This window comes from Emydura macquarii, unplaced genomic scaffold (assembly GCF_026122565.2).
Source record: "Emydura macquarii macquarii isolate MOO-44397 ecotype Brisbane River unplaced genomic scaffold, CSIRO-AGI_Emac_v2 contig_1119, whole genome shotgun sequence".
In the NCBI taxonomy this organism is placed as follows: Eukaryota; Metazoa; Chordata; order Testudines; family Chelidae; genus Emydura; species Emydura macquarii.
In genome coordinates, this window is record NW_027131256.1 from 5,511,635 (window position 1) to 5,655,813 (window position 144,179).

Sequence of the window (144,179 nt, forward strand, 5' to 3'; positions counted from 1 at the left end):
GAATACCTGGGATGCTCCCATGTTTGTCCATCATCTCCAGTTGGTGTTTTCTCTCCTGCTCCTTGTCCTCCAAGCTTGGTGGGCTCTCTCCTCAGCTGCCCTGGTCTTCTGCTCAGATTCTTTGGCTTTGTCTGCAGCTTCTCTGACTGTAATAAAAGTTGTTTCTTGCTGCTTTAGATCTAAAGCATGTCTATGAGTGGCTTCCTCAGTTTCCCTGGCATGCCGGTGAGTAGTCTTCTCAGCTTTCCTGGCTGCATTTGGCTTCTTGCTGCTTCAGTTCTAAGGCATGGCAGTGTACAGCTTCCTCAGTTTCTCCGGCCTCAGCTGCTTCTTTAAGCCTCATGTCTGCCTGTCTCTTTTGAAACTCCCAGGCTTTTTCTCTCTCCTCTGATTCCAGCCATGCAAGTTCCAGTTTTGCAACGGCCTCACTGGTAGACATGTTTATCCTTTCCTGTGCTTATTTCTTTCACCCGAAATAAACAAACAGAAAACAATAAAATTGTGACCTCCTCCTGACTGTTCTTAGCCACAGCACTTAAGGCTCACTTAAAATCACAAATATCAGTGCTTAAAGTGTGAACTTCACTCAGAGTAACAAGCTGTACATATACCTGTGCTCACTGTGCCATGGTGAGGGTGATATTTCCCTCTGCAGTCTGGACTGGTGGATATCTGTGTCATCCCAATCCCTCACTCCTGGAGCCTGTCTTGTTTGGCCTCGATGTGTGAACCCCCACGCCTAGATCAGCCCACGCACAACCTTGTGCACACAAGCAGCTGTCAACTCAGTGAGTGCTTCTGGCCAGCCACTCAGGGGATTATGAAATAGAATGACTCCAGCAACACCCCTGGTCCCAGATGCAACCCTAGGAACTTCTGTCTTGCAATGTTCAGTGCTGCCCACTGAACTTTGCAAGCACCAGCTTTGTCACTTTAAATGAAGTCTCTACACACACCCAAGCCACATGCACTGCTCTAGATAAAACAAACAAACAAATGTATTAAGTACAGAAAGATTTTAAGTGATTGTAAGTCAGAGGAAAGCAGGTCAGATTTGATCATATGTAAATAAAAGGTCAATTGAATTCTAAATTAATTTTAACACTTTCAGCAACCTTACAGTCTTAGATGATTCTCACCACAGGCTGGCTTTCAGCCTCCAACCAGGCTCTCCCCTTTGATCAATGCTTCAGTTGCTTGATGTTGTTTGTAGATGGGAGTGGAAGAGAGAGATTGCAAAATGTCTCCTCTCTTCAACATATCCCTTCACCTCTCCTCTGGGCCTTGTCCCCCTCCTTCACGGTCAGATGACAGACAATGTCCTGTATGGTTTCTTCCACTTGAGTCAATGAGTATTCCCTTACTGATACTTAGGCCAGTCCATTGTTCCTGGAAGAGCTGGTTTGTTTTATGCATACCTTAGTGAGGTGTGAACTGCCTCTTTGCTCTGGGAGAGTTTTGCCTGGATCTGTCTCAAGTCATGAGACACATGTTTGGGAATGTTACATAGCAGACCCTCATCACCATACATGTAACATTGCAACAAACTTATCACTATAACAATTAGGTTCAGTATGTCACGGATTTTCCAAAAACATTGTACATGGCATAGTTTGCATTAAACAATACACGATTACACTGTAAGGGTGAACGTGAATGATATACAATCACACCATCAGGGTGGACATGGGGGTGCAGAGTGCCACATTGATCTAATAGAAAAAGGCCAGAGTTAAGATTGAGACCAGCAGGACATAGAAGATTGTTCAAATTCAGGCAGCTCTAATGAAAAGAATGTGATTTTTTTTTTTTTTTAAATGATGCAGGATGGAAATTCCTTGTAGACTTGGTGCAATGAGTTAGAATTAGTCATTGTCGTAAGACCAGGTTGTTGTGATGGATGCACAGAATACATTAGCATGAGAGCCATTACAATGGACCCAGTAGAAAATATCAATATTAGAGTTGCCAGTATAAGCCGGGTGAAACAAAGCAGAATTTGAGTCACCATGAGTCACGAAAGGCACAAGGACCTGAACATAGCTCATCCTAATATAGTCATTTTCAAAATGATGAGTTATGAGACTGGCTATCATGTTATCTACCTATAGCATGGGGTTTAGTCTAGTGGCTAGAACAGATGATGAGTCAGGATTCCTAGGTTCTATTCCAGGCTCTGCCACGGACTCATTTTGAAACCTTGGGTAATTCCCCTCTCGATGCTTGTTTCCCATTATGATAATGACACCGTGCTTGTTCTCTTTTATAAAGCGCTAAGGACCCAATTCTGCAAAGCCTTACACACTTATGCACCATGAGTTGTCCTATTTCCTTCAGCAAGTTTAGCACATGCATAACCCTTCCAGGATTGGGGTCTTAGAGAACTGTGGATGAAAGTGCTTGGTGGGCCCATGAGTCAACACAATGACAGTATGATCCCATCAACTACTCAGGCTAGTACAATTTTTATTTTTGCCATTTGTCTGGGTTTCTAATTTTAAGGGGTTATATGGGCTTTTGGAAGGTTAATAGACCTGCAGGATAAGAAATGTAGGTGTACCACTGGACTGCTGTATCTGTGCCCAGAAATCACTCATTCAGGTCCACAGGAGACTGAGCAGAGACTAGAAAACTCATTCCTTTCTGATGGATTCTAGCCTGTGCCCCAGAGATGAATGCTTCATTTCACAACTTTATCCGCAGATCTACAGTATGTTCCTGAGCTAGTTAAAATTAAACTTCGCTATCAAAATGCTAAACTTGATAGCTCATTTATCTTTCTGTCTCACAACTCTGCATTACAATACTGTGATGATTGATCTTGCATCTTCAAGGTACTATATGGTATAAAAACTAAGAGAAGATTAATTAAAAGCTGTCGCATCCAGACAGGTTTTTAAATAAGTTTCAGATTTAGACAATACATCAGTGGAAGCAGAAAGATCCCAAGACCAAGAGCCTGTAACTCCAAGTGTGTTTCTCTTCTCTCTGCTTTGGGACAATGAAGAGTCTTGCTCATTGTGGACCAACCTCAAAGACTGATTTGGCCAAGCAGACTGGTGTCATGCAGCAGATGCTGTCATACATGCAGACTCTCTTACCTGTAGTGTTGAGAGTGACATCCTTCAGGACTCACACCAGGGCAAAGATGTCATGAAAGTTAGGGGAGGCAGTACTAGGGTAATTTTTTTCAGGCAGTAGGAACACAGCAAATGAAATGGACTGCACTTAGGCCATATGCAGACATTCTCAGATAATTAATCTATTAGTTACTGGACTGAAATGAAATATCACCCTTCCCCAAGCTCCAGCCCGAGGCGCAACATCTTTACTATTATTTTGAGTGCTGTAGCCTGAGCTGTCAACTCAGTCGCTGAGGTTCTCTGATGCAGGCTGCCACTTGCTGTGTCGACAGATCCTAAATGGCCTAAATTGGGCTCACATTTAGCTGCAGTTGCACCACTGGGCTTGCAGTTACCCGAGTCGAGAATTGGCAAGGGAACGATGGAAGGTGGCATTTGGAAATGGGCCAGTGTATGAGAATCTCATCTGCTTCTGTGGGATTTCGGGCTAGAAAAGTCCATGAGATAGTCCTCGTGAGATTCCTGGAAAACCTTCACATACTCAAATGGATCAAATAAACTGAAGATAAGCCTCTGGGCCAGATTTTCCGAAGTGCTCAGCATTCAGAATTGTAGCTTGGCCACTTCTTTAAGGTGACTAAATGGGAGATGAACTTTTTCCAAAATCTGGCCACTTGTTTTGGTGCCTAAATGGGAGCTGTGGGATGCTGAGCTCTTTTGAAAATCTAGCTCATGGACTTTTGGGTGCTTATCTAAGGCAAACTGGATCAAACCTTCTGTGGCTTACCCATTCCCAGTCTGAGATGAGCGTCTAGTGACAGGGAGGTGGGATAGACACAGTTGTTGTGGACCAGGACGTAAGTGGTCTGGCCTAATGGTCAGAACAGGAGTCAGGTCAGGGAACGGAGTCAAGGGTCAGCTCCAAATCAATTGCTGATTACCAAATCTAGGGCTTGAGCAAAAGTGAGGATTGCAGCCAGGATCAGATACTAAATACCAGAGCCAAGGGTAAGATGGCACCTGAGTAAGATGTCGGAGCCATGATTCATAATTGATGGTTGGAAGCAAGACATAAGGGCAAGAACCAGAAGAGCAGCAAGGATCTGGCATGGAGCAGGAGCACAGTGAGAACCGGGAGCAAAGGTAGGGTGAGTTAAGAGTGGAGCAGGAATCAGGAACAGGATTGGGAGCAGACACAATCAGGGTCCAATGCAGCACCAGCAACAGGAAATCAGGAAATCACCAAGTTGCTCAGACAAATTCCTGTGCCTCCTTCTGGCTTAAATAGCATGGCTGGACTAATCAGTGGAGCTGGGCAATACTCCAATCAGAGATCCCAGGGGTGGTGCCTTGGCTGAGGCTGTAGTCCTACTAGCTCCACTGCCCACCAGCTTTCAGCAGACATTGGGCGGAGGGCAGGGTGTGATGGCTGTCTGGGAACTCGCAAGCCTGAGTTCGAGACCCTGGGACACCACAAGACTAAGAAGAGTGTGGAATCTCCTCAGTCACCTATCAGACTATTTCAGGGCGAATGGAATAGAGCAGGAGTGATTGCAATACATGCTTGACAGCACTCGAGGGAACAGAAGGAAGAAGTCAACTCAGCTGGATAAAGACAAAATAGTGGTTGGTGGTACTGTTACATTACCATGAGTGTACTTAACAACACACGTCTAATCCTCCTGAGAGTTGATGTAAAATATCTATATCTGACACAGGTGCCATGAGGACATTAAAAAAACTCCCAGTTGGGTTTGTACTGTGATGTCATGGCCAAAGGTCTTGACGTCATGAATCTGAGTTGGGGATTTCTGTCCTGGGGGGATGAAGTGGTGGCAGCCATGTCAGTTCCAGGATATTAGAGAGACAAAGTGGGTGAGGTCATATCTTTTATTGGACTAACTTCTGTTGGTGAGAGAGACAAGTTTTCGAGTTTACACATGAAATATAAGGCGACAACAAGATTCCATTTTACAGGGACTTACCAAAAGTCTGTTTAATCCTTTGGGCCCAATCCTCTCAGCTACTCAGGTGTAACGGGGGCAGAATTGGACCCTTTATCTACCATTTACAGGACTCCATAAATTAGCTATTTTTTGAGGAAAATCTTTTTTCACTTCAATTAATTTCAATAAAGGAGACAATTTCCAAGCTGTTTGGTCTACTCTCTGACACAGGTAATTAACTCGTTATATTAAATCACAGAATCACTTTCATTTTGCACTAATTCTGAACCCATATTCTTGTCTTTAAAGGTTATCTGTCCAGGATGTGTCAGCCATCAGGCTCTGGTGTTTTTCTGCATTGTAAATGGGATGCTTCTTACGCCTGGCGTGCAAAACTAATTTGAATTTAAATCATGTAACAAAAGGATGTCTCCCTTCACCTTTTCAGCACTTGATTGTGTGGGTGTGAATGAATCCCAGATTCATTTCCCTTCACCGAGCTGACTACTCCGTGCACCTAGGCTCGGGAGAATCCTGCTGCTAGAAAGAGGGCAATCAAATAGCTAATAGTTAGGGATGGGCAAACTTGTCTTTTCTAATGTCAAATCCTTGCAAACATCAGATGTAAGCAAATTTAGTTCAGATGTTTCCAGGTTTGTGCTCCCCTTAGGAAAGCCTAAAAAAAGGAGCAGAGATGGGTGTGAAAACAGAGAAAATCTCCACTGAACAAGTAGGATGAAAATGCAGCAGAGAGTAAGGCAGACTGAAAAACAAATAGAGAGAGTGAATGAGAAATCAAGGGCAGAGAAGGGGAGACGTAAAATACTAATGGAAATAGAGATACAGCTTCTGTAGTGTCTTGGGGCCACCAAGCTTTTTCAGGGAGGGCAGGAAAGTTTGAGCCCAAGCTGACCCCGTAGCAATGTATTTTATTTTATTTGTAATGGTGGCACTCACTTTTGCAGGGAAAAGGTCACCTGGGCCAAAATTTTCAAACCTGGCTGCCTAAAGCTAAGCACCTAAATCCAGATTCAAAATCAAGAAAGGCCTGATTGTGCGAAAGTGCTGAGTACCCAGCAGCTCCTGTTGGCCTCCAGTGAGAGTTGCTGGGTGCTCGGTTCCTTTGAAAATTAAGGTGATCACGTAGGTGCCAAAGTGCAGATGAAGAGCCTAGCCTTAGACACCCAGCCTTGACCAGTCTGGCCACTGAGTGTCAGTGAGAAGACATTAGCATTTGCTCATGATGACCTTAAAACCCCTGTGAAATTAACAAAACCCAGAACTCCACAAAACCAAGGCCACTCTTCCCTCCCTTCCATTGTGTTCTCCTTCCCCCAGTCTCCTTTCTCATTCCCCTCTCCTCCTGCACGTTCCTCTGAATGGTCCCTGCTTTGCTGTTGTTAATAGGAGTGAGCAGGACTGATTTAAAAGCTGTGGGCAACTCACTACTTCCAGGGAACTGCTGTTTGTTTTGTTTTCACCTACTGTGTTTGTGTGAAGCCTCTGAGGTATTCCCTCTCCTCCCATCTCCAGATTCTGGTGTATCTGCCTCTCTTCCTCTTTAATCCTTCCACTTTCCATTCCACAATAGGGCTGACCGTTCTCTGCAGCAGAAGGACTAGATGTAGTTCCTCCAGTCATACAAGAGGGGCCCACCAGAAAATAACACAAAGTGTGACCCAATGAGGATGCTTTTTAACTATGCACATCTGTAGAGCCAAACAACCCCAGGATATATGAGGGATGGTGGCACCTTTATTCCTCCAAAGAGCCCTTTCTATCAAGGAGACTATTTTCTGCTAGATTCTGGCTCTGATGAACCATCAAGAGGGGCGAGTGCCAACAATGAGGAGGTTTTTAGGGCTCTGAACTCTGTCTTTGGACCAGGAGGGTAAAACTCCAGGGCCTGCTAATAAGAGCATCACAGCCAATCTCACATGCCATGAGGTCCAGACCATTCAAGGCTTTGAAGTCTGTCAACAGTACCTTGAAATTGCACCTAGAAGGGAAGAGGAAGTGAGTACAGAACATAAGTGTCAGAAGGTGGGAAGTTGCCTTCTTCACTAACTCAGTGGTTAGCTAAGTGTCATAGGTTACCAATGCTAGCTGGAAATCCAGGAGCAGCACTAGATCCAATAGGACCAAGAGGCTGTGGAGCATCCTGTTGGAAATCAGGTGAACAGGCTCAATGGATGATTTAGCTAGGCTCTCTGTCTGGATCTCTGAATATTTTCTTCTGCCAACACCCGTAACCTCCATCTTATATGTCTTTAGTCATAGCCAGTTTGCTGCTGCTTATCTCTGTATGAGACAGGGAGAGGAATGAGAATGTGATCTGTGCTCAGTGGAGGAGAGCGTTTGGCCTCATCAGCATATTGATAACGTTGCTCCCCCAAACATCTCATCATCTCCTCCAACAGCTTTACATGCTCATTGAACAAACCGAATGAGACAACGGAACCTAAAGGATGCCACATGGAAGAAAACTTGGGGAGGTAGAATAGTCACCTAGCACTAATTCCTGGGAGTTCTTAGAGAGGAAGGAGTGAATGTACTGATAGGAACAACAGATAATAAAGTAATTAGTGCCTTATACAAGTATACATATGTTCACAGTTAGCACTTTTCACCTATACATTGCAAAGCACAGTATAAAGGTGATGAGTTCTCATTCACACCATTTTGCAGGCTGTTGAAAGGGTGTAGACAGGTGGAGTGACTTGTCCAAGGTCAATGACAGAAGTGAGAATGGAACCCAACTCTTCCTTCTTCCACATTATGCCTCTTCACCAGCCCACACTGCCTGCCAGACGAGTGACAGGTGGGTGAGATTCCACAGATAAACCGAGAGACACAGCTTGTAGCCAGTGGCATCCAAAGCTGCGGTTACATCCAGTAAAATCAGCCTGTCCATCACTGGAAGGATAACATCAACCACTGATTTAAGAATCAAAGACTGAAAGATTCAGGTCAGTCATAAGTCAATGGACGTGAATCATTTCTACATAAGGCACAGCTGAAAGTAAATGGAAAACAAAAGTTGCAGATACCAGTCAGGAAAGTGTTGTGCATTATCCCCACTGCATGTAAAAAGCACCCTCAAAATGAAACAATCTAGACTAAAAGGACATAAGAGGAGCCAATTGCAACTGACTTTGTGATGGGGGATGCAGCAGATTCCCACACATTGTTGCCAGTCGGCCATCTCAGATAGTGGAAATATGTGTTCGTCGTGATTGGCAAAAATCAAGCATAGGGGAAGATTTGCATTAAATAAGCACCAATGATTCAGATGCTTTTTCTAAAATTGCCCAATAATCCTGGGTCCACACAAATGTGCGGGGAGGTGATCCTGGGAGTTACAGACCAGCTAGCTTTATTTGCAGCTAGGAAAATTGCTTGAAAAGATAACTGAATATAGAATTATTGTACACCAAAAGAAACATGAACTGAGGGGGACAAACCAACATACCTTTGGTAAAGGAAAATTATGTCTCTCCAGTCTACAAGAATTCTTGTAGCTTGATCAGCCACAGTGGGTAGAGGAGAACATATTGGACTCTCAAAAAGTCTTTGTCGAAGTCCCTCACAAATGCCTACTAAGGAACTGGCTCCCAGCACCCAAGGATGGTAGGACAAAACGTGTCAGAAAGTTAACTTGCTCTGGCCTCTGATGTACCACGTCTTGCTCTCATGCACTGAAGATGCATCCCAAGATTGCTAGTACAGTAGAACCTCAGAGTTATGAACACCTCGGGAATGGAGGTTGCTCATAACTGAAACATTTGTAACACTGAACAAAACATTACAGTTGTTCTTTCAAAAGTTTCCAACTGAACATTGACTTAATACTGCTTTGAAACTTTACTATGCAGAGGAAAGATGCTGCTTTCCCTTTATGTTTTAGTAGTTTACATTTAACACAGCACTGGTTTGTGTGTGTGTGTGTGTGTGTGTGTGTGTCTGCTGCTGCCTGATTGCGTGCTTCTGGTTCCAAATGAGGCGGGTGGTTGACTGGTGAGTTCGTAACTCTGGTGCTCGTAACTCTGAGGATCTACTGTACTTCCTGTTTGCAGTTGACACTTTCTCTTCTTATTCCAGCACTTTCACATTGTGGGTATGTCTACCCTGTAGCTGGAGGTGTAATTTCCAGATTGAGCTAGCATGCTAAAAAAAGAGAAGAGTATCCACAGTGGTGTGAGTGGCAGGACAGGCTAGCCACCCTGAATATGATCCTGTCTGAAAACCTAGGTACGTACTCAGGGCATCTAGCCCTTCTGCCACTTGTGCCGCTGTGGCTATACTGTTATATTTAGTGCACTTACCCATTCTAGTTCTGATTGAGCATGTCTAACCACGCTGGAAATTACACCTCCAGCTCCAGTGTAGACATACCCTCAGTCCTGACTGTAAGCAGGAAGCAAAGTGGGTCCAAAAAAAAAAGGAAAAACAAGGGGAGTAAAAGAAGCTTAGCCAGATTTCTCCAGCGCTGTAAAACGGTTTCAGACACGGGGTCAGTTTGAGATGTGGACAAAGCTTTGGGTTGTATTTCATCTGAACAATCCACCCTGTCTCTAAAATTTAACCAGGGTCTCCCCCATTACTGACAAATCTGAAAATGTGCCATTCGTTTCAATTAGGGATGGACCTGAGTTGCAAAATTTGGAATTGGATCTGGCCGTCCCCAAAGCCTAGAAGTGTTCAGATCTGAGGTTTTAGTTTGACTTCAATAGACATTCCAGCATCACCTTCTGATCAGGGGCATGTAGCATATGTCATCATCAAGGAAAGAGATTAAACCAAAGACAAAAAACCACATGTGGGTGTGGCTAAGGCCCCAAACTCTTGGTGGCCCATTTAAGCTTCATTAGATCCACACCTTGGCCTGGTTATAAAATACTGTTAAAATCCAACCTGGGACCAGTTTAAGGGACAACTGAGTTGCAGCCAATTGTCTGGGCATAGTTGTATTTTTAGTGAATCGCCTTAATCCTTGACTTCTCTAATGAGATTGCCAATAAGAGCGGTAGAGAGTCAAGGTACTGGCCTAAAGAGGTCAGGCCTGAAGAAGGACTCTGTGTAAGCTCGCAAGCTTCTTTCTCTCACCAACGGAAGTTGGGTCAATAAAAGATATTGCCTCACCCACCTCATCTATCTAATATTGTGGGACCAACATGGCTACAACATCACTACATACAATAAGGGCACTAGTTAGCAACCAGTGCAGTGATGTGGAAAGTGGACTGAGTAGCCCACCAAATCATTTCACAGTTCCCCTTTTCCTGCTTATGCTGGGTTTTCATTTTGCTCAGGGATCAGCATCTCTGCCTCTTGGATTCTGGAGAAGGGGCTTTACATTTTGTTTTTCTTTCCTGCCTAGAGAAAAAGCCTGTGTGAAGAAACCAGAGATGGCAGTGTGTGAGAACGGCTGCAGGAAAAGCCACAGTCACAGGAAATTACCTTAATAGAGTGAAAATTAAGAAACGACCAACAACACAGCCTGTCTCCAGGATACGAGAGGTATTTTCACGCCTTGCCAATTATTCTGTTTGCATCAATTTTGGGTTATTTTGAAACGTTTTGTGTTTTTTTTAGGAGCTGAGGAACTAAAGACAAAAACAGGAACAGGATAAAAGCTTAGAAAATATTTAATTTTTGTTTTAATAGGAGAATAATTAATCTCATCCTCCTGCGAGCAGGAAAGGAAGCAGCCAGCATTTATTCAGTCTTTTTCATATTGCTTTATGCCTGTAGAAAAGTTGGGAATGCTAATTGAATTATTTTGGTGTTGAAAGAAAAGTGAGTGAAATGAATTTGAGAGGAAGTGTAAATTCCTCCCTTGTATGGTGTGCATTCATCACTAGGGCGTCCCCCTGGCATCAGGGGATGATGTTGCAGGGATCTTCGTCTTCTTCTGCTGGTCACCTCCCTTTGTGCACAACTCAGCCTTCTGACTGAGAAGCATCTAGATCCAATCCCTTTTGGGCAATAAAAGCTCAAACTAATGTCCAAAAGTCTTTCAAGTCACTCCGCCTTTCTTCTGGGCTCTGTCTTCACACTCCTTCTTAGCTATTCCAGAATCTTCTATCCGGCTACAGCCTTGAGCACTGGTCCTTCAGATGGCATCTCGCCGAGGTGTCCGTTCTCCTACAGACTCTAGCTCAGGTCCCTTCACAGACTGAATGCTCCTTCCTTTATGAGGTCCAGGTGTCCTATTAGGTTATCACCTGATGCCTCTTTGTCCCACCCCTGCAGCTGAGAAGTAGCCAGTTAATTATGGCCCAGGTGCAACAGATGTAACTAAGTGTCTCCGAAACCTTTCTTCCCTGTGATGGGTTTCACCCCATCACACTCCCATTGTTTGCTCAGTGGCAAATGAATTTATGCTGCACATCCTAAATTTTAGGAGGTAATGGAGCAGGGCCATTAATGCAGAGAAGCTGCAGCCATGAAGTCCACTTTCCACAGAACAGGTTGAGCACAGACAATGCAGGCTTCCTCGCCACTGCACCTAACCTTGACCTCGAGGGACCTCCACTAGGAATGAGCAGGGGAGTTGAGCATCCATGTTTTGTTTAGCACTTGGTCTCTATTCTGAGACTGCCCGTGAGGAAGCGAATTAGTACCAATTGCAGGGCGTTTTGCAATGTATTCTTGAGGAACTGGTCTGAGACCTGCCAAATAGCTAACCGATAACGACCAGCATCCTGCCACTACTTACTGTCTATGGACACTAGGTTCTAACTTGAACCTGTGCCTAGAGGTGCCAGGCATAAACAATCCCCTTGCCCATCAAGTCACGATGGGCCTGACTCAGTGCCCACTGAAATAAATAGAAAGGGTCTCACGGACTTCAGTGGTTGTTGATTCAGGCCCCTAGTGAAAATTTCCTAGACAACAACTAAAATTCTTGAACTGGGGATCTAGACAAAAGGCAGCAGAAACCTAAATGCATCAGTGGGTCCTTAACCATTCACCCCACCCTCTTTATCTCAAAATCCTGCTCTCAGTGCTTCTAGCTGCATCTCCACCGCCAGAGTTAGTGGTGAGCTGCTACTGTTGCTGTGGTATGTCTTCACTGACAGTGGCAAATTCGCTGCCATCAGATCGGTTTATCCGGATCGATTGAGTGGAAGTGAAGACCTGCTCAATCGATCCAGAAGTCGATTTAGTAAAACCACCTCCACAAAAAGCGTGGCACTTCGACGGGTACGCATTTCCCATCTGCACAGTGCAGTGGAGACGGCGCACAGAAGAGACGTTAGGAAGTCGACGTAAGTTATGCAAGCTACTCTATGTAGCGTGCGAAACTCCCATCGACTGCCGCCGAATTTGCTGGTGAGTATAGACCAGGCCTGACTGTGTAGCTCCTCAACCTCTGGGTTTGACAGACAGTTGCATTTGTGAATGCATTCATTCACCCTGCTCCAGTAATACAGGGGAGAGTAACCTCATGCAAAAGGGGAAGGGCAATTTCAGAAATATGGCCGGGGGAGTAACCTCACCCACACAGGAAAGGGTAGCTTGAAAATCAAAGGGAAAGGGTAACCTCAGAGATGCCTTGGAGAGACAGGCAGGAGTGCGCCTTCTGGTGTTAGTCAGAACTTCTACTTCCCTACCACTAACGAGTTCTTGTCATCAGGGCTGACCAATCCTCCTCCTGCCCAACCCAGAGGTGGGGTATCTTCTGGTGTTACAACCAAGAGGTCAGACTGGATTCTTCACTGCCCTGTATAACAGCCTAGTGTTTAGGACCATGACTCCCTTGAGCAGAGAGTCCCTGTAATTCAAGACCCATTTCATACTTAGAGCACTACTCTTTCAGCTAAATTTGAGCTGTCAGTGGTGAAGGTTACAGGTTCAGTAACCACTGATGAGTGTATGTAAGTTTGTTACAGTTGCTGCTTATGCAAAAATGTTCCAAGTCCAGAGTGGCAAGGTTTTACGCCCACTTTGCGAAATGCAAATGGCTACAGTGTATGGCCATGGGGAATCAGGCCCCTCACCTTTTGGTGTTATGTTGCCCCAGTGGATGTTATGTTAGAAAATTCCAGGGCCTCTTTTATGGGAGCAATTTAATTGACCTATATCCCCCATTGCACACTAGAGACCATGCTGATTCTAACCCTGCTCTCCAGTGGAGTAATTTTGGGATCCTCAACCCCCATCCCTATCTCAGCTCCCATCCCATTTTTTCCTGGAAGTGGACATCATTTTCCAGCCACTATAGGAATAGAACTTGGCTCTCTTAATTGATCTGCTTGCCACAGCAACCCGCTGCACCCTGCCTGCACCAGAATACAATTTTATTTTCGTACATTATAGGGCTACACATTCATTTATCCCAGGCATGAATATAATCACGTTTAAACGACTCTCGGTTTCCCAGATCTGGGAGGTTTCAAAGAAACCCATACTGATTACTGCCCACTCGAGTTTTCCTACAGCTTTGCCCTCCACATCTACCCAGGATTCCAGTGCAGCGTCACCATCTGGGCTTTATTTAGCACTGCACTTGGTACAGAACTCGAGATGGAAAGAAAGATGGCTTTACAACACCTTTCCAGCTCCACAATTCTGGGGCCAGCCACAATAGGTCCAGGCCCTGACGTAAACTAGAGCAGTTTCAGGGCTGCTCTAACTAACACCTGATTGCCATCTGTTCTAGGAGGGCAGTCATGGTTGATGACATCTATTGCTCCATGCTTTCTTGGCTGTGGCCAGGCCCCCTTGCTTGAGCCTGGTGTGCGCATTCTGTAAAACCTGGGATGCTTCTCTAAGTTGTTCCATAGGCTTGGCCAGGAATTTTTATGGGATCTCCCAGGGTATCACATCAACTGTAGGGTATAAGGCTAGTGCAAGCCTGCTGAAATCATGATGTGAACCAGGCAAACTGAATGACGTGCACTCACCACCAAGAGCAGGGTGTGTGTGTTTGTGCATGTGTCTGCTGCCACTGGGCACAGATCCATCATCCCATGCAATGATGGGGAAATGGCAGCCCAGTTGTCAAATGTAGTCAAAGAAGAAACCCTCTTCAGGAAAATTTGCCACACCCAATAGCAGCCAGTGACCTCTCTGCATCATTTGATTACTCTTCCCTGGCATGGGTAGATACATCACTGGTGCATCACTCAGCACATCCTGTTATTCACTCCCTCATCCTGGGAGATTTACTTACTTGTGTCATTCCCTTGTTTGAAGCTGGAGAAGAGAATATCACAGTCATACCCAGCTAGAGGAGGAGGGGGTGGTGGCCTATCTGAGCCCTTTGGTTTGATTTCATATTTATGAAACTGCTTGAATGTCAGCTTCAGTGAAAAATGACACTCTCCTCAGCTTCTCATATTAATGCCTGTGGCTGCCATCAGTTTCTTTAGAAAGGTAGATTGTGGTTTTTCCTCTCACTCTCCCCAAAGGCATCAGGGAAAGATGAATCAGACTGGTAGATGAGACTGCAACTGCTGAGAAACTGATCTGCTGATTGGGGGGAGGCAAAGAGGGGGGGAGAGAGCAAGAGAGAGAGAGATGGGGAAACAGCCTATACTGATCATGACTAGATCATATTTGTAATATACAAGCAGAATAAAGTCCAGTCCAGTAATATATATACTTAGTGCTTTAATAGGACCAATTTAAAAAAGCTGAAAACAATTGTTAGTCAGATCAAGTGGGAGGAAGAATTAAATCATAAAAATGTGAATGATTGTGGGGAATCATTTAAGAATGCCTTACTAGATGTCCCAAAAGTCACAACTGAGGAAGAAATTTGTACTGGTTAAAGAAACGACTTGGTTTAGAGGGGAAGTGAAAATAAAAAATAGTATACAACAAATGGAAGAAAGGGGAAGTTGATAGCAATGAATATAAATCAGAAGTTAGGAATTGTAGAAAATTGATAAGGGAAGCAAAGGGACACAAGGGGAACTCTATGGCCACCAGATATCAGGACAATAATTAGGAATCATTGAAATATATTAGGAACAAAAAGAATCCGGACCATGATGTTGATCCATTACTAGATGGATATAATAGAATTATCAATAATAATACAGGAAAGGCAGAAGTGTTCAAAATATTTCTGTTCTGTATTTGGGGAAAAATAGATGATCTAGTATTATCATATGGTGATGATAACACTCTTTCTTTTCCACTAGTATCCCAGGTGGATGTTAAAGAGAGGTTACTAAAGTTAGACATTTTTAAAATCAGCAGGTCCAGATAACTGTCAAGAGTTTTAAAAGAACTGGATGAGAAGCTTCCTGGACTATTAATGTTGATTTTCAATAAGTCTTGTAGCACTAGAGAAGTTCCAAAAGACTGGAAGAAAGCTACTGTTGTGCCTCTTCTAAAAAAAGAGTAAACAAGATGACCTGAATAATTACAGGTCTGTCAGTGTCAGTCTGACATCAATCACGAGTGAGATAATGGAGTGATTGATACGGGACTCATAAAGAATTAAAGGAGGGTAATGTAATTAGTGCAAATCAAGAGGGGTTTATGGCATATAGATACTGTCAAACTAACTTGATATCATCACTGATGCAGGTTGCAGATGACACAAAGATTCAGGGAGTGGTAATAATGAAGAGGGCATGTCATTGATTCAGAGAGATCTGGATCCCTTGGTAAACAGGGCGCAAGCAAACAATATGTGTTTTAATAGGGCTAAATGTAAATGTATGCATCTAAGAACAAAGAATGCAGGTCATAATTACAGGACGGGAGACTCTATCCTGGGAAGCAGGGCCTCTGAAAAAGATTTGGGGGTCATGGGAGCTCATGTTCAGCTGATTATCCACCAATATGACGCTGTGGCTAAAAGGGGTAATGCAATCCTAGGATGTTTAAACAAGGGACTCTTGAGTCGGAGTAGAGAGATTATTTTACCGTCTCAATATTTGGCACTGGTGCGACCACTGCTAGAATACTGTGTCCAGCTCTGGTACCCACAACTGAAGAAGGATGTTGATAGATTGGAGAGGGTTCAGAGAAGAGCCATAAGAATGATTAACGGATTAGAAAACCTGCCTTCTAGTGATAGACTCAAAGAACTCAATCTACTTAGCCCCACATACAGAAGGTTAAGAGGTGACTTGATTAGTCTATAAGTATCTGCAGGGGGAACAAATATTTAATAATGCACTCTTCAGTCTAGTAGAGAAAGATATAACAGGATCCAAGGGCTGGAAGTTGAAGCTAAAAAACTTCAGACTGGAAACAAGGCATACGTTTTTAACCAGGAGCATAATTAACCACTGGAACAATTTACAAAGGGTCGTGGTGGATTCTCCATCACTGACAATTTTAAAATCAAGATTGGATGTTTTTTCCTAAAAGCTAGGCTGTAGCAATTATTTTGGAAAATTCTGTAGGCTGTGTTATACAGAAGATCAGACTAGATGATCACAATGGTCCCTTCTGGCCTTCGAATCCATGATGAGAAAGAGAGAGATGGGGGAATAGATTATAGTGATGAAAGAAAAAGAGTGCGACAGAGCGATGGGGAATGGCCTATTCTGACAGGAGAGACAATGTGAGAACATCTTTATTCACTGTAAATTCATATATAAAACATACTAAAAAGTGTTAGAAACTAGTGAATGTTATGCATGTCACTATACACAGAGATAGGAATAAATACAGATAAATCCCCCCTATGCAAACATTACATTTGAATCACGAAAGCATCACTATCACCAAGTTCACCCAAAACTTTACTAAACATACCTGCTCAACCAAACAGCAGCCAGAGTATGAATCAGTTTATAAAAGAGAGAGTCAATCTGCAGCTGGGCCATGATCAGCACACAAAACAGCCACAGCACAGCACGCCTTTCCATCACCGTCACTCTGTACCTGTGGGATTTCAAAATTGCCAGTAAAAAATTGGTCAGGCAGGAAACGGACCATTCATGACTACTCTATCTCACTCCCAGAATAAAAAGGGGCCTGGAGTGAACCCAGTCTTAAGCTGCTGAAAAGCTGCCACCAAAAAAAAAAAAAAAGCCAGAGAAAGGAATCAAATAGCATCAGTGAAGGGAAAAGTAAAAAATTGTATCTGAGGCTGACTAGAAGGGACTCTGCACAGATACCGTGGGGATGACACGCCCCACAACGTAAGCGATCAGTATGCTGCCATGCAAGACCTGTCACTGTAAGTCACCCAAAGCACTTATAGGATCCTGCACAAGGTTTCTTGCCCTAGGTCAAGGCTATAGCGTCACCAGGAGACAAATGCATTCTGCAGGAGGTGTCAGGGAGTTCAGAGAGAGTGGCATGATTTCGCACATTCCTTTTCCTGCCAGGATCCGCAGAGTCAGCACTGAAGGAGCAAGACCTCCTCAGGTGACCTGGCTTCCTAGACAAGAACTACTCCCTACTTTCTGCGGTGGCAAGCACTGTATAATCTGTCCCATCTATGTGGTGGTTCAGATCATGTTTAAAGCCTGCTCAGGGTTATTTAAAACCGCAAAAACCTGATGCTGTCTGGTTGTTTTAACACTGTTTTCAATACACCACTATCCCCCATTCTCTGTCAAAGGCCATGTGCTTTCCCTGTTTGAGGTTTTAAATCCAAAGTGGGGGGCAATGTCGTTTATACCTATTTATTTATCTCTGTGTTATCTGAGCCTTTTATAAACATTGGAGAAAATGCTTCCCTGGAGGGAAAACACCATTTCAAAGGGTCCCCTAACCGCACGCTCAAGCAGCTCAGACTTGTGGGAGTTCACTTTTTTTTTTTTTTTGGACGGTGAGAGCCAGCGGGCAGAGGGGCAGCGGGGGAAGAGGCACAGCAAGGGCTGGGCCTTGGGAAGAGGTGGGGGGGGGGGGGGCGGAGGGAGAGGTGGAGCGAGAGTGGGGCTACAGTCCAGGTGCTGGCAGTTCCCCCACTTCTCAGGAGCTTCCGATGGTGGCACTCCGAAGGTGTTGGGCTGGTGCACCTCCAAAGGCAGTTGCACCGCATCCCGTCGCTCATGCTGTGGCTCATGGGTGCTGTGCATCCCCCTATTTTTTTTCTGGGGATGCTTGATTCCCAGCGCACCCCCCGGTGTCGGTGCCTCTTCCAAGAGCGTTTGGATTTTTTTTTTAAATTTCAGATTTTCTCACTGCCTCTCCTCACTAGAGCCTTTCACGGACCGGTGTAGCTACACACCTCAACGTGGACGCAACTACCTTTTCAGCGAGGTGTGTAGTGACACATACCCCACATGCCGCTGCTGGCAATGCGCAGTGTAGAGGTACCCTAAAATGCTCCCGGATTAGAACGGTGGAATGTCTCACACACTGTGCACTGGCATAAATGACTGCTCAAGGTGCAGGGCAATGGAGAACCACACCCCTTTATACTAATGTAGATCCCTTTAAACTCATTTAAACCCCATTACACACACTTAGGGAACCGGAGTTTGGACTCCAGAGGTGTGAACAGCAGTATGCACCAACGTGCCTGGGTGAAGCGGACTAAGTTAATGCAAACGAGGTACCTATTCATGCTCGCGCCAGGCACATGGGAGAGAGACAACACAGCACTGCGGTGTGTGCTGCAATGCACGCCCCTGTAGTCCAACCTATGGGGCTGTGTAGACAAGCCCTACTACTCCCGTGGACCTACTCCCACTCCTCCTCCTGCTGAGGAAAGCCTCCCTGCCCCGCTGACAAAACTGAGAGGAAGACCAGTTTCAAACCCTTACCCCAGCTCTACGCCGGCTGGAATTGTCCCCTGCTCAGGGGCTGTCTTCCACGGCCAGCGTGATGTCAACTGCCCCCTTCGCGTAGCCGGGAATGGGGCCTGTTGACTGGACAACAGGAAGCAAGGGGGAGGCTCAGTGCCACTTTGTGCCTCGGGAATGGCATTGAAATAGTATTCCTAGCAACGAGTCCAAGCTACGAAGTCCATAGCTGGGTCCAGGTTTCAAACCCCACTCCAGAGCTGAGGGGAGTTTGGAGCCACGGGATTCATCCTGTCCCATCTTACGGCCCGGCTGTCTACATGACACTCTCACCCTTCCCGAGAACGCAGACTGCAAGGGCTACGGGGGGTCGGGAGGAGGGGGTGGGGGATCACATGACATTTGTAAAACCCTAAAGCGAAGGGGTTTTTTTTTGTTTTTTTTTTATCGGCACAGTCTCCAATGGGGCTACATAAATGGCGTGTTCCATTCTGTTTGGAGGGAGAGGAGGCGTTGGAGTGGAATTCGGTTGATAATTAGAATGTTCCACGCTGATTGATGGGGGGTCGAAGCAAACATGCAGCAAATATTTCCCTCGTCCCCACCGCCACGTGGCCACTCTTGCTGGCCGTCCGGATATATGTGCCGAGTTGAACCTGGGATCAGTGAGGGAGCCAGCGCGGGATTGTGCTGCCTCCAGATGGAGCTTTTACTCTAGGTTGAGGCGGTACAGCTCAGCGAAGGGCACAGGAAAGTACAATGTGAAATTATCTCGCTGCTTGAGCACACATGAGCCTTAAACAAACCTGAGCCTAACGCTGAATCCCTGTACCTCCAATGCTAATTAAATATCTGACAGCAAGTCTTTTATTAACCCTACCTAGTCAGGACAGGGCCAGGGGTTTTTGAATTGGGCCCTGGAGCTGTTCAGGCCTCCACTCTGGACTCTCTGCTTACAGGACTTAATTAAAGTGAATTGCTAGGAAGGCAAAAAAACCAAAACCCTCTGCCCCTTTCCACACCCACTGGTCTCTTAATGGCTGACAACATTGTAAATATTGCTCTGCTCTTTCGGGAGGCCCAGAGGGACATTAGAAGCTCTGCAGATGGATTTCTTCCCCCACCCCATTTTTTTGCACATGGCTGAGCTTTCTATAAAAATGCGCTACAAGGCTTTGCTGCTCTGACGACAAGATGACATTGGCACTAAAATGCCAAGGGGCTGAGAGTTGCGAAGAGGGAGAGAGCAGCACTTTCTGGGTGAAATGATTCTGCAGCTGCAGAAGGCCCCATATGCTGCTGAAATGCCCTGGTCCCTGTGTGCAAAGGGGGTCAGACGCAGAGATGGCCCACAGCCCCCTTTGTTTCAGCAGCGGCTTTCGCCACGAGGCTAGGCCTACACCAGGAGAATAGGTCATTTTTAAAAACATGTTAGCTAGCATGTTTTTAAACATCACTTAGCACCAAGCAAAGACTGGGTTTAAAAGGCTCACCTCTAGGCTCCATGATGAATTAATGTATTTTCATAGGTGTTCACTCAAGTGTTTGACAATTTGTTAGTTAAAACATGGGCTACCACATTTTCAGACACATCCTCTTCGCCTAGTTTGGACAGGTCCCGTGAGAACATAGGCATGGGATTGCAGTCAGACTGGCAAAGTGGCAGAGGAGAAGCCACTGGGTTTGTGACCTGTATAAAATATCCACTAGCACAACAGGACACCATCACTGACCATGGGCTGTAGGACTATGAAGGATAAAGCCTCTTGGGCCTCTGATGTACTGCCACAGGGTTCAGGGGAGAATTCCATCTCCCCACCCCTGCCTGGGTCCCTTGCACAAAGCAGTGGGATGGCAGAGAGTCGGGGGTTCTAACTCAGGGACAATTATTTCCATACACAACAGTGAGTGCAAACTATTACTATTTAATTTTGAATGGTTAATATTCATCAACTGTTTATGCAAGTACTTTGACCTGTAATGATGACAAACACACTGCCTAATAAAGATGGAAGAGGAGATCCTCTTTGTGAATGTGAAATCAGAAGAGTAAAGAAAATTACATTTAAAAGACTTCATTATGCCATTAAATATGAGAAAAGCCTTTTTCTACTCCATTTTAATTTTGGCATATTTCTTTTTTAAATATCCCTGACACTTTTATGAGATGGGGGATATAAAGAAGCATCAACTACACTAGCAAGAAGAATTCTGACTTACTGTATCCATCACCCAAATAGAAATTTCCATTTCATTTATCATTAAGAAAAACCAACAGTATTTCTGCCCATTAGTATAATTTTTATTTTCCATATATCTATATAGAGAGGGATTTGTATTAGATCATTATATAGAACAGCGGTTCCCAACCTTTTTGAGTGAAAGCCCCACTGGTTAACACTAGGTAAAACACGTGCCGCCTCAACTCCCCCACCCTGCCCCCTCACTGGCCATAAACACACATAACCACATAATAATAATTAATAAAACATTAAATTACAATAATAACAACATAATACATTATCTTTACCTGAATAAGAAGCTAAGCCTTCCCTGGCGCAGCCACCAGTGCATGCTCCCGTATGGCCCTGCCTCTTCCCATCTCTTATGGACTGAGAGTAATGGAGGCAGGCCCTGGCAGGTTGGCCGGGGCTGCTCCAGTCCCCCACCAGCTGCGGGACCAGGGGGGGGCTGCTCCTCCTCCACTCCGGCTGGCACGGAGCTCAAGGCTGCTGAGCCTGGCATAAAGCTCGGTGGGTTAAATGACCTCAATATTACTGAAGCCTCATGGACCCCCTGTAATCTTTGGTGCCTCCCTCCCCTCCCCAAAGAGGTCCTGCACTCCAGGTTGGGAACTGTTGATATAGAACCAAACACCAAAGCCCTTCCTTAGGGCTAGGTTGTGTCTAGCCCTTATATGAATGTGCAAGGAGTTCATCAGAGTACAAAGATGTGGGCCTGCACCTTGGCCAACACACTGGGGATTGAATTGGAGACCTCCAGAGCTAAACACATAAATCTCTACTGCTTGGGCTAAAGAGGCAGGCTCTGAAGCTAGGGCTATTACAGACTCGTAACCTCCATGGCTCAGGTACAGTGGAGGACATGGCTGGTAGAGCCACTCCAAAGAGTGGAGGTGGAGGCAGGGCCGTGGCATGCTCCCCACTTTGCACTGGTCAGCACCACTGATCAGCTACAGAGGAGAGCCCGGTAAAGAGTGGCACAGCATCTGGACTCCCACTGGGAATTCCAGGAGGTCCTGTGTATCCCGGGGCTACAATGCCTCCTATTATTGGGGTAGGGTGTCTTTCACCCCACCCAACACAATGCTATCACTACAAGGTCCTGTCTTGCCCACAGTCTTTATTTACGCAAATAAGACTTTAGATGAATTCAATGGCACAAATCCTGGGGTTCGTACTTAGCCATTAATCAAACAAAATCCTCACTGACATCAGCGGGAACTTTGCCCGATTAAGGGCTGCGTTAAAACTGAGCAACGAGGCTCGGGATTTGGCCTGTTCAGAATAATCATTGATTTTTTTTTTCAACTTATTTATTTCCCCTCTCATGTTAATTACAGTTTTAATTTTCACAATTAATGCTAGCTTTTGGCAAGATGACGCAGCTGCTCTTTATTAACATGCACACGTCCAACAACCCTTCATAACAAAACATGTTCTCGTCTGCTTCTGTTCGTGTAGCATGCGTATCATTATGGCGTTTGAGCCCCCCACACCTCCTCAGCATCGCCCAGGGTATGTCTCCTATCTAGGTCTCCAGATATTACACAACGCTAGTCTGTTCTATCCTGTTCTCCTCTGATATCTGATAGCCACATATAACTCTGTGCTTGTCGCTTGCTGAGAAAGGAGTCTCCTATCTGGTAAGCCAGGCTCTTTATTTTCAAGGGGACAGATTTTCAAAATACCTCATGGTCAGTTTTTGAAGAATTCCGGACTCGCACCTAAATGGAAACTAAGCTCTTTTGAAAAATCTGTCCTCAGTTGTTGGTGCTGCTGGTTTCTTTTGAAAATTCTGTATTATGGGAGCCTGATCCAAAGTCCAGTGGGTGGAGAGAGGGGCTAGCCAGGCCACCTTCGTGCGGGGTTGGGAGCGGAGAGGGGCTAGGGCGACCAGCTCAGCCAGCTCCGGGCAGGGGGAGTATGCATACTGCTGGGTTCTGGCTGTCAGCCTTGCCAGGGGCTGGGGCCTCTGGAGGAAGAGGAGGAGCAAAGCAGTGGGGCCCCAGGAGAGAGGAGGAGGAATAGGGGGCAGGGCCAGAGTTACGTCACTTGTCCGAGGCCCCCAAATTGGCCGGGGTCCTTGGGCACAGGCCCCATTGGCCCATGTGGTAATCCGCCACTATTTAGGCAGCCCTAGAATGCCGGTGCCCCTAGGCACGTGCCTACTGTGCCTAATTGGAAATCTGGCCCTGCCCAATGGCCAGTGCTAGCCCTAAAGATAGCCTGTACATTTCATCAAGCTTGAGAAACCCTTAACAAAGCAGTGTAGCCCTGAAGTCTCCTTCTTACAAAACAGACAAACGTGGACCTAGAGCACATGCCAAGCCATCTCTCCTGTTCGTTACTGATTATCTCAGCACCAGCTCAAGGACCAGCATGCATTGCGTCAGCCACATGAACCTGCCCCTTTCCACTCAGCGTCTAGCTATTCCCACATTTGAAGGAGCACTCAACTGGAAGAGAACAGAAAATCCTTGTGGAGAGCTCAAAGACTCTAATGTAGGGTTTGCACTATTAGGAAAAATACACTAAGCGCACTGCTGGGATAAGAATAGGTGAGGAAATTGTACAGTAATACACTCTCCTGATGTTACCCAATAATGCCGGCTTTAAAGGTTAATGTAATTTAACTCACTCTCAGTTCTTACTCTGAAATAATACATTAAGGATTCCTCTATAACCGCATAACAGATAGAGGATGCTTTATGATAAACACCGACAATAAAGTGGAGAAGAATTTTACAATGTTATGCTTGCCTGAATCGTAGGATAAACCCCCTGTGTATGTGAGGCAGAAACCTTGGCTTTTATTCTATCAGATAGGTTTATACATCTGTCTTGTGGTGTTACTCAGTGCAGATACCATGGCAATGTATTGACATATTTTGTGTATTTCTATGCAAGTTCACATCACATTCATGCTGCCAGAAACAAGCTGCACTATGCAAACTACAAATGACAAGTGGTGATTTTCATCAGCTTATACCAGCCCAATCTGATCGGAATCAAACGGTCCAGCAAAATTGCACATCCCTGACCCTAGGGCTTTCCCCCTATAAATTTTCAAGTCCTACTGCAAACCATGCCGGTGTCAAAGCTCTTAAAAAAGGTCACAAGACTATTTTCCAATGGAAAGTGTGAGGCAACTTAGTATAAGAGTCACTGACTTTTCTTCCATAATACATATGAAATACATACACATAGACTTTATGGGATACTATGGGGCTTCATTATAAATATTGGTAAAATACTTTGAGATCTTTACATTAAATGCACTCAGAAGTTGAACGGGATGATTTTATTATTAATAAAGACATAAGATCATAAGGATTTCCATATTGGGTCAGACCAAAGGTCCATCTAGCCCAGTATCCTGTCTTCCAACATTGGCTTCTGCCAGGTGCTTCAGAGAGAATGAACAGAACAGGGGAATTATCGAGTGATCCATCGCTTGTCGTCCAGTCCCCACATCTGGCAGTCAGAGGTTTAAGGACACCGGAGCATGGGGAGAATGGACCTATCTTCCATGAACTTATCTAATTCTTTTTTGAACCCGGTTATACTTTTGGCCTTCACAACATCCCCGGCAACGAGTTCCACAGGTTGCCTGTGTGTTATGTGAAGAAATACTTCCTTCTGTTTGTTTTTAAATGGCTGCCTATTGATTTCATTGGGTGATGCCTAGTTCTTGTGTTATGTGAAGGGGTAAATAACACTTCTTTATTCCCTTTCTCCACACCAGTCAAGGTTTTATAGACCTCTGTCATATTCCCCCTTAGTCATCTCTTTTTCAAGCTGAACAGCCCCACTCTTTTTAATCTCTCCTCATATGGAAGTTGTTTCATATCCGTAATCATTTTTTATTGCCCTTCACTGTACTTTTCCCAATTCTAATACATCTTTTTTGAGCTGTTGACTGCTGCTGCACATTGCATGAATGCTTTCCGGGAAATATCCACAATGACTCCAAGATCTCTGTCTTGAGTAGCAACAGCTAATTTAGACCTCATCATTTTGTATATAGATATTTGGGATTATGTTTTCCAATGTGCATTACTTTACACTTATCAATATTGAATTTCATTTGCCATTTTGTTGCCCTGTCACGCAGTTTAGTGAGATCTCTTTGTAACTCTTCACAGTCAACTTTGGACATAACTATCTTGCGTAATATCGTATCTTCTGCAGATTTTGCCACCTCACTTTTCCAGATCGTTTATGAATAAGTTGAACAACACAGGTTCCAGTACAGATCGTTGGGTGAACCCACTGTTTACCTCTCTCCACTGTGAAAACTGACCATTTATTCCTATTCCTTGTTTCCTATCTTTTAACCAGTTACTGGTCCATGAGAGGACCTTCCCTCTTATTCCATGACAGCTTACTTTCCTTAAGAGCTGTTGGTGATGCACCTTGTCAAAGACTTTCTGAAAGTCCAGGTACACTGTATCTATTGGATCATCCTTGTCCACATGCTTGTTGTCTCTTTCAAAGAATTCTAATACATTGGTAAGGCATGATTTCCCTTTCTAAAAGCCATGCTGATTCTTTCCCAACATATCCTGTTCATATATGTGCCTGATAATTCTGTTCTTCACTAAAGTTACAACCAATTTGCCTGCTACTGAAGTTAGACTTACTGGCCTGCAATTACCAGAATTGCCTGTGAAACATTTTTAAAAAAATTGGCATCACATTAGCTATCCTCCAGTCATCTGGTCCAGACGATGATTTAAGCAATAGGTTATGTACCACAGTTAGTATTTCTGTAATTTAATTTGAGTTCCTTCAGAACTCTTGTGTGAATACCATCTGGGCCTGGTGTCTTATTACTTTTTAATTTATCCATTTGTTCCAAAATCTCGTCTACTGACACCTCAATCTGGGACAGTTCCTCAGATTTCTCACGTAAAAAGAATGGCTCTGGTGTGGCCCTTTTAAAAATTTCTGTCTGTCTTGCTATCCCTCTTTTCTCCTCTCTATAAATCTCTCCCTCCTTTGCCTGCAATCTATTCCTTCTCCCCTCCCTCTTTTCTCTTGCTTCATCACTCTCTCCCTCCTCTTTCAATTTCAGTTCTCCTTTTCCCCTCTTGTGTGCCTGATTACTGGGAGCGCCTTACGTTTAGGTACATAAGCATGTGAGTTACAAAACTTGTCTGCACTGCGTGCATATCCATACAGCATCAGTTTAACTCCCCGGCATGCACTGGGCTAATATAAAATCCACAACTGATTCTCTGGGAACAGGTTCTTCCTTGCTAGTGCCAAAATCAGGAGCAGGAATCTGGAGGGGATACTTCAAGACATTACCCTACTTCCTTTAATCCTGCTTTTAGGCTCAGGCCCACAATCAGGTGAAGAATTTCTTGCTATTCCCCCCACCCTGGGATCAGTAGAAAGAGATCCCTATCTTTTTCCCTTCCCCTCTAAGTTTGAGATTTGCCTGAACAGACTCACTTGTGTCTGTGTTGAGTGGAGGAATGCCATAGTGCTACCATGGGGTTCCTTAGACCTTCTCGTCGGTTTCAGTAGCTCTCAGATGACAATAAAGTGTAATTCTCCTCCTGGCTGAAAACAACCATGGGACAAAAAAGGACACAGAAGCTCCTGGTAAGTGAGCTGGTGCCAAGATGTTCTAAGTAGCAGCAGCCCTGCATCACTTTTACTCTGTTGCCTTCCATGTTGGTGGAGCTGGGGGCCTTACACGTGCCAAGTCCTTATGATGGCCATGGACTATGTGTTCCCACACTCACCTTTTGGTCTGATAAATCTTCCCCAATTGGTGCCACTGATGCCAGTAAAATGTAAGCAGAGTCTCAGGTGCCTGTCAGTTTTCTAGGCATGCGGTAATACAGATCTGTTTATAGAAAGTCTGCCTGACCAACACTTTGAAGTCCTTGAAAGGTGTCAAATCTCTGGCATCGAGATCGTGCTCATCATGGCTCAACTTCACTGGGTCAGACACGTGGCTTACATGGAGATTTCCCGTATATTGAAAGCAGTGCTCTACAGTCACCTGAGCTTGGGAACCCTCTTTAAGGATCAACTTATCCTCAGCTATAAAGACACCTTGAAGGCCAACCTCAAAGCATGCGTGATAGACTTTAAAACCTGAGAACTCGTTGTGCTGGACACACCCGGATGGAGAGGACTGTGATGAGGCTGCATTCACTTTTGAGGAATGGCATGTGAGTTCTCGGCAGAAGAAGACAGCATGTCATAAGGCTCAGGCCTCAGTCCCTTCCCCCAGCAATGAGTACACGTGCAAGACACGCAACTGCATTTGCAAATCCAGGATTGGTCACACTTGCTTGCCATTGGTCACATGTCACACTTGCTTGCCGTGTGAGAAGCCATAAAAACTAAGCAGCTGAAATATTTCTTAGGGTTGTCCTGCAGCAGACTGGTTTAACACCTCTGTGCCTGGCTCAGAACTCCCTATCTGATGAGCCAGCAGAAAAATATTGGGTAAACAGAAAAGACCACAGCTCTTGGTCCATCCAATGCTAAAGGAGCTAAAATGATGATAACAAAACAAACCTGACAAACAGCTAACTCAGTGTCACCTCAGTTCTGCCCTTTTAACTGGCCTAATCCTTTGTAATAGCATGAGTCAGAAGCAGAAACAAAGCAGAGGAGTCAGGGGAAGAGAGAATCAGAGACGGAGGGACAAATACATGGGGGATTGGAGGAAGAAGGCCCAGGTGACATAGACTTTTAGATGATTTTTTTCACATTAGGCAGAGACTCTGACATGCTTCACCTTTACCTGGCATCCAGTGTGATACCTCAAAGCCTGTCCATGGGTGACTCCGCTCTCCTTCTCCAACATAATGCCTGGTGATGAATCAGGGGTCTAATGCCCTGGTGAATTAAATGGCAAATTGTTCTTTATTCTTTTTTTTAATGGCCTGAGATGATTTTTTTTTCAAGTCCCAGAAATTGCCTGGTTACAGAATCCCAGCTCTCAGCCCCCAAGGTCTCAGGTGGCTCCTTTTAATTGTCCATATAAATTGCTTTCTATTTTGGACACCATGGATATCTCAACAGTGTTTCTCTTTCTCCCTTCTGGGCACCTCCAGCTGTGCTTGGAGATCCCCCAAAGAGGCCAAATGAGAACTCTTTCCCATTGTTGAAAATAATGAAATATTAAAGAAGTGAGTTACACAAAAGAACCAGCTAACTCCCCAGCACTCAAACAAGGTGAAAAGACAATTTCTGGTATTAAACCAAGAGGAAGGAGACTCTAAAACATGAATAGCCAGTCCCAAAGCAGAAACCAGAAGGACACAACCTCAAAACCCTCCACAGATCTTTTCATGCACCTGGGGTGAGATTTATGGTATCTTTTACAGTACCAGCAGCACCACAAAAGACGTTAGGAGAGGAAGTGAAGAATAGCAGTGCCAGCTGAAAGTCCAGGATGAGCGTGGAGACCTGTGGTGGCCTTGGGCCAGGAGACCAGGGCAAAAACCTTATTTCTTCTTTTGCCCTTTTCTAGTACCTTCTACTTTCAAATCCCAAAGCACTTTCACAATCATTAGTTACCCCTGTGTTACTGATGAAGAAACTGAGACAGAGAGAGATTAAAGAAGTTTGAAGTCTCATAGCAAGTTAGTGGCAGAGCCAGGAATTAAACTCTCCTAACTTTGTGCTTTATACCCTCAAGACTAGCCTTTCTCTTGGGAAAGCTGCCAAGGGTGCCTTTAAAGACCATGAGTGAACAGTTATCTCAGTTATATATCTCATTTGAAAAAAGGCACCTCCAGTCGCACAGAGCACCAGCCAGGATTCAAGGCTGATGCAGACGGAGAGTGCCATCTACTGAATCGGCCACATACCTTTCTGCAGAGCACTGGGTTTCTGACCCCAAATAATGCCCCCCGGCCAGACCTCACCTCGTTTAGAATATGTGACAAAATCCCAGGCTGGCTGGAGGCTTAAAAAATGAAATGTAAAGCACTGCTAGACATGCTACCAGTCTTATTATTATGAGGCAGTGCTGCTTTTTCTGCGATGCACATAATAATCCTTTGGATTAGACGGGTCTGAGGAACATTGGCTAAAGCATAAATGTTCATTATAATTAAAACTAAACCAACACTGAGGTATCAGAGAGCTGGGGAGAGAGCATTTTCCGATGCACTATGTTGGCAATGTCCCCTGATTGCATCTGCATTGTGCTGTTGTCATGCCATGCCCTTGAAGGGAAGGAAGTAAAGGGTAGTGGTGTAGGAGCACAGTTACTTAACTCCTCCTTTTCATTGAACTCAGAGCCTGCTGTTTGCCTGCTGTCTTGGACAGGACTTGGAAGTTAGAAAAATGGCTGAGGCTGAATTTGGATAAGACAGATATGATCCTAGTGGGTTGAGGAATGGAGAGAGGATTGTACCTGCAGTTTTGGATGATAGTTTTGGGTCCTTTAGAATCCCTTTGCTGTTTCTGGATGCCCAGAAAACATTGGCAGCTTCTGTCTGTCCAATCAGGAGATGGTTATCTCCCCCGGCCAGATGTGAGCTTTGCCAAAGTAATCCATACCTTTGTCACCTCCAGACTGGATGATTGTCATGTGCTGTCCTTGGGGCTGCTCTGGAGCGGCCTTTATGACTGCCCAACTTCTTAGTAAGCATGGTCTTTGAGTATACAACATCTTTCCTCTTCACCTGTCCTGGCCACCCACTCAAGTCTTCATGTTATTCAAGATGCTATGCTGGAGACACCCCTAAAGACCTACAGTCATTTCTTATGCCAAGAACCACTTTGTAAGACAGATACCCTCTCAAGTTCCCATCTTCTTTTCCATAACCCCCTCCCCTATTGCTTGGCTGTCATACTTTTTCATTCTTTGGAGTACCAGGGAAGGATCTGCAGATGACTAGTACTCCGTGGACCACAATCTGAGCACCTGTTAGCTAAAAAAAACCCATTTCTTTCCCTCTTCTCACCATCTGAGTAGAGGTCTGTAGCTTAGGGCATCTCAGCTGTCAGAACCTAAGGCACAGGTCTGGTCTACACTTAAAAGTTAGGTCAGCATTGCTACGGTGCTCAGGGATGTGAAAAATTCACACTCCTGAGTGCAGCAGCTATGCCGACATAGCCACCGGTGTAGACTCAACTAGGTCCATGGAAGAATGCGTCCATCAACGAAGCTACTTTTGCTTGGGAGGTGGAGTTCCCACCGTGATGGAAAAACCCCTTTTATCACTGTAGGACGCGTCTACACTATGGCCCTACAGCGTATAGCTGCAGTGCCACAGCGGTGCCACTGTAGTTCCTGTACTGTAGGCCTGGCCTCAGCTTGCCAGCACTGGCAGGTTTATCTTTTGGAGCCTGAGTTTGTGGAGCTATAGATCATGCAAAAATGCTTTCTGACTCACCCAGGCTTTCAACTGAACATTTTTGGGGAGTGGAGAGGGGCTACATATTTTGCTGTGTTTTTTATTGGATTAGATGTTCTGAGTCAGAGGAGATTTTTATGAAGGACTGAACATTGTGAGTCGTTTTGACGTCTGCATCTGTTAATATTACTTTATTGTATGTAGTTACTTTTGTTATAGCTATTATGAGATAATAAATAAATAAAATATTATGACTTAGTGACTGCAGAGCTGATACCGTTAACAGGCTTATTCCCCCTCTGTTACCTATATTTGTTTAAAGTGGCTTCATTTAACATTTATGCAGGCTTTGGTGCAGAGAAAATGTGTTACAACCGGAGTTTGTCCTCAGGGATCCAATAGTACTAACAGCTACATTATCTACAGAAGCAGATATTGCTAAACAATTATATGAAAAGACATCATGTAGGTCACTTAAAATCATTTTTACACAGTAGTTTTGCAACAAAACACTGTGAAAGCTAATCTGGGTTTACCCTTTCGTCTCACTGCTGATTGTGAAGAGGCACAAACATCTGCCAGACGCAGGAGGGAAGAACAGGGCTGTCGTGTTTGCTCTGATGCTGCTCCACTGAAATAAGGTATGTTACCCCAGGAGTGGTGCAAGAGGCAGATTCACTTTTTATGTTCATCCACGCTTAGATTTCTCCACCCTCCTCCATCAAGGCATCCCAACCTACACCTTGGTTAACCACCTTCTTCTGACTTTAGAAATTCAGTCTCCGTGGGCTGGAGGAACAAGCACTCTGTGGGGAATCAGGAAATCCTCATTTCTAATCTCAGCTCTGCTTCTCACGCGCCCTGTGGCATTGGGCAAGTCACATGATTTGTCAGTGCTGCCATTCCCCTCTCTGTTAAGTGGGGTGATAATGGAGTCCTCCCACAGGGTTTGAGCAGGCAGCAAGCAATGTAAATGCTGATTAGCATTATGTTGATGCTGTGATTGGGGTGTTCACTCCTCACCTTATCTGAAGGGGTTAAGGTGTCTTGGAAAGGGCTAATTAATCTAGTAGGTTGCACCTGGGGGAGAATTAGTCCTAATGGAAGATGAAGCTCAGCTGAGCAGGCCTGGGCTGGGCTGGTACAAAGTTAGGAAGCTGGGAGCAGAAGGGACTATAAAGGAAGCAAACTGTAGTTACTCCTTGGGAGCTTGAGGGGGAGCCCATCATTGGGCCAGCTCACCTGCCCATAGCAACAGGGCCAAGGAGTAAGTAAGTGGACTGTGGTTGTTGGTCTCTGTGCAGGAACCAGAGTAGTGAGTGGACCCATGTTTCCCTACCCACCACTGGGAAAGTGGCCTAGTCTTAGACTAGAGGATGGCCTGGAAAGACAGCTGGACAGTTGGTCTGAAGAAACTTTCCTAGCCTGAAGGGAAACATATAGTGACCTGGCTGGAAGACCAAGCCATGCAGAGGCAGGATGCTGAGTCCCACAGGCTGAGGTGAGAGCCACTGAAAGAAGGGGGGGCATGAGAGCTGGATGGATCTAATCCCCAGAGCAGCCAGGATGTGGTGCTCTGATGGTGAGTGATCCTGTCACAGATGCTTATTTATTCCTCTATTTCTCCACCCTCTTCCCCCAGTGGAACCCAATGTGAGCTTGATGTAACCCATTTCACTTGGGGTTAGAAAGAAACTCTGTCACTGTGTTCATCCAAAAACCCGGCTCCCTTTAACACCACACAGTGCTCTGTACTAGGGAGACCCTCCCTGATCTCTGGAGACTGCCCATTTCTGAGTGAGGGGAGAACTTGGTGTGTCTGCTCATTCTGTTTGGCATTTTCCTTTGCCATGATCCATCCACACAATGAACAAATAACTTGTATAATTTATGCAACAAATCCAGTCTCTGTTACTGCCTACAGAATATCTGTGAGCAGACTGCAATTTCCATAATGTATTTGTTCAAAATTATTCTATTTTTTTTTTTTGTGAGGGGCACAAGATTTTTTTTAACTCTATGTACTGATCATGAGCAGTCTTTTGAGCATTTACTATCCACTATTCAAGCTGTTAGTTATTTGTGATGGTTCAGATTAATCCCCTGGTGCTACTTCTGTTCTCTGATTGGCTGAATGTGCAGGCATGAGTTCCACAAAGAGTCAAGCCTTCGACTTTGAAATTCACTTGGTCGTACAAGCCTTCATGCCAGTAAGAGCTGATTACGCCAACATTTGTGGGAAGTGAACACAAAAGGAACCCAGAACAAAAGAAAATTAATTTAAAAACTCAAGGGAGTTTTTGTGGACATTTTGCCTTCAGTCTTCTCCCAGCTTTAATGATCTGCTCAAATACACCATCCCTGAAGACACTACACCCTTCTTGTTAAGACAGGCCCTCACTTTACATGTTTGTTCCTTGCTGGGCTTCCTCAGGCCAATATATCCTTTTCCTGCAGTGCGAGTACCTAACTCTCCTGGCATCAATGTTCAGCACTGCTGTGATCTCCTAATCCCTCATACATAATGTATTTTGTCTCTCTGGACAGCCATGATATATTGGAGAGAAGTCAGAGAAGGCCCCTCAAATTTTTGCATTTTCCCTGCGTCTTAGGCCCCTTTGGAAGGCTTGCAAAGACCGCCCAGTTGTATCTCCTCTAAATCCCTACTCTGTAAGTCTCCTTTCCAAAATCAGCAAAATGATACTGCTACAAAATCCTGTGCTGTGTTGGGAAGAAAGGCTATATGGTGGAGCAGGGTCAGGCTGTATGGGGAAAAATGTGTGGCCGGAAGGGTGGACGCAGACAGCAGAAGGAAAAAGGAGACAGACCCTTGTGCTTCTTCAGCAATGAGAACTCCTTTCAAGCAGACATATACCATGCATGTCCTTTGTCTGGGGCTTGTTTCAGCTCTGACAAAGAGAGTGGATGCGCTGCTGAAGGCTGGGGAGCAAAAATGCACCTTGCATTTATTAATCAAGGTGGTGGGTGATCCTGTGGATAATATGAGTGTGTGCTGTGTGCTATGAAAAAAGGCTGGGGATGAAAGGATTTTTTTGTAATAAACTTGTTTTGCACCAGGAATGAATTGTCCAAGATAGACTTTGGTTCTGAAATACGTGGCAATCCTTGTGCTCCTTTTCTTGAACCTTGTATCAAGAATCTAGTCTATTCCGGTTCTCATACTGGCTTCATCACTGTAGAGTATTAAGTGATATGCCTAACATCTGTCACGTATGGTTTGTTTCATCCTCTCCCCTGGGAGACAATTGTTGTTGTGTGCGGTGTAGTATTTTGGTTTGGTAGGGTTTGGGTTTTTTATCCAATATTATATGTATGTACAGACTGCTGTTTGTTAGAGAAGGGCGGTTGAAGAAATGCACCTTGCACTTGAAGCAGATGGTGAAGGAGGTTTATGATAGTCCTTAATTCCTGGGAAAATTCATTCCACAGACTGGGATCGGCCCCTAGACAGCTCTGATCCCCACATTGAGAAGTTTTACCCTAGTGGTAGAAAATTCCTTTGTGCCGGAGGAGCAGATTTGTCAATCCCGGTCTTCATCCTGGAGCTCTAAGTAATCTTTTAGACACACTGGGCACAAGCCATTGAGGGCCATGAAGATGGGGACTGGTACCTTGAATTTGAGTCCATATCCTATGGAAAGCCAGTGTAGGGAGCGAAGGACAGATTAGGTGTGCTCGCAGTAGCCTTTGGTGGTGAGGAGAGACGCTGCAGCATTCTGTACTAGTTGGGGCTTCCCAGGGGCTGATGGCTTCATACCCAGGTGTATCACATGCTGTAGTCCAGATAGCAGGTGACCAAGATGTGTGTAACTGAGGCCAGGGCATCGTCCACCTAGATGGACCAGCCAGAGATGGTAGCAAGCATTACTGATGGATGCTGGTGTGTAGGAGTTTAACATCAGAGAGAAATCCGAGAGCACTCCTAAACTCCAGACTGAATTGCACAATTTTTGGATTTGCACAATTTTTCTGCCAGCCCCTCTTCATCCATGAGCTGATCTTGTCCAAGCACTGGGCCATCTTGGTGGTGGTGGTGTAGTCCTATGTGGCGAAAGCTGGATAGAGCTGTGTATCATCTGCCTATTGCTAGAACTCGTGTCAGCATTGTTATACCACGTCGCTGAGTGGCTGCATGCAGATGTCGAATGGGGTGGAGAGAGCATCCATCCTTGTAGGATTCTACAAGTGAGGGGTCTAATGGCAAAGCAAGAGTTCCCATGTGCTCCCAACATGCTGCCTTTCAACTAGTTTTAGTGAATCAGCATGTTTTGGACTGAGGGAAGTTTCCAGCAATCATGGCACTCAGAATCACAGGGTCAAATTCAGCCCTGGTATAAGATGATGTACCTCCCCTTATCACCAGGGAGAGCTGCCCTGGCTCTTGCTATGAGGGAATTTGGTGTAAAGATGGAAAATCTTCAGTAGACCCCATTCAGTCCATCCTCCCAGCAAATGCAGGACCTTCTCCTACCAAACATCACTAGCGTTTAGTCTGGGTCTGGAACACATATCCCGAGCAATGTGGCTCTGACACCAGACCTGGCGCTATGCATAAGCAGACTAGGCAATTGATTAAGGCCCTGAGCAGCTCAAGGGGCCCCCCACTTGCTTTTTTATAAGAACTTGCCTGTTTTAGTACTGTGGGTGTGGGGAGGATATTCCTGTTTAGCCCATAGGGGCCCTAGCACTGGCTCTATCTTCCCCCTTCTCCTGGAGAGATTATTTCGCAGCCTAATTCTCCTCCCTCTTCCCTGTTGTTCACTTTGCATATCCTCTTGTATGCCATCTCCACTAGTATATTCCTGTACCCCATACAAGTCTCCTACCTACTTGGTGTTTCAGGGTAGGGAGTCAACCTTTTCCTTCCGACATCTCCCGCATATAACCTTCCATTAATGTCACTGTTTGCTTTGTATTTTTTTGTGATTTTTAAAGTGTGTGTGGGGAGAAAGTGGGGGGGAATATCAGATTGACGGGGCAGCACTGGGGTTGCTTATACTTCACAAACTGAACCCGGTAGTTTCAGCAGCACTGAAGTGGCTAACTCTAGCCTCCTTATCGTGGAGCTATTGTGCTAGAGAGGCACTAAGTCACGTCATTCAGATTCAGCACTGAACGTCTCCAGGAAACCAGAGGGTGTTTGAACCTAGAGTTTTTGTTTAGCCTGTGAGAGAGAGAAAGGAGACATGTTGTGAAATCCATGTGCTGGAAGGCACATGCAGAGTTAAAGCCTCATTGCATCCAAAAGAAATGCTGTTTTCTCATTCGGGTTATCACTAATAAAGCACTAAATCTCAGCTGCAACCATGTGGGCCTCTCTGTGCTCCTTGTTCCTGCTTGCATCACAACACACCAATTCAGATCCAGAGCTGAACTTCCCATGAGAATGGGAGTGCTTGGAACCTTTTTTATTTCAGCCTGTTAGGTGAAGTATGCCCCCAAATATGAATTTCCACCTGGGGTGGGCGGACCTGGGGGTTTTGGCTTGGTTCAACACCAATCTCCAAGATGACCTGTTAAGGTACGGGACTATGAAGCTCTGCCACTGGCTTCCTGTGAGACCGTAGGCAAGTCACTTAATCTCTGTCTCAGTTCTCCATCAATAAAATGAAACCAACCCACCTTATTAGGGTGTTTTTTGAGGATTAATAACATTTACAAGGTTCTCCAGCCCTATAGTGAATGAGTGATGTAGAAAAGTCTAAAGATATCGTAAAGCTATTATACACACTTGTGCAATTAAAATTACTTTGATAAACTTTCTATGTTCATGTGCAGGAGCCCGTTTTCAAATGTTAATAGTGTGTGTACCCACTATAAATCTTTTTCTTTATTTAAAATGCCAGCTGTGTTGATTCTGCCTCATGAATGAAGCAGGAGGTTCATTTGAGCAAGCTAAGCCACGTGAATATTTACAAGTTACGTCCTACACTAGTAAGAATTTCAGTTCATCATGGGGCAGCCAACAGCCCCATAATGACTGTATAGGGACACACAAGCCATTGTCATTACCCTCCTGGATTGGCTTCAGTGGTCTCGGCCGTAGCTGTTCGCACTTCACTTTCTCTGCTACCAAGCAGAACAAGATAAATCCCACGGTGTGTTTTCCTGGAGATAAATGCTTCATCTCCATATTATGCTGAGTCTTTCCAAACTCCTTTCTCCCCCAAGGATTCAGTTTCCTCTTCCAGAGAATGAAGCTGCAGCCAGGAATTTGGCTGGCACTGTCAGAAGCTTTCTTCTGCCTCTGGGATTCTGTTGCATACTTCACAGCAGAAAACTGCAGCCAGTAACTCAGATGGCTCTATCTGAGGTTACCCTCTGTGGGATGCTATTACATCCTCTTCCCAGTTCTACTATTCAGTCATTCCTTTGACTCAGTCCAGCCATGCTCATTTTATTTTGAGGGCTACAACCATGAGAGAATTGGGAAAAATGCCCTTTTGTTGTGTCTCACACACAGCGGTGGGGTGTACTGAAAATCTGCTAGGAAATCAGGGTGAGGATATGAGGTGGCCGAAGAGAGGAATGGTACAGCATCCATCTGCAATTAATCCCTGGCTGCATCATACAGACCACCCGGTCATCAGGCAAGAGTGAACCTGTGACTTCTGGGACCAACAGCAATAACAAAAAGAAACAAATAACTCTCTGCAATGTAAGTAGATTGGCACCCTAGATGGGACTTCCATTCCTGTGGAGCTCAGACACTCAGGGGCGTATGCAGCGCACTGGCTAAGTGTTGGTGGTCATGTCTCTGTCAGGGGCTAATCTATGATGACACCATGGTCAAATACTTACAGACACCAGAACTATCACCAGAATAAAACCCACAAACTTCAGCACCATGGCCCTACGCCAAAGCCCACTGGAGCCAAGGGGAGTCTTTCCAAAGTTTTCAGAGGGTTTTGGATCAGGCCCCCAAAGCATCAGCCCTTACACTTACTGTAATAGAGTCACTCCTTATAACCACGTAGTAAGTAGGTAGCAGGCTTCTCTCCTATGAGTGCTATCAGCAAGAGGAAGACATGAACCCCCAGCCAGTGTATTATACATGCTTCTGGGAGGTTGATATGTACGAACAGGCTGTGTACTTCCTGGCCTAATGGAGCTGGCGGCACAAAAGACCTTCTCCTGTTCCCCTCTCAGTCATGGGAGTTTTGACATTCCTTTAGCTCAACCACATTCTTCTCCTTTCTCCCAGGACCCCATCCTTCCATTCCCTTCACCCAAATCTTCTCCAGCTACAGCTGCTCCCCGCTCCCACAGATGCTTTTTAATGACCTCAAAAAGGCTCCCTTATCTCCTGTTCCTTTTCCCTGATGCTACTATCTCTGATGCTGATAATAATAAGCACCTAATATCTCCACTGCTCCCTGCCTCCAAATGAGGGGTCTCTCTCTCTCTCTGATTCTCCTCATCCCCCTGCATATCGGAACTCTATTCCTAGTCCACATGTTCTGAGGTCTCTCTAGATCAGAAGCATCCCAGAATTCGTTGCCCTGCTCACATGCTCAGAACTCACAAAGCAGGAAGACGGTAGCATCCCCAGCGAGATTCGCAGACCAGCTGAGACCCTGCGACAGATTTCAGCTAAGTCAGACACGGCGTGAAGGCTGTGGGTCTCAGACCAGTTCCCTGTAGAAATAGAGGTATCTCAGACCTTGTCATCACAGCACAATCCACACCTTGCTGGCAGAGCCAGCAGAGAGGCCAAGCACTGAATGAGCCATGGAGACAGAACTCCCTGCTCGCCCCTAGAGATGGCCGCTCCGGGGCAGAGTGAGGCACGCTGGCGGAGAGGCAGTGATGGGGAAATATACCTTGCTGCTTCCTGGGTGGTAGATACACACAGGTCTGCCAGCTCATCACGTTTTATCAGCACCACATTCATTAGGGCTGGGTCTACCCTCGGCTTATTTGCCCCCGATTTCCTACAGGTACCAACACTGGTGCTGCTCCATCGGTGCTGGAAACGCAGGCAGCACTAGTGCAGACAAGGGTCCTTAGGATGCTGACATGGCTGCCAAATAGCCTGAACCTGCTCAGAGCAGGTCTAAACACCCTGGCGCTATAAATACTATGGACCAGAGCTGCTATTGCTGCTACCACAGGCAGAGCTGTGGGAAAGTTGGGGGTAAAGAAGCCCAGTGTAGACAAAACCATCCAAATGCAATGAGACGAGGGGATTTGACCAATTCCTTTGGCCATTTAGGCTGACAGTTGTGGTCCCCTAGCAGAGGAAAGCTCATGTCCTTGCTAAATGCATACAGGGTCGTGTCTGTCTCCTGTGCCCAGGGGCAGGCTGGATGGTAATTACTCTACAACACACAAGTGTCAATCATTAGCCTGTAATCTGCAGTGACTGACTGCGGCGTGCAGGGCTTTAATGAGCCCAGGTCCCGGAGTGGGTCCAAGGCGAGGCAAGAGCACTTATAGGGCGTCCAGGTCTCTCATCACCGTCTGCCACTGATCCTAATTCAGTGTGAATTCTGTGGCGTGCTACAGACTGAGCGTGCTAACCCACTGCCTTCCAACCCCATTCAGCTCTTCCTGTACCTTGGCCAATCCTCTCTCCGAAGGGGTTAATGAAAGACATGCAGGCTGGAGGCAGGTGTGAGCTTTCAAGGGAGCCTCCCCCCCAAACCCTGGTGTGAACCTCGTGGAGGGGAGTTTAAAACAGGCCTTCTTGCTTCCCAGGTGCTCGTGCCAGCCCTGACCTTCTCTTGTCCTGGTGGTGTTTTGCAGAGTCCAGCCCAAGACCCATTCTTTCCCTTCCCCCCTCCTCCCCCACCCATGAGTCTTTTCCTCTCTTTAGCCCACAGCTCAGAAATCACAAAGGCAGAGAGAGGTTTTTTAGGCAGATAGTCAGCCCAGCCGCTGAATGCAGCTCTTTGGCAAGTAATCAGAGGAGACTGGAGCCTTTGAGCTGCTGCAGAGAAGAAACAGAAGGAGAGAGAGCCATCCAGTCCTCTTCTCAATACCCCCTCCCTAGTCCTGCTCCTCCCCCAGGACTAGGCTGCAGCCGAGCTCACAATCAGCATATCGCTCGCTGTGCCTCAACAACCAAAATTGGAGAAGGGCTTTAGAAAAGCCCTGTTCAAATAGCAAAAGAAACAGGCTCCGTCTCCAATCCAGCTCAACTCTCTCCACACCCCCTCTTCACGCTGCTCTGGGAGGGTGAGAGACATTTCCATGAGTGGCACAATGTGAACATCCACCATTAGCCCTCTTCTTTCCCTGCACCTGCACTCACAGGAACCTGATCCTGGGTTATATGTCCACATATTACCCAGCTCCTCTTGCACTGTTCCTGGGTAGAGCACAATGTCTATCACAGATAGATATCAGTAGCCCTGTTTTACAGATGGAAAATCGAGACAGCAGGGAAGGGACTAGCTCAAGGTCACGCACTGAGGCAGTGGCAGATCTGAGACTGGAACCCAAGATGCCTGATGCCCTATCTAATGGTCCATGCAGTCCCCTGGAACTTCTTCAGGGGTGGCCAAATTTGATGCTCCAGTAGAATGATGTCAATGAGAATTTGCCTGAGTCAGGACCATGAAATCAGGCCTATAGACTGGAAAGTACTCTGGGATGCAGGGAGTTATGGACCTGTATTAATATTATTTGTTGCCCCTAGCTATTTTTTTTAAACTCCTTTTCCTTTTTGCATTTTCATTAAACTCCTCTGTAAGATGGGGATAATGATACTGACCTTTATAAAGTGCTCTGAGATCTACTGATAGAAAGAGCTATACAAGAGGTAGGCATTATTATTATTACTCATTGCTGAATGAAATGAACAGCAGAGGGCCAAAGACCATGGAAACCTTTGGAGAAACTGGCAGCTTCCATCCAAGCTGATCCAGTCCATCTGCTCGAAGCCTTTGAAGCAGCGGCACCCAGGCTGCAGTCACTGTGGGAAAAGGAAGGAAAAAAACCGCCTTCCTTTCACTCAAAGCCAAGCTGTTCCTTCAGGTCCCTGCTCACCCACCCCCAGTTGGTCCCTAAAAAGCTTTTTGCAAGCAGTCATCCTGTGATAAATGCAGAAAGTGTCACGTTGTCCATTGCAGAGCCAGATCCGCATTTTGAACATTCCAGTGTCTAGGGATGCTCTGATCTGAGTTGGTTGGTTTAGTTCATTATAAAACGGGGACCACCTGTAAACTCTGGATCTGGATTTCAGATGTGATGAGGGTTTGGGGATGGTGTTCAGATCATCTGGCTGAGCCCATTACAAAGCTAAGAGCTTGTTGGATTTGCCTGGGCCAGGGATGCCTGAGAATAGCTTCTCTGGCTAACATTCCTTCTGGCCCAGCAGCTGGCATAGGGGTGCTGAAGCCCAAGAGCATAATTTGAAAGGCGAGCCAAAAGGTTTCTGACACTCAGGAGACATTGGTATGGAGGATTAGGGGAGTTTTCCTGTCCTCTATGGCTCAGATAAGAGGAAGAAATCCACGCAAAAGAGAGTTTGCAGCTTCAACAACTTTGCAATGAGCCGGATGCTTGTAGCCTCTCAAACGCTCCATGGACTTGCTGGAGCCAACTGGATGGACCATATCTCTGTTTCCTGCTTAGCACAAGTTTCCTCTTTGTCCTGTTTGCATGGTCTCACCACCGTTGGTGCGAGTGCCTCCTCCTTTACAGTCTGTCTGAGTTGCCATCTCATTTCAAATTTCATCTAGAAACATCTTTCCTCCCTTGTTCTTTCTCTTTCTCTGCCACTGCTATTTGCCTAATGCCTGCATGCTTTAATTTATTCACCATACATCCCTGTTTCACTGATTTCTGTCACTTACTCCATACAGGTTGCATTATTTTGCTCCATAAAGATTTACATGAGAAACATTCAATAAAATACAAAATAAAGCTGTATTGTATTGTAGTGTGTTCTGTTTCCAGGCATGGTGGATGAGTCATGCCAAATTGAATCTTGTGCTTAGAAAAAATAACGTTTTATTTCTCTCTTGGAGTGAAGTAACTGCAGAGATTCATTATTGCGGTTTTTTAGCTGCTCTGGTCTGGGGGAACCGGTATGATAGAAAAGCAGCTTTCTGTCTACCTGCGTCGGCTCCTTCATCCGAGACGTACTTTGTGTAACAGGGGCAGAGAGCCACTGTTGAGCACCGGCTGCATAATAAAAGCTGCTTAAGGAATGTATCAAACTCGGTGGTCCCGCTTCCTCTGTGCAGACTCTCCTATCACCCTAAGGCTCTAAGGTCCCCTCCCTACTCCCAGTGCTTTAACATCAGGACCATGGCCAGCTACCTGCTCCCAAAGAGAAACTGCAAAAGCTTAGATGAGCTTTGCAGATGTTTGTAAGATCCTAGAGGGGGAAAGAGCTATTGTTTAAAAATGTCGTTAGCCCCATATTGGGATTAATTATCATTGTCGCATCTGGGTGTCCTACTCATGGACCAGAACACTATTGTGCTAGGTGCTGTACGAACAACAACATTGGAGACAATAACTCAGTCCCTGAGACTGGGAGGACTCAGAGCTGCAGACTTAGGCCATGTGTGCTTTACAGAACCTAGACTGGCATAGAAATAGGAACATAGCTATGTGGGCAGAGCCCTGGGGTGTAGATGCAGTGTACACCAACTCAAGGAAGAGTTCTTCTGCCATCGATGCACCACCTCTCTGACGTTAACTAAGCCAACAAAAACACTGTTTTGTCGGCATAGTTGCAACTCCACTAGGGATTTTGCTGGCAGTGCAATGTCACTAGGGGGGTGTTAATTTTTTCACACATCTAGCTGACATAGCTGGGTCAGTGTAAGTTTTAAGTATGGACCAGGCCTCTGTCTTCCTGTCAGTGTGAGTAACGTCGCAAGCACCATAAACAGAGATTGAAAGAACTACTCCATTCTAGCCCTCACTTTTGTTGCCTGTGAGCTTTCTGGAATTTTCCTTTTAGGAGGAAATTTCAGCTCAAAGGATCTTTTTAAAAAATTGCAACTAACTTGATCTAACTATTTTCACTCTTGCAAAAAGCCCAGCGGCTGCTCTGACCTTGTGCAGTTTGAAAACAAGTTGCTATTTTAAGTTCAGTCTTGCTATGGGCGTAGGCCACAAAGAGGCCAAGTATCTTTGAGAACAGTGAAGCAATTTGTGTACTGGTTTTCCCGGGTGCTGATCACCCACAACTACCACTGAACTCAGGGTGAACTGCAAGCAATCAGCACTATGGAAAATCTGTCCCTTGGTTCACAAGTGCAAAAGGAACAAGCAATTGAAAATGAGCCTCTGTCCATACCCAGGATGAGCTTTCAAAAGCACTCTGCATTGGTCTGGTCTTAGCTCCCAGAGGAATTAGTGGGAGTTTCCCCATTCACTTCACAAGGAAGAGAGTTAAGCCAATTGGGCACTTTTGAAAAATCCCACCCTAATTCCATGAATGTTTTTCCTTTAATGTCATTCATCTCCCTCCTCAGCAGACTGTACACCAACCCACACCTACATAGCACATACACCACCTGAACACACAGCCACAGCACTGAGCCCTGTGCCACTATCCCAATCTCTCACACACAGCAACCTCCTCACCCTTCCCTTCACACTCTACACTCTCATAGACTTATGTTCACCCTCTACAAACGTGCACAGCCCCAACAGTTTCCATCACATGACTCCCATAACGCACCCAATCAAGCTGCTAGCGCACGTACACACACACACATGCTCTTTACATAACTACAATCACACTCCCCTGCTCCAATATTTACTCATTGACTGCAAGGAAGTGTCCTGTCAATGGATCCAGCCCTCGACTTCCAGTTCCCAAAGCAAGCTTGCTGTTGTATGTTACATCTCCTGCTCCGATTCAAGTCGTGATAGTTCATTGTGGCTTTTTAAAAATGATGTGAATCTGGAGCCATAGCAGGAAAGTCACAGGTGATAAGGGGGGAGGGGTTCCCTTGGTGGGAGCCTTTGGAAGCACCAAGGTGATGAATGAAGCAGTTACAAGGAAGAGATCTCTGGTTAAAAGGAGGGGAGAGGACTTTGTATAGAAGATTTTTGGTATAGCTATTCTCAGACCATCTTCTATTAGAGGCATGATGGTCCATTGAATAGTATACTGGACCAAGGGCATGAGTTCTGTCCCCAGCTCTGCCATTAACCTGCTGTGTGCCATTGGGCCAACCAGATCACCTCCCTGTGCCTCTGTTTTTCCTCCCACCCTTTGGACCCGTCTATATAGATGGTAAGGACTGTCTCACTCTGTATTTGTGCTTGATGCTGTAAAATCAGGCCCCAGTCCAGGGCCCTCAGTGTCATACAAATAATAGCAGAATAATAATTCCATTTTCTTACAGTTAACTGCAGATCTTCATTCTGTAATAAGTAGTGGTAATTGCCAGCATGTAACCTTGTACTGTACGTTGACTTACACCAGCTGGTCCAGGGGTTTTTGGATTCCTGCCGGTCAATGTGACTTCAGTGAAGCTACACCAATTTGCACCAGCTAGGGGTCTGGCCCTTTATCCCCTCAGCTCTAATTTTTCAACTGTGAATCACTTTCTCTAGGCGTAACAACAGCAAACATTTCCCTTTACCTCATTTCAAAAATTAGATACTGCAGCACCTGTATCATCCATTTCCATCTTCATCACCCCATCAGCTATATGTACATTAATGCCATAATGGAGCACTTGAATCTCATTTATCCCGCACTCCACATAGTTCTGAGATGCTGTTCCATTATGGACAGGCATAGATTTTGTAATGGGCTCTTTCCTGGTCACCTAGCTGAAAATGATTGTTCTTCATTGAATTCCGTTGTGGAATATGTCAAACCCATGCCATATGTCCGCTCTGTCTCTGGCTCCTACACTTCAGCTGGAGAAACATTGCTGTGGTTCATGTGATGTTGCTAAACAATGGAAATCTGGTTCCCTCCAGTCGGTTATTGTCCCCATGGTTGTAGTGACTTCAATTGTCAACCTGGTCTGTGGACTGGCCCTTCCTTCCTTTGCGGTAAGTAGGCACAGATGTTCTCTCAAACTGCTGCACCTGTCTGTTGGACTCAGATACAACATCCACTGCTCCCTCTAGGTTAAGTTGTTTTTCTGTGAACAATACTCTGCAGCCTTTCACTACAGTCCATATTTCTGATCCCAAATACAAAGCAGTCCCAGAGAGTTCCTCACTAATGGAGACCAAAATGACAGCTGGACAGCTTTTTTCAGGCTAGCCAGGAAAGCTGATATACTTCCCCCTTTTCTTTGCTTTCTTAAGTGAAATTTATCTCCCTGGGCTGTGAAGTTTGAGGTACATCGTGCTTTTTAACTGCTTCCATCAAGTTGTCATAGTTCATATCACCTGGTTCTAAAGGGAAACATCAGTCTTTCAGGACAGCCAATGTCTCTCTTCCAAGCAGAGTTAGGGAAATGGATCTTTCCTTGTGAATGTTTTCAGTGTCATTGGCTTGAAAATACTGCTGCAGCCTTTGCACATAAACTCCAGACTCCTCACCTTTATTGTCAAAGTGGAAACCATTTGTTTTTACACCTATGACTATTTGTATTTTTCTTCCTACTGTTCCTTCCCCTATGCTGTGTCACTGATCTGAGGATATGTCTACATTTCAGTTAAAAAACCTGCAGCTGGTTCATGCCAGCTGACTGAGGCTTGGGCTAAGGGGTTGTTTAATTGTCGTTGTGTAGACCACCTGGCTCAGGGGAGAACCCAAGCTCTGGGATCCTTTGAGGTGGGTCTGGCTGCGGGTGTCTAATTGCAGGCATACCCTGAGTGTTTGCAAAAGGATGCCATTATTGGAGCCCAGCGAGATGACTCCAACCTCCTCTTCATCACTGATTTTTTCTTTATGTCTCCAGATCCATATACGCCAATTGTGCTTTTTTTTAATTAACCCAAGTGACTTCCATTGGAGCAGAAGAACAACCACATAACCACCAAAGTAAATGGAGCTAGCACATTTTATTCACAAGCTACATCCAACTCCACTGCTGTCTTTAGGTTTAATCTCTCACCCCAATCCAGCTGCAAATGACTGCCAAAGGGCAAGATTTTATTTAAATTTTGCCACATGGTATGTTCCAGACCTTCAAGGTAGAGAATCCACATGATTGCCATCCTTCTTAAAGCTCCACGTACCTCAACAAGAAACAGCAGCGTCTGCTCTGACCCAGGCCCTTAGAGACTCTGGTCTCATTGACCTTTTTTCCCAAATGTTGTGTCGAGGGCTTGTCTTTGCTCAGCCTTTCCTCAAGGTATAGGGAGACATTTCCTGTCCAAGGATGTAGTTCCATGGCTACCTCTGGCATGACCAGACGTCCTAGGTGGCTAAGCCCTTGAGAAAGGAACTCATACACATCTTTGACACCTAGTCGCTAGTTTAAAGAGTGACAATGGAAAGGGCTGAGATATCCATCTCCCTCCTGGAGCTGGATGGATGAACTGAAGCAGCAGACAGACCCGGGGGGAGGGGGGGGAAGAAAAGTGGTATGAATATTAATACATATACTGTGTGATGTATCTCTCTTCTCGCACATCCCATGCTCCATCCATCCTCCTACTCTGTCTCTGTTTGTCCATGGAGTAAATGTTGGATTTACATTTTCAGCTTATTTGTATCTGACACAGTTGCTGCAGTGTAACAGAGAAACCCCTAACACTCTGTTTTCTGTACTGCGCATCTTAAACCAGGGGAGGGTGAAAAGCCTTTACTCAAAGCCACACGGTTGCTTCTGCAACCTTCTGCTGCTTATTCCCTGTAGTCAGAGCTGGGCAAATACATCTAAAATGTATTAGCAAACACGTAAGCCACTTGTTTGCTTTGATGGTGTTTACAACCCATCTGATTCGCTTTCCTTGCCGTCCTGCACAAGTTCTTCTTTTGCTGGCAGGAGCCTCCAGGGAAAGGGAAGTGTCGGGGCTGCTCAGACAAAGAGATGCTCCTGCCACGAGTGTTCACATGAGGCCGCCTTGACAGCTCTTGGTGGGTTTTGAGAGCCAGTCAACCAGCCAGCTGAACCCATGCCATGTGACTGAGATGACCAAGCACACAATCGCAAATGGCGAGCAGCGAATGCTCAGGAAAATAGCCATGGCGAGTGGTCGGCAAGTATCTCATGGGCTGATACGTGGCCACTTGATGGATGATTTCAACTATTGAACCAACTGGTAAGAATGAAGGTCTGGGCATGGCTACGTGCTGGGCACTCCTCCTTCCCACACCATGGTACTACTCTCAGCCTGGCAGGCAGGGCTGCTGCTGCCAGGAAGGACAGACGGATGGGACGTGCACTCCTGGACTGTTTTAAATCTGGGGATGGTGGGCAGAGCCCATCAGAACAACAAAAGGCCCGTCCCTTCAGAAGAGGGGAGGCACAGAATCCAGAACTGAACTGATTATAGGGGGCAGCTGATTGAGCTGAGGTTAGTCCTGCTTTGAGCAGGGGGTGGGACTAGATGACTTCCTGAGGTCCCTTCCAACCCTCATCTTCTAGGATTCTATGACACTGAATGGGGGTGCTGCAGTGCAGAGACCCAAAACAAGGGCTCCAGCGGCATCTGAGTCTGCGGCTGAGCTGCCTCTGCAGGTTTTTAAAAACTATAGCTGGCAGCTTCATGCAGCAGCACAAGGGGGATCCTGCATCCAACCCTCCCGTCCCTCCCCACCGCCTCTCCTCAGCCCTCCTAAGATGATCTGAGCAGGCAGACGGGAGCTTGGACCCCCTGAGAGACAGACAGACAGACATACCAAGGCTGGCACTGAATACTGCCAGACAGACAAAGAGCTGGGTAGGGAGAGGAGAAGAGCAGAACACGGCTGACTCTCTCCTGCTGGCCTGGAGGCAGAAAAGAAACAACTGGCCCCAAGGTAGCTAATAGGGAAATTATGCCCCATTGTTGCTCCCCTTATCTCCTCCCCACCTGCGGGGAGAGGGAGAGAAGACATTGGCCTCTGCAGAGAGGAATCAGGAGGTTCAGTGAGACTGTGGGTGCAAGTGAATGAATGTGCGGGAGGCTAGGTGAGAAAAGTGCTGGATGATCATTTGGGACTGACCATTTGAAATGAGGGGAAACTAGTCCCAGTCAGGCATGGCTGTTATAGCACTCTTGTGTCTGGCAGCTGGTTCAAACAGTGCAAAGTCCAGTCAAGAAAAACGTAAAAATAAATCCGGATACAACTCCCGTCCTGTCAACGGTAAGGTCGGGCTCTAGCTACCTGCAGGGATCTGGCAAAGAGAAATCCTGCAAGTCTAAGCAGAGCCGATTTGTATATCCCTGATGTATGCCATTACTGGGCGTGCTTAGGGGTAGATTGTAAACCGTCACTGTCAGGTCAAGATTCCAAACGTGTGTTAAAATAGCTGGGGGAGGGAGTGAATGATGACAGAAGGCTAAGGACTCAAATGTTTGGGGCTGGAGAGGCACCAGGTATGTTCACTTGCCCTATGCGCACAAACCCATGTACACACATTCCCCATCTAACTTGCAAGCACAGACACAGGGTTTGAATAATCTACAGTAAATAAGGCCTTGGGCCACACGCTGAACAATGAGGAGGAAATGATGGTGCTGCCTATTAAGTGAGCCCCGCCCATCTTGTGCACTGAATGAGGGAAGGGTCCTGTGTACAAACAGTAGGGCATTAGGCCAGGAAAGACCGTATCCTAACGCATAACAAGGAAGCCAAGTTCCGATTGCACTAGTAACCTTAATTCTGGCATTTCCTAATTTTTAAGTGTTTGATTTTGCAACTTGAATAGTGTTCTTTCAACATCTGTTTTTGCATGGTGTGTGTATATATGTGTATGAGCGGGAAGACAAATCACATTGTAAAAATCAAGTCAAGTGCTCACAACCTTAAGAATTGGTTTGTCTGGTTAGGGAAATAAAGAGCCACTCAATCAGCTAACTGAGAGCTAATTGTCTCATTAATGTATCTGTGCTGTATTCTCCTGAGTCTGGGAGACGAGGATGGGGGAGGAAATGAAATAAGCAAAGCAATAATCCGGGAGAGGGGTTTCCCTTGGGAAGGGCGTAGGCCAAGTGCCTGCACGTGAGAGGTTGACTAGTGGCAGAAGAAGCTGCAGTGCTTGGATCCCTTAGGCCTTGTCTACACTAGCACTTATGCCGGCAAAACTTTTATCAATTAGGGGTGTGAAAAAACACCTTCCTCCCCCGAGCGACATACATTTTGCCAGCGTAAGCGCTGGATGTGGACAGTGCTGTGTTGACAAGGGATGCTCTCCTGCCGACATAGCTACGGCTGTTCATTTAGGTGGTTTTCGTATGTCAGTGGGAGAGCCTAACACGGCTCCCCAAGCGCTCTTAGAGTGGCACAGCTGTACAGATACAGCTGTGCTGCTGTAAGTTTTAAGTATAGACTAGCCCTTAGAACTTGAATGGACAAAGCACTGGGGAATATGCTATAGGGAACAGGACTGCACTGGCTGGGGCATGGGGAACATGCCTTTACAGATCTTCTCTGCATGTAGTTTCTTGGGGCTTGCCTACGCTACAGGGACTATAGCAGCATAGCTACTGCACTGTAGCTATACCGGCCTGACCCCATACCACAGACACAGCCTACAGCAAAGGAAGTGGGGTTTCCATTGCTGTAGGCAATCCGCTACCCTGAGCAACAGTAGCTAGGTTACTGGCACCATTCTTCCACTGACACAGCTGCATCCACAGCAGGGTTTGATGAGCACAGCTGTGGTGCTCAAGGTGTGTGGATTTGTCCCACCCCTGAATGGCACAATGATGTCTACTTAAATTCTAAGTGTAGACCAGGCCTACGAGTCTCTGATTTTTTTCCTGCCCATGAGGCATTAGTATGTGTGTTGTGAGTTTGATATTGCAGGGTACCAGGGCTTTAACAGAATGTGCCTGGTCCTACAGCAAGTGGGTAGGGAGGGTATAAAGAACGTTCTTTGTGTACCTCAAGTAAGGATCGAAGACAGTAGATCCGAGTTCAGTAGAATACAAAATCTACTCCTTCCATGCACCTCCGTGGGGTGCAGATCACTCCAAAGGGGGTGAGGAGAGGCAGATAGGAGGTAGAACCATGCCTCACTCCCCCATCAGCTATTCACTGGCCCATGGATCTGGCAGGTCGTGACATAAGGAGCATATGCTGCACCATGCTAAGGGATGGCATTGCATGCCCACTCTCCTTTCATGACAGGTTCTCTGGGAGGTGTCTCACGTCCTGGGGCAGTACATTGTGCTATGCCTCCTTTTGCTATTTTATAGGGACAACTTCTATGAAATCATCTGAGAAAATAATTGTGGTGGTGGCTTAATGCCAGAATCCAGCCTTTAACCACTAGCCTGGCCTGTTAAATTGCAATTGTGGAATTGATGTAATGGAGATCTCTCGTTATGAGCCAGGGTGTTAACTAGGTCTGGAAGAGAACGAGATTTTCCTTTTTTTTTGATGGAAATTCCAAGATCGTGAAACTTTTTCCATTCTGAAAAGGAATAAAGAAAAATTCCAAATTTCCCGCAAAACAAATTAAAAAAAAAAAAAAATTCAGGTTGATTGAAACATTTAGTATCCTTGAAAGGACAGGTTTCACAATGATTTGCACCTTTTAAAACCTTTTTCTATTAAAAAAAAAAAAAAAAAAAGCCATTGAGTTGTGTTGGAAAAAGTCATCTCAAAATTGATAATCAAAATATGCCCTTCTGAAAACGTTGAAATGGGATGTTTCAACAGTATCACAGTGCTTCATTTTTTCCCACGTGCGATTTACTTGAAACCGGCATGGTTTTGAAACCTTTTGATTTTGATGAAAAAACATTTTTTTTAGTCGAAAAACCGTTTCGACAAAAAATGTCCAACCAGCTTCAGTGTTTGCCTCATGCGGACTACAAAGGCTCCTGGCATGCTCAGGGTGAATCAGGCCTCTCCACGCCCTGGCATTCCAAGTGGGCCAGGGTGGCACAGACTCTGAAGATCGCCCTTCTTCCATGGGAGAAGGAGCTCATGCACATATGCCCACCCAACTGAAGCGGGCATTGCTGCCCAAAGACAGCACCCGCTGGGCACTCTTTGTGTGGTGCTTCTATTACTTACGTGTACGAACGTTACAGAATCAGGTGTTATATAAGCAATAAGGTGCAGAATGCTGTTCGCTCCCCTTATAGTCAATGTGCACGTAGGATGCTCCGTGCCGATGGCTTTTCCATGGGCTTTGGATCAGGCCCTTACACAGCATCAAGCCTCTGGTCAGTAATATATATGTCTTGCATTTAAAAACAATGCTCATTTCTTGCTTTTCATCCATGGGAAGTTATTGCATCCTGTCTGGAAAATCACCAGTTAAAAAGCCTGCAGACTTTAACAGCCAATTGCTGATACTCTGATATGAGACTAGGTTGAGGATCATTTCAAGCTGTGTTTAGCCATTATTTGGAAACTGAACTCATTCTCAAGGAAGAGGCTCAGGGCGGTTGGTTTCTTGTGAAGCGTTGTTAGGGATGGAATCTGACTCATATGTCTCCCTCTCTCTCTCTCGCTCTGTATCTGTGCTGTCTTTCACTGTGTCTCTGAGCTCTCTCTGTCTCTGTCTATCTCTCTCTCGTACAACCCTGTCCCTACCCTAAGGAGGGAAATGTCATGATGATATCAGAGGTGTGTGGGAACACAGGCTTTTGAAGTCTGCAACCATATTGGGCTGTCATGCAGCCCACAAACTATCTCAAAGGGAATAAGTGCACCATCTGCAGACAGCTCTGTTCCCTAGTTCTTGTCTCATTGCAGCCATCTGCTAAATTCCTCAGCCACCTGCATTCCAAACAACATCAATATCTTCCAGAAATCCCAGGAGAGCACACCCTCCCTTGGGATTTGGGCCAAGGCTTTATCAAGGTGCTGGCTGTGAGTAATGATGTCTCCTGCTCCACACAAGGGTCAGTGCTCAAGGAAAAACTGTTGTAAGCCTTTGAGCCTGGTTTTACTGATGGCATCAGGTCTCTGACGTTTGGAGGGCCTCAGAAGACAATAGCAAGACACTGACAAAAGGGCTTTTCTCATCCGTTCGTCTGAATAGAAAATATAGAATTCCCCCAGGCATGAGCCCAAGGCTTGGGATGTCCTTTACGTGGAAGAGATACAAAGCCAAATTTATTCCTGGTCTCACTCCACTGACCTCAAAGGAGCCACCATGGATGAATCTGGCCCATACACTCACACTCTTGTCTACAATGAGCGCTCTCTCTCCTGTCCCACCACATCATGCCTTGTGTTCCCATGGAAAACATCTTCCTATCAATCCGCTTGGTCCTGCAAAGAATTTTCCATTCATCCATCCACTTCAGCTACTCCGAGCCCCTGGTGGAGCAGAGGTTTCTCTAGCCAGTATTGCTTTTCTCTGTCCCTAACAGTAGTTCCCGGTCTACTGAAGGACAAAGACCTCTCAGCTCAGCTGTTCTTTGTGCTGAAAAGTTTGACTTGCCCCTTCCTACACTTGGATGCTCTTGGCCAAAGAAGTCTTCTCACAATCCCACCCCAGCAGGGCGAGGTCTGTCGTCCACAAGAGCTCCCCTTCAAACTCATTCCTACACTTACCTTCCAGCCGCACGGCCTTATCTCTGACTCCTGATTGGGTTACCACTCGAATGGACTGACATGATGGTGGCATCACGGTCTGAAGCCAAAAGCCACAGCCAGACCTAAAGTCAGATACTTAAAAACTCAGGCATTGTCTGGTGGTATCTGCCTCCACCACCCACTCTCAACCCATTCCCCTGGATCATTTTGTCACTTCTTGGCAGAGGAAGCCCTTTCCCTGAGTTATGACCAGTCTGGAGCTGCAGGGCATTTCAGACCATCACTGGTTAATGCCTGCTCCTTGTACATCAGGCTCGGAAGGACAGCATAGGTAAAGCTGTGTGTGAATAACAGATTTATTTTTTTCAGTTTGGTGGCCAAACATTTCATCTTGGGTCATACGAAACACTTCATTCCACATGCAACGAGATGTGGTGGTTCATTTTTGAGGGGTTTTTATATGTTAATTTTTTTAAAAGAAGTCAAATTCCAAATGAAAAGTCATTTCAAATCAAAAAGTCAAAACATTTCATTTCCAAAATGAAGTGTTTTGACTTTGGGGGAATTTTTGGTTTAGGGTTTGTTTTCCAGCTGGAACAATTTGGTGAATTCAACACAAATTCGCACAAATGTTTGTTGACCCGAATCTGCATTTTTCACCAAAAAAAGGAAAGAAGTTTCAGACAAAATTCTTGCCCAGCTCTAACCATAAGGAGGCTTTTCTTTCCTGATTTCATGGGTTGTCCCCCTAAAATGTGTTCCTGTGAAACAACAGGGGACTACTCATTTCCCTCATCACATGCACCTATACACCGAAAGTTCAAGTCCGATGATGACGACATAGCTATGCTAACCAAACTTCGTAGTATAGACCTAGCATAAGTAATCTGATACCCCTTTAGCGCTCTTCTCCTACCCAACTTGACGCTGCTCCTGTGTCTTTTCAAGGTGACGCTTGCAGCAGACCTAGGGCAGTTGCCTATTCACGTTCGGGCCGGTTGGAAAAAGAAGGATTTAAAAGGAGCTGTGTCCAGTGTTACCCACTATCAGAGCTGAAATAACACAATGGAGGAAGGTCCAGTGGCTTCAGATGAAGCTCTGTTTCCTGACAAAAGAAAGCCTTGTCCTTGCTAGCGATCTCTCCCGCTGGTGGTCTGGAATGAGGCTACTTTGCGAGCCTGTCAGAAAGCTGACAGGAGCTGGACAAAGATAAAAAATCTGGTTTCCTCCTATGGCGAAGAGGTATTGCTCAGGGTTTGACAGGGGTTAGCAGCTCACAGCCCTGGGGACAAAGTACACTCACAACCTCAGTGTCCAAGAACAAGAAGAGAAGGCAGGATGGGGAAAGGGAGCACAACACAGACCGAAGGAAAACAGCCGAGCAATTCGTACATACACAAGCACTCATGCACACTTGAGAATCCTGCTGCCATGCCAGATCTACATGGGATGCAAACACACACGCTAAAAACAGGGACCTTTCCATTCACCCTTTTTCCTGGAAAACAAACACACACACAGAGAATGAGAGGAATCCTTCCATACACATCTATATGGGATGAAACACATTCATACACAAAGATGAATTACACAGCAACTCTTCCAGTCACCACCTGCATGGGATGCACACACAGCAGTCAATCACACGCAAGGCGACACATGGGAAAGCCATCATTCAGCATGCACACAAGCAACAGGGCAAATCTTCCATACTGTGTCTTCCTAGGACGCAGCAGGCGGTAGTTTACAGCTGAACTTGCCCCTTTATGAACTCCTAAGCTAATGGATGCATATGAACGCATGCTGTCGCAGGGCACATCCCCACCTGGACAGGAATCCTCATGGATAAATAAATTCACCACGCTCACTGCACCCTGAGAGAAATCCTTTCCAGCTACGCAACCAAACAGCGACACGCAAACATGTACAGGTGCAAGTTCTGCGCAGACACTGTCTCGATATCCATACCCAAGTGCATGCATAAAGACGGACAGGACAAGTCATAAATGGGGCAAATCAGTTGCACGTCTCTCCCGTGCACACAGTTGCGTTGCTTGCATGCTGGAGATGTGCTCAAACTGCACATTTTAGATGTGGACCTGAGTTTCAAATACCCCGTAGTTCCAAGGTATCAGGTCTAGGCTTTTGAGTTGAGAAGATGTAACAGCTGCATGCAGTGTGCGAGACGGTCAAAAAGGAGAGAATCAACAACCCAGGTAGCCAGATAGAGGTGGAGGTAAAGAGAGGGCCAGGTTGTATCAGCCACACTTAGAAATGCTCCTCTGAGCCCGCTCGCCCCATCTCTAAGCCATTTTATTTAAACCAAACCCTTTCATGAGATACTCGGAATGTGACTGGAAGCTGTTCCCAGCCTGGGCTGTCTCCTTTATAAGCAGCCACTGTGGGAAACCTGAATCCTCTCCCCTTTGGCTATGCTGTCTGTAGATAGCAGTAATCCTTTCCCTTCTTCTGGTTGGAGGCCGGACTCTCAGTCTCCCTCCAAACCACTGACCCAGTTCTCTCAGTCCTGGAGGACTGACTGCATCCGGGACCAGCACGGACTCGGTGTGTGCATCTCTAACACGCTATGTGGGAAAATTCACTGTGCACAGGCTGAAATTGGATTTGAATATGGGCTCTTGAAAATATGTGATACTGCACAATATGTTTTTCCTTGGTGCTATAAGGTCTTTCAAACAACTCCCTTCCAGCTCCCGCATTTTAATTAGTGTGAAAATTGGCCAGTTCCACAATCCTTTTAAATGCACTCTCTGTGTTACCGAATATATTTCAAAGGCAGCGAGACTAGGTGACTTAGGGAATTGGAGTGGGGATATAGAGAATTTCCTCTTTAAGACAATGTGCCAGTCTGGTCCAAGTCATTAGTGACCCATCTGCTGGCTGTTCAGTGGCCAAGATAAAGTGAGTTGGGCCTCTGTCCCTTTTCCAGCGGAAAAGTGTCAACATGGCAAAACCCACCACCATAACCGGCCTGACTCCCCTCTCAGCAGAGAGGCCAATGACTGAACTCATGGCAACTAAACTTTACTGTCAACCCTTGGAGCTCAGGATTGAGTCATATAGTGTGGGGGAAGCTGCATTGCTGCTATCCACGCTGTACTTGTTTCACGGATAAAGGAGCCTAGTGCTGTCAATCCATTGTTACGCAACTGTGTGGGGGGGAGGGGAAATAGGACTAGTGCCATCCAATGTATACAATAAATATGAGAAATAGGAGGGAGAGGGGAAATGTGGAACAGATTTGTATACGTGGTAGGATGCTCTTTCTTCTGTTGTGGCCTAGACTGAATCCTCATTTGTGGTGCATGATTAAATGATGCCGTGTTAGAGGAACCGAATGACAAAAATGGAACTGCCACATTAAAAAAACATATATTAAAAAAAAATCTCTACCTGCTACTGAGAACACCTGAGATTATTACAACAAAAAGAATTGTTTTAAAATTATTCTTATTGTGAATTTATGACCTATTATTTGTTAAACACTGACAAGCTGATACAAAGTGGAGTCCATCCTCAGCTCAGTGGGTTTTTGCTGTTTCTGCTCTTTGCATTTGCTGAGCTTAGACGATGAAAATAAACTGGTCAGTTTGACTTTTGTTTCTAGTCAGGATCACTTTCAGCTTTGCCCCAGTGTTGCAATGTGTGAGGGTCTCAGAATTAAATGCTGCCAGGCCTGCAGGAGAATCCCGTCTTCGTGGGTTTTAGGAGGAGCTGTGAGTCCCTGCTATTTGCCATTATTTTATGCAAATGTCAGTGATTTTATGGAAATATATTTAACTGTATGCAAATTTGAAATCTAGTGACTTGCTGTCACAAGATGTTGACAGCTATGGTATTTGTTGGGGTTTTTTTTTTCTATTTAAGTTTTTTTTCCCTTTGGAACATAAAAAGAAACAATTATGCATTCATAGAAACATTTCTGAGTCACAGGGAGAGACGGCATCAAGCTGAAAAGTTCAGATTTGGATCCACACGCCATCAAAGTTTGGGGAGTTTCAGATCTAGGGTTTCACATCAGGCCTGCCGACAGATTTATCATTTGCAAAAGTCTATTTCAACAGATACTAAATCTGGGCCCGTGTGTGATCTGGCAATTTCCCTTCAAATGAATAAACTTGGTCTTGTTTGTGTTGAATGCATCAGTGAAACTGGTAGGCATGAAAGAGAAGAGCTGATAGCCCCAACTTTAGCACAGAACCACATTCTGGGGAGCAAATTAGGGTTTTACTGCTTTCTGCAGCTTTCTTCGTATTAACTGGAAGAAAAGGATTTTGCTATCAGGATGTGGCAAAGTGGAATGAGCTGCCTGGAGATTTGGTCTCAAATGAACAAAATCAGTGTCAAAGCAACTGCTGCAGTCTTTATTATACATTTATGCCAGAGGATAATATCCTCTTCTGAAAGCTGCTGAATATGACCAGGGCTTTTAAATATTTCAGGCAGACTGCTTTCTGTAAGACCAGGGTTGGCTGTGGAGGACCAGTGACTTCACTACCTGTGCAGGAGCTCAAAAGCTGCCGAGTTGGGCTTTTAAGCAAGATGACGGTGAGGAAGTTGTTGATGGGATCAGCGCCTGCTTCATTGGGGTGGCTGATTGGCACATCTGCAGTGGTTGGATCTGGGGAACACAAGTGTGGGAGGGATTGGAGGTGCTTCACTATGGTTCTGGGTGGTAGGATGGGCTTGACAGGGTCTCAGATGAGGTGACGGGGAGACTGTGTTGCATACAGCTGGGTTCTGAGAGATGGGACAAGGCAAATTCTGCTTTAGGGATCACACAAGTAGGGTTCTTGGTGTGCGCGGCTGATCATGGATTGTATTGCTAGACTTCCAGGTGAAGTGAGGGGCCCCCCGCATATGGAATTTGGGGCCATCCAACGAGGCTTTTCTGAAAATGGCAGGTGGATGCACACATGCTAAGAATCCACTTCATTTTGGTTCCTGGAGAGGTGAGGCCTGCAGGCTGCTCTTGACAGCACAAGGGAGTAGAACGACCAAAGCACATGAACTCTCCTGCCTGACGCTGAACACACCCGAACGCTGTAGGCCCAAGAGTCAGACCAGTGTTTGAATGTTATCTGGCTCTCAGAGCTGCTCTATGCTACAGAGTGTGTCGCCAAAAGTCACCGTTTTGTCACCAAAAGCTGGTGGTGGTGGTGTGCACGCTACAATGCTCCTCCTGCTGACAAAACTCCCCTGCTTTGGCGACACAATCAAACCACCTTGATGAGCGGCGTAGAGCTTTTTGCGGCAAAGTTAGAGTGACAAAGCGTCGGTGTAGGCGCTGTGTGCTGTAACTGGGCTCCGGAGCTATCCCACCATGCCCACCCTGACCGCTCTGCTCCCTGGTTTGAACTCTGCTGCACTGCTCTGCGTTCCAGCGGCACAGGCATGCACTCCCTCCCCTTTCAAAGCCCCAGGAAGTTTTGAAATGGCTCAGCCTGGAGCACTTGCACAGCTACTGCCCAGCTGAGCAGGCTGGATCCCGGCAGCAAACACCATCCTGTCTGCAGTGCAGGAGAGGGGATGTATCATTCTCCTGGGCCTGTGGGGAGATGAGGCTGTGGGAGAGCTCTGAGGGAATCAATCTTGCTCCCCTATGGCAGGCATGCAGGCAGTGCAGGTTACTGCTGAGGGAGGAGGGGAAAGACTCCTGATGAGGTCTGCAGAACCAGGGAGGGAGATGGGGACTGATGTCAGGGTGTTCTCCCTCCAGCCCCCAGTATAGAGGTCTCCACTGAGCTGGGATGGGGAGACAGAAGGATACCAGCTGTCTGTGCACCAGCTTCTGCCTTGGGATTGGTTGCTTCCAGCTGCTGTGTGAACTTAGGGACAGTGTGGACACACTCACTGTCCCCCAACTCTCTCTCACATACACTTCCTGTCACACACATTTTCCCCCACCCACACACGTCTGTGGGCTTCTTGTGTTTGTGCTCAGCAATGTTAGTTTGGCTGACGGCAGTTTAAAAGCAGCTGTCAATCTAGTAGGATGCCCGTGGAAGATGGGATTGAGAAACCTTCATCATGTGACGCTCTGCCTGCCCCCTGATGCGTTGCAAGCCAGTCCCAAGGCATCCTGCCTTCAGTTGCACAATGAGATAGCCACCTCCAGTGCACTGCTCCCTGTGTCAATGCAAGAGCTAGTAGTGTGAATTCACTTCACTGACACTGGGAGCATAGTGAGGACATGCAACAGCGGTTTAATTACAGCGGTGGCTGTATGCTGGCATAACTTGTGTCGACAAAGCTCTGTAATGTAGACCAGGCCTCAGTCTGCACGGGAAAGACAGCAAAGAGGAGCAGAGGGGAGAGAGAAAATGCAATGAAAAAATAGGGTGACATGTGGAGCAGAGAATGAAGAATTTAATAGTAATAATGGTAACAATTAATAATAATGTATAGGGAAAAATCTTGCAGTCCCTAAGCCAGAGATGGAAACTGGTGCAGAACCCAGAGGCTTGCTTATTCAGTAGAGTATCTTGCTGGGAGCACATGGCACCAGGCTCTGGGGTGTGTCCTAGCTATCTATTGGGCTCCAGGTGGAGTTTCAGGTGAGCTATAAAGATGTAAATAGTCTGCAACTAGCCTACTTGGGAAATCACCTCTCTCTCCATGCCACCTGCTACATCTGTGGTCAGCAGGGGCACTCAGGCTGGTTATAAAAGAGGTTGCCAGCAGGGCATTATCTGAGTGCTCTGGAATTGGCTTCCCCTCCTTGGTCTGAAATAACCCACTCGGTGCCCTTCCTGGCCCAACGCAAAAGTCATCTGTTAGCCAGAGTGTTTGGAGAGGGCTGAGATTATATTCCAGGAAAGCTGGGGGTGGAATCCACTGCCCTGAAAATTGCTCCAGAATCCACCTTTGTCTCTGACTTGTGCTTTTTTTCATTTAAAAATCTTATGTTTCTAACTGTTATGGTAGCAGAGCAAACCATTCAAATGTGAGCTGAGTGTAAACGTAGTGTTTTCCTGAAACTAGAGAGAGTCTGAAACAATAGCTCTTAGAAGTGTGAGGCATCTCAGTGGATTTATTAACTGTGAAACCTTGTAATGGCAACACAAGAATCAACCTTGATAACTGTTTCACTGCTGCTTATTTTAGCAGAAACATCCGGGTGTGTTTATCCCACAATCCCAAATCCCCTTCCACTCTTTCCTGGTTGACAAGAGCCCCAGATGTGCACGAACCACCAAACTCTTTAGCTTTCCCCCCTGGTAACTTCTACAGGACGTTTATGCATTTCCAGTAGGACAGTCTATGGTAAACTGAAAATGTAGGGGCAGTGGAAAATAACCAAACAATAAACCACCATAATAATGAATACCTAGCTCTTAGTGCATTCAATAAAGGAAATAACAGAAGAGAGATTGTGCTCGTTGAATGATTTTGTCACATTTAATTCAAGAAAAATCTCCTTTTTTCAAATTTACCTGAAGCTATCACAGAATTTTCATTCTTATACACTGGAGTGTCCCAGAAATCTGTGCACCTTGCCACATAATTGAAGTCTAGTTTATGACATGGCAGTACGATTCCCTCGTGTGGATTATAGCCAGCAACGTCTTGAGTAAATTTTGCTATGGAAACAGAACATATTCCTAGAAAGGAAAAACCATGTGGAGCCCTAAAGGTGTGTAATGAATGGGATAGTCTGACACAGGGTATATCTGCAAAAAGCAACATCCCCGAACACAGAAGAGTATATGGAGAAGTCGGGAGATATCCTTTGATAAGCGAATCAGAAGGGACTATCAAACGGAAAGGTAATAGCCAATATAAAAACTGTGATAAAGGCAGCTTGAAGCAGAAATGTCAGGGTTTGGTTTCTTTTGGGGGTTTTTTAACCACCATTCCTCTTGTCTTTATTTGAATACATGTTAGTGAACTTGGGTTATTTGTTTTAAAGTCTTTTTCTGCCTTATCAAAAGTTGTCTCCTGACTTCACTTAGTATTTTTGCTGGAAAGCTGCATTTAGCAATGTACATGTGTTTCTTTCCTGAAGCAGCAGCAAAAACCACCACGATTCTGTCTGCACCTGCATCAGTAACACACACTAACACAAAAAGAGAAGATGGATGGAGGGACTGGATTACTCAGAGGGTTTACACTGGATCCTTTTGGCTCCAGGTCACTAGTGTATATCGAGACTTGGTTGGATTCTGCAGTGTTCCCACTATATCTGCAAATAGAATAGAGCAGAAGTGAGTAGATGCAATACTTGCTTGAGAAAACTCAAGGGAAGGAGTCAGCTGAGACTCATGGGTGAATGACAGGATGGTGGATCTGTAATTTCTGAGTCTGCAAGGGAACAGGGCTCCTTAAACCTTTTGCCAGAGCCCTGGCACAGAGGCAGTTAAACAACAGAGATGGGTTTGACTACCCATGTGTATGCCAGTTATGTATATGCAATTACTTTGTGTGATCATGAAAACCGAAAATGGGTATAACATTATGAGACAGCTAATCAGTTTTACAGTAGCCTCATCTTTCTACCACTAATGTTTCAGGCAACGCTGTATGGCCTAGAGAGTAAAGGGTTTAAAATATTCTAAAATTCCCTAGTCCAATTTACTTGCGTCCTCTCTGCTCCCTCTTCCCAGCAAAGTCAGACGTCCAGTGGGTTCCTGCAGGATGTCCTCCCGATTTTAAGCATTACAGCTATCTAATCAGGGAATGGAAATGTGACTAATCCGAACTAACCAGCAGTTCACATTTAGAATGTCGCGTATCTAATACTCTCAGCAAAATGTGTGTGATCAGTCCATAGAGTTAAAGAAATCTTGCTGAAAAATGTTAGGTGAATTCAAAGAAGACCGTAAGAATGGCCAACACTGGCTCAGACCAAAGGTTCATCTAGCTCAGTATCCTGTCTTCCAACCTGGCTACTGTCAGATGCTTCAGAGGGAATGAACGGAGCAGGGTAATTATTGAGGGATCAATCCCATGTTGTAGCAGGCAGAGGCTTAGGGGACACCCAAGGCAAGGTCACATCCCTGACCATCTTGGCTAATAGCCTTTGATAGATCTGTCCTCTGTGAATTTATCTAATTCTCTCTTGAACCCAGTCATACTTTTGACCTTCACAACATCCCCAGGCAACGAGTTCCACAGGCTGATGGTGTGCTGTGTGAAGAAGTACTTCCTTTTGTTTGTTTTAAACCTGCTGCCTACTTATTTTCACTGATTCTTGTGTTATGAGAGGGGGTAAATAACACTTCCTTATTCACTTTCTCCACATCATTCCATGGTTTTATAGACCTCTATCAAATCTCCCCTTCATCTTCTCTTTTCCAAGATGAACCGTCCCAGTCTTTTTAATGTTTCCTCATATGGAAGCTGTTCCATACCTTACTTCATTTTTGTTGCCTTTCACTGTACTTTTCCAATTTGAATAATCTTTTTTGAGATGGGGATGACCAGAACTGCATATAGTATTCAAGGTGTGGGCGTACGATGGATTTATATAGTGGCATTATCATATTTTCTGTCCCTTTCCTAATGGTTGCTAAATTCTGTTAGCTTTTTTGACTGCTGCTGCACATTGAGTGGATGTTTTCTGAGAACTATCCACAATGACTCCGTGATCTCTTTCCTGAGTAGTAACAGCTCATTTAGAGCCCCCCACCCCCATCATTTTGTATGTATCGTTGGGATTGTTTTCCAATGTGCATTACTTTGCATTTATCAACATTGAATTTCATCTGCCATTTTGTTGCCCAGTCACCCAGTTTAGTGAGATCCCTTTCTAACTCTTAGCAAGCAGCTTTAGACTTAACTATTTTGAGCAATTTTGCATCCTCTCTAAATTTTGCCACCTCACTCTTTACCCCTTTTTCCAGATCAATTCTGAATATGTTGAACATCACTTGCTCCAGTTTAGATCATTGAGGACCCTACTATTTACTACTTTCCTTTGTGAGAACTGACCATTTATTCCGACCCCTTGTTTCCTGTCTTTGAACCAGTTACTGATCCAGGAGAGGACCTTCCCTCTTAGCCCATGACTGCCTACTTTGCTTCAGAGCTCTTTATGAGGGACCTTGTCAAAGGCTTTCTGAATGTCTGAGTACACTATATCCACTGGATCACCCTTGTCCACATGTTTGCTGACCCTCGCAGATAATTCTAGTACATTGCCGAGTCATGATTTCACTTTACAGAAGCCGTATTGCCTCTTCCTCAACAAATTGTGTGTCTGACAATTCTTTTCTTTACTATAGTTTAAATCAATTTGCCTGGTACTGAAGTTAGGCTTACCGGCCTCGAAGTGTCAGGATCTCCTCTGGAGCCATTTTTAAAAATTGATGTTACGTTAGCTAGCCCTTAGTTATTTGATACAGAGGATGACTTAAATGCCACAGTTACTAGTTCTGCAATTTCATATCTGAGTTCCTTCTGAACTTTTGGGTGGATACCATCTGGTCCTGGTGAGTTATTACTCTTTATCAATTTATTTCCACACCTCCTCTATTGACACCTCAGTCTGGGACAGTTCCTCAAACGTGCCACCTACAAGGACTGCAGGTGTGGCAATCTCCCTTCCACACTCTGAAGATTGATGCAAAGAATTCATTTAGCTTCTCTGCAACAGCCTTGTCTTTCTTGTGTCCAATGACCCCATGGATTGTTTAGCAGGCTTCCTCCCTCTGAAGTACTTAATTTTTCACTGCTAGCTTTTGTCCTTTGCTAGTTGCTCTTCAAATTCTTTTTTGGCCTAACTAATTATACTTTTAAACTTGACTTACTGGAGTTTGTACTCTGTTCTATTTTCCTTAATAGGATTTGAATTCCAATTTTTAAAGGATGTCTTTTAGTCTCTAACCATCTCTTTAACTTTGCTGGTTAGCCATAATGGCATTTTTATTTTGGTCCTCTGTTCGTTTGTTTTTCAATTTGGGGTATACATTTAGTTTGAACCTCTATTATGGTGTTTTTTAAATGTTTCCATCCAGGATGCAGGCGTTTCATTCTTGTGACTGTTCCTTTTAATTTCCATTAAACTAGCTTCCTCATTTTTGTGTATTTCCCTTTTTTAAAGTTAAATGCTACTGTGGTGGATTTCTTTGGTATTTTGCCCCCTTGTTAATTTTAATTACATTATGGTCGCTATTACTGAGCAGTTCAGTTATATTGTCCTCTTGGACCAGACCCTGTGTGTCACTTAGGTCTAAATCAAGAATTATATCTCCCCTTGTGGCTTCCAGGATTAGTTGCTTAAAGAAGCAGTCATTAGTGGTGTCTAGAAATTTTATCTCTGCATCCCATCCTGAGCTGACGACATGTAGCCAGTCAATATGTGGTTAGTTGAAATCCCCCATTATTACTGAGTTTTTTCTGTTTTTGTAGCCTCTCTAATATCCCTGAGCATTTCACCATCACCGTTACCCCCTTGGTCAGGTGGTCAGTAGTATACCTAATGCTAAACTCTTATTCAAAATTCCATTCTTGATCCATAGAGATTTTATGGTACTGTTTGATTCATTTAAGATTTTTACTATTTGACTGTATGCTTTCTTTCACTTAGTGAAACTGCCACTCCCCCACCAGCATGACCTATTTTGTCATTCCTATATTCCTGTGTATTTTGTACCCTGGTTATTACCATATCCCATTGATTATCATTGTTCCACCAAGTTCTGTGATGCCTATTATATCAATATCCTCATTTAATACCAAGCATTCAAGTTCATCCATCTTAATATTTAGACTTCTAGCATTTGTGTAGAAGTATTTGAAATTTGGCAAATCTGAGTTGTCTGTCTTCATGTGATGTAATTAAATGGGACTCTCTTGCCTTTGACTGTTTCTCTTCAGTTCTTACCTATATTTTATCAACTTCTATCCTCTCCTCTTTACTAAGATATAGAGAATCCTTTTACAAATCCTTCCCTAAGGGACATGTCTGCCCAGATTGTGTGCTCCTCCTCACCTGTTGGCTCTCTCCCAGGCCTTAATTTAAAAACTTCTATACAACCTTTTTAATTTTACATGCCAGGAACCTGGTCTCATTTTGGTTTAGATGGAGCCCATCCTTCCTACATATGCTCCTCTTTTCCCAAAAGGTTCACTAGTTCTAATAAACCTAAAACCCTTCTCCCTATCCCATTGTCTCATCCACACAGTAAGACGCTGCAGTTCTGTCTGTCTAACTGGCCCTGTGTGTGGAACTGAAAGCATTCCAGAGAATACTACCATGGAGGTCCTGGACTCTAGTCTCTTATCTAGAAGCCTAAATTTGGCCTCCAAGACCTCCCTTCTACTTTTCCCTGTGTCAATGGTACCTACATGTACCATGATCACTGGCTCCTCCCTAACACTGTACATAAGTCTGTCTAGATGGCTAAAGTAAATACAGTTAAGGAAATTTTGATTTGTCCGGGGACCAGAAGAGAGAGACCAAATTCTCTGAACAAATTACTGCTGCACATTTTCTTTTTTAAGCTCTAGTTATGAATGTTGTGAACTACAGGACTGAGAATGCACAGCAAAAAATGTATGAAGAGGGTTCAGGACAAGTGGCCTCTAATTCTGGGTGCCTTATCTCAATTTTGGGCAGTCTAACCTGTGATACCCAAGCATCTCAAACTGAGCATGTGAAAGCTAAGGTGCCTCAGATTCGTTTGAAAACGTAGGCCTTCGAGTGGCTGAAGGGCATATGCATGTGCAGAGGGATATTTGGTCACGGGAGTTTACAACCTCGGATGCTGAAACGGAAAGATTGTAAAGTCAAGAGAATTAATAACTTTGAAGAAAGTGGTGATGCTTGTAAGTGCAATGGGCTGATTAGCTCTGGACTGGGCAAAATCTTGAGATAGGTACTTGAGAGACAGTTTGGGTCTGATCCAAAATTAACTGAAGTCAGTGAGAATTTTTCCACTGATTTTTCAAATGCACTGGTACAGGCCCACACTGAGTACATACCTTAGAACTCAGGACTCTCAGGGCATGCCTGCACTTAAAATGCTGCATTGGCTGATGCAGCTACACCTGTGTAGTGCTTGAATGAAGACGGTCTACTGTGACTGAGAGAGTTTCTCCCATCGGCTTAGTTACTCCACCTCCATGAGAAACAGGAACTCTCCTGCCGACACGGGAGGTTAGGTCAGTGTAACTCCATCGCTCAGGGATGGAGACTTTTCACACCGCTGAGTGACGTAGTTATGCTGATATAGATCTGTAGGGTAGACCAGACCTCAGGGACTTCAGTGGGCTTTGAATCAAGCACTTTTTGCTCAGTCCTTCCTCAGGAAAATTGCCACTGCAGTCAGTTGGCATTTGCCTGTCTAAAGACAGAGTCAAGAAGCAGTATGGACTTGTGCCTTGTCATCAGTGACCGCTCAGACTACTGTAACAAACTCAGATTGCATCCAGTCTTGTGAAATAATGCCATTTTAGTTTGATTAAGTAAGGAGAGAATGCTTCAACAGAGTTGAGTGTGAACCCAAACCCCTGATCCCAGCACCCCCACGCCGTGGGAAAGTTCAGATCTACATGCAGATTCTGAAGCTAGATTGCACTTCAGGGTTAAAGACAATGTTTATATGACAGATCAGGAGAGACCTAACATTGGCGGGGGGGTGCAGACTGTCCAGATCTGCCTATTGTGGGGCTCTTACACCTTCCTCAGAAGCATTTGGTGATGGCCACTGTCGGAGAGAGGATACTGGACCAGATGGACTTTGGGTCTGAGCCAGCCTGGCAATTTCTATGTTCCTAATCCAAAAAGTCAGACTTGATCAGACTCAAAGCTGTGGGGGAAGTTCTGATCCAGATCTGGGTCCAGAGCCACATATTGATATTCAGGTCCACCTCCAATTTTGGGACTAATTTGTAGTTTTAAAGTAGATTTCTATATGGAAATAACCAAATTAATTGCTATAGATATTGACAGCATTGCCAGTTTGGTATGAACCAGGAGATTGATTTTTATCATGGTGCTCAAATAAACTGCACAGATCTTGCACAATTTTGTTGCCAGGTGTTATACTTGTAAAAGAAAAGACTTGAAGAATCTTATTTAGGGGACAAGGCAATACGCCACATGTATTGTAAATATAAGGATCTTAAGGAGCTATTGCATTCACACATTCACACACCCATTCACACCCACAAGTTCTGCAGCTGGTATGATATAGTTACCAGTCCTGTGCGTTGCTCAAGTCAGCCTAGTGGCCAGACAGGCTGAGCATGAGGGGGGGAGCCAGGCCTCTGCTGGTCGTGATCCGATGCTCCATCATGATTGCAGAATGAACCCAAAGTTCCCATGTTCTCACCCCATCTTTTATAGTGGCTAGTCTCCATACAATCCTATGAGTCTTGCTGTGTCATGTAGCCTCTGGATTCTGTATGGTAGTTAATCACCAGTCAATTGCACGCATGACCTCTCCTCTTCTTATTTCACACTTTGTTCCATTCTCAGGGTGTATTCCCCCGTGCATTAGGGATGTTTATCTGCATTCTTCAGTTGCAGCTGGCATCTTTACTCCCCTTCTTTGTTGTCCAAATGGTTTGGGCTGGCGCCTCTCTTCATATCTATTTGCACCCTACATGCACATTCCTCACTCACACCCAGAAATCACTTAATCAAGATACTTTTTAGTTCGATATTACAAGGTTCAGAAAAACAGCAAAGTGGAAGAAAAACAACAAAATGGAATTCACTTACGCTAAGCAGTAAAGAACTTCATTAAACAATATTCCTTATATATAGAAGGAATTATAACACTTAAACAAGAAATCTATCTACATTTATTTCTATTTTACTCAAGCAATTAAACAAGGAATCTGATTGGCTTATACAATTTGTATTTGTTACTTGTCAACAATTAATAAGAGCAAAACGTTTTGCATGAATAAAAAAGGGACAGCATATTTATGCCCTCCCGAGGCTGGATTTGAACAGGGGACTTGGAGCAGAAGGGCCTGTAGTTCACTAGGAAATACACCGTAGGAGACAGCTCCGTTCAGTTTATGTATGGGTGTAAGATGTTGCTGACAAAGAGTTGAACAACCACCTCTCTGAAGGAGACAGTATCTTCTCTGGGATTCCACGTCCATGGCTAAAAAAGCCACTGCATGCAGATTTATACAAGGGAGGGTATGATATCCAACGAGGAGGAGAGACAGAAAGGAGAAGCAGCCACCTGAGAAAGAGACAGTGAAGAACAGAAAAAGAAGGGGAAAAAGGAAGGAGGAAAAAGAAATCCAGGGATGGCAAAATGGAAAGGAAGAGGGTTTCCAAGCTGGGAAAAAGTAGAGAAAGAGAGAATGAGAAAATCAGGTAGGGAGCGAGAGAAATAAAGAGAAAGTGAGAGGGGGGAAAAGTGAGTGGAAAAGAATGAAAAACAAAGCAAAGTTGTGGGAAAGAAAGAGAAGCTGCAGGAGCCAGTGAGATCGGAAGTGACATATTTGTTTGAATTCCAGGGTTGCTCAGCTAGGCTGCGCTCTCGCATCTGTCTTTGATCATCTGCATGGCAGGCCGGTGTCAGATCAGAAAGCAAATGAGATGATAAAGCAGCTGAAGCTGCAGCAAGTTTAACAGGAGCTGAATGTCAGTGGGTGCGGGGTGGGAGGGAGCCTGTCAGTCAGGCAAACATTGCCTGCGTTTTAATCCTGAATCCCTGACTTCCACGCAGTTGGCCTGTCCACACTGACACAACGGGGACCCGCCATTGAGCAGTGATGGAAGCTGTGGTATAGACAAGACTTGGGGGATAACACCCCCGTGAGGCCCATTCAGGGCAGTGAGCAGCGTTAGACGGGGAAGTAACAACGGCTGAGCTTGCGGGAGCCCTGCCTACGTGTCCGCTCCCACCATTGCTCCTAGTAGTGGGGAGCTACCAGTGGGCTGAGGTTCATCAGTCTCTGGTGGAAGTCAGTGGAATTTGGAAAGAGAGGTGTCACTCTGGTGGTGGTGGTGATGATGATGATGATGAGGGGGTCCTCACACTTCATGTGCTGCCTCAGATGAAGTCAGTGCCACTGTCAGTGGCTCTGATGGGAGTGGAAGGGGTGTATTTGCCAGAAGAAGAGGCGGAGTAGGAAAGAGAGCACTTACCCAGCCCAGAGCTTGCTGCCTGTGGGTGGGAAAGCAGGACTGTGGAGGTGAAAGGTGGAGGGATGATCTGAGTCAGTGTCCTCTGCATATGATGAGAACAACAAGCAGTGCTGAGAAAAGACAGCATCCCCAATTATCCCGCCCAATCAATATGTCTATCCTACTCTGCCTAGGCGCGTCTCATGGCCCAGATACGATCAGACTGCGCCCTACCATCAGCACTGCCATGAACCAGGTTCCACCGTTATGAACAATCCATGATATGCAATGTAAATTTATGCTCTATCCGTCCTCCAGTCCCTCCCACAGCCTAATCTGGTCTTTGACATAAATGCCAGGACTCCGGCCGTCTTCAGAAGTAGCATTGTTGTGGGTGGCCCTGCTGGGAGATCTTTGAAAAATCTAAATGTGTTTTTTCAATTGTTCTGAGAACGTGGATCAGCCAAGTGCTTTCAACCCCTGAGGCAACCCGGAGAGTTTGCCAGAGCTGGGGTAGCCCGAGCAGTCACTGGAGTCTCTGGAAATCAGGGCAGTCCCCATTGCAGATCACTGAGCCTAGCAACACTGAGAGTATGTCTACACTGCAAAAAATAAATAAATAAATGAAAGACCTGAGTCAGCAAATCTCAGAGCCTGGGTTAACTGACTTGGGCACAGGGGGTTCATGCTACAGGGCAAAAACTAGCAGTGTAGATGTTCCCGCTTGGGCTCTGAAATCTGGTGGTGGAGGGGGATACGTCTCAGAGCCAGGCCCCAGCCTGAGCCAGGCTCCCTGCTGCAGAGGTAGGAGATTGGACTTGGAGATTCCCTCCTAGAGTTAGCAATCCCAGGGCTTCCAGGTTCCTGGCTCCTCAGAAGGGAGCCTGGAAGCCCTGGAGGCCCCAGCTCTGGGGCAGCATGGCAGGTTGCCCTCAAGCCACAGACCCTGGAAGCCCAGGCTCCCTAGCTGCCAGCAGGTGCACTGGCAGGAAAGCCCCCCGTGGCACTGATCTTCACTATCTAGAGAGAGCACCTCTCTCTGCATGACCACAGCCTGCCAAGGCCCCTACGTTCCGCCAGGGCAAGAGAACTGTGGGTCAAGAGTGTGCGGCTCCTGAGTGCAGGAGACCGAACTTATGCAGGACCCAGACCGTGGGGCTCACTCCCATGAGAGACAAGAATGACCAGGGGCGTCTCCACTTTCACAACAAAATGCATTTATTCATTAGCCCTTCCTTAATAAGCTCTGCACACATGCTCGCACACAGACACCACGCCTACCCACTCACTCACTAACAAACACACAACCTAATAAACTAATCAAGCTTTTCTCCTACTGGCTGCAAAGGAAAAAAAGAGAGGAGAGATTGCTATTGTTTTTATTTTTAAATACTGGGGGACTCCCAGATATTAAGGGAAAGGCGGCCATCTAAGTACCTAGATAGGGAGATAGACTTAAGTAAATATGAACGAGGTGGTCTCCATTGTCTCAGTCCAGAGGCATGTAATCCTTAACTTCATAGTCCTTCAGTTTTGCCTTTCCAAGGACAGCCTCAAGTCTTATAAACATCCCAACACTTTTTACAATCCTGGGAACACGTGTTAGAAAGCATCAGGAAGATGAAAAAGTAAAAAGAAGCCTTGTATTTTCTCTTCCTGTCTGCGATTCTCAGCAAGTCCCTACCCACCACCTGTCCAGGAGAGCTTTGATTTCCATTACGACTTGGGCAACCATGTCTCTTTTTTCATGGCTATAGTGAACAGGCTCGTTATACAGAAACTGAGGCTCTCCACCCTGCAGCAGCCCCTTTCCTGTTTTAAAAGAATCTGGGACACAACTACCTCTGTGCTGGGCCCTGATTGTTTGCCATCTGCTTGCAAACATCCTGCTGAGATTGCACCTAGATGAGCCGGCAATGCAGTCTGCAGAACCTCTAAGGCCAGAAGCTGGAGGGCTGTGCGACTGGGAACATTGCAGGTTATCTTGCACACTAGCGCAGGCAGTGACTGGGCAAGAAGCAGGCAGGTAACTCAGCATCACTGGATCCACCACTTTCGCTGCATCTGGACACCCTAACAGGGATAGACCAGAATGAATGAGAATTTATTGCAGGCAGTTTGTCAGGTGGCTCGTCCAAACCCCTCCCCCTCCCCGCACCTCCTCAATTAGCCATACTGTCATTCTCAACAGCATCTGGTTTTAGAGCAGAGGTGATGGAATCCAGAGACCTGGGTTCTCTTCCCAGGTTCTCTAGGAGAGAGTACTGTACTGGGGTTAGCGCAGGGCATGTGGAATTAGTGACCCTGGTTTTACTCCTATGATTAAGTTGGAGTTGGCCCTGCTTTGAGCAGCGGGTTGGACTAGATGACCTCCTGAGGTCCCTTCCAACCCTAATCTTCTATGATTCCTAGCTCTGGATGGGGTCAAAACCTAACAACACAGGGCAGAGGACTAATAGTCAGGACTCGTTAGAGAGAGTAGTGTGGCCAAGTGGTTAGAAGAGGGATTTTTGGAGTAGAAGTCCAAGGTTCTGCTCACAAATTTGAGGCCATGATGGGTAGTTCTTAAAGCAAGGGTATCAGGCCTGTTTAGACCCTAATTCCCACCCTCCAAGATACATATAACTACTACCTGCAGAGGAGAACAGAGCCCAGGTGTGATACTGCCACTGACCCTCAGTGTGACCTTAGGCAAACAAATTATTTTACTCCTCTGCCTCAGTTTCCCCATTTGTAAAAGGGGATGATCAGACCCTCTCACCTTTGTAAAGCAGGCTGTGGATTTGCAGAATATTAATATTCCCCTCTGCTGCTAGTAGAGCGTAAGGAAGAAAGAAATATCCAGGGCAAGCAATGTCCAGAGTCTGGGACCCAAGCTCTCTGAATGCTGGACAGCATGGACACTGGGATTGTGACAACTTTATTGGCCATTCCCTGGTATGAGGATTTCTACTGTGATGTTCTGGGGGTGGAGGTTGAAACGAGTTTAGGATATCACAGCGCTAATTAAATGCAAACTGGGCTGCCTGCAGAAAGCCGTGTGTGCTGGTTGCTATGTTTCTGGCATGAACAGACTGGGAGAGGGCGGTGGTGTTTGGTTTTTTTTCAGTTTACGATGAAGATGCCAACGAAGTTCTAGTTACTCACTAGCCTTTGAAATGTGAATGAAACATTTATTCTGCAACTCCAAAAAAAAAAAGAAAAAAGAGGAGGAGGGAGAGGGGCAAGAAAGATAAGTAGAAAAGGGGAGCCAGGGGCTGCTTATATTTCTATCCATACATCCTTGTCTGTGCACTGGATATCTCCCCAAGTTAAAATGGAGGTTCCATGTGCTCCCTTCCAAAGAGCTCTCCATAAATTACCCTGAATTAGAAGCCTCCAGAGCACTGTAACATTTCAGGCTTGATACAAATCTATTGCCTTGTTGTATCCCTGCCAAGCAGGGGAAAAGCAAACTGGGGCAGGCGGGATTTGATTTCCTTGTGAAGGGAAGAAAAAACCAAAATACACACAGGAAACTCCAGATTGACTAAATCTGTTCTTATTTCATTAGCCCTCTGCAGGGTAATCCGAGGATGTGATAAGCACAGCTTTCAACTGCTTCACCTGGGTAACACTCTGGGGAATAATTAAGGACTTGCTTGAGACAGCAGAGAGAAAGATAGAAGAAAGGGAGAAGGACTTTGAGGCAGGGATGAATAAATAAATGGCAGCATTCAAGAGTGGTGTGGGCTTTGAAGAGCACCTGCTGAAAGTATTCAGACTCGCCTGAATCAATGAGTTCCCCAAACGTCGTATGGAAATCAATGTCTAGCTACCAAAGGCTCCTTTCAAGTGAATCTCTGGGGAAAAAGAGTGAACCAGTTCAAAGGACAAAGCTTCGTTCGGAGATTCTCCGACAACAAACTGGGCTTTAAACACCATTCAGATCCTGGTACAAAATAACCACAGAGTGATGCTGGGAAGATAAAAGCAGGTAATGCCAGTGAGAGGCAAGGAGGAGGGAGCATGAGGCAGGAATCAGGTGTTAGCTGGTGTGAGGTAGGCTGCCATGCCAGGTAAGCAGCGTTGTGGTAGCTATGTTGGGTCCAGGATATTAGAGAGATGAGGTCATATCTTTTACGGGACCAACCTCTGTTGGTGAGAGAGAGAAGCTTTGTGTAAGAGTTCTGCATAAGGCTTGTCTCTCTCACCAACAGAAGTTGGTCTAATAAAAGTTATGATTTCACCCACCTCGCCTCTCTAAAGCCGTGGAAGATAAGCTTGCGAGGATGGCCCAGCTCAGCTCTAGGAATATGTTCTAGGAATTATTTGGGGGCAGTTCTCTGGGCCATGTTATACAGGAGGTCACACTCGAGGATCTCCGTGGTTACAGCTGGACTTGGGATCTACGAGCTGGGGATGCTGTGTTAGCCTCACCGTGCTTTAGGGAGGATACACCAGATGGCTGGAGATCGAGAGAAGCGGCTGATGTAAATGGGGTGCCGGGGTGCCAGATGGTGCTCATCAGGATGGCCGGAACGATTTAGAAAGAACATGCAACCTGTCACAAGTGAGGGGGTGTCATGCCAGCTGGCAAGAGCTGGAGGCAAGGCACTGGAGTCGGGGGAGCTCTTAGCTGTCTGGAGCAAGGCAGGGCAGCCTGCCAGCAGGCAGGGCAGTATGCTGTGTGATCCAAGAATGGGACCGGTGTGTTGGCAGAGTGCAACTGCCCTGTCTGGTGCCCATCCGTTTTCCTTGCAGGACTGACACAAGGTGTGAGTCGGTGGCTGCCTTCGCATTCCCAAGCCATCCACTTCCTGAGTGTGCGTGTGACAGACACAGAGGCAGGCACAAGCTGCAAAGTTCAGGCGTGCATGAGGAGGCATTGGGGCCCAGTGTTACCCTCCCAACTTGTATTTCTCCAAAGCCCCCTCCCTGCAGCAAATATTGCCTCCTCGAGTACCAGGACCCCGGAGCCAGATCCCATCTCTTCAAACCCACCCCTTCCTGGCCATGCGAGCGTGAAGGAGAGGGAATGTTCCCAGTCAGAGGTCTGTTTTGAATTCAATATTACAGCATTGATTGTTTTATTCATTTAACATCACATCCAATAAACCCCTCTTGCAGTGCATGTTCCCCCATTTCTCTTGTGCTGTCATGGAATCTGCAGCTGGCTAGCTAACTCAGTGCTGCTGGCCTGCAGAAATCAAGAGGGGGAGGGTGTCAATCAGGACCGAAACTAGGGGCAATGCTAGGCATAGAGAAATCAGGGGATGGGAAGAATTGGTGGGGTGGTAAGGGTGTGTGCATAGCCTAGAGCATCTGTCTATATGTTGTGTTGTGTTGTGTTGTAATGCCCCAATGGGCCATTTAGGGAGCTGAAATACTGCAAGATCTGGCCTGTTCCCAATGTTTCAGTTACTGCATGTTGGAAATAATTTAAGAAGTTCAGATCTGGTTTAATTCAGTCCCATATATGACACCCTTGAGGCCATAAGAGGTCCCAAAAAAGATCAGCATAAATTCCAGTATTAAGTAATTTGGCCTGATACGGGTTACTCTAGCCGTGGAATTCATGGAATAGGGCTACCCTGTGAGGTGCCCAGCACACTTTGGGGTGCTATTGTAAATAATAAAGAAACCAGGGGCATTGAAGGTGACTGACTGTAATTACGAGAAGGAGCTGATAATTTAGTCAGTGGATTTGCTTTCGTCTATTCAAGATCTGATTTCTATTTGCTCAAATGTATTTGTTCATTGAATATTTGTGCAGACAAATTACAGCATATTAATCCAATTTATTAAAGCAGTGCGGTGGTTCTCAACATATTTACCATTGTGGGCCATATATGCAGCTCGCTATGTGTTATGTGGGCCTCGTCCACACAAAAAATATATATACTACCTGTGTGGCCAGAGGATGTCACATGGGCTGCAGCTGTGTGCTGATTGGGCCACAAATTGAGAATCACTGCAGTAGTACATAGGGACCAACTGAGATTATGGCCCCATTGTGCTAGGCCCTGTACAAACAGATGGTTGTAGACGGTCCCTGCCCCTGTGTGAATTGAATACTTTGATTATTTGGTTTTTGTTAGGTGATGTTGGTCACTGAAGTCATGTGGCATTGTTTTTTTTTCCCCCAGACTGGATGATTTAGGCTTTATAACCAGGAATTAAGCATTTTAAGCAAATCACTGGGGCAAGTCATTGACACTCTCAGGGAGTGGGAGTGAAGTAAGGGACTAGGCCTGTTGAACTTTTAAAATATTTTCCTGACATGCTTTGAAAAAGAGCGCTGTGACTAGCTACACACACACAAGCCCAGATTGACAAACAGCTGGGTCATTACTGACTAGGGGAGAAAGAACGAAGCAAGCCAGATTTAATAACTGTTTAAAGAACTTTACATTGCCTTTTGTCTTGTCATATTCACACACTAGTTAATTGCACGTAATGTACATGTTTGTGCACAATCCTGTTTGCCAAGGTTGAAGCCAGATCCTTGTCTGGCTCATGTAACTGCCTGAGAGCATAGGCACCGGTCAGGCAAAGAGTACCAGGGTTCTCCCCGGGCCTGTATGCAACACATGCTATTTCAAGCTGTATGTGCCACTCTCATTCACCAACCTTTCCTCACAGCAGCACGTGTTTGTGGGCATCCCTACTTGGAAAGTTTGGGGTCACCCATATGAGACAGGTGATGCTCTCCCTGGGCACCCTGGCTCACCTGCCTCTTGCAGAGATTGCATACAGCAGAGGTCTGTGAAATGAGTTGACACTGGTGTATAGTGGCTTCTCTCTTCTTCCATATAATTCTCCTGATCCTCCTTCATTGTCTATCTATCTCCTCCTCCATTCTCGGCCTGCCGCCTACCTTTCCCCACTAGCCATCCAAGTGAATTTCTAAAATGGCTGTCACGCATCTTCTGTTTCTGGCCAAATGGAAATTCATTTTATTTCTTGATTAAATTGATTTTGCCTTATTTGGACAAAAAACATCAGACAAATATTTGTGAATGACAAAGGAGAATGAACAGGTTGACTCAAAACTCAGTTTCCAGTTCAGTTCCTGTTCATCAAAGTTATGAAGTAGAGCTGGTCAGAATATAGTGGGGCAGAGGGGAGAGGTTTCCATAGAAAATTTTGACTAAAATAGGAAAGGGGGAGGAAGATTTTTTTTTTTTTTTGAGATTTTTCCACTGACAATTTCAAGTTCTCAGCAAAAAAATTGAAAGCCAAAATAATTTGATTCTGAAATGCTGCCTGAATGTCACATGAGAGCTGAAGTTTGTGTGACTCATGCTTCCATATCAATCTATAGGCCAGGTTCCTTCATCCGATTTCCCATGATGACCCCATGGAGCTTTCCGCAGAGGAGAATGGGAACGTGAAGCACCTGAACTACAACTCCCATAAGGCACTGTGGCAGCATTTGAGAATCAAAATTTTTCTGTATTCAACAAAAATATTCAAATTTGGAGTGTACAACTGCATTTTTTAGGTATTCAGATTTTTGACAAAAAATCAAAATATTCTACAGAAAACATACACTTTTCATGAAAAAACGTGTTTAGTCAAACCCAGTTTTCTGTCAAAAATAATTTCAATGGAGATTTTTTGACCAGCACTATTATCAAACCATTTGAAAAACCCTTTGTATTTAACAACATTGGAATCATGTTGATTTCAGGGATAAACACCCTTAATTTTGTGTAAAGTGACATGGGATCTTGAATGACCAGGACTTCCATTTTAGGTCTGACCCAAAAGAATCTGAACGTGGTGCTTCTAATGACAGTTCCCCGACAGCAGCTCTGCATTAATTTATTATCCTCAGCAAGCATCTCTTTGTGAGCAGCTGGTTCAATGACTCAGACTGATCAAACTATAGCTTCCTCTAACAAGTCACTCATTTATCCACTCCTATCTCCTTTACCTCCCCATCTTCTCTTCCAAAGCCACAGTGGTCGGCAGGGGAATTAGAGGGCAAAACAGAGAGAATTTGGGATGAAAGAAATACAGGAGTGGGAGGTGAACCCTAAAAGGTTCTGGCATCAGCTTAGATTTTAGCCTGGGGTGACATAGGACGTAGGTGTTGTGTGCGTGAACCCTGACACTAATGCACTAGGCTGTACACCCAACTGTGCTCCCCAGCTAGGAGTGTGAATGCTAGAGTTCGGGCAATGGGGTGTGCACACTGAAATAAAGAACGGGTTATCTGTCTAGGGAATATGAATATTTAAGAGCAAGCCTTTGAAGAATAGTTTTGATTTTAGTACGTCTACGTGGTATTCAAGTTAAAGGCCTTTGGTGATTCAACCACGACAGCTTACTTAGAAAGGTGCTGTTAATAAATGCTTTCAAACACACGTCCCTTCGGTACCACTAAAGAGGTTTTCCGTTTTTGTATACCTTATTAAGCTTCACAATCTCCATAACCTAGCAGATTTTGGCTCTGTAACTAGACCGTAATATGTCCTGCTCAGTTGATAATGTGGCCTGTAATAGGATCTTTCACAAAAGGAAAGTGGTAAGGCAGGGTGACACTAACAAAAGGGCTTTTCCAGTATCCTCTGTTCTGTATTTCTCAGAGAATAAGAGACTTGAAATCTATTGCCACTGTAACTTGGAATATTAAACTATATATGCAGCAGGTTGGATGTAATGTAATTTATTCAATTTTTCTACCATGTCTGACCGACATAACACCTGGGACACCACATGACACCTGTATCAAAGACTGCGCTATCTCTGAGAGCGTTGTACTCTAACCCATTTACCGTACAAACCCCACATCTGATGGTCTCAAGAGGCACCAAAGACCACCGGACAAATGGTGTTGCAGTTCCAAGGGAGTGTTGCCTAGTTACTGGAGCAGGAATTGGGAGTCAGGGTTTCTGGTTTCTATGCCCGACTCTCCCACTGATGGTGGAATCTTGGGCCAATCCTTTAATCTCTGTTTCCCCATCTGTAAAAAGGGGTAACAATCCTCTGTACTATAGCTCAGTGGTTTTTAACCTGTGGTCTGTGGACTCCTTCGGGGTCTGCAGATGATGTCTAAGATTTCCAAAGAGGTCCACACCTCCCCTGGAAATTTTTTAATGAAAAAAGGTTGAAAACCATTGCAATAGCGGGTTGAATAGGACAAAGAAAGATTTGTCAATATGTTTTCGCAAACCAACGGGATGAGTCTGCTTTCCTATTATCTTTGGGGTTATATCATTAGTTACTTGCAATGCAATGACTCTGCTACTGCATATTTAAGTTTGAATATGTTCACAGATCCCAAAAGCATCATGAGTTTTAGCTTGAAATATTTTTAGCCGAAAATTCATTCCAGAAAAGATGTTTTTCACTGTTGTTCTATTGTTTTAAAAAGCTTCAATCATCCGACCAGAAGGCAGAAAAAATACCATGTGACTTAGGTGACCCTCCCAAGTAAACTAAGAGTAAAGAAGTCAGTGAACAGTTTGTCAGTGCCTAATAGACTGCAATTTATTGGCATAAAACAGCGGTCCTCAATATTTTCATGGTGTGGACCACATCTTATTTGAGAGATGGGTTTATAAACACATCCCCTACTATTCAGAATCGTAAAGGTCAACAAATAATACCCCTGTAGCAACTCAGCAATTGACAAACATGGAAAAGTCCTATTAGGAGACTTTCATGTAGGTTCTTTTAATGTATTTAGTGAACATTGTAATGTATTTAGTATTGGAAACAAGCAAGAGAACGCAGCAGCATGTGTCCTCTCTGCAGACCACCCGTAAGTGCTCCATTAACCACAGTTTGGGAAGTATTGGCATAAGCTATGTGAGGTATGCTTGCAAATAATGAATACTTTCACAGACACACAACCAGGACCGGTTCCTGAACACTATGTGGTCCGAAACAAAGGGCTCTAAGTTGGTCAGATAACACCAGCATGGCTAGGTTATCTGTGGGGAGCCTACAGCAGCCAGTGAATACCAGCTGAGCAGCCCAGGTTCATAAACTCACTTTCACCATCAGGCCAACGCACCATTATGTAGCATGTAGTCACTAGAGGGGGACGAAGAGCCACACGGCATTAGCACGGGTTACAACTTGTCATTGCTAATTAGACCAGCACAGCCTCCTATCTATCTCCACAAGGCACTATGAGATTCTGGGATTTCAGGCACCTCTGGCATCATGATTTAGAGACCTCAAGGCCAAGTAGCCAAGCAGCAGCAGCCTTCTGTTACAATAAGTAGAAGCATCTGCCCTTTATCCCCCTCCTCTCCCAAGCCAAGAAGTGGTGCAGACCCAGCCCTGCTCCACAACCGGCAGGCGTCTACGCTGTTACTGCCTATGGAACTTGCCTGGTCCGCCTGAACCTTCTTACACCCAGTAGTGAAAGAAAAATCTGCTTCTTGCTGACTCTCAGTGCCTGGGGTGTGATATGGTTACATTTCCCTCGCCTAGACAAGCCGTCAATGGCTACTGCATCACCCCTTTGTACCCAGGGCTGGCAAAGAAAACCAGAATTCCAACTCATAAAAAAAAGTGGAGGTGCGGCAGTTCAACCTCTCCTGTTGGAGCTGTTCTGCTTTGTATCAATAATTAAATATTCATTGGGCCAAAAACAACAACAAAACCCTGATTCTATAGGGACACTTGCCTAAGAGGAAGGAGCTCAGATTCTAGTCCTTACTCTGCCTGATCTGGAGCAGGGACTTGAACCTGGGTCTTCCTCAGTACAGGTGTGTGCCCTAACTAATGGGTCATAGGATATTCTGGGATAGAAGGGGGTGGATCTCTCTCATTTTGACCAGAAATTCCAACCTGGACCTGAGACAGTTTAATCAAAACTGATCCAGTCCTGGGAAATGTTTCCGTTTCAGCAGATCAGTATCAGTAACCAGTTGTAACTGTAAAACAGCACAAAAACCTGGAAGCGCTAGCACTGAGACCCTCTGCATCTCTTCTCTCATCTCAGAGTAGAAAACCCCTTGAATTTCCAGCACTGGGCCTTCCAAAAGTTCCTTAGGTTTTTGCCACTCTTTGTTTCGAATGGAAAGAACCCTGTGAAAGGCGTATAAACAAATCTTTAGACTTAGGGAATTATTTCTCCCACAGGAAAAAGAAAGAAAGGTGGAACTGAGTATTAGCTGAATTCCATTGTAGGTGATAAATAGAGCAATGATCTGGAAAGGTCTGTGTGTGTGTGTGAGCCCAACCTTCCCTCCCACAATGGGAACATCCATAACAAGGCCATTTAGCCAATACATATTTTCCTCTTTAGTACATAATGGTAACCTGAATAAAAGGCTTGAATTACAAAACAGGCTAACCCGGCACATTCTCTGAGCAATGACTGCTATTTGTGTCAAGAAAATAAAGGGGGGGGGGGAGGGAGAGCGAGAGTGCGAACCAGAGTGACTGGGCATGAGCAATTTTGAGAGAGAGAGAGCGAAGTCATGGATTTACCCTGCTCAAATGAAATAAAAAAAAACCCAATAGAAATTAGATTAAAAAAAAAAAAAATTATGATGATTGGAAAGTCGACTGCTCTATTCCTCCAGCAAGAGACTCTGATTCATGGGATTGGTAGATACCAGTAAGGTTAGTACAAACTCCCCCCGTCCCAGTCGTTAGGGGCACACTCTGCCCCACGTGAACCTGAGTGTAGCACAAGGGTAACTCCATGTGAATCCTCCACTGCAGCCCTCCATTCCTGCAGCCTGAGTTGAACTGGGCCATGCTTCCCTGGCACTCCCGTCCGCACTGGGAGAATGGACAGCGGTTCTGTATAGGCATGGATTCACTAGCCATGCTCCACTTCCTGCCCTGCCCTGCCCTCAGCCCTCTAGCATTGGCCTGGGATGTTCACCCCACACTAGCCTGGAGAGGGTTAAGTAGGGGCTAAGTAACTTAAGGGGTTAAGTAACTTAAGGGGTTAAGTAACCTGATAGGCCACACACCCTGAGGGAGAATTAGGCTTGATAAGACTGAGGAGGGAGCCCAGCTGGGCTGGAGCAGATGGGACTGGTATAAGGCCAGGAAGTGAGGGCAGAAGGCATCTGTAGTGTGGACACCTGCAATTACTCTCTGGGCTTAGAGAGGGATGGGAAGAAACCCAGGGGAGAGTAGAAGCTGTGAGATTCTGGCCCTGAAGGAAGGGTTTACTCAGAGGAGCAGAAGGCTAATAGAGCGGGAGTAGGAAAAAGCCCCGGGCAATGGCAGCAAGGTTTAGGACGGTGCACACCATGGCCTTGGATTAGAGGGCCCGTGGGCTGGAACCTGACGTAGAGGGCAAGCCCAGGTTCTCCTACTTGCCGCTGGGGAAGTGGCACAGTCTTGAAGTGAGAGGACAGGTGGAAACAACAGCCAGTCCAGGGAGACTTTGAGAACCCAGAAGGGGGAAACCCCACAGTGACCTGGCCGGAGGGGAGCCTAGCCACGAAGAGGAAGCACGGCAACTCCAGGAATGTGAGAGGGGGCTGCAGCGGGAGGGACTGATGGAAAGGGGTGTCACACCAAATTCAACCACAAGGGGACGGCCTAGCAGTGAGTAGAGAATCCTGTGACAGGCATCAGCAGGCACCATCTACCGTCCCTTGCAGCTTCTACTCCTTCCTCCATCTCCTTCTCTCTCGCCCCCTCGCTTTCTCATCATTCCTTGCTCTTTTCCTCCATCACAAGCTTCCCTCTCTCTCTCTTTCTTTATCCTTCCATCCCTTTCTTCTCCCCCCCCCCCCATCCCGTGTTCTATCCCCCGCCTGCCACCATGTCTCACTCTTCCTTCTCCCACCCACCTCCTTACTTTCCCCATCCTTCGCTCTGCTCCGTCTCTCCCCCCACCCCCGGGTTGTGCAGTGTTACTAATGTGCAGTAATGTGATGGCTGGAAAGTCATTTGCTTTCCACCTCTTTTTTTTTTTTTTCTTCTTCTTTCTTCCCTTTCTTCCCCCTGCAGTATTATTAAAACTGCTCCATCACTAGCTGTAATGGGAGCGTCTGTATTTTCTCCTCGCCTGTATTCCTGACATGACATAATGCCTGCCCTCACCGAGACGCTATAACACTGAGGTAATTGAAACATAACTCACCGTAAATTACAGGCCGCCGCTCAGGCAGGACCTCGGCTGTGCTTCCTGGAGCTCATTCCAGCTGGAAACTAAACATTTCTTTAAGAGGGATGCTTAAGCAAAACAAAGCCATTTAAAGAGCAACACAAACATGGGGAAGGGACTTGGGCCCTCCTGGAGACCTGGCCTCTTGCCATTGTTGCAATCCAGGCAGAAGCAGCTTGGGATGGAGCCCTGGTCATCAGCAACTGGAAGCCATTAGCCACCAGGGAGTAAGACGGTCCCGTTTACATGACGTCAGTGGTGTACATGAAGAGGTGGTGGGGCTCAGAGGAGCTCCTCATAGATGTGTCTGCCGTCATCACAACTGGCCCCTTTGTTGATAGAAAGGCCAAGTGATCTGAGGGCCATGGAGAGAGATTGTTCCGTCTCACAGGAGAAGGGTTCCTGCATGTCAGGGGTGAAGCAGTGGAGTGAGACATTTTTGCAGTCTCTGTATCTGCCCTTGTGTCCTCAGACAACTAGTCACCAAGGTCCTGTTCACCCTCTGCCGGATATAAGTCCCACTGAAGAGCATGAGAATGACATGGGCTGTAGAGCTACCAGTCCAGCAAAAGACCCCCTCCAAATCTGTACTCTTGAAAAACAAAGAAGCAGCTTGGGGTTTGGTGACACAATATTAATCACTCCACTGCTGATTGGAGCATAAATATCTAGGCAATGGCATCTGGCAGTTAGATGATGGTACTGGAAGTCAGGATTCCTGGGTTCTGCTCCTGACTCCTTCAGTGACCAGTTCTGACCTTGGACAGGTCATCCCACTCTGCAACATAATCCTGTCATGGCATTTTCACTCTCTGTTTATCATCTCTCATTTTGTAGTGTTGAAAAAATCCACACAAAATAAATGTTCGGGGGTTGTTTGTTTGATAGTGAACATTTGGAAATTAACACTGAAAAGTTCAAATTATTTCAGTGATCTGCTTTTCCAAAGCACAGCACTGGAGTCTGTCCATGTAGTTCCCAGGAAAGGCAGTGGGAAGCGTGGGCAAAATTCATACGTGGTGTAACTTTGGCTAACGTCAGTGGAATTACATCAGGGATTAATATGGTCCCATGAGAATAACTGCTCGGTGTAAGGGCTTGACAAAATACTGGGGCAGGTATTTTAGAAGAGTCGCTTAACTATTTGTCAAGGATGAAATGCCAGAAATTCAGGAAAACATGACCATGTGCATGCTTCAGTTTTCCCTGGAGTACTCCTGAGGCAAATCCATTACTGACAGCAACCTATTGAAATTGTGAACTGCCCCTTAAGAATCCAGGCCTTTAAGAATTGCCAGATAAATGTACCATTGGACTGTTGCCATGTAGTAGATGGATCCAGTGAGGCCGGACATTTCAGGTGATGCATGTTGTTCACATCTATTACTGCAGAGTCACAGGGGACAGGGAATTTATTTGGAAAAATGCGGTTTCAAATAAACGGTGGTGGCAGCTTTTCAGTGTAAATGATGCACAGCTGAGGATATATCTAATTCTGGGTTATGGGGGTTTTGGATTAGAGTAGTTGGCACAAAAATGTTCTGCATAAACGTAACACAAGGCAAAGATTCTTTTAACCACACTTCAGAAGATGAAGGACTGATTGTTTTAAGTTGAGACTGTCAATGAGCAAACTTCCTTTGCGTGTACAGCTCCCATGACTTTCAGCACCCCTTGCTAACCCCTATTCATGACAGCCCTATGCGGTTCTGCCAATGCACTGAGCCCAGCCCAGCCGCCTTCCTTCCAATTCCAGTCCTGGGCTTCCCCACATAGTCCTGCCCTGAAACACAGCTCTGCCACTGCGCATCACTCCTGCCCTGCAGCCCCCTGATGTTGCACTTGATAGAGTCGTGTAGGAATTGATAAAATGGTGGTGTCCATGGACCCTGTTGCTGTTGGAGGGATACAGTCCTGATTATAGGAAAGTGCTGCATTGACGGTTCTGAAAGTCCTCGGTTTCTCCAGAGTAGTTGCGGTGGCATGGCACAGATTAGACAGCTCCGGAGGGAAACCTGTGTGCTGCCCTCTTCCTCTCCCTCCTGGGCAGCAGCATTGTGGCCTCACAGTGACTGCACGTTTCCTCTCCCCTTTCCCTTGTGCCTGGTTTGCACTGATTGCTTTCCAGGAGGCCTGACACATGCCCCTTGGAAGTGTTTCCATCAACCCTCTCACCGTAGCTAAGGTTTCAGCAATTTCACCCCTTCTCTCCTTGACATTATTAGTTTATCTTTGTCCACTGGCAAAGCTCCCAAGCAGTTGAACAATAACAGTTGTTTCTCTGTGGATGAAAAAGTCATCTCTAGCACTGGCTGTTATTGATCATCCGATGGGAACCGGACATTTTTTTTCTTCCTTTCCCATTTTTTAAAGCATGTCTTCTGAGCGGGTTTCAGTCAATTTTAGTGCACATGAAAGTGAAAGACTGATGGTGGTGCCGAGAGCTAAACATAGCACTATGCAAGTGCTCGCTGCTCCATGAATACACCGCAGGGCTGACCTGCAGTAACCCCCTGCTATTTCAGTTCTGTACCCCGCAAACAGGTCTGACAAGACACTTTAGTCCTGGCCTTGCCTTTCCAGTGCTGGGCTCCCCATGAAGCTCTGCCCGTGCTCCTCAATCTTGCCCTGCACCATCTCTGCTATTCCGCTCTTCTATGCACCCGCAGCTCTGCCAGCACACTGGATGCTTGCGTTCTTGGTTAGACTAGCCTGCATTTCTGTGCTAATGTGTGTTGGTTTTGGAATAAGTCAGGATAATCCTGCTTAACTTTTCTGTACTCCACTTGCTAGCGTGAGAGGTGCTGGCAGATGTGCTGGAGCAGAATAAGGGCGGGGGCTCTTCACCATTTGGAATGATTTAATTCAGCAGCCAGTCCATTCCTTAAGAGCCCATCAATTTTTCCCATCCCATGTATCCCAGTTTCTCCGCTGGGTTGCAAAAACAGCACAGCCTGGCCTCCCACTCTGCTCTCTGTAGGGTGAAATGAGAGACTTGGGCCTGGAGTTAGCACAGGTCTCAATCCGACACAGCGCAAGTGAAGGATATCTCATATAAATAGGGGTCTGCTTAAATCATGGAGAAATCACGGTTTTCGTGGGTTGGTCGGGGCCTAAATAGCAAATGTTGCGGCTGTGTTCGTACGGTATATTCCATGCCACCCTTACTTCTGCACTGCTGCTAGCGGCAGCTCTGCCTTCAGAGTTGGCCACCTGGCTGGCAGCCGCCACCCTCCACCCACCCACTCCTGAAGGCAGCGCAGAAGTAAGGATGGCAATCCCACAACCCCACTACAATAGCCAGATTTCCCGGGGGAGACCAGATTTCAGGGTCCATGATGCATTTTTCATGGCCATGAATTTGGTAGGGCCCTACATAGAAACTCTCTCTGGGAGGATGTTGGGCTCAGGGACTTTCCTCTAGCTCTCCCTTTCCCAAAATGCTTCCGATGTGATCTGACCCATGCACATGGTGACTTCCTGCGTAGGGCTGGCTGGTTGCTGTATGTGCTCATCTGTTTGGATCATTGATGCCCTGGGTGTGTTTGTGGGATGTTTGCATGGTGGGTTCTCTCCCCTATGGTTTCTGATTTCCACTGATGACTCTCTGCTGTCTATCTGAACCTCCAACTCTCCATGTCACGCCATTTAGGGTACTCTCCTTTTCCAGAACTCAGCGGATTGGTTTTTTGCTGAGGCAGGCGCTTTGCAAAGCAAACTGTCCCCCACTGTTATGGCACAATGCTACCCAGTTTTAGGTTGCCAAAGCAAAACAATCTGCGTAGGATAAAACAGCATCGGGCACAGATGGAAACATCTCTTTCAGCGCCATGGGAAACTGCCCAGCTTCACTGGCTTATGGTGAACTTGCCTCTGGCTTAATAACAGAGCTTTGCACTTTTGTCTAGATAGTGGCATTGAGCCACAGCCTTGCTCAGGGAATGGTGTGGATCTACAATCCCTCGTGAGAAGCACCAGGGAGACTGTGCCTGGCTAAGACAAAGTCTCTCCCAGGGGTTCTTCACACTCAGTCATCTTCTCGACCAGTGTGATCTGTTCCATCCATTAGGGTGGTGCAGATGGGAGTGCCAGCTCATTCCACAGGCCAATGCACTGAGTAGTTGGGGCCATGACCCTTTCTCCCCTTCCGTTCACTCTCCTCCCCCATTTGGGGGGAGGGAAACAAGCAAATAAGGGCTTACACTAGAACAGTAGTGCTTCAGTGCTTCATCCTTTCATCAGCCCATCACTGCACCGTCGAAGGCATGGGAGGCTCCTTACACATTCCATCAGCCCTGGACGCCCAAGCAAGGACTACCCTGTTTGTCCCCTATTGTCAGGATCCCGAGCAAAGGTAGGCAGGAGCTTGGGATCCAGGAAATGAAGTCAGGGGTCAGAGCCGATATCCCAGGTCAAGCGTCAGAGCTGGAATCAGAGTCAGGCCGAGGGTCAATAACCGGTATCGGGTCCATGTTGGGGTTTCAGGGGTGGATCAGAAGTCAGAATCCTATCAGAGCCGAGGTCAGTACCGGGAGTTCAGGAACAGTGTGATGGGGTTTACAAACCCCACACCAGGCAACAAGGGGGCTAAGGGATTATTTTGCATCCAGCCAGTTCCGCCTCGCCACACCTGCAGCAAATGCTTCATCTGGTGGAGGAATTAAAAAACAGGGAAACACAGCTCAGACGGGCGGCCCACCGCACAGCACAGCACAGCACTCTGCCCCTTCCCTGAGGGAAAAGGAAGACCCACCCCAGAAACAATCAGAGAAGGGAGTATTTCCCTTTCCCCTTCATGTGGGCTCTGGACATTGGCAGTTCCCTCTTATTTTCTTGATGTGGACTCTCTCCGCAGGGGAAAGCTTTGGACTAAGATGACCTAGGGGGAAGGGCAGAGAGGAAGTGGCCCAGCGCCTCTTGGTTGCCAGACGACGGGTCGCCCAAAGGGAGGTACCAGGCAGGAGCCTGGTGGAGTGGGAGGCCTGTGGTCCCCTACCAACAAGCCCCCTGCTGGTCACAGGTTGCAGCCTTGACCACTAGGCCACGCTTCCCAACCAAATCCTGAGTGAGAACTGTTCCCAATGGGGCAGTCATGGCAACTAGCTAGGGATCCATACTGCTCCCTGGACTCTTCCTGGTATGCTGCACGAGTTTATATAGGATCAAGGAGCCAATCAGGGATCATTAAACTCAGTTGGTTAGACCACTTGAGGTGGAACTTCCTTGTAGCGTTCCAGCTCTATGGGTTGTGGTGGCAGAGAGTAGGCAGGTGAGGGGGTAAGAGGGGGGTTCGTGATTGCCTTGTAGCCCTGCAGGCCTAGTTTCAAGTCCCACCACTCACTGCATGAGTTCACCCTGGAGGTGATTGTGGTTGTGACTTGTGGAGATGAGGAACAGATGTTACGGGTTTTAGTCACCTGCCTGTCCCATACTGCTAAATCTGGAGATGGTTGAGAAGCATGGCCTTTATTTGCTTTCCATACCCTCGTCATTCCAGTTTCTCTGGTGGGATAAAAAGACAACACAGGCTGGCCTCCCACTCTGCTCTCTGTAGGACGAAACGGCAGAATTGGGTCGGGGATCTGCACAGGCCTCAATCCCACACAGAGAAAGTCAGGAGATGTGGAGGATGTTTTCCATGCTGGGGTCTCTCAAGCTGCCTCCTGATGGGCTGGCATAGCTTCTGAGTTGAGTTCCTCTGCAGTCAAATAGTAAAGCACAATGTGTCATGCTTGGAGGTGTTACTGACTTCCTCTCCATGCTACAGTGGTGCATGATAGACCCAGTCACTATGTCCCCTCTTATCACAGCTTGTTGTAATAATGCTGCTCTGGCCTATCTCCCCAAGCAACGGCTCCATGGATCCCAATGCTTTGCTGATGTCGTATGGGGTATATTCAGCTATGTTACCTCTGTCACCTGTGGACTCCGATTTCCTTCCTGCCTGACACAAATATATCTAACTGTTCTGCACGGAAGGGCACCCGTAATGGTAAGTAGTGGAAAAAATTAGGCGATTGGCTAGAAATTCAAAGAGATTGTCTCCTTCCATTTGGTTTATTAGATGGAACTTATATCTTTCTTCTAGAAATCTGGGTTTGATTAATAGTGAATTTTAAGCATCTTGTAAGTACTTATATTCCTTCTCCTCTGGTTTCTTTTGTATGTGTGTGCGGATTCCCTCTCCCCCCCCAAAAGACAGTTCACTTACTTTGAGCTCCTTTTATTTTACAATTTCTTCCCCTATTCCAGAATCCTTAGACTGTGATGTTTCTTTACATAAAGAATGAAATCCGCAGCTTAAATCTAAAGCAGAACTGGTTAAAAAAACTGTGCTGAAAGTTTTCCCTTCAAAAAGCACATCTTTGTCAAAAGCAATTTTTTTCACCAGAAAATGTCAGTTCTGAAGAAAAATTCTGGTCTTTCCATGGGACATTTCCAAATGAGCATTCATTTCAAATTGACATTTTGAAATTAAATAATTTTTCATTGAATTTCAATTTAAAATGTCACTTTTTCAGTCTTCCCATCAAAAAAAAAAAAAAGGAAACTGACATTTTAAGTAAAAAGTGTTTGTGAAAAAAACAGTTTTGTTTTGTTTTGTTTCAGCTTGTTTGTTTAATTGCAGTTTTTTGAAAAACCAAAATAAACTGACACTCTAAGTCAAAACAAAATAAAAATCTCAGTTTAATTTCAAAATCTCAATTCAAATCCAAAACTTTGATTTTTGAATTTGTTCGAAACATTCCATGTGAAAAGTTTCAGCTTTCCAACCAATTATGATTACTTTGAGCTGTGATTAAGCAAATATCTGAGCAAGAAAGAACAAAAGTAAAGTATTCAGGTAAAATCCTGGCCCCACTGAAGTCAATGTATCCCCCTCCCATTGACTTCAATGGGGCCAGAATTCCGTTCTCAGTGAGAGCATCGTGCATGTGTCTCCTTTAAAACAGGCTGTAGCAAAACCTGAGGACAAAGTGGCTGATGTCACTGCCAACTGGTAGAGGGCTTAAATATGCAGCACACTGAAAACAAAAGTGTCACTTTCACAGATACCCTCCTACATGAATCACTGCCTGTACCACCATTCTGCTCTAGCTTTGTCCCGAAGTGAACTTTGCCACCTGTTCCACATCTGGTGGCTCCCTTGGGGACTGAGTTCCATGGCACATTTTCTAGCTGTGTCCCAGGCCTCTGGTAAGGCTGCCAGATGCCCTGGAGCCAATCTACCTTGTGTTTCATTGCTTTGGAGTCCCCTGCTTGTTTTCTATTTGGATTCTATTTGTCCTAGGTCCCTGTAGGATGCTTGGGCTATTCCGTTAATTGAAAGTGGCTAAAGCCACGTGAGGTGGCGGTAGAGGTGAAGGTGGCATTGTTGGGGATCAATTTGTGGAGACTATTGAAAACCCCACACTTAGTTTAACAATCATCCATTATTAAGGTGAGATTCTTGTTCTGGATCTGCTAGGAGGTTTCTAAGTGGTCCCCTGGGCTTCAGCAAGTGATGGCAATTATCTTTATCTGTGTTTTATTAAATAATGGGGTGAGTAATAGTACTGAATGGGCTGGAGAAGAGGAAATGACAGGCAAGAGAAGCGGGGACTCAAACTGAGTGCAAGAAGATGAGACCAGGATGGGGGTGGTGGGAATTAGGGGAAGGAAAGGGATAATGATGAGAAAAATAAAAGTCAGTGAGAGAGGGGAAGAGAAAGAAAGAGGTGGGCAACAGAGACAGAAGTGTAATGAGAATGCTGTCTGGAGAGGGGAACAAAGGGACCAGCAGAAGAAAAGAAATCGAAAGGAAACACATGAAAGAGACCATAATAACTGGGCTGGGATTCAGGGAGAGAGGATCAGGGAGGAGAGGGAGTAGGGTATGGGGCACATGACAAGGGAGAACAGACAGGTAAGGGAAGATGGAGAGAGAGATGTGTGTATGCCTGAGGACTAGCCCATGCTGGCTGGCTGTGTTGCAGAGGAGGAGGAGATGGGGGAGGGTGCATTTTGTTGATCTAGTTCCCATTCCTAGAGTCCAGGATGGCTGTATAGCATTTAGGTTTATGCTGATGACACATCTTTCCACTTGGGCAAATGGGCAGATTCCCTCTCTAAATCACTCCAACGTGATTTTAATAGCAGGCAGAGGTGGCTTTTGGATAATAAATTGGTACTAAACCCTAAAGAGATGCAGGCTGTGTCATAGGGAACAGATGGTAAATTAAAAAGAATGGAAGCCTGCGACTTCACTTATCTGTGCTCCGTGTCAGGGAGCTCTCTTGTTATGCTAAGTATTTAGTATTTACACTGAAAGGGCTGCTTCCTCATGCACCTTAGGCTAGGGATTTTAATGATCTATAATAGCAGCAAAATCACTCTGATGAGAAAGCTGGCGAGAATGAGAGGTTGCATGATAATAATAATCATAATCATCATTAGTAATCATTAATACTTAACAGTTGCATTCACTTCCCTCCGTCAAGATTTGTTAAAGAAACCCCAGACATACTGAAAGGGTCTAAAACAATCTGATTTTGCTTAACTACCATCAAATATTTTGCCTGTATTTTCCAATTACCGGGACTAAGGACTTGAGTCAGCAAATCATCCCTATTCAGCAAAAAACTTAAAACGTGTGCTTCACTTTAAGTATGTGTGTAAAACCCATTGACTTTAATGGGACATAAGTACCAGTTAAATGTTAGTATATGTTTAGACGCTTTGCTGACTAGGGGTGGATATGAGCACCTGTTCAAATACTTTGCTGAATTGGGACAGTGGAAGGTACTGTAAATTAGGAATGGACTAGCAATGATTGAATAATGGAAACAAACGTCACCAGGTGTGAGCTGTCTCTTTAAGGGAGTCTGTATTCAAACTCGCCTGTGACTAGTTTATCTCCCCTCCCCTGTAGAGCTGGGTGAATAATGGATTTTTCAGTTCATTAACAATTCTGCAAAACTGGGGGAGGAATTTCAGATACAATGAAATGTTTCATTGGATCTGAAATTAAACATTTGACTTAGATTTCAAGCACCCTTTAATTTTATTTTAACATACATTTTAAAATGTAAAAGGAATGTCAAAACGCAGTCACTGCCAGTCAAAAAACCCAAAACGTTTCATATCAACAAATGTCAAAATGAATGCTTTGAGGGTTTTTTGGATTTTTTTATGGGTTTTTTATTTTTACTGAAACAATTCGATGAAATTGACATGAACTTAAGAAATGTTTTGGTGTTGCCAAATCTGCAATTTTTTTGCCACCTAAAAAAGAAGTTTCAGTTGAAAAATTTCAACCAGCTCTGCTCCCCAGTACTAACACTGCTGCCTGCACACTCCAGTCTTCTGTGTCTAGGGTTTCCAGACTGCAAACAGCTTACTAGTTTATCCTTCCTCTAGGGGAACCCTGAAACTGTCCAGGAGATGGGAGATGTGGAGCAAGAGACCCTGAGATGACTAGACCACCTACCCACCCCATGACCACTTACAGCCAGCTCACATCCCGTATGACAGCAAACGGATAATCCGTTTTTTTTTAAAAAGCCACAGACTATTATTTATAATGATCCTCTTCAGTACTGCTACTATGTAGCCAGTTATTCCCCATTTTGTACTTGCTCATTTGATTTTTCCTTCTTAAGTGAAGTACTTTGCACTTGTCCCTATTCAGTTTCATCTTGTTGATTTCAGACCCGTTCTGCAATTTGTCGAGGTTCTAATCGTGTCTTTCAAAATGTTAGCAACCCCTCCAAGTTTGGTGTCATCCACAAATTTTATAAGCATATTCTTCATTGCATTATCCAAGTCATTAATGAAAATATTGAATCGTACCTGACCAGAACTGACCTCTGTGGGACACGACTGGATATGTCCTCACAGATTGACATTAAACCTTTGATAACTACTCTCTGAGTTCAGTCTTTCAACCAGTTTTGCACATACCTTATAGTCATTTCATCTAAGCCACATTTCTCTAGCTTGCTTATGAGAATGTCGTGTTGGACTGTGTCAAAAGTTTTACTAAAATCAAGACATATCACATCTGTTTCCTCCATTCACCCACTTGGCTGGTAATTCTATCAAAAAATGAAGTTAGGTTACTTTGGCGTTTTTTATTCTTGACAAATGCATCCTGGGTGTTCCTTATAACCCCTTATCCTCTAAGTGCTTACAAATGAATTGTTTATTTGTTCCAGTATCTTTCCTGCTGTCAAAGTTAGGCCAACTGGTCTATAATTCACCAGATACTCTTTGTTCCCCTATTTAAAAGATAGATACTATGTTTGCCTTTCTTCAGTCCTGTGGGACCTCACTTATCCTCCATGAATTCTTGAAGATAATTGAAAATGGTTCTGAGATTGCGTCAGGTAGTTCTTTAAGTACTCTAGGATGAATTGCATCAGGCCTTCCTGACTTAAATACATCTCTTTTGTCTAAATATTCTTTAACCTGTTCTCTCCCTATTTTAACTTGCGTTCTTTCCCCCTTGTTAATATTATTTGTGTTCATTGATTGTCTGGCCATCATTAACCTTTTGAATGAAGACGGAAGCAAAATTGGCGTTAAACTCCTCAGCCTCCTTGATGTCATCGGTTATTAGCTCTCCTTCCCTGCTAAGTCGAGGACCTACACCTTATTTCACCTTTCTCTTGTTCCTAGTATATTTAAAGAATATCTTTCTTTGCCTTTGCCTTTACCTGATTTAGGGCCTTAGCCTTTCTGATTTTGACATGCCTGAGCTATTTTGTTGTACTCCTCCTTAGCAATTCCTCCATGTTTCCAGTTTTTGTAGGGTTCCTTTTTGATTTTTATCACTGCCCTACCTCACAGGAACGCTGTGCAGATAAATTTAGGTCACTGAAAACTCCTGATGGGGACCATGTTGGCCTTTTTGCTATTCTTCCTATCTCTACTATGCATTGCGATAGTGTGCAGTTGTGTCTTTCATATTGTCCTCTTGAGAAACTGCTAGATCTCCTGAACTCCTTTATCTCTAAGATTTTCCTCCCATGGGACCTTATCTGTCAGCTCTATGAGTCCTGGTCTACACGACAAACTTATGTCGGTATAACTGCGTCACTCAGGGGTGTGGAAAATCTCCCGTGGCTTTCTGTAAAAATGGCAGAAGTGCCCAACTCCTAAAGAGGATTTGCAGCTGAGAATCTGCAGCAGAGATAAGTGCCTCCTTCTAAGAGATGAGGTTTAGGACACCGTCCCCCACACGCCATCTCCCACTGACTCCTTCAGGTGGGGAGCAGCCTAGCATGCTGGCTTTTGTGAATCTCATAATTAGGCGCCTGTCACTATCCATTCATCATAGAGGAAGCCTGAGCTCCTAACTTGGGCTTTGTGAATCCCAGTGATTATCTAGGTGCGTAAAATTTCAGCATTGTGATGCTGAGTATCACAACAGCTAAGCTCCTTTAAGAATCTAGCACCAATTCTTATCTCACATAGGATTTCTGGGCTAACAAATAAGCTATCTTGTCTCCCACCTGTCACCCCTCAAAACCTTGAGATTCAAGAGCTGCTTACATTAAAATAGACAGGGCTCGGATTGCTAAACACAGGATCGACTATTCATGATGGTATTTTCAGTACAGCAGGAGCAAGATCAAGGCAACTGCTGTTCAAATTAAAATGAATAAAGCTTTGCAGAACTACTCACAAGCAAAGACAGCATCACCGTTATCTGCATTTCATTTCAATGGCATGGGGTCTTTCTCTTAAAATTGTTTTGGAGACTCCACCTTTACTGATTTTTTGTCAGAGTTACAGGAACCGGACTGCTGTTGCTGCTGTTAAATTTCTCAGACCAGTTCTCTGAGAGACTATGTGCTGGAGTGTGCGGGGGGACCACTAGAGGATGCTTGACGGAGGTGTGGGGATTTTATCTGAGTTACGTCCCAGCAGCAGTTTTCAGATTCACGTCAGGAAGGCTAGAGGGTAGATAAGCCGACTTAGCCGTGGCATCTTAGGGCTAGTCTACACTAGAAGCATTACAGCGACGCAGTTACACTCTTGCAGCTGTACTGCTGCAGTGCGTCTGGTGAAGATGCTGTCTGCTAACGGGAGAGAGCTCTCCCGTGGGCATAATAAAACCACCTCCCCGAGAGGCGGTAGCTTTGTGGGTGGGACATAGCGCTGTCCATACCAGCACTTAGGTCAGTGTAACTTATGTCGCTCCGGGGGTGGCTTATTCACACCCCTGAGCAACATAAATTATACCAATATAACCTGTAGAGTAGACAAACCTTTAGAGGCTGAGCTAGTTTCAGACAAGACAGAGGCCTTCCTGTCTAGCAGGTAGGACAGGGATCACTAGACACAGAGGAGTTACTCTATCTGTATTTTATTGCATACACAGATAGTCCTGTTTTCTTGGGGTGGGTCATTTAAGGATTCAAGTTGCATGAAGAGAATGTGGACAAGAGATTATGATGAGATTTGGTTTTTCTTTGGTTAGGTTCATAAGAATCCTACAAAAATAAACTATAAAACCTTTGATAATCCTGTCACTCACCCACATCACTATTGCCAATACCAAGCATCCAAAAATCATGAGTTAAATGCAACTGCTCGCACTATCATGAGACAGGCTTAAAAATCACGAGATTTCTATAACAATAATGTGGGGTTTCTTTTTGTTTGCCTTCTGGTTTCTGAGTCTTCATGGTTCACCTGGGTCTTGCTTTCCAGCGTTCTCTGCAGCTGTGCACACTAGAAACTTACTGGTTTGCCATTTGTTTTTGTTTTTCAATGACAGCTGAGATTTTCATAGAATCTCTTGATTCCATCATCTGGGATTTTAAAAAGACAAACACCAGATATTGCGAGACTCACGGAAAAATCCTGATACTTGTCGACAATTGCCATATTTACAAAAGGTGCAATCCCACAGACTTCAAATGGGTTACTCCTGATTTACACCAATGTGAGGGTAAGGAGAATCATGGCCATAGAGGGGGAATTTTGCTTTAACCCAGCTCAACTTGTTTCTCTTCAGATGCACAGATTCTGGCCTGCATTAGTCTCGTAAATTAGAATTTATAGAGATGGGTGAGAGGAAGTTCCCTTCCCGTAACATGGCTTTTTTTTTTTTTTTTTATTAAATTCTCCCCTTTCCCATTCTCTTTAAGTGGGGAGAACTTGTCCTCGTCCCCACTCTCCTCCTCTGCAAAATCCTTTGCTTCTTGGAACGCCGAGTATATAGGGCACTTTACAGGGAGGCAGGAAACCTGGTTGTATTCCTAGCTCTGCTGCTGATCTACTTTGACCTTGGACCAGTCACTTCACCTCTCCGTGACTATTTGCCCTGGATATTTAGATTGTAAGCTCTTCACAGCAGCAACTACCCTTCACTGTGCATTTGTTCAGCACCTAGCACAATGCGGCTCTGATCTCTGTTGTATCCTCTTGGCACTACTGTAACATAAATAATAATTTGTGTAGAGAAGGCGCATACATATTTATATCAAAATGTACTGATGCAAAGCATAGCTGATTGACAGCTGCGCTTGCACACAGACAGTGACAGGAGCATATCTACAACTGTATCTTTATACACAAACTGAGGCCCATAAATTAAACTGGAGATTATCTCTGCCACCAACAGCAGCATCTTCAGTCATCGCACTCACAAGGTGTCACATCAGCAGCTTCTCACAAATATATGGCCACATCATACCTGGAGGTGGTGTGGTTGTGCAGGGGAAACAGCACAAAGAACCTTCCTCCCTTTTGCACTCTTTTCTCACATGCCAGGGCTTGCTCTGTTGCAATTCCTGTGCTCAGGGAATGCAGGGTCTGTTCCCTCTGTGAACCCTTCGGGGTGCAAGACAACCAAAAATGGGGAAGAAGTAAAGGCATTCCCCCGATGCCGCACTAGTCTGCAGGGCTGGCCAGCTACAGAGGTGGGAGCATGGTGCACCATCTAAAGGGACAGTGCAGTGGGCTCGTTTCCCTTGTGCACCTGGGACCCCTTGGAGGCCTGTCTTCTGAGGCACAACAGCTACCAGAGCTCCCCCGGCTCAGTGCGGGTCTGCACCTTCCCTTACTCACAGCTGTGGGTCAGGGCAGAAGAGATTCTGTAACACCCACTGAGGCCCAGACATTTAAATCAGAGATCCTCCATGCCTGAAGCAGCATCTTCCTTAGTCATCATCACCCAGGCAGCAGCTGCTCACAAACACCGTGTTTAGACGCTGAAGAGAAATATTGTTCAATAACCCACGGCCCATAAATGAAGCTACAGCATTCTGACAGTAGCGTTGTCAGAATTCCCCCCTCTCACAGATAGGGTATCACTGGCCCTATTTCTCCCAGAGCTAGTTTCTCCTTACCAGCAGTCCTAGTGGCCTGGACTCTTAAGGTATGTCTACAATGCAGTCAGACACCTGTGGCTGGCCCGTGCCAGCTGTCTGGGGCTTGTGGGCCTGTTTCATTGCAGTATTGGCATTCAAGCTTGGGCTGAAGGCCTCTCGGGGTCCCAGAGCTCAGGCTGCAGCCTCAGCCTGAACGTCTACACAGCAATGAAACAGCCCCTTAGCCCGAGTCAGCTGGGACAGGCCAGCCCCATGTGTCTAATGGTAGTGTAGACCTACCCTCTGACAAGGCAAACATGCCACCATTTCCCCCACAGCTGAGTGCGAGGGTCTGATTCTGCCACCCTGGGATCTGAGTAATTCCCGTCATCTTCAAGGGGAGTTCTGCAAAAGCAGCTGGCAAGGCGATCAGGTTTCAGATGTTCAAGGGAATGATGCACAGTGATTTCCCCCACTGCAGCTCCCATTTGCTACAAAATATTTTTCTAAAGAACATAAATTCTTAAACTAAAGGTGCTGAATAATTTGCAAAATTGGGTCACGCCCACCCACCTATTTGTAGATCTTCTATATCTGTATAAAGATGCAAATTAATACATCTGTTGTGTCATTAAAGGCAACGACAGAAACCAAGATGAAAGCGAGAGAAGGATGCTGACTGATGATAGCACTGCAGTTGTCTTGTGTGCTGACTATCTGCCAAATGCTAAGCCTTAGGCTAGTACTCTGGGTCTCCTTCGAGTACTCATTCATCTCTCTCCCTCCCTGCTGCTTCTAGTATCACGTGCTCTGGCATTCAGTAATTGTATGGAAATGTGAGAGCACCTAGTATATTTTGCATGGAAGAAGCATACATTAATAGACATGTAACCAGTGGTTTAATCCACCTGCTTAGCTCTGGAGGGTATGACATACTGGTGCTTTAGCTGCTCAGCAAACCACTGGCAAAGTCCATTTTTGGGGAGGGGAGAGAGCTCTCTTCTCCAGATGTAAGAAGGGGAATAGGTCAAGTGCCAGTGCTGGACCCAAACCTCAAGACTCATGCTCTTGGCTTTCTGGAGTTGGTCAGACTTTAGACATGTTCTCTCTGGCTCCTGGGCTGTAAATACATATTCCAGGTGAAGACCCCATGTTTGACATCCTAGTTTACTGTTTCCCACTTTGGGACTATGTGACAGTGTAAGCAAGTTGTACAGAGACTTTGCAAAGGGATTTCTAAATACATGCACACTTCACTCATAGAAAAAGCACAAGAGACTTACAGATCGATGTACAAATAATAAACATCTGCATGCAAAATCCTTCCCTCCAGTATCCTCACCACTCAGAGCCCTTTTGGTTTTGGTCAGTCTTTTTGGGGTCCCAAGAGCCTCCTTTCCTTCTCCTGGCCAGACTTGCCTTCTTCTCTTGGTTTGTGAGAGAGTGCTACCAAGAGCAAACCTTGACCTTCTATGACTTTCCTGTCCCCTGTGTCATGTAACCCTCCTTGTCAGTCTTAAGCCCTCCTTAGGTGATCAAGGTATCCCATCAGCTGATCCATTACTTGGTTACCAGCTCAATAGAAAGGATGGGTTTCTCTGGAAAGTAACTAACTTGTTATCCAAGGTTGCTTACATTTAAATAGGAGACTCTCCACATTAACAACCCCATATCACTTTGTATTATTTGCCTTCTGTCAATACCTTTTGGAATTTCAGTCCAAGATGGAGGCAACAAGACAAAAAGGAAAGCATAGGACATTTTTATAATCAAATGGTGCTCACAAAACAAAAAGGAGTTTATAGTTTTGTTATAGATACATACAGACATATATATTAAATCCTAACAACTGGGACCTGCCTGGGAGGGTTCATGGCTGTCCTTAATCTATGGCAACATATCAGGCAAATTACATGGGTTTGATCACTGCTGCTAATGGAAAAATAATCCCACATACATGATTCAAGCATATGATTCAGAGCAATCTGGATTGCTTGGTAAACTGGGTGCAAGCAAACTATGTATTTTAATATGGCTAAATGTAAATGTATACATCTAGGAACAAAGAACGTAGGCCATACTTACAGAATGGGGGATTCCATTTTGGGAAGTAGACACTCATAGCTTGTCTACACTTATCTCACAGATCCGGCGGCAGTCGACCGGAGTTATGCAAACTACGCAAAAAAGTTGCGTAACTCCCATTGACTTCTGTGTTTCTGTTCTACGCGCCATCTTCACTGCACTGCGCCGACAGGAACTGCGTTCCCATCAACACAGCGCTATGCCACTTGATAAGGCGGTCTTAATATGTCGATTTCTGGATCTACTGAGCAGGTCTTCACTGACCGCTCAGTCGATCCAGATAAGTTGATCTGACGGCTGCGAATTTGCTGCCGTCGGTGAAGACATAGCCTCAGAGGATTTGGGGATCATGGATAATCAGATGAACATGAGCTCCCAGTGTGATTCTGTGGGTTGAAAGAGCTAATGCAATCCTGGGATGCATAAACAGGGAATTTTGAGTAGGAATGGAGAGATTATTTTACCTCTGTTCGGCACTGGTAAGACTTCTGTTGGAATACTGTGTCCAGTTCTAGCACCCACAATTCAAAAAGATGTTGATAAATTGGAGAGGGTTCAAGGAAGAGCCACAAGAATGATTAAAGGATTAGAAAACATGGCTTACAGTGAAAGACTCAAAGAGCTCAATCTATTTAGCCTAACAAAGAGATGGTTAAGGGATGACCTGATTAGAGTCTATAAGTATCTATATGGGGAACAAATATTTAACAATGGGCTCTTCAATTGATCAGAGAAAGGAATAACACCATCCAATGGCTGGAAGTTGAAGCTAGACAAATTCAGAAGGAAAATAAGGCATACATTTTTGACAGTGAGAGTAATTAACCATTGGAACAATTTACTGAAGGTCATGGTGCATTCTTCATATTTGATAATTCTTAAATCAAGATTGAATGTTTTTCTAAAATATATGCTCTAGGAATTATTTTGTGATAGTTCTATGGCCTGTGTTGTGCAGGAGGTTGGACTAGATGATCACAATGGTCCCTTCAGGCCTTAGAATTACATGCTATACCATGAAATGAATGAATTAATCATGAAATTACATGCTATACCAGATACTGATTATGCTGGTTCATAGATTCATAGAGGGTAAGGCCAGAAGGGCCCATTAGATCATCTAGTTTGACCTCATGTATATCAAAGGCCATTAATTTTCACCCAGTTACCCCTTTATTGTGGCCAATAAAATGTGTTTGGCTATAGCTTATCTTCCAGAAAGGCATTAAGCCTTGATATTAAGTGATAGAGGATTCATCACTTCCCTTGGTAGTTTGTTCCAATGGTTAATCACCTTTTCTGTAGAAATTATGTGCTTAGTTTCTATTCTGCATTTGTCTGGCTTAAGCTTTCAGTCATTGGTTCTTGTTATTTCTTTCTCCTGTAGATTAAAGAGACCTGTAGTACTTGGTATTTTCTCCCTGTGAAAGTACTTATATACTGTAATCAAGTCACCTCTAAACTTTTTTTTTTTTTTTTTTGGATAAGCTAAGCAGATTGATCTATTTAAGTCTCTCACTGGAAGGCATTTTCTTCAGACATCAAATCATTTTTGTGTCACTTTTCCACTGCCTCTCCAATTTTTCAACATCCTTTTAAAATGTGGACCCCAGAATTGTATGCAGTGTTCCAACATGGGTCTCAGTCTCAATGCAGAACAGAAGTAAAATCATCTCCCAACTCCTACACAATACTCCCCTATTTAATACATCCCAGGATCACATTGACCTTTTTTTTTTTTTGCCACAGCATTGCACTGGGAATTCATATTCAGTTGCTTGTTCACTATGACTCCTAGATCATTTTCAGAGACATTGCTTTACAGGATACAGTCCCCATTCTGTAGGTATGGCCTGCATTCCTTGTTCCTAGATGTATAACCCTGGCTTTATTAAAACATGTTTTATTTGAATGGTCCCAGTTTACCAAGCGATCCAGATTGCTCTCTGACTGCCCTCTACCCATCATTATTTGCCACTTCTCCCATCTTTGTGTCATCTGCAAATGTCGTCAGCAGTGATTTTATATTTACTTTCAGATCATTGATGAAAGTGATGAATATCATCAGGGCTAGTACCAATCCCTGGGCAACATCCCCATTCAAAGATTCCCCATTGACAACTACTTTTTGGAAATCTGTCCGTTAGCCAGTTCTTATTCCATTTAACCTGTGCTTTGTTGATATTGTTATCGTGTTAATTTTTAAATTGGAATGTAATGAGGTACTAACTCAAACACCTTACAAAAGTGGAAGTGTATCTACACACTTACCTCTATCAACCAAACTTGTAATGTCCTCAAAGAATGAAATCATGTTTGTTTGACAAGACATATTTTTCATAAAACCATGTTGACTGGCATTACTTGTATTCCTATCCTTTCGTTCTTTATTGATTTGACTCACATATCAGCTGTTCCATTATTTTGCCTAGGACTGATGTCAGGCTAACTGGCTCATAGTCTCTTGGGTTATCTTGCTTACTCTTTTTGAATATGGGCACAACATTAGCACTCTTCCAGTCTTCTGGAATTTCCCTGGATTTACTAAAAATTAACACAGTAGGCCAGAGATCTCCTTGACCAACTCTTTTTTTTAGGAATCTTAGGCACAAGTTATCCAGTCCTGCTGATTTAACAAAGCTTATTCCTTTGGTTGGGTTGTTCTCTGTTTGCCCTATTGAATGTAATCAGGTCATGATCACTGGTCCCTAGTAACCACCAACTTCCAGTCCAGTGATTTAATTCATCTTTATCCATCATGATGATGTCCAGACTAGACTTACTTCCTGCTGGATGCATTAGCATTAGAAAATTATTACCATAATTTTTAGAAATGTTACTGATGTTTTACTATTGGCTGCATGAGACCTCCAGCATATGTCTCCTAAACTGAATTCCCTTCTAACAACAGTTTCTCTCTCCACACATTATAGACAGATGCTTAAGGAGTAACTCATCCTGTTCTCTACTTTGATTAGGTGGTATGTACAGACCGCCACCAGCATCCATCCTGGGTTTTATTAGCTACCACATGCATATCCTGTTGTTCTGTGTTAATAGTAACTCTAAAACAGGTAATAGTGTCTTTAACGTAGTGTGCCAATATTTTTTGTCACATTGGCTTTTACCCACCCTGTCGTTCCTAAACATGTTATAACCATTGGTTTTAACACTTCAGTCGTATGAATTGTCCCACCAGGTTTCAGTAATGACAGTTATATTCAACTTCTTCTCATAATCAGAATTTCCAGCTTCTCTTGCTTGTTACCCAGACTCCCAGCACTGGCATATAAGGAACTGGAAACTTTCCTCTCTACATATTCTTTGTCACATTGGTTACATTTGTTCATGACACACCAAGTATGAGTGTGTGTTTCATTTGGTTACCGGCCATGTAGCTGCATTCATTGGTAAACTTGCTCTGTAATTTGTTGGTCTTCCATCCTAATATGGCTGCCCCAAGAAAGCCAACCAAATCAAACCAGTGCTGTTGGAGGTGGGTTGTGGGTTCAGGTATGAATATCCTCTTTGCTGATTTTCTCCTGCCACTTCACATGGAGCAGCTGATGAAGACAATGAGAATCGACTCAGTTCATCATTAGTCATCATTAGTGATAGATGACTGGTAGAAGCCACCATTTAACTAAGCACCTAAACAAATGCTCAACTTTAAGCATGTGCTGAAGCGTTTTGCTAAACAGGAATTTAAATGGACTTGGTAGCTACAAGATGACAGTGGTATTTCAGTTATTTAGAGGGATGATGGCACACATTGAATAGAGCGTTTCCCCAGAGTTCTGCCTGCCACTAATGGAGTTTATATAACAAGAAGGACAAAGGTACATGTCAGCACCTATTGTAAAGTGGGATCAGTAACATACCCTCAATTACTGCTCTGCTCTGAGTTGTTAGAGAGCAAGTCTGGTGCATGGTAAAAGGTAGAAGAAAATGGAAGACGAGTACATTCAAAAATGTACTTGGTCTTAGAAAACTTATGAAAAATGTTTTTTCATAGGGAGGGGCATCACACGTTAGTATGACAGTCCTGATTCAGCGAAGCAATTAAGCACATGCTTAATCTTAAACACACGCTTACGTCCTAATGTTTGTGACTCATAGGGTACCAGCTGCAACACAATTAACATGACAAGCATATGTGAACTCTTCACAAATAGCACTGCAGAGGTACGTGATTAGTGAGTTGGGGGGATGGTTGGCAAATGGCAAGATGACATCAGATGGCCACTAGTGGATTCGATCCATGCAATGGGGTATATATCTCATACATATATAGACATAACCAGCAGCTTCCTGAATACCCTTGGCCATAGGCCTGGTACTTTAGGAATTACATGGGCCAGCGAGGATCTGGCTGCAACCTTCGAGAATAAAACCATGAATGTACCTGAAGTTATTTTTTGTTAGTGTGACAAAAATAATTGAAAGTAAAGATTACTAGAGAGACAATAGATCTAACTTAAATCTTTCCCTCTCCATCTGTCAGAAAGGAATCTGGCTGTTTTAAAATTTGGATCCCGATATGGAGACTTTTCTTGTGCAAAAGAAGACAAGAAATAATTTTATATGTTCTACAGTCCCCCAGGTCTGCTGCGTGAGAGAGTCTATGCCCCAATGATTTCTTCAGGCGTTTCTGATTAGAAAGGTTAGATCATTCACTCAGGAAAATAAACCATACTATGTGACCCAGGTGAGCCTTATGTAGTCCAACATTTGGTAAAAAAGGTGATCTGTTTGCTGACATTTCACACAGGGGCGGGAGAAAAGAGCCAAATGCAGCCAGTAAATAGTCAGCAACAAGCAGAAGGTGCCATCAGCAAAATAATGCTTATTTGCTATCCACCTCCTTCTTTGAGATCATTAATAAACATATTGAACATCACTGGTCCTGATGCTGATCCCTGGAGCACCCCCCTATTAACCTGTTTTCATGCTGAGAATTGGCTGCTTATTCCTGCTCTTGTTTCTTGCTACTTATTTAGTTTTTAATCCATGTCAGGACTTTACCTTCACCCCATGGGTAACACATTTCTTTAATAGCGTCTTAATCTTGTGAAAGACTTTATCAAAAGCTTTTTCAAAAGTTTAAAAACTTTGTGTGCCTTTTCCCGTTCCCCACCCCAGTTCTATCTGATCCACTATTCCGTTAACTCTTTCACAGAATCTAAGAGTTAAAGAGGCCTGACAAAACCCTTATAAAAGCCAGCAGCCTGACTTATGTCGATCAAGTTATACTCATCTAAGTGCTTTATCCCTAAGCTTGGCAGGATTAGATTTCTATTGCTAAATGTCAGTAATTGTCAATTTCACCATACACATGCAAACCAACCAAACAATATTTCTATTGCTAATAATTAAAATTTACAGATAGGCAAAGTAAGAAAAATGGTGCCTGGGGACTTTTTAGAGTTTGTTTTGAGGATATTTTCTTTGTATATTTTGCATGTAATGTTGACAATTTTGTGTTTTAATGATTATAAAGTTTTAACTGTTTGAATCTCAACATCTACTGTCATTAAATAATAATTATTATTATCTGATCCCGCAGCGGCTGTTGAACCCTCCCTCTCCCAATTTCCCACAGCTGTGGAAATTAAAATACATAAAAACTGGGAAAAATGCTTAAAAATAAACATGAAAATTATTTAAAAAAAAATCAAATTCTGCCAAGCCTACTTATAACTCTGTCATTAATGATTTTTCTCACCTATTTTGCCATGTACTGAGGTTCGGCTCATCACTTTGTATTTCCAGCATCACCCTTAATTCTTTTATAAAAGATGGATACAGTGCTGGACCCCCCTGAAGTCCTCTGGTACAGAAGGCTGTTTCTAATGATACATGACATGTTCGGTTTGATAGCTCAACTACTCCATTCTCTGGGTCCTTCATCGTTCTCAGATGCCTTCCATTCACTCCTCATGTAATTGCTTCACTTGCTGCATCATTTTCTTTTCATACTTCTGTCGCCAGCAGTACATCACCTTCACAGTAAGGATAGAGTGACCCCGAAGAAAGTATTTCCTTAACGCCCTCTCTGGTGAAGACTGAAGAAAAGAAATTCAGCCATCTCTGCATCTCTTTACACTCTTGTGGCCTCGCTGACCCTCCCACAGGTTTCCTGTTTCTGGCGGACAAGTGAAGCAGCGCTCTATAGTCATCTTGATGGCATTTCTCTGTTTGGTTGTAATGCGGTATCTTTTGAATATTGCAGCCGATCACTTGCAAAATTCCAGGGCATGTTCTAGGCATCAACGGGCAGAACCATATTGATTTTGGAGAAAATAGGAAAAGCCACTGGTGTACCTGAGAGGAAAATCAGCTCACAGAATAGAACCTTGCAACCTGAACCTGACTACAAGCAAGGGGCTCAAGTCAGGTCGAGTGTGAAAACAATCCAATCCTCTGGGGCTGGTGTCAGGTTCTCTCTGATCACCTCCTCCTGCCCCAGAGGGTAGGCACAGAAGCAGCTGTGTGCCTGCTCCTGTCAGCCACCTCCGTCTCGCCATGCTGTGTATGAGTGTGCTGACGAGTCAAAGTGCCTCCCACCCCGCAGCCTGCACAGTGCCACGAGGTAGCAACGGCTGGCAAGAGTGGGGCATGCCGCCGCTGCCATGCCGACCCCACAAGCAGGTGGCAGCCAGAGACAGAGCCTGGGCACAGGGCATTGGGAGTGAGAAGCTCACACCGGGCCGAGCCCCAGGACAAAGCAACAGCATGATAGGTTCAAGAAGTGCCCGGTTCAATTTGGTTATGAAAACAAGTCTACCCTCTTGGGTCAGATTCAGGCCTGTGTTGACCCCTCCCACAGAGTACACATTTAGTGCTGCACCAGAGGATTCTCTGGCGTCACCCAGCTCCTGCCTACAGATATCGCAGGCAGCAATTTAATATACTGCTCTCTCTAACAGGGTGTGGCAGTCCGCCTGCATCGGCAACGAAGTGCGTGACTCTCTCCAGTGTACTTGGGGCCTCAGATAAAGCCTGCTTTGAAGTACATGGGAGTCTTTTTTTTGTACACAGGCCTTGAATCGTCCCTCCTTTCCGGCTTTCGGTGCAATGTGTAGCCCAGGATGTGGGCAGAGGAGTGGTTCAAACATAGGCTGGCCATATTTCCCAAAGGGAAAATGGGACACGGTGTGGGGCTAAACTGAGCCCTCCTTCCCCGCACGGGTCTGGCCCGTGCTGCTGGCCGGAGCCCTGCCTCCTGTTCCTCGCACAGGGCCAGCATTGCTGCTTACCCGAGCACTGTATCCCCGCCCCCTGCGTGGGGCTGGCATCTCTGCTCGCATCCCGCGCTTTCCTCTGCACCCCACTTTTTTGACAAAAGTGGGCATTTTTCACATTTGCTCTTGACAACTGATCAAGTTGGCAACAGAAAATGGGACAAATAGCCATTTCCCCCCCTCCCCCCCCCCCCCCCAAAAAAAAAGTCAGGATGACTGGGACAGAGCTTAAAAAAGGGACTATCCCAGCCAAAACAGGACACATGGTCACCCTATTCAAACATTACCTTTTAAGGACCACTCCTAATCTAGCCCCATGAGTCTAATTGCTGCTTTTGTTTGTTATTTTTATTCCAGGGCATGTTGCGTACCTGGGACTAGAGCTGAGTAAGCTGGGCTAGGTCCTCGTTTGATGTAGGTTGGTGCAGCTCATGAAGTCAAAGGAGTTATGTCTATTTATCTCAGCTGAGGACCTTGGTGGGCCTGACTGCTACTTGAAATGAACAATATGCTGATCATCGGGGGACGGCTGGACCCTTAAGGAGAGATGGACCTCATCCCCACCTGTGACAAGATCAGCTCACTTCCCCAGGTAAGAAAAAAATGGTGAAGGTCAAGAGCGTGGTGGGTCATGTGACCCAATCAGGCCTGGGGTATGTAAAATAGTGGCCAGTGGAAAGCTAAGGGAGAAGACCTGTGGAGGAGGCAGAGAAGGTGTTGGGTCCTCTCCAGGGTGATAAGGCCAAACTCCAGGCCAGAAGGGCTGGGAGTTACTGCTGGGGGAGCAGGAAGATCCTCAGAGAGGAAGGCTGGGCTAGTTTGAAACTGGGGTGAAGACTTTTATTTTTGAGTTCCATTTGTTGTATACCACCATGTTGGTAGGATTTAATAAATTGGACCCCAGATGGGGAACCTTGTTTTGAATAGCATTGGACTATGGTGTGGAGTGTTTAAAGTGTCCTGTGGAGAAGGAAACCAGGCAGAGCTGCTGTAGGGCCAACTCTGGCCATGGGCGGGGGGGACTTGGGATGTGGCAGCCCTGTGACCATATATTTGTAGATTCTTGGAGCTTAAGGTCAGAAGAGACCATTAGATCATCTAGTCTGTGTATTATAGGCCATTACATTTCACCCAGTTACCCCTGAAGTGACCCCAACAACATGAGTTTGGCTAAAACATAATATCCAGAAAGGCACCCTGTCGTGATCTGAAGACATCACAAGATGGAGACTCCACCCTTCCCTTGGTAGCCTGGTAATTGATCATCCTCACTGCTAAAAACGCGTGCCTTATTTCCAACCTGAATTGTCTGACTTCATCAACTGTAGCCCTCTCTTCTGTTCACCATTTGTCTGGGCGCAAACCACAGTACACAATAATTTATGGTCATTTTTGTTTAATGAATATTTTCAGCCAAAATATTTCATTCTATGAGTTGCTTGTGAACTTGTTCACTGGAAGAATTGCATGGCGTATTTGATGTTCTCTATTCAGAATTTATGATCTATGTATCTGTTTTATGCTGCCTCCCCTGACCTTACTGTCTGTGTGCCTTCCATGTAAAAACAGTAGCAACAGAAAAGTCCCTAGTTGGATTTTGTAGCGTCTCTGCCACTTCTCCCTTTTCAGCATCAAAACTCTGGATGAGGTTGGGAGGATTTTTTTTTAAAAAAGATGTTATTAATTTCCTGTTTTGTTTTTGTTTTGTTTGGAAGGGGTTTAGGGGTAGAAGTGGCATCAGTGTTGTGTCATTGTTATGGTGGAAAGGCTTTTTCGAAGAGGAGATGGTGGGCAGACTTGCAATTACAAACTCAAAATGCACTTTCTGCAAATATCGTGCAACACTGACTTACAGTTTGCTGTGTCCATGAACGTTCCTGCCAGTAAACTCACTCCAGAGAGTGTTTACGGGAAGACAACACAAAAGGGGAGTGAACTTGGTGGAAAGGAAATCATTAAAAAATTCAGCAGAAGACTGGTGGGACGTTTGTTTAGGACTGCTGCAGATATAGCATGGATTAAGGGGGAGCTGACTCTTGGTGACTGGGGGATAGGGACCATACATAGCTGCTGAGTTCTACAGTGTTCCTGTCTGTCTAGGTGCTTACTTGGCTCTTATTGCCAGTGTATCGAAGAGCCTCGCATGCGTTTAAAAATAGAAACAAAAATAACGTTTCCTTCTTTCTTCCTCCTCAGCCAGCAGGAGAAAGAGCTTGATTAGTTTATAGGGTAATTTGTTTGTTTGTGCATGTTAGTGAGTGGGTGTGTGGGCGTGTTGTGTGTGAGCGCATGTGAAGAGTTTACTGAGAGAGGGCTAATCAAATAAAATGTGTTTTGCATCTTGTTGTGAAAGCGGGGAGACCCATGGTCATTCTTGTCTCTCATGGGAGTGAGCCTCGTGGTCCGGATCCTGCATAAATTCTGGCTCCTGCACTCATGAGCCTCACACTATTGACCCACAGTTCTCTTGTCCCGGCAGAATGTAGCGGTCATGGCAGGTTATGGTTGTGCAGAGAGAGAAAATCTCTCTAGATAGTGAAGGTCAATGCTATGGGGGGCTATGAGTGTCAGAGCATAGAACTCAAACTGGAATCTGTATTCAACAGAGAGCCAGTACAGACAGGAGAGCACTAAGGTGATGTGTTCATAGTCATCTGAGTTGCTAAGTAGCTCAGAAACTGTGTGTTGTACCAATTGGAGCTTTTCCAGGGTATGTAGCTTCCTTCATAGTTGTTAACTGCAATAATCAGTCGTGGAAGTCATGAGTAGAATTGAGCAAACAACACCAAAACTTGTTTGGGTCAAACAAAACCTTTCAAAAGTCATTTGAATGTTGAACCATTTTGATGTTCCCTTTTGAATCAATTCGAAACCATCAAAAGCGTTCTGACATAACCTTAAAAAAAGAAATTTTCGGAATTCTGCAGCCAAAGCTATTTGCTAAATCCAACCTGAGTTCACAAATAGGTTTCTCTCCAAAATGCATTTTTTTTCCAGTGAATTCACTATCGCTGAAAAAAAATTGCCCAACTGAAGTCATGAATGCCTGGATACCTGTCTGACAGGATGGGACACATCCAGCTCGCTAGTTGCAGATGAAGGTGGGAGTGCTTTGCTGTTGTGTGTAACCCCATCTTTGAGGTGTGGCTCAAGCCTCCTCCATCTGGCTTGCTACTTGGAATGTCTTCTCCCTGCTCGTCACGTGGGTTGAGTCCTGGGTCCTTTTTCTGATGCCTGGTGCCTCCACCCAAGGTGACTCTTCACTGTGCCTGAGACAAAAGAGGTTCTGTTCCTTGGGAAAGTGAACAATGCTACTAATGAGCAAGGAGCATAAAACTCCAGTGCACAAGAACAATGAAGTACATCAAAGAAAAACCTCAGCAAAGAAATGATACACTCCCAAATACCTGTACAACAAAAGAGGACTTTATTGGAAGCAGGAAAATAGGATCTGGGGATGGAAAGGGTAAGGGTTAAACCAATAAGTACTAAACATTAACAAATCAAACCCTAACCTCCCCACACTTACAGCTCTTCCTAAACCCCATCCCCCTCCCTGGCACCTTCCCAGGCACGTGCACACTAAGGACGAGTACGGAGACGAGTGTCGCAGTCCTGTGAATGCTGGCTGGCTTACACAAATAGAGCCTTCTGACAGTTTCTTCACTATGAGTGGGGCAGGGTCATCCTGGCTTCCTGGTCTGGAGTCCTGTGGAGGGGTTGGCTGGCTCTCGGGAGCCAGCACCAGGTTGGATCTCTGCCACTCTGGCCACCAGTCTCTGCAGGGCTGGAATTGCCTGACCCATGCACTAGATCCCGCAGTAGTTCAGAGACTCCCTTCCTGGGGCAGGGAGAGTTAATCAGAGACTCCCTGAGCTGCTCTGCTTCTCTCTCGGCTCTAACCTCAAACAGCACAAACTGAAACAAAAACTAGTCTCTCTGTCTCCGAGTCAGGCTGTCCCCGCCCACTGAGAGTATGTCCACACGGCGCTCTTACGGCAGCATGTAGAGTACATAGCACCCACCCCCCTTGCAGGGTTAGAAATAACAGTGTAGAGGAGGAGACACTCCATAGGTGAGCAGAGGAAAGGCCCACCGGAACCCTGTAGGCATGTATCCTTCATGCTCTCTGCATGCCCAAGCAGTCTCCTAACTTCACTGCTACACTGTCTCTTCACCAGTGGAGCTTTTCCTTGTCGCAGGGACTTGCTGGAGCCTTTCCCTGCCACAGTGCAGGGGAAAGTCTCTGGTAGCTGCTGCAGGAGCTTTTCCCTGCCACCTCCCCCCTGCCAGAAATGTTCGCTGATGCATGTGACTGCACACCGCAGCACGGACGGTTACACGTACCCTACATGCCAATGCTGCCAGTGCTTGAGGAACTGAGTAGCCCTGACTCATCATTGGCCCAGCAAACTGCCTGCCCGAAACATCCCCCGCAGCAGACTCTCTATTGGCCTCGGCAGGCATTTCTAGTCCATTCTGTCCCCACTCCTGGCTCCAGGCATGCTGGGAAATAGGGTCAGAGGGCTCTGGTAGCCATGACAGCTGCAGTCGAAAGGGTGGGACCTCCTAAAGGTTCAGTCCAGGGAGGCTTTAGCAGGTCCTATCCCTATGGATTATAACTCTAAACCCAGTGGGTTTACATGTGGTTATGTGGGCATCCAATAGCACGAAGGAGTCCAGAACGACCCCCAAAACTGCAGACAGACTTAACAATGCAGGACTTGTTGTCAATGTTAGAGACAGGTCCTTTGAAGTGTTTTCCCTCTTTCTTCCAGCATTGGCCTATCTTCCCCACCCCTGCAGAGCTGCCTCTTCTAAGACTCCCCTGCTCCAAAGACCCTATTGAACACAGCGTCACAAGGAATCCTACACGTGCCTCCCAGTGCGTGCCCCAAACATTGCTAAAGCTTGAAACTCTCACAGTGCGAATGCAATCCCAGATGAACCCATCAGCAAACTAGACATGAGATTGAAAGGGCAGATCAGAAACTTCAAGGTAAAAATATAAAAACAATTTAAAAACATCTAATCAGAATGATTTATTGGGCCAAAAAAAGAAAGAAAGAAAACCAACCCTCAAAAGGAAACAATTATTAAAAGCCCAAGAAATTCAAAGTGAATCTTACTGTTGTTAGGGTTCTGTAAGTGCAGAATAATTGCACTGTGAATCAGCCTTAACTCTGACTCTAGCGATGATCTGAGGAAAATCAGAAACTCTGAGATTACCTTATCTACCCACTACAAACAGTGTTATCAGATCAATGGCCACCAAACCAAGAATGCCTAACTCTGCATCGCATACAGCTTGTGCTGACTCTGGTCTTCTTTACAACCATGCACTGTCCACACAGAAAACCTATTTTACAAATACCCAATTAGACAACTAGTCATTATTCTGATGCCATGTGCCACTGCTTATGACAAAGAGTATCATTTCACACAGCTAGTGGGCCTGAGTCTCCATTGTTCTGTGTGAATGTAAAATGCTAACATATGAGATCAGTAGGTCATAAGTCCCAGTTATTTAGTGTGAAGGGTCCTTAAAGGGAGTGAAAATGCCTCTTTAAAACTCATTTAGCTTGCTAGAGTGGTGTAAAATGGTCTGAGCTGAGTATCAGGGCCATAGTATTTTACATCTACTTTGTACTCTCTCATCTCAATCCTTAGATGCACAGAATTTACATTTCTTTTTCCACTCCCCTGATTCTGGACTGACTGGGACGCAGAATGGCTCGTTGACATACCTTAGGGTGTCTTGAGGGCAATGTGAGTTATGTTACCTGCAGCCATGGGCTGTGGTGGCTGAGTGTTTAGAAGAGCACCACTTGCATGGCTACATTCCTGCCCTACCCTCAATCCACCCCCTGTGGCGAGGGGCTGAGGATAGGTAACATAGTACTCACTCTGCCAGCTTTCTGCCACCTGAGGATTTCCCTTTGACAGGGAGAACCCTTAATTGCCCCTTTAGCTTTGTGCCATCCAAAAAGTTCAAAAGCTGGTGTCAGAGTCCAGGACTGATCCACCTCTATGCAGGTGTAAATGACTGCATAAAGTACCCGGCAACAGAGAAGTGAGACCGGGGTGTCCACCTATACTAGGACAAATTCCTAGCTAAATAAAAATGTTCCTCCTTATTCTGTTGTCAACCTTGTGTGGAAGGGGTGCAAGTGCTGCAGAAACATAGTGGTGTGGGACTGGGGAATCCAGTCAATTGTTTTACCATGTAAACAATCAAAAGGAAGGCAGCACCGGACAGCAAATGAACATGCACAGATCTACAATTTGCTGGAAATGTTTATAAATCATTTCTGAAAAGGACGCAGGGTCTCTTGCTTTCACAGCACAAGAGTTGATGTGTGTAATTTGAAGTGGCGAGAGCAGATTTGGGATGGAGACCCTGTAGGGGGCCCAGGAGTGTCTTATCCTGGGGCATTTTTGAAACAGAACTGTCATTTGGTGCCATTTAATGCACTCCAAAGGCAAAAAGTCTGCTCTTCCAAATGATTTTGTAATGATCCCCAGGGTTATGTCTTCTCTGGCAGGGAGAGTTTAACAGTAATCCAAAGGGAGGAGACTCCATCAAAGGCAGGGAACTCATTCCAAGACTCTCTTCAATTTGGTGAAGACATTTTAACTAGGAGATCTCACCGCACTAGCACCTCATTTCAATCCTTTCTGATATTGTCTAATCATGATGATATTGTATCATTTTGTAAATGTTACCGGCCTCCTGTTCCATTCACTGTATACCTGGGTGAATGCAGCAAAAAAAGAATTTGTGACTCTCCTTGCAGACAGAACCAGCTGATTGATGTCACTGGGATATGAGGACTTTTATGGTCCCCTGGTCTCAAGCATTCAGAAGAATGAGTTTTTATTCACAGGAATGTTTGTGGAAAGCAAGACCCAATCAGTAAATAGAGGGAGCGTGTTTGCAACTGACATGCTCTGGTCGTCATTTTGAAAAGCTCAGTAATCATCATCATCATCGTGCCAAGGAGCCCTAGCCATGGGCCAGGAGGACCCCCATTGCGTTAGGTGCTGTACAACTGCAGAACAACACGATGGTCCCTGTCCTAAGGAACTTAGTCTACTCAGTGGGATAGCTTTGTTGATGATTTAGGTAACCCGTTACGGAGTGTAGTGTGATCAGTGAACACCTATGTTGACCAGCCTTTGAACGATCCATAGGTTACAGTTTCTTTACAAAAACGGTCAAACGTGAATAAAGAATGAATTAGGAAGACAATCACGGCCTATTTGCAGATAATTTACAAATAGAAAAAAGCTGATTTATTAGTATTAATTACAGTAGTACATAGAAGCCCTCAACAGGGCCCCATTGTGCCAGGCACTGTATAGATACAGAAAGACAATCCCTGCTCCAGAAAACTTTCAGTCTGTAGCCTGATTTTATGGTTATTAATTTACTGAATAGGGTAATAGGTTTGCCAATTAATCTGATTAAAGGATTATGAGGTTTGTATCCTTAAACAGGCTTCAGGTGAATTTTATAAGGACCCCGGGTGCAACACAGGAAAAATTCCAGTGATAACCAATATTTGTATAATTTATAAATTTATTAAGATAACATAAAATAATAAACAAATGACTGATATAGAGAAAATAAAATGAATAATCAAATGGATAATGGATTAATACAATCTCAAAATTTAAAGACTGATATATATATATATATATATATATATATAATATGCTTTAAACTAATATACTCACACCCTTCCTGGACTTGGTTGAAAGAGATGTCTAATTTCTCAAGTTGGAGTTGAGTGGAATAAGCACTGCTTCAAAGCTAAGAGTTATAAGCTAAGACTAACATTACAACATGACAACTTTAAGAATATAAAATGAAAGAATGAATCTTAACACTAAATAAAACTTCAAGCAGGGATAGCTGACAGTCAACTTCCTTGATGAGCTGGATTTGATCTTTCTTATACCCCCAAGAATATGGATCCTCCTTCCCTGCCCATACTTGGCCTTTCCATCTCCAAACTTTTGGGGTACATTTAATCTATTGGCTACTAGGTTTGTACGTATTATTGACGTATCCACATCCTTTTCCAGGTGGTCTTTTATCTCACCTTTGTTATTTCTAGCTTATTGTGGGTTGTGTGGTGTTCTTTTAAAGTTGTTTCTTGGGCGTAACGGGGACAGCCCGTTCCCCTTTTAATGTCTCTTGACTTGTCTAAGGTAAAGGTTATGACCATATATGTCTTATCCTGTAATACATTGATACTTATCTAAGCCAAAGGTTAAATATATATATAAATACTAACGGTAGCTGTCATCCAGGATGTGGTCTGGAAGGCACTTTGCATTACAGCTGAATAAAATATATAATTGTATTATTTAATCACACAATCATATCAAAATATATATGAAAAATATCTCTAATAATAATAATGCAAACAAGCAGGCTAGTTCTATAGGCTACAAGTCTGCGCGTAACCATCTTTCTGTTCTGCATTTGCACATCACCTAGCACAAGGAGGTCCTGATCCACAGCTGTGCCTGCTAGGCACCAGGGGAATACATTAATAAATACGTAATAATGAGAGAGAAGATGGATCCAATAGGCAGGCAGCAGGAGCACAAGGTAGTGGTGAGATGATTATGGCCTGAAGCTCTCTGACTGTGTAACTTAATGAGCAGTCATTCGTCCCCTTTTCCAGATCATTTATAAATAAAGCCATTGTTACTGGTTCAGAACCTTGGGGCACGCTACTATTATATGAGCCTCCTTTCAGGGTGAAAATTAACCATGTACTTGTATTTAAGAATGGTCCGGAGGAGCCTAGTGAGGCATAGCCTCTCCTTTTCAATGGATGTGGCTGTAAGTCTAAATGGATCTAAATAATAAATAGAGGTGAGACTGAACCAAGTGAACCTGAAGGGTTTGAGTTGCCCGGCGGAGTTGTGTTACAGGCTGGGACTTTAAAGGGGCTCGATCATGGTTCCTTCATTGTTCATGACTCAGGTTGGTCCCATGCACACATGCAAAGCCTAGCCACGCTTGAGTCACTACTATAGGTAAGCATGGCACTTCATCACGCTGTCTTTGTAACACAGTCTGAGCCTTATTGTTGCTTTTCACCTGTCCCTAATCAAGAAAAATATCCCACTTGTTCTGACAGGGTGGTATTTCCAAAGGTGCCTATGTGATTTAGGAACACACATCAGACTGACTTTTAATTAAGACTTATGTCCCTAAATCACTGAGGCGCTTTTGAAAATTTCACCCATAATCCTTTATTCAAGAACTCCAGGCACTTCGCAAATATTAATGACAAGTTCCATGAATGGGTCAGTATCATTATTCACATTTTATAGAGGTTAAACTGAAGGGAAAAAGAGATTAAAGGACCTGGCCAAAGTCAAACCGGTTCTTTGGCAGTGATGGCGAAAGGGTCCAGGAGTCTTGACTCCCAGCTGCCTGCTCTAACCGGCAGACCACAATCCATTAGATTGAATCATGGTGATTTTTTGTGAATTTCCTGCCTGTTCATCTGGAGGAGGAAGAGGAGAGAGAAGAAAGATGGTCCAGTGGCTGTAGCTGAGAGCTGGGTTCTCTTCCTTTTTGGGTATGTCACATACAGTGGGGCTTTCAAAAGTGCCTAGGTCTCACTGACCTCAATGAGAGTGAGGTGTTTTTGAAAAGCCCACTATTGGTCACTCTGTACCTCAGTTTCCCCTCTGTAAAATGAGGATAATAAGCACTGCCCTTCCTCCCACGGGTGTGAGGTGCTCAGATACTAGGGTAACAGGGGCCATAAAAGTACCTTAAATAGCGAGACGTGCCAGCCAGTTGTAAGAAATGGGGGTATTGTGTATTACACAAATGCCTTCCTGTATATCCCTGTGGAGTGGGAGGCTGGGTGAGGGAGTAAGGCCCCTCAGGAACAGGGCTGAAGTCTGTGTTATTTGTGTAGACTGGAAGGAGCCTGGAATGAGGGAACATGTTTTCTGGGTATATTCATAGATGCTAGTTTTGCCTGAGCCGGGACTCAGAGACTCTCCTCTCTCTGGTTATGATTTATGACTTCAATTCAATTTATGGCCGTTTACAAGAATGCTGAACTGGCTGTAAATCAGTAAAAGACCATAAAATACTCATGAGAACTGCTGAAATCCATCTGGGTGAGCTTCCTTTCCTTCCAACTGCAGACAGATGAGGGCAGGAAAATGTAGCGTCTCCCCCCCTCCCAATGTCGGCACTGCTAAGGGTGGAGGGGAGGGCAAGCTTTGGGAGAGTGAAACTGTCTTGAAAAGAACTTGTAAGATGTGGCCAACCTATCATCTAAGTTTCCGTTGGTAAGCAGGGGCATATGGGAAGGGCTCCTGTCAAACAGTTTTTACCTGGGAGCTGATCTTATATGCAGTTCACGGCTGAAGGTGACTATGGGAGTTGGCAATAAGGCATTTTTCACCATCTATGCTTACTTCCCTTTCAGAGGATCAGCGCTCATCCAGCTGCTGTGCTTTGTGACTTCTAAGGTCTTTTACGTGCGGCACCTGGACCGAATCCTTCTGGCTTGTCTTCTGGCTTGCTGTGCTCTATCCCTACTATAATGATATGTTTACTTGTAGTATATTATTCAGCCGCTATATGTCTCTGTATCCTGTAGAATTCCAGACAGTGTGTGTCCCTGGTAAACAAAGCAGACAAAGCTGGGGCTCAACTTGTGTGGAAGCCTGATGGTCTGTAATTTGTACTTGTTTTGTTTGATAAACGGTGATCCAGAAGAACTGTGATTCCATATTTCATGACAACTACAGAGCTGCCTCTGTGACTTGCTGTTTATCTCTACCCTCATGTATTTCTTCCTGGTCCTCTTCTGTCCTACAAGCCTACTTCGGTCTCCTGGACTCAGGCATGCTTCCTGAGCCAATTCCTGTCCTCACTCCAGATCTTTATTGTGCCATAAACAGCGTCAGCCTCTCTGCCAATGCAAGAGCATTTTGCACCCAATTCTGTTCCATCTGCTCCCCCTCTGCCCATTTTGAAGCGTGACTGGTTAGGCTTAGGGGAAATAAGCAGATAAGCTCTCATTCAACTTCCCCTCCCTACCTTAAAGCTGTTGGTTTGGGGTCTTTTGGGAAATAAAACGTTGGCTGCATCTCACTGGCCTATACATTTTGGTGTGGTTGCAAGTGTGACCTGTAGCTGTCGCTGTTCCTCTACAGCAGGCCGGGCACGCGTTCACTGGGTATCTTCCCTGTGGCCAGACCTACTCCTAGAGATGTGCAGCAGTGATGCCACAAGCAATAACTTCTTGCCTAAGGTGGCCTGTCTGCCGGTGCCCAAAGCAATGGGATGGGACCGATTAAAACTCGAAGAGGTAGGAGTGGCTGGCACCCATGGTGGGCGAGGTGAGGACCCAAAGCACAGAAACTTGTTGCTTGTATTGCTGCTGAAATACATAAGGCCATCCCTGTCTGTTGCATTCTTTAAGTCCATGACCTAGCGGTGATAGTCTCATATCCCATTACCAGTCCTCACGGAGCCTCTCACTTCTGGGCCACTGGGTGATATAATATGCCCCCAAGTTAGGGGATCGGCTCTGGATACGGTAATAAGCTACAGAGTCTTTCACCTCGAGGTCACTAGGCTGGCTGGCTGAGGGAGCCTTTCTCCTCTGCGGTGCTGGCTGCACTTTGCCAAGAGCAGTGAACCCTGTCCCGTGCTGCGTATCTTTTCTCTTTCTTCTGAGCTATGCCTCGGGGAGAGAGAAGTCTGCGTGCGGTCCGTGACCCTGTACTGCCCTGAGAATGAAATCCAGGCTCCGCTCGGCTTCACATTCAAAACAACAGCAGCAAATAGCCTCCACTTGCTTCATTTTTTGGGGGGGGGACTCAGGGCTCATGGACAATGATAACAAGAAACTGCTACGGCTGAGTGGGGAGCAAGCGGTGCTGTCTGAAACAAACCCCTGCCCTGTCCCTCTGCCCAGTGCAGGGAAAGCAGGCAGACAAGGCAGTGCTGGGCCATTGGCAGTTTGCTTCATGTCTCAGCGGGGTCAAATCCATCCCTGGCGTAATTCCACTGACTATATGAGGGAGAAATATGGCCCGTGAGGTGCTGCTGGAATTTTGGACAATGTCTGTTCCTGGTTTAGGAGCCTCAAGCATAATAGCCCACTGGATTCTGGCCATGCAGGAGGTGCTGTCCTCTTGACGCAGGGCGTGGCAGCCCATCAGATAGTGGGATGGGATAGGTGGGATGGGAATCCCTATGTTTGCATGACACCTGGCCCCTGCAGGCTGTAGATGCATGGGAATCGCCAACTGCTTGTGAGTGAGCGGCAAGGCAGCCCCAACACCTCTTAGCTTCGCTTTAGTCTGTGCTCCTGTATACTATACATTGTACACCGCCCCGTTCATGGACTTTAGGCCCGAAGGGACCATCATGATCATCTAGTCTGACCTCCTGTAAATTGCAGGCTACAGAACTTCACCCACCCATTCCTACAATTGACCCCTAACCCCTGGCTGAGATACTGAAGTCCTCAGATCACGGTTTAAAGACTTCAAATTACAGAGAATCCACCATTTACACTAGTTGAAACCTGCAAGTGAACCATGTTCCATGCTGCAGACGAAGGCAAAAAAAAATCCCCAATCTGGCCTGGGGGACAGTTCCTGCCTGACCCCGCTCCTTTCCAGTGTGCATCATGTGTGCAACGTGGTGTGCATCATGCTGCCAGCTGATGAATCACATGGACTTGCTACCAAATGAAGCCTTTGCAACGCCACCTGAAAAATGCCTTCACGTGGCCAGGGCCCAGTTCCTAAGTCCTTCCCACAGAACAACAGAGACCTTGCACCCACCTAAGGAGATGAGCTGTTTCCTCCTGGCAGCAGGCCCTCATGTAGGCAACTGCCCTCTGTACACGTTCCTTCCTGATAATCAGGTGATACTATTATCGTCCTGCTTTTACTCCCTTGAGCAGAGCTCCTGCGTATTCTAGCCACCCCCACCACAGATAGCAGTTGCTTCCTTTTATTTAGGGAAACTTTCGTGTGGGAGGACTACCATTATCATGAGGCCCCCCTATGGGGTCCATAAGGGTCTGTGCTACCCATCACCTTCCCTTTTAACATTCCTTGGGAGGTTCAAGTCAGCATGAGGGCTCCTGAAAGCCATTAGTTTTAGTGTGACAAGAAACTATTGCTAAGGATTCAGCTATGATTAGGGCCTTGTGTAGTCTGGGATTCTCTAGCTGTGGAATTTGCAGCAGACCCTGCCATATGCTGCACCGTCGTGAGCCGGAATCTATGAATTCCACAGCGGGTTTGCTCTTTTATTTGTCTCAGAGTCTATCTGAACTGTGCTTCTGCTCCGCAATGGGACTGTGACGATGGCAATATGGGGGCCCACGTTTATTGTTTCTCAATGATCACAGCACAATCGGCTCAGTTTACAAGGAAAACCGTTTTTTCCTAACAGCCAGCCCTGCAGATTCAACCTGCCATCTGAGTCAAGCTCCCATGAGTAATGAAAGTTCTGCAAGACAATATTAGACCCTCAGTGACACTTGTATGCTTCTGTGTCCATCAGTGGGTTTGCATAGATGTAATTGATCAGAACTTAGGAAATAATTCTGTTGTATAGGAGGGAGTAGACTCCAGCTCCTTCTCCCAGATCTGAGCTGGCTCTGCAGGGCTAATGGGAGTAGATACTAGTCAAAACTCTTTGTTACTCACTGAAGCCTCTAGATGTGACTCTGATACACACAGGAAAGTCTTTTGATTGTGAAGAAGCAAACCTGCCATCTGGTAACAGCTGGGTGGTGAGATGTGATTACTGCTCCTGATTGGCTGAGAATTGTGCACATTGTATTAGTTTTGTTAACGCATCTCCCCAAAACCCCATATATTCATCTTCTTGCCCCTATGAAATTTGATCTTTTAGAGGGTAAGCTCTTTGGGACAAGGCTGTCATTTACTCTGTTTGTACAGATACTACTCCTAATAATAATAATAAATAATGATGATGTTATTGAAGGTGTCACTAGATGGTGCTGTTACTTATAATCTTCCAAAGTCTTTTAGTTAAATTGTGCAAGCAAATGTTCAGTATTAGGAAGACATTCTCTGTGTTGTTGGTGATTTTGTTACACAAGGTTCTGTGTAGAGGGAGCTGTGTGAACAACAAGAGAGTCTTCTCTTTCCTTTGGTTTTTTATTAGAATCAGTTTTTGAGGCAAAGTTGCTCCCTGGGAACCAGGCATTAGAGTTGAGCTGATATTCCTGAAAAGGGATTGCTCTTCGTACTATTTCTGTTCCAGGACAGGTGCGGTGTAAGTGTGTAGCTACAGCAAGTTACAATTAGATTACACCAAGACTCAATGTCATTAATTTTTCCTTCCTGGGAAGCCAATCTGCAAGGCCCCAGATAGCTATCACTTGGAAGAGGGGCAGCAATAATAATAATAAAAAACCTGCTCAAATCCTTTTCTTCATGAAATCCTTTCACACTTCATAAAAAAGTGTGACATACAGGAGAGTCACATAAGAGTGTTTTTTATTTCCTGGCCTTTATCACCAGATACAGGACAATGCTACAGAAGATTATACCTCTGTCACATGACAGGGATCAGTATCCATTGAATGCACTGCACTGCTACTGTGCCAGAGCCCATACCTTCTTTTTCTTATGGATTCTTTTCCCTACTCTTCCACTGTCAACCTGCAGAGGAAATGGCTGAGCTAGCTTGAGAAAACCATGCACCTAAAATACACCTTACTCCTTCTCACAGCAACATCTCATCATTGTTCTCTTTAAGATTATCACAATGGAGGAATCTCTCTGTCTTTCTCACGTGAGGGTTGACAACTCCTGGACTCTGCAGGCCCATGTGTCCAAGTCTGCAGGGGAAATTCCATAATGAAACCAGTTGCACAGAAAACAGGGTGTGCTAAATAGCCATAATCATTCTGGGCGTTCAGTTTGAGACACACATTTTGAGTGCAGGCAGAAGTGAGCATGGGTTGGTGGAGTGCACCAAGCCCATATATGATTGTAGAATGGGAGGTGTAAATGTCACAAAATCACCACTCCACATAGCTCTACATAGTGTCCCCTGTGACCATCTAAGTCAGCATCTCTGGCAACCAGCATGGAGAGTGAATAGGACCAAATACAACAAGCCAGGAGGAAATGAGGCTCACAAGGGAAGATAAAGGGAAAGATAGGGCAGAGTACACAGCCAAAGCCTTACAATTCAACATGCATCACCATGTGGCTAAGCCATTAGTAACTATCAGGAAAGAGTTCCTGATGCCAGCACTTCACTGGAACACAGCTGCTCACCATTGGTTCGTCTGTAAGGTGATGCAGATGGTTTCAGATGGATACAGCTGTCATTGTACCTGAGCTGTTCCTGGTCCGTTGATGTGCTGCCAGCCAAGCCTCAGACTGGGAAAAACAAAAAGTGCTGGTACTCTAGCAAGCCCCACCCATTCATGAGGCTAAAAATGGAGCCCAGCTGGAGATACCACACACAGTAGGTCATGCACAATCTCCATAATAGGATCATCTCTTTTCTTTCTTGCTCCTTTGCTTTGATCCCTATTTCCACTCCTCCTTCTTTCCTTTTCTCTTTACCTCTCTTTCCTTCCTTTCCTGTTCCTTCCCTCTGTGTATGACCCTTCTAACCCCAGGCCACTCCTTTCAGAGGTTGGTTAGAGAAAGCGCACAGTGTTGATATGCAAGAATGTCTGGACACAGCCAGTTTTTTTCATTTGTAGTTAATTTTCCACTTCTTTTATTTCCTTTGAGATTCAATACATCTATTTTCATGCTTGTGTGATTCAGTGTGTGGAGGAGCTGGACAAGGGAATGCAGAATAAATCTCTCTCTCATTCCTTCACTCCATCTGTGTCTTTCTTTCTTTCTTATTCTGCAGTTATTCTCACATCTCTCTCTTCCCTATTGCTGTCTTGGACTCTTGCAGTTAAAGATCTTGTGAGGGAAGGCAGATGCAAGAGCGTTTGGCCAGAGTGTGGGAGGGTTATGACCCTGACGCATAAGCACTGCACGCATTTGAACAAGCTACAACGTGGCTCCACTCAGTAGCTCCATCCAGCCCAGGCTGTCTTGATAAGCACTCAGTCTGTGTTAGTATTTTTCATTAGCCTCTCTCCCCCTCAACACCAACGTCCCTTTGATAAAAGAAAAATACGGCCAATAAGAAAATGCCATGCGTGTGTTGGGATGGCAGGAGCAGGGGGATGGGATGTGCTGCATCACAGAAAAAATGGGGGTGAAGAAATTGGGGAAAATGCAAAAAGAGAAGCAATTAAAATCTCTTTGCCCCACAATATATATCAATCCGTGCTGTCTAATCTAATCTATTTATCTGTCATCTGATCACATGCCCTCCGACTGGGCAAATACCATACCTTGGGGCATTATATCCCATTATCATTCATTTATTCAACACAGGCAATACTTCTCAATTACACACTAGTCTGTCTTTCTACCTAGTGCATTATCTAGAGTGGAAACCTATTGCTCCATGGGATGAGTAAGCGACTGTCAAGGAATTAGCGAGCTAGCTAATTTTTTATACCACCCTTATCACCATGGTATCTGAATAAGCTATAACAGCTGAACCACAGCTAAGGGTATCTATCATGTCTGAGATGATGTGTTGATTTCTGAGTAACTGTGTAGTAGGGTGATTTTAGGATGAGTGTATTAGGCTGCTCCTATGGCAGAGAACTGCCAAATGCATTTCAGCCTCCTCTGGGGAGAGTCAGCTCTACAGCCAGACAGCAGTATATGTTGCACCCAACTAGAAGCAAGCAAATATTATTCAGCAAATTAACAACGGGCCATCTGAGGAAGAGAGAATATACAGGACTAATTCACACATGTCTTCAAGGGATTTCAGAGGTGACGTTCAAAGTCTTTTTCTCTGTAATATGGAAGCAGCTCTTAAGGAAGTCGTTGGAGTAGCACGTTTATAACAAAAGGCAGAATTTGACCTTGTGTGCCAAATGGTGCTCTCAGTTATATGCCTGCAATTCCACTGAATTCAAGAAAATTGCAATCAGGGTGGCAAAAAACAGAGTATTTTAAAAAATCCAAAAAATCAGACTGTTTACATTTAAATTGGATTTTTAAAATTTAAATTAACTGCATTTTTCTTTTTTTTTAAATACACCTGTTTAACATTAAATTTATAATTATGGCAGCCTGTATTAAGGCCTAAACTTACTGTAATATATTAAAAGCATTTAAATAAATAAATAATGCAGCATCTATAAGCCCTCATCACATTTGAATGAGTTAAAAGGTGCTGCATTTTTAATTATATATAGGTGTAAAATGGTTTTGCCCACCTGCTGATGGGAACACAATACTCCAATCCTTCAACCACTGCATTGGTCTCCAATTGACTTCTGTGGCAATGCCAGGTGACCACTTTGCTCTGTAGCATTGGCGTCCACCTCTTATCCCTAACTTTCATCCTCTGGATCACTTTAAAAGACAAAGATCCATCCCTGGACCATCTTCCCTCTTAGCTCTCTAACTTCTCTAAAGTTGATTCTCAAGATATTTCATTAATTGAATTACCAGGCGGGGCTTCATAGACCTTTGGTAGAGCAGTTTGAGAACCTCTGATGGAAGTAAAGAAATTAAAATCCATTTATTCATGTCTGAACAGTGGTGACATCCTAGCAGAATTTTCAGAAGTCTCCTCAATCCCATGCTAGCTTTGACCACTCAGTTGCTGACCTCCCAATGAGCTGCCACGCACCATCTATCCATCTCAGTGGTTGTTTCCTACTACAATAACCCATCACCATTCCTTCCATGATAACTGTAGGAGAGTAAAGAGTTAAAAGCCGGGTAAGTGGTCAGGCCTAAGCTACAGGGAATGGGGTCAAGGCACGGGCAAACCTTGTTTCTGTTAATTGGTGTGAATTTTAGTTAGAGTCTGTTATTTTTTTCTTCTTTTCCTCCCTTCCTGGCCATCTGAGCTGGGAATGAGGCTAATAAAATCACTATCACCACTCCTGAGTAAGGCCTTGGTGGGAAGAAAGCATTATCTTCCTTCTACCCCTGGCATACCTTTACTTCAAAGAATGTTAGTGTAAAAATTATAGGTTTTTAAGGTGATGTTCCTGACCTCTGTATGGTAATCCTGTAAACAACCAACAGGGGCAGGTAGAATTATATTCATTATGTAGTTGTTAATATTCATTTTATAGGTGTCAACGTAACCAAATAAGGGACTATGGGGAGTTGCTGAAAATGTATACATTTACATACCGTTATGGATGAAAGAATTGTAAAGTAACCCCCTCGTTGCTCACTCGCGGTATTGGAACAAGCAGGCGATAAAGGGTTCTGTCTCCCCAATCCACCCCCGGGACAACCTGTTTGGTTATTTCTAACATGTGGCGTCATGAACAGGATCACAGGGTAGAGAAGTGCCTGATCACCACTCCTTGCCATGGATATGGGTATGTTGGATGGGTCCTTTATAGTCACCATGGTTAAGGAATATATTAAGTTGGTAGGGAAGTTTGGAGGGCCAAATGGGGTGCCTCCCGGGGGACGTCAGGACTGGCCAGCCATCCAAGGGTGGGTGGAAGCCTTCCTCACATCCAGGTTTTCCCATCATAAGTAAAAGTTTCTGTCTATGTCTGACGTGATTGATGTACATAAGTTTGTGTGTGTTGATTTCCGACAGCAGGGTCTGCTTCTCTCCAATAATATTTCTAATGTAAACATTCGTCTTCTTTTCCATTAGGAAATGCACTAAGATTCTTCCCCAGCATATGAACATATGAAAGGCTTCAGTTTTCTTCTTGTCAGCAGCATTAATTTCCTTTGATTCACATTCATAAGTCATTGCAAAAAAAAAAAAATTAAGCTTTTCACCAGTTAAACTTTTGTACATTTTGAGATGCCATGGTTTTTCCAAACTTCTGTAAAGGAGGCCATGGCTGAGTGAGCCATTTACTCTTCTTCCTATTTCTTTAGAACAGCCTTCTTCGTTGGATATGTTTGATTCCAGATAATTGAAGTCATTTACTGCCTCTGCAATCTGATGGTCAGTCATGATATCCACTTGCATCCTGTTTTTGTTAATATAGAGTCATAGATTCATACAAATATAGGGTTGGAATGGACTTTGAGAAGTCATCTCGTCCAGTCCCCTGTGCCAAGGCAGAACCCTGTATCCCTGAAAAGTGTTTATCCAACCTATTCTCAAAAACCTCCAAGGAGAGGCATTCCAGAAACCCCCTCGGAAGTCTGTTCGAATCTATTCTTAAAAACCTCCAATGACAGGCATTCCAGTACCTCCCTGCCCCTCCAGAAGCCTATTCTAGTGGTTTCATTATCCTTATAGTTAGACAGTTTTTCCTAATATTTAATCTAAAATTCCCTTGCTACAGATTAAGCCAATTACTTCTTGTCCTATCTTCAATGGACCAGGAGAGCAATAGAACGCCATCACCTTCAAATATGTTAAGGGCTGTTATAAAGACTGTTATTGGGGCCCCCTTAGTCATCTTTTCTCAAGATTATATGTGACCAATTTTTTTACTTTTCCTCATATATAAAATTTTCTAAATCTTTTTATCATTTTTATTGCTTTCCTTTGGACTCTCTCCAATTTTCCCTCATCTTTCTTAAAGTGGAGTGGCCAGAACTGGACGTAGTACTCCAGTTGAGGCCTCACCAATGCCGAGTAGAGTGGGACAATTACTTCTCCTGTCTTACATGTGACACTTCTGTTAATACACCTCAGTATGATATTAGCCTTTTTTGCAACTGCATCACATTGTTAACTCATATGCAATTTGTGATTCACTAGACCCCCCCCCAGATCCTTTTCAGCAGTACTACTGTCTAGTCAGTTATTACCATTTTGTACTTGTGCATTTGATTTTTCCTTCCAAAGTACAGTACTTTGCACTTATCTTTACTGAATTTCTTCTTAGTGATTTCAGACCAATTCTCCAGTTTGTCAAATTTATTGTGAATTCTAATCCTGTCCTCTAAAGTGCGAGCAGTCCCTCCCACCTTCGTGTCATCTGCAAATTTTATAAGCATATTCTCCACTCCATTATCCAGGTCATTAATGAAAATATTGAATAATACCGGACCAAGGACTGACCTCCTGAGTGACCCATTTAGATATACCCTCCCAGATTGCAGGGAACTGCTGATAACTACTCTTTGAGTAGGTCTTTCAACCAGTTTTGAACTCATCTTATAGTAATTTCATCTAGACCACATTTCTCTAGTTTGTTTATGAGAATGTCATGTGAGACTGTGGCAAAAGCCTTAATTAACATCAAGATATAATTGTATCAATATGCATGCATTGTGGTGTCGCCACATTTAAGGATAGTCCATATTCCTCGCTAACTGTTTTTACAGACTCTGACATTCATTGCATTGCATTTGTGGTTGTAGCAAAGAATATTGTGTTATCAGCCTATCTGAGGCCAGTCCACCAATGGAAATCTCATCTCCTGCCACTTTGTCAGAACCTTCCAGGTCTTGTCCTATAATAAATTCTGCATACATGTTGAAAAGACTTGGGGATGGAATACACCCTTTTCTCACATCTTTCCAGGGGAAAATTACTCATTGTCACCTGCTGCTGTTTGCACTGTGGTTTGTTGTTGATGATAGAGACTTGCAATGAGTTTAGTTAGTTGCTTTGGAATCCCCATCTCTGCCAATGATGTTCAGTATCAAACACTTTTGAGCAGTCAATAAAACACATGATCAAGGGATGATTGTACTCTTTGCGTTTTTCAATGATGGGACGGACGTTCGCATCTGATCCCATGTGCCTCATCGCTTTCTGAAACCAGCTTGTTGTGGTGATAGTTCTGCTTCTACACTTTGCTTCATGCGATCCTGGTCTATGTCAAGCACAACTTTGATAGTGTGTTGTATCATGGAGATCATTATATAATCATATGATCTCTGATGTACCGAGCCCTAAAATGTTTGGTGCTGTGTCTGAGTATCAGACATCCCCATAATGTGCCCTCACAGTTTTCTTCAGCTTGGGTAATTGTTTGAGTTCACTTTCCCGAAAGGGAAACATCAGGGCTGTGTTTTCACTAGAAAGCTCTAGAATTGGCTTCCTCAGCTGGTCCAATAAAGTCAGAGCTTACTGATGTTTATAGGGCACAGTGCAAGATCCATCTCTTTGCTCAAATAGTTACTTAAGGAGGGAAAGTAGGGATTATACACTGCTTCCTTTCTCTGAAAAGAGGAAGATTTATGTGGGTTTTTATTCAAATGTGCCCAGGGAAAGGACACATTTAATAAATCTAAAAAGTAAAAAAAAAATAAATCAATGAAATGAAATCAGTTTATATGTCTCAAAGGGGAGTCCTTTTACTTGAAATGTGCTGAAGTATCACTTCCCTTGAGCTGAGGATTCTCTGATATAAGTCACAGAGGCTCATGTGACTGTCTCAGCTAATGTCTATCAAGTCAACGTTGAGCTCTAATATCTGTTCACTAGATAGGAGAGCAATACTGGAAAACTTCTGGAGGCCTCACGCTTTTGTGTTAGCAAACTGGGGCATGTTTTGATAATCACAGATCCTTTTCTTTTCTTGTGTCCTATGGGGAGGGATAATAGGCCCCATAGATGTCATACAGAAGACAGGTTATGCTGCTAATGGTATTGATGGCAAGACTCCTGTGGACTTCAGTGGATAGTGTGGAATGCTCTACAGAACATGTGATGGTGTGGAATGCTCTAATGATCTGATTGCTATATGTTTAGGATGCCTCCATTACTCACAGGTGACAGAGCGAGGTGTGAATTATTCACAGTAGTCCAGATAAGTGGCACTAAAAAGTTTGTGGCACCCTGCAACAAAGCACAAACACCCAGATCCCCCAAGGTATTTAAGTGCCTTTCAATGGGAGTTGGGCATCTAAATACTTTGGATGACCTGACCTGGGCCCAAAGACCTTACTTGCTTTCTGGCAAGCAGGGAGTAAACTCCTGCTGAGATCTCACACAGAGGTGTGGGGTGGTATAATAAGACAGAGCTGGCAACTAATGGCCCAGTTAGGTTTTCAGACTAGACCTGAGTACTGCTATTCCAGCGGTTACCTAGTAGTCAAAGAAAGCTTCACAACAGTGGTTGGATGGCTTGGTTTGGCTTTTGGGTTTGCTGCTTTGTTTAAGTAACCAGATTTTGTTTTGCTTCTTGTAACAGAGCTGCACCAAAGCACCGTCTGCAATGCAAATAGCACTGTATCAGGGGAGCCAGTTACAGCACAGTTCAGTCTGATATCATAGATGGGACCCAGAGGTATTAACTGTGTCCCCAAACCATGCACTAACCTTGGACATGGCTTTGGTATGGGCAGCAACATGGCTCAGGTCCCATCCACAGTACCAGATGGAGTGATGTTGTAAATGGGTCCCCTGATGTGGTGCTTCTTGAAGTGCAGATGGGCATCTAAGGCTCATTAATTAAGACTTGGACAAAAATTTTGCTTGGTGAAATACTTTTGTTTCATTGCTGCACAAGCTCATCTGGTCAAACAGTTTTTGCCGTGGTCCCCTCACCCCACCCGTTCCGCTGCCCCTCTGTGGAGTTAGTGATGAGCCAACTTCTCAAGGCGCTAGGGATCCAGAAGAAATGCTTTTCCAAATCTCTTGACTCTGTATAAGCTTCTGTATAGAAGCAGGCTATTCTCACAAGTCTTCCAGCAGTCATTAAGAGGGTTTCAATATGGTGCTTCTGCTTCTGCAGCTGGGACCAAGAAGTGCAGAGGCAGGGGCACTCATGTACTAAGCAGGGTCTAGTTTATTAATTTAATGTCTTAGCTGTAGGCCATTGCACAATAAATAAATACAATTTTTAAATCAACACAACTCAAAAAACAGATACAAATTATAGCAACAAATTAAAAACACAAGACTAACCCTTCCCTAAAACCTGTAATTCCACCCCTAAAACAATATACAAAAATAAGATTAAAAAAATATTAGGAGTACATTATTTCATTTCCGTCAAAAGTAGCCTCTCCTTCACATCGCCTTTTCTTATTTTTATGGCCGACCAGGATAAATAAGGCGGCAGTCTGAATAACGGAAACATTTTTGACTACATAGCAAGTATTCTAATTTCTGAGCTGAGGTGGTAAAAGGCATCTGGGCCAGGAATGGAAATTGCCAGGCAGGAAATAAATGGTTGTGTGTTGTTTTCTTGGGGTGTCCAGAACTATGAGTGACCTTGGTCCCCTTCTGCCTTAGCAAAAGAGGGGTTTTTTTTGGTCCTACACTGTGCCTACTGCCCCAGTCTGTCAGTCAGCCAAACAAACTCCTTAGGACTCTGCCCGTCCTTATACTGCTTTGTGGGTACCACATGGTGACCCCAACTGTTCCTCTTCAGTATCCAGCCCCTGTCACTGGTCACTCACAGCTATGACCAAGTCCACTGTCTCCACAGAGACAGAATGCATACCAGTCGACTGGCTCAGCTGAGGGTCACACCTCACTTTAATATATCAGAACTGAAATGAATTCATAATAGAACAAGCCTAAGTTTATTAATAAAGAGCAGAGATTTCACGGATACTAAGCAGAGATAATAGAAACAGGAAATAGCTGCAAGTAAAACAAAAGTCTCATCACGCTTTCTAATGATTAAAACTCAACAGGTTACAATCTTTGTTTTAAGGCTGTTTTCTCCCCTACAGCCACTCCTTAGCCTCACCAGCCCGTGTGGCTGGGGATCCATCGTTCATGGATATAAAGAGTGCTGATCTCTTTGTTCCCTCAGCGATGAGTAACAAGATGCTCCTTTGTTTTTCCTTATATTTCCCAAAGTTTCACTGTCTTTGTTTGAATGTCAGGATGACCCACAGGTGTTCAGACTCTGCTGTGCTGATGCTATGCTGTTTCCTCACACCGCTGGTAATTGGGTATTTACCTCAGATGCAAATAAACTACTCATTGTTTCTGACATCACCATGCTCAATTTATATTTGAGACAGAGAGATAACTACCCTCCCGCTTGTTTGGAAGATGACTTGTTTTTCCCCTTTGTTTGGTTACAGACTTTAAAGCATAATATCAATAAGTATCCATACTTCCTCATATAGTGTTAATATGTACATTTCACCATGACATTAATGACCAGTGCATCACTAACTTTCATTGGATATCTTCCATGACATTCTGTATAGATAAATGTCATAACAGCAATGTGTTAGGTAGTCAGTTTGTCAGGCCTGACGAGAGTTGCTGTTACATGGTAGTGAACCCTTTGCCAGTGGCTCTGAGGGGCTGTTAGTGTCACAAACCGTACAGGTTACAAGACAGTAAGTAAAGGGGTAAGTCTTCAATCTGGCCAGACCCTCATGGACAAAGATGATTATGTCTCTCTATACCAGCATTCTTCACTTCCAAATAGGTCATCTCCATGGTTTATTGTTCAAAATATCCACATATTTCTCATAGCTGCGGATATTCTTTAAGTGAGAGAGTGAAAGAGACATATTTATTGTATAACAACTGTCACAGCCAGTTGTTTGCAGATAGCTTCTGTTCTGAGCTTAATTAAGGTTTTCACATTTTTCCCTATAGTCCTAACCATGTCAAGTTCTGAAAATCCAAAAGAGGGAATGGTGAACTTGCAGAACCCCAGGGAATGTTAGAGTATGTATCTTGCAGACCTTTTTCTCAAGACATAATCTGCTACCTAATAAATCATGTACCATGAATGCAGAACTAGTTATTTCTATTTGGTGCTTGGCACTTTGGTGATGAAACCTTTTGTGCAACCCAAATGGACCTGGAAGCCCCAAAATCAAACTCCCACCCTGAAGTCATAATGAAAATGAAACCCCAAATCCCAGTCATTTGAGTGAACCCACCTGGCTTGCCAATCCTGGTACATCTCCAACATGGAAATGTGAGTGGCGTACAGTCCTGATCTGATGACATTAGTATTGAGCCTGCTACAGGAGTGCCCTAAGCTTAAAATATTGGGTGACTTCAATTATTGTGTAGAAAACGCGACCAGTAAGCTGCTTCATGATCTCATCTCCACTGTGGCAACTTTAGAACTTGCCCAAGAAGTCAGCAGTCCTGAATATTAAACTGGGCACACACTAACATTGATCGTTCATTCAGGGGAGGGCATCAGGGATATTAGCATCTTGTCTGATGCTTGGCCCAGTCACCACCAGCTCCTCCAAAGAGAAATCAGGTCTTTCCACCAAAAAACTGAACAGATCATATGATCCTGCCCCCCAGAAACTCCTGTGAGCTTCCAGAACACCCCATCTGAAAAAACTCTCCATCCTAGGAACTATGATCAATGATCTTGTGAAACTCTATGAATCACTGCTTGCAATAATTGACAGCCAGGTCCCTAAATGACCCTTATTGTCACTTCTTGGCTTAGAAGATCACTATGGACTAGCTGGAAGCAGAGGGTTACAATGCAAATGGAGAGGTCTGATCAAGTGCAGCGTAAGGAATTTGCAGGAATCTTTCTTGTGGTGATGACTGAAGCCGAAAGATCCTTCTTCTCCATCACCTGAGAGCGCACTGAATCCCAGCTGTCTGCGCTGTCTAATAAACCCACACTGCCCTCTCTCAATGCCAGATGTTATCACTTCCTGCTGGGAAGAGCTCTCCTGCCATGTTGCTCACAAGACTGAGTCAATCACTGACAGCTTCTCTGGCCTGAAGACAAACATGCTGGATTAGAGAGAAATGCGTGTACCCTACTCAGGAGTGCAAATAGGTCAGATGGGGTGTGCAGGAGTGAACCTTATCTGAGGATAGGGCTTTTCTGAGCAGTTCACCAGAACCCGCCACTCCCTTCTCCCCATGGGGCCTGTCTTTCCCTCTGAGATCCTCCCACTGCCCCACCTCTGTGGCTTCTACTCCAACCACTTACTCCAGAGCCAAGATTTATCTGATTTCCTTCTCCCGCTGGGATCAGGGTTCTTCTGATGGATCACTTGCCCCTCTGTAGCTGCTGTTCTGACTACTGGGCCCAAACTCTCTGCTCCCCTTCCCACGCCCCACCAGCTTTGCTGCCATTTCAGCTGGGGCTCTCCTGAGTAATTTACATGATTTCCCACCCCCACAGTCCTATTGTCCCTTCCACTGCTCCACTTAGCTGTTATCTGGTTCTCTGCAGCTGCCTCTGCCCCAGGGCTCGCTCACCAAAGGGTTTTCCTCTTCCCTGTGAGCACTTCTGTCCCAGTTTCATTTCTGGGCGGTACTGAACCATGACACTTGGCTCCCAAAGAGGGAGAAGATAACCCTACCATGCTGTTTCTCCATGATTTATGCCCATCCTTAAGCATGTTATGCTTTCACAGTGAGAGGCTAGGAGAGGAAGTCTAGCAGCAAAGAGGGAGAAGGGAAGGGGCTGGAAACCAGAAAACCGTTGGGATTGTTTGTGGGAGGCCTTGCAGCATTTCTAGAGAGTTAACTACTAGAGCTGAGCAAAAACTGGAATTTCTGTTTGGTATTTTGACATTAATTTCAACTCAAACCAGGATGTAAAGTCAAAATAGCACAACTTTTCACAGAACAAGAAGTTCCCAAAAAATGCAGTTAGGTAAGTTTAAAACATTTCATTTCAAGACACTAAACTGCTTTTGCTTATGGTGCGGTGGAGCCTTATGGGTGTTGTAGTTTGGGTGCTTCTGTCACTAATTCTTCCCTATGGGTCAGGCTCTCTGCTGATGACATCTTCCATAACTACAAAGGTTAGAGATCCATGCTCATGTTTAAACCAGTGCACGCACACACACTCTCTCTCACACAAAAACACACACACGGTTGTGCACCAAGACTGAACAGAATAGCCTGTTGAAAGTTAGCCCCTACCAGTGTGTTCTGCCATCCATAGGCCATGTCTTCCTTCCTTATAAGCTCTGTGACAACTTGTTGAACAACACAGAGGGACAGAAAAAGGTCAGTAAAGAAGGTTAGGTCTAGAAGGAAGGTACAAAGCCAAACAAAATTAAAGAGGAATGGTAGGAGGCAGATGAAGAAGGAGGGAGGCTCTTTCTCTGGACTACAGAGAGATGAGGGAGGAGAGAGAATTCACAATGGTGAAATCTGCTGCAGCTGGGTGATAAGCCACCTAGTTTGAACCAGTTGGGAGGAGTATCCGGAAGAACAAAGGCCTTTGTAGCTGGCATGCAGAGAGTCTGGGTGATGAAACAGCTGGCAGCGTTAATAAATAGACCTGCTTTGAATGGCCAGAGAGTCTAATTCCAAAGAGAACTGGCAGGCCTGCGGGTACTCCAGGCTGGCGTATGTGAGAGCAGCAGCAGGTGTTCTTAGTGTCAAGAAAGGGCAACTTGTATAGGGAACAGAGGAGTTTAGACCAAGAGAAGGGAAGCTGTGGAGGAGGCCAGGGTGGGGCTTTCTGGGTGCAGGACCAAGCTTCTTCAGGGTGTGGGGAAAGCTGGATTGAATGCAGGGGGTCTGAAGCAGAGTGCAGTTGTATAGAGTGAAACTGGGAAAGCAGAGATAAGGTATAGTGCAGCCTGGCATGGATGAAGGCAGGCTCGGGGGTAGCCATGACGAAATGACCAATTTAAAGAACTGAGTGTCTTCAAATCAGCTATTCTCTGAGCTAATAATCCAAAAGGAAGCAGGGCCTTGGTCCAACTGTTTCCTTGCTCACCTAGCCAGGGCAAGCATGTATTGCACTTTGTGATTTACACTCTGCATCTCCTTGGTGGTTGAGGAGACCTGGCTGGCAGACTGTGTAGAGCCTCCCTACGTCCCCTCATCTTACTGTCACCTCCGAGCAGTGTCTAGTAGCACACTGGCTGGACAGAAGCTGCAAAGGCAAAAATTGCAGGGACACCTCCCCATGTTTCCTCCTCCAGTATAAACACACGCACACATGCTGCTTTCCACCGGGGAAGTGTTTTCCGAACTGCTGAGAAAATGCCACCTTCCCTCCCAGCAAGGGGCAGGTTTGGGGGAATTCTGCAAGCTCAGTTCCTTACAGATGGAAAGGCCAGCTCTTTTAGGGAATATGAGAGAGCCCCATTTGAAGGGGGTGAATGTTGCATTGCCTCATCTCTATATGCAGTCACTATATGCAACAATCATGCTTGCTTCTGGAACCCACCAGATGACCAATGGCTGGTGTGATGTCTAGGACTCCTCAGAGCAGCCATGGTCATAAGTCCTCTTCAGAGGATGTTCCTGGTGGGAAATTGGAACCTGCTTCAAAATTACAGCCATTGGACCAAATCCTGAAGCCTTTATTCATTCAAAATTCTCCTGTAGCTCAGTGGAGTTTTGTCTGAGTAAGGACTACAGGATTTGGCCCAATAGTCAGATAATGGAATACCATATAATTGATGTGATTTTGAGTCCTCAATTCTGGCTTGCATACATATCAGCTTGGCTTGTGATCTTAGCTCCTTTTATAAACTAAGCACTTTTGGGATTGATCAGTTTGTTGATGGGAGACCTTCAAGAGGCAAACTGGTGCTGCAGGAAATGGGGCTGGTGATTTAACTGGTAGAGTGCTATCATTTTAAAGAGACTATGCAAACAACAGCTTAAATTGAGCCAATTTAAAACTCTAATTTTACTTTCCATCATTCATGCTATTTGATTTACTTTTTTTACTCCTTGTTTTGGGAAGTTCCTATTTTTTACCTTTAAAAATACTTAGAAAGTTTTCAGAAGGCAGGCTGACTGGAGGGAAGTCACAACAGTTTTATTAGCTGGATAAACACATGACTCATCTTCTTGAGTTGGACTGTAAGACTGAGGACCTGTCTAGCCCAGCATTCTGTTTTGAACAATAACCAGTACCGGATGCTTCAGAGGAAGGTGCAAAACCCTCATAATGAAGCATTTTGGAATGACCTACCAAAGAGGAAGTTTCTTTCTCACCCCAGGTGACTGATGCCCTGATGAATAGTGGATTATATCCTTTTCCAAATCTTTATCCTGTCTAACCTAACTATTGATGTTCTTACTATTAATTAAATACCTAACTCTTTTTTTGAATCCTACTAAGCCCTTGGCCTCACTGATATCTTGTGGCAATGAGTTCTACCAGTTACCTGTACATTGTGTAAAAATTATTTCCTTGTATGTGTTTTAAACTTGTTTATTCTGCTTAATCATCTAAAAAAATTTAGTTCACACTGGGCCTGCTAAGAGCGTTAATATGACAATTGCCAACTGTAACCAGGTGTCTACCCCACACAAGCTAGATCAGGTTAACAAAGGGTGATTTAAAATAGTCTAAACTAATAGGGTGCACCTGGGGATGAACCAGGGATTGAAAGGCTGATTGATGATGGAGCCCAGCTGAGAAGGAACAGAAGGGGCTGGTATAAAGTCAGAAAGTTGGCAGCAGAAAGGGGTTGCTGGGGAAGTAGTCTGCAGTTCTCCTGGGGAAGAGGGAATTTGGGTTAGTAAATCCAGCGATGAGGCAGCCAGAAGATGCAGGAAGTAGTCCAGGGCAATAGCGACAGGGTCTGGGAGCAAGCAGATCATAGTTGCTAGACATGGCGTCCCTGGACTGGAACCTGGAATAGAAGGTGGACCTAGGTTCCCCTACCAGCTACTGGGGAAGTGGCATAGTCAGGGCAGTGAATGGGAAGATTGCCTGAGACAGTCAGTGTGTAGAGACTTTGATACCCTGGAAAGGGCAAACATAGAGTGACCTGGCGGGAGGGCCAAGCCACAAAGAGAGAGAACCCAAGTCTTGGAGAAAGAGGCAGCAGGGTTTGTGACCCAGCAGCAGCAGGGAGCATTGGACCTGAAAGGAGCTAATCCCCACAGCAGCCAAGAGGAGGTGCCCTAGTGGCGAGTGCACTGCAAGACTCCAGTTCTCACAGTTTTATCACAAATGTCCTGATATTTTGCGCATACCGAAACTTAATTTAATTCTACTGTATTGAATTACATGTGTGCTTGTAGATGTCGATGAGAAGGGCACGTTCTCCTGAAAGAGAAGTGTAGCCCCGCTGCTTGTGCTGGGGTCCCAGAGTGGCCAGCATGCTTTTAAAATTATTGGCAAGGACAGTTGTTAAAAGCAGTTGCAGGTGGCAGGGGGCTGCGAAGGCCACAGCTTTTGGACAGCAGCGTCATGATGAATTTAGCATTTACCAATGCTTCACAAACCCTGAATAGCCCCTGCAACAATACAAGCCATTTTGAGCTGGATCCTGAAATAAATGGGGACCCAGTGAATTCTTAGAGGACAGGTGGTGTGATACACTGGTATGTATGATCATGTTTCCCTCTAGTGATTAGTCCCAGCAAGGGTAAAAGCTTGCTAATTACTCCTAGCTAATAATTACGGTCAGAAATCCAGCTTCAGTTCTGCTGCTGACCATTATATCTGGCAATGAGTAGCCACCGTTCACTTCAGCTGTGCTTCTCTGTCCACGTGAAAAGGCAGGAAACGTTCTGTATTGTCTGGAGAGCTAGCGACTGGGGAGGACAGCAGAGAAAAGTTGCACATCATACTGATTTACTGCAAACTACCAGGATACAACAGTAAACTCTTCCGCTCTCTTCACATTACTCTTCTTTATATTTAATATCCAAGACTTTGGCTGTCGTTCTTTAATCAAGATTTCTTTTAAACCTGTCTCAGATGCTTGGGGAAAACCCTGGGTAAATATTGTTATTAGTTAAGTAATAAGACACGACAAGTTGTGAAATAGGGCCCTATAATTCACACTTGCTCTACGGTCCTGTGTTGCGTGGCGTGAGGCCAAATGGCTTTACATTTTATTTGTTTTACTTAAATCAAATTAAAAAGACAACAGCAAAGTATGTGTGGCTGTTAAGCCCTGGCTATTACTGTGGGGGAAGGAGACATGCCATTTAATAAGGTCTGCTGTCAAGTGGTTATTTTTTAATTTTGTGAATGGTGGAAATTATCAGGGTAAGAGCTCTGGAGACAGGTGTCCTTCACTTATCCAAAGGACAAACCTGAAATGGGCGGCAGCAGCATTACAAGCTTCCCCATGGTGCCAAACAAGAGTGTGTGGAAACCTTGCCTGGAAGCCCCACCTCTCTGGTATCAGGGTGGAGTTCGGACTCCCAGGACCCAGATCTTGGCCCGTCCACTGAGACTATTGCCATAGAGGCTAATAAGGTACATCCGTAGCAGTGGGGTGGTGGTGTGTTTTGTTTTGTCTCCTAGAAACATGATTCAGGCCACAACGTACACAGTGTCTTTTGCTGATAACTTCTGATTCACACCGGTTGCCTCGAACCTGATTCAGCCTTCACATAAGGAAGCACTGTTTCATTAGTAATAAGCAGTGCAGAAGGCAGACACAGTTGTAGGAAAGATTTCTTTACTGAGCATGCACTGAGGCCAGCGCTACGTGCAAAGGGGCCTGTGTTTGTCCAGCAGCAGCCTGGCCAGCTGGAACTTCTGAGCTCCTGGTGTCACACCAAACCAGGCCCTGCCTGAAACCTCTGACCCTCTTTTTTGAGGTCAGCTTCTCTCACTACAGGTGCCATTCCAACTGAAATGGATGGGAGTTGTGTCTGCTAATGGCAAGGTGGGACTCTGGCCTTAAAGGCAAAATACTCTCCCCTCTGCCACCTACTTATGTGGTTCTGTTTCAGCTTAGAATGGGTTTTAGTCTTTATGCAGTTTCCCCTTGCTGGCTGAGGCGGAGGTCTGGCATGCGTTTCTGACACGGAGCAAGTACACTTGGGTCAACTCTGCCCTCGTAGGCAGGTTTCTCAGGAACGAAGTCCTTCCTGCACTTCCAAGCGGACGTTCGACTTGGAGCAGGGTATCCTCTGACTGGCCACCACCGCCACACCCTGTCCACAGGGCGCAGTGTCCACGCACCAGATTGCTGCTCAGAGAGACAAGCTAGCAACATAGAGAGCTATATGAGGAGCCCAAGGTGCCAGTCCATTCCTGCTCTGTGCCTCTTGTAGGCTGTTTCCCCCCATGTCCACAGCTCCTTATGTGCCACACCCCTATGTGACTGGAGGCTTAAATTCACCTAGATCTCTGAGAGCCAGCGGTCCAAACAGTTCCTTCCAAAAAGAGGAGGGGTTGAGGTCAAAATCCTGCTCCCAGTTTTTCAGCGTCAGTTCATCTGTACTGTCTTATGAGATCGGCTGCAAGCAACTAAATGGAGCTTTCTGTTCATCATCCCCGGTGCTGCTCAGAGGCAGGGACACACGGCGGGGATCTCAGTAAAACTACCCTGAGTTTCAAAAGGAGGAGGATCCTTAGTTTCCCCTTCCCCAATGATAGGCAGTGAGGAGGAAAAAAAGCCACTGCTCTCCACTGGGAGTCCTCCAGTCTGGGACAATTCCCAGAGCAGTGTCACATCCCCCATGAGTGTTGGCAGGTATTTAGCACTGAGATGTATCAATATTCGTGATGACAATAAATAGAACTTAGGACAAGTCCCGGGCTTATCTTGATTGGCTAACAGACAAGCGGGCGTATGGTACTGTTGAATCCATCAGCATTAACTGGGCAGAGGTAAGTCTGATCAATACTGACACTTGAGTACATGGGTAGCCACTGGAAAATATGAATTTACAATCATGACTGGCACCTCTCATTAACCAGAAATGTGTTAACCCTAATTGGTTCAACAGGACTCTGCTGTATCACACTCTGCCACGCGCAGCCGTTCCATCAATACCTTGTAAATGAACCAGAAGTTCTTGTTGACAGGGAAAGTGATGGATCTGAAACCTGAGCTGTGAGTTGGCCAAAGTAGCAGCTGTAGTGCAGTGCCCCAGTGCCTGTGAACGTGTGGGCAGTACACATGCCTGTGAATATATAGATATGTGCATACCTTATGCTAATGTTGAGTATGTGCTACACTGGTTTCTACCATCTGTAAATCTGATCCTATGTATATGCACCAGTGCTTACGTCCATATACATGACATATGCACACCGGTGTATATTCACATGCCTATTTATATGTTGTCTGCAGATGCAGTAGGTGAGCATTTGGATGCATGCAGATCTGTGCATGTGCAGTGTATTCGTGTGCACTGGATGTCTGTGTGCACGGTACGTGTATGCATGAGTCACACTTCAATGATGTTTTTTGTGCAGTAGTGCCTGCACGGGAGATTAGTCTTCTCTATTACAACAAAAGCAGCAGAGCAACCCATGCAAGCAGCCTTAGCGGAATGTGTAACAACTATGCACGCACATAATGCATAGATATGTGCGAGTTGAAGTAATCTTGTCGTTAAGGAACAGAATTAAGAGTCAGGAGAGCTAAGTTGGCCACAGTCCTCCTGTATATGACTTTGGGCAAATCTTTTCACAGCTCTGTGCCTCAGTTTCTCCATCTGGAAAACACTGGGCATGAATGTTACGTTAATTTATGATTTCCTTGCTTGGCAGAGTTTGCATTGCAAATAAACTCAGCTCTTCTGACGCAGTCCTGTGCTTTCAATGAGCAGTCTTCACTCCTGATTAGCCTTTGTTAGTCCTCACCGTCTAACCTATTTTCTCCAATGGTCGGGGAGCTGCAGTGGAGGAGACTTAGCAGAATGAGACCCTCTCACAGGCCAATGTATTTCAGGGTCCAGGTGTTTTCTCAGATCTTCATGCTAAATTTTCTTGCACTCCCTTGTAAGTGTATCTCCCTCAATAGGACTTATTCATCCTTGTTGTTTCAACACCGTGCGGTGCTCAGAGGTCTTTGGATCGGCACAGCAATAAACACAGAATATTGGCAGGTGATCATGCCCTTTGCCCTGCTCTCTAAACCAAGCTGTATATTTTGACTATATTATACTTTCCTCACTGGTTCAAGCCACCCAGCTCCCTGATCATTTTTGTTGCTCTTTCTTTCACTCTCTCCGGTTTATTAATATCACCCTGGCTGTGAGATGCCCAAAAGAGAATGAAATATTCCTGGTGTGGTTGCACCAAGCCATGAAGAGAGAGTATTACTTCCCCTCTGTATCATGATGTCTTTCACATGTGATCTCTACAGACACCATTTCCCTCTACCTCATCCCCAATCTGCCTTATCCAGTTCATTCCTTCCCTCTGCTCTATATACACTGCCAGTGGTCACTTATCACACAATCCAAGAAGGAAGGATGAAGGAAGGTGAGCGCTGTTGCCCAACACCAAGGAAATCTAGAAAAAACTCGTGACGCAATATATTCCAAGATCTGACCTATTACAGGGTGTGAACAATCCCAGAGAGAGAGTATGTATGTATGTATTTGGCACAAGATGAAATGGCTTGTTCCAGTGTGTTCACTGGGAATTAGAATTGTACCTGGAGAATGAGAAATAAGGTTAGACCTCTTCAACCCAGAGCATTGTCAACGATAGATATGGGACCTATTGTCTAGTATACAGCTGTTGAACTGGTAGAAAGACTGCTTAGTGACCTTATCACTGTGCTGTTAGGAGCACTAGAAAAAGATCAGGCAGAGGGAGGAGGAGCAATGGAGACAAAGTAAAGAAGAAGAGACCGAGATAGTGGAGGAGATAAAACCAGAAGGGGATTAGAAAGAGGAGGAGGAGGAGGGAGAGAGACAGACAGACAATGGGAAGATCTGCTGGGCAAAGTAGAGGAAGAAAAGAAACAAGGCACAGACGGGGAGGGGTGGGGGAATGAAAAAGGTTGGAAGAGCAGAAAAGTTGAGGTTAGAATAAGCAGAGTATGATGAGCCATGTTCTGCCCTCCCCCACGTGCAAACAAGTGTGTGCAGTCAATGGAACTGTACCTGCTAATAAGAGGGCTGGATTTGGGACTATGTCTTACAGCTTTAAGAGAAGATTTAATACCAGTTTGACTTGATCTAAGACCAAGATTTAGGGCTTGGCTGAAACTGATCAGATGACAGCATTCCAGTTACTCAGTGCATGCTATCCATTGTCCCTTCCTGAGGATTCTTATCACCTTGGACAAGTCCTGCATCCACTCAGTGAAGAAGCGAACGTTGACTAGATGGGCAGGACTGCTAACCCCTATAAACTGAAGTTAGTGTTCTGAATCCATCTCTCCTAGATTCTCACTGGGGACTTGCTGACTTTTCTGGCTGCCACGGAACACGCTCCAGAAATCAGACTAATGTGACTAATATGAATGATTTATAGTGGGGACAGTTAGAGTCCATACACAGTATGGACAGATGGCCAGTTTTAGGCTTTTTTGATTGCAGCCGGTGCTTATTACAAAAGAGCACAGAAATCTAGTCCAGCTTCGTTTCTCCTCGTCTGCACTCCCAAAAGAATGAACTCAGGGTGCAGAATCTCAGTGCAGGCACTTCTCCCTTGCCTGCACTTGCTGGAGACCTAGGGAGTTACCAAACTCCAGTCCATGTTCTCTTCGTTTGCCTTTAGACTGTAAGCTTTTTAGTGTAGGGACTATCTCTGTTTTTTGGGCACCAAGCACAACAAGCCTCTAGGTAATACCATAGTATAGTGCAGTGGCTGATATGGTCTTGTGTCCTATTCTTGCAGTGCAGAATTTGAGTCACTGCCACTGAAGTTGTTAGGAATTATTTGTACGGGGTAGAGGAGAATGGGGGCCCAGGAGTTTTTGTGTCTATTTAAATGGATGCAGGATTGGGTGTTTTAGTAGGCTGAGGGAAGATATGGGGTACAGATAAAAGAATTAACCCACTGGAGCAGCTTTTCAGCTCCTGGCAGCATTTAGAGGTCAGATGATTTGGCTTTTCAGAGCTTTAGTATTTTAAGTCCACCTGAGCTGACGGTTGCATTTCCACTCACAATGTGGCTTAACTGAGTGGAATTTTATTTCCTGGTTGCACAATAAAGAGCACAAAGGTTACCACGTCTATTAAATCCCGGAGGGGCGAGAGAGAAAGAAACACCAATGCACACAGGTCATCTCCAGGGTGACAGAGAATAGGGAGAGGATCACAGAGGGCTTCAAAGCAATTTGTTGCCTCTTCTTTATCATTAGTGATATTTCCAGAGCATGCAAACAATGAGTACAACCAATCCAGCCTGGTCACTGGCTTTTTGTTGTTGTTTTTTGTTTGCCTCATCACTTTCCTTTCATCTGCCTCTTGGATTTTCTCACTATATTATTTTTTTGTCACTTTGGATTGCTGTGGATCCCATGGTGACTATACACCATGGTGACAGCACCCAGGCAGCTTAGCAGAAGAGTCAACTGCAATGACAGAAGCACAAAAGGGAGGAAAGAGAAGCCCTCCAGAGTTAGTTTTTCTGCCTTTATTTTGCAGTGGCTATAAAATAAAGAGAACTACTAAAAAGGGCTGCTTCTCTTATAATGATTTCCAATGGCCTAAACCTGATACCGATGAGCAGCTCTGAGGCGCCTTCAGCAAGTCTCTTCCTTTCTCTCCACCCCTCTCTTTCACTTGAGAATGCTGGGCCAGAGAGAGGACATATAATTGGTACGCTATTTCTCAGGGAAGGGACAGCAAGTTCTTCATCTTGATATAAAATTCCTAAAGACTCTCAGGCAATAAGATAAAGAAATATGAGCTCAGTTAAAGCACTGCTACTTCAGTGAACACATTTCGAACCTGAGCAACTTGGTATGTGGAGCTTATAAATTCCACATGACCACTCACAAAGTTTACAAACTCTGCAGAGACTTCCTAGATCTCTGAGGTTTAGCTATTTATTGCAGATATCACCAAGGTTAATTAAGGCCTTGTCTACATTAAGAAAATTGGCACTAGTGTAATTACATGGATGTAGTTACGAAAGCGCAAACCTCTTTAATATAGACAGGGCATACCTGATCTTGTCAAAATGAATTTTGCACTAGATATCACTGAAGTAAAGACCATGAATAAAGTAAATGTGGATATTACAGACCAAAGCTGGTGGTCTCCTCCCTACCCCCACCTCTAGGGGAAAAAAAATTAAAAAGCTTTTCAAAAAGTGAAAACTCTTAGTTTTCTCTGAATTCTTGTATTCCCCAAAATACTTTTTTCCAAATTACATGCCACTTGCCCCAAACACTGTCCTTTGTCAAGAAACCCCAGGAGGAAATGTTGGTTTTGAGAAAGCTGAAGTTGAAAATTCAGCTCTGAATGGAAATTCACTGTCGTCATCCTGGCCATTTTAGCTCACAAAGTGTACGGGCTCCCCAGAAGCCTTCTAATGTCCAGCCTACTACGTTTGCAGAGATCTTCAGGGAACACTCAGAAGTTCAAACACTTGCATCTAAGAACTGAATTGTCCATCCAACCTTGACAGCTTCATGTGCGCACACCATCTTAATGAGCCACCGCTGAAGTCCCTTCCCTCCAAGCAGGACAAGCTAATGTAATGGGACAGGATCTCTTCTCAGTACAGGTATTTAACCTCTTGCTGGCTGGGAGCTATCTAACCCTAATTTTCCTTCTTTCTTAGTAACTGTAATATTAGAGCTGTCACATACCCTTCCCCATGACTGTGATCCTAATGCTGCTCCCGTGGACAGATGGGAAGATGGTCTTTTACATGTTGTTTCATCTCCTACTAAGCTATGAGTGGGGGCCATGCGTATTGTCACATCTGAAAGTATCATCACAGGAATTATTTTCACAGTGCCAGCCAATCAGTGTTTTTGATACCATGATGTCACTCTTGGGGGGGGGGGGTAACACCATGGAGCCAGTCAGTTAGCATTTGCTGATACAATGATGCCATGTTTAAAAGTTTGGGCCATGTTACAGCATCATAATAGCATGTTATCAGGCAGCGTGTTAGCATAGTACAGCATGATACTAATGATCAAATAAAAAATTGCAGAACCCACTCAAGGAAGTACCACATTATTGCATCTAGTTGTGGGTATCTGCATACGTAACTGCCTGTCCTGGGTCTTTTCAGGTATGCACACATTGTGTGTGAGGTCATCTGGAATTAATCTGGCCACAATTTTTATTTTAAAAATAAGATTAATCCCTGGAAAGAGAGATGCAGGAGAAGATCACGTGGCTGGAGCATCACCCCACTGCCAAGATAGGGGAGCAGCTGTTCTTTCTGGAGTTCACCTGCTCCCATTCTGGCAGAGAGTGAAGCATGAGCTGATCTGTACCGATTCCCTGTATGGCAAGCAGGTATATTTCTCCAGTGTGCCTCTCAGAGAGATAGCGGGGGAAGCGAAGAGGCTGTGATCAGCGCAATTTTCCTAGCCACTGCGAAAGCCCTGTACTTTCAGTCACCTCACACGTACTCTGAGAACAGCCAAGCGTGGCCACTCAAACTGGGTGTTCTAAATCATTCTAACCTTTCACAATGTTTTAAGTTTGCTACTTTTTTAAAAAAATGATTTCATTTCTACTTCTGAATTTCTGTCTTTACACTCCAGTGCACTCCTTGTGGGAACAGGGACATCACACATGCAGAGAAAAAGCCCTTGCAGCCATAACTATATTGCCCCCAGTGCTCGTGTCTCTCTCTCTCTCTCACACACACACAAAACCAACCAGCCCCTACACCCACAACTATATCGCCCCAGGACCCTGACTCCTACAAACACCCACACATGAATGGGGGGTGGGAAGGGCACTGATCCAGATTGATTAAGCCAGACAAAATGATTTTTATATAAGGGAATGAAAATATTCCCTATGTCTTGAAGATACACACACAATTCCAGTACTACAGGGACCCTTCTTCATCTTTGTGTTTGTTGTCTTTTTGGTTGGAGCAAGGCTGAAACTAACAGTTCAGATCAGATCATCCATTTATAAGATTCTGTTCCAAGGCCAATATCCATGTCAATACTCTAAATCCAACAGCCTTACATGCATGCAAATTCTCACACACGTGTGCACCTGCCTTCACATGCTCATGCACATTAGTATGAGTACATGCATATTTGCTCATGCACAGTTCATTCCTGCAGCTTCCTTTTCACAGCGGTGCGTACTGCACTCTCACACCCCCTACACTGCCACACAGTAGGTGTTAAGCATGGTTTCCAAAGCGGTGCTGAACCCAGTTGGTCCTTGTCAACACTGGCAGCTAAATCATGTTCCCAGCAGTTCAGTTGCACTCACTGCTGACAGACACTGTTAGCACCTGATGCTTTTCATAGTGTAGGAAAGGCAGGAATATTTTTTTACACGCAGCAGCAGTCAGTCTGCTTCTCGGAACAGACTAGCCTGTCTGTCTGGGGTAGACAAAGGCATGAATGAATGGATCAGCCAATTTGGACCCCATACTCATTGAAGACTGAGCCTAGGCTGCGAGGGAGGCGCCTTAATTCCTTTCCTTACAGCAGTCCACAGTGCCCACCGGTGCATTTTGCTGCCCACCCACTCCCCTCACTCCAGCATGTCCACCCCGCCCCCGCAGTATCCCACCGTCCCATTGACCTGTAGACTTTTTCAGCCATCTATTTTCAAACCTCTCAATCATGGAGCTTGTCATCCCAGCAGCAGCCCCTCTCCCCCTGAGATTATTGTTGGGCCCATGAGAGTGTGGTTGACCCAGCCCATCTGTCCTAAATTCCTCCTTGGCCCGTGATGAGGTATCCCATTGAGTGTTAGCTGTGTGCTATTGGCAGTGGAGC